This window comes from Vanessa cardui, chromosome 26 (genome assembly GCF_905220365.1).
Source record: "Vanessa cardui chromosome 26, ilVanCard2.1, whole genome shotgun sequence".
NCBI classification, from domain to species: domain Eukaryota; kingdom Metazoa; phylum Arthropoda; class Insecta; order Lepidoptera; family Nymphalidae; genus Vanessa; species Vanessa cardui.
In genome coordinates this window covers 5,284,213-5,428,391 of record NC_061148.1, presented here as the reverse complement: position 1 = coordinate 5,428,391, position 144,179 = coordinate 5,284,213, and the positions used below count along the sequence as shown (strand labels likewise).

General features: G+C 32.6%; 1 protein-coding gene across 1 annotated transcript; it reads left to right on the top strand.

The window, feature by feature from the left end:
- Positions 1-32,017: 32,017 nt before the first annotated feature.
- Positions 32,018-140,542, top strand: LOC124540775 (irregular chiasm C-roughest protein-like). The gene is made up of 22 exons (XM_047118484.1): positions 32,018-32,269; positions 85,406-85,720; positions 95,289-95,439; positions 97,263-97,343; positions 108,536-108,687; positions 111,638-111,729; positions 113,892-114,000; positions 125,341-125,416; positions 125,892-125,974; positions 126,172-126,274; positions 126,662-126,795; positions 128,949-129,072; positions 131,507-131,652; positions 132,086-132,239; positions 134,583-134,821; positions 135,593-135,763; positions 136,222-136,337; positions 136,638-136,783; positions 137,281-137,454; positions 137,758-137,864; positions 139,049-139,148; positions 140,210-140,542. The coding sequence occupies exons 2-22, from the start codon at positions 85,562-85,564 to the stop codon at positions 140,245-140,247; spliced, it is 2,655 nt and encodes an 884-aa protein (XP_046974440.1). The 5' UTR covers positions 32,018-32,269; positions 85,406-85,561; the 3' UTR covers positions 140,248-140,542.
- Positions 140,543-144,179: the final 3,637 nt, after the last annotated feature.

The window sequence follows — 144,179 nt, the reverse complement described above, 5'->3', positions numbered from 1 at the left end:
ATCAGTAAGGCAATATGCGGAGCTATATACCAGAAATTATGCCTTGATTGAACCGTGTCGAGTATAATTCGTAGTTGAATTGATACTGAGTATTTGATTTAGTATGCACATGACCTATAGTTCAAACTTATATTTAACCGTGACTGCGTCTGATATTCGTCATGTTTAATTTATGACGTCACTGACGAGATAGTTTTGCTGGTGGAACGTGTGTCTGATATAAGGATTACGGGTTCAAATTTATATTTCATTTCTTGGTTAGGTTTATCCTGTTACTTGGTGATAGGGCTCTATGCAAGCCTGTCTGGGTAGGTACCACCGAATCATTATAATACATATATTCTACCGCCAAATAACAGTACTTAGTATTATTGTAATGTATCACAAGGAACATAACATCTTAGTTCCCGGGTTGGTTCCACATTGGCGATCTAAGGAATGGTTAATATATCTTACAGCGCCTTTGTCTATGGCTGGTGGTGACCACTTAGGTAGCTCGTATGCTCGTCCACTAATCTATAGCACAAAAAAAACTAACCTGTGGTTAGTAACAAGTACTCTCAAGATTAGTTAGACTATTGGCAATGTACTCTTGATGGTGTTAATGTATATAGGCGATGGTGACCACTTACCATCAAGTGACTCATTCACCTGGTCACGTTTATGAACTATTAAAAAAATGTCGTCACCTAATCAACTGACTTAGTGGTACAATGGTTAGGTTTTAAAGCCGAAAGCTCTGGAATCCTGGTTTGGATATGTGTATTGAGCTGTAAATAAGTGGGTTGATAGTTACCAAATTTTCAGTTCCAGTCCGAAATGTAGAACTTGTTTACACTCCTGTGCCTTCCAAAGCACGTGAAATCACTGGTCCAGCGCCTGAACTGTATTCGTTAACAAGTAAGTGTAATGCTTCTATATTGAATTTAAATTTTTATTCCAACCATTGATTGGAAACGATTGGAATAAATTAAACATCAGCTCCATATGGTTCCTCTTCATAGGACAATTGTTTTTTTCAGTTTGATCATTTGGATAAAAAATTAACTGACCTTTCTGTTACCAGCAATGTATGATATTACAGATATTATACAGAATATTGTTTGAGAGAGACATCAAATAATAATGAGACAAAAAAACCTATTTAAACGTAATCATTACTAGCTTCAGGCGTAACGGGTTAACTCAGACTAACATAGGAAATTACATTCAACGAATTTCCGTCGACAAAATCCGTATACGGACATTCTATTACAGATTCACTTGTTCAAATACATCAATTACAAAGAGAATTCCTGCAAGCGAATGTAACCCTTATTTCATTATACAGTTAAATATGATATTTGAATCAAATATTTCGTATATATGGAATGTAGAGGGGCCGTCTGGCTATTATTGTTGGATCGCGTATCTATTTCCGATTGAATGTATTGCCAGTTCAATAAACCGTTTAAAAGTTGCGACGGATTTTGAATTAAAAAGCCTTATTTATTCAACAAAATAGATGTACCTTTATGTTAGAACTTACAAGTATGTACTGTGATTAAATATAATATGATCTATTAATTTATTTAAGAGCCGGTGCCGCTGCGGAAAAAGCTGAAGCCAAAAAAATAACTAAATATTCGTGTATTATATCTAATTACTTTTTTGTTCCATTTGCTGTCGAAACGCTTGGCCCTTGGAGTAATGGTGCAAAAAGCTTCATCAAAAGTATAACACCTCACCTCATTGCCTCCACTGGTGACAGGAGGGCTGGTTCGTTTTTTGCCCAGAGGATCGGAATTACGATTCAACGGGGAAATGCTGCTAGCATTCTTGCCACCATTCCACGCGGTCAAGATTTATACAGTAACTAGTTGTAGTTAATATTTGTATATATATATTTAAGCATTTAATGTTGTTAATTCTTATGTTAATAAAGATTATTAATTTATCAAAATATTTTATAGATATAATTACTATGTATTGTTTCACATATTTAGAGGATTACGTACGTGTGATTTGTCCTCTTTTCAACCGACTTCAAAAAGGAGGAGGTTATCAATTCGTCTGTATTTTTTTTTTTTTTTATGTTTGTTACCTCATAACTTTTTACTGGGTGGACCGATTTTGATAATTTTTTTTGTTTGAAAGGTAGTGCTTCCCGTGGGGTCCCACTTTTTTTTATTTTTTGATGATGGTATCCGTATGAAAACGACGACGACAGATAGACAGACGAAGTTACTTTTACATTTATAATATTAATAAAGATTCGCTTTTGAATTAGTATGTTACGGTATTGAATTATATTTAAAGGTACCACCAGTTCGGAAAGTAGAGTCAATCAAAAAGAACCGGCAAGAAACTCAATAGTTATTCTTTCCTACCATTTTAGATTCAGACTATATCAGTACAGATTTTTTTTATTCTGCCTAGAAGTAAATAAAAACTAAATCCGCGCTTTTTTATCTTTCATATAATCTTGGATTGAGTAATATGCACTGTTTATCAACCGACTTCAAAAAGGAGGAGGTTATCAATCGCCTGTATTTTTTTTCTTTTTCTTTTTTTTTTTTACATTTGTTACCTCATAACTTTTCATTGGGTGGACCGATTTTGATAATTTTTTTTTGTTTGAAAGGTAGTGCTTCCCGTGGGGTCCCATTTTTTTTATTTTTTTTTCCGATGATGGTATCCATGTGAAAACGACATAAGTCTTAAATTTGCATTATGTATATGCGCGACAAATAGGTGAATAACTGAAAATCACGTTAACCAATTTTGATAATTCTTTTTTTATTATAAAATATATACTTCAAGGGTAATTTGGTGAAAGTTTGGTAAGGTTCTGAGCACAGGATCCATGACAAATTAAGGGAACGGGAGGGAACGGAACAATTCTGAGGAGCACGTTAGCAATTCTCGGTCGAATCTTTTATTTATGGGTTACTTGGATATTTGAATCACCTTCCGGAACGTGGTTATGTTTATGTAATTGTCATAATCGAATATTATAATCAACTAGCGACCCGCCCCGACTTCTCACGGGTGCAATACTGATACTAAATATACTAAAGAATTTGTTTATTTACGACATCACATTGCAAACTTCTAAAATTGTCAGTGTTTCTTTACTATATTGTTCATTTATTATATAAACAAACCTTCCCCTTGAATTATACTATCTATTAAAAAAAACCGCATCAAAATCCGTTGCGTAGTTTTAAAGATATAGGGACAGAGAAAGGGACTTTGTTTTATACTATGTATTGACGGAACTCCTAAACGGCTTACAGTTAGGGTGCGATTTGGGGCAGAATTTCTTTCTGTCTTTAATCAAATTTTGTGTATGTGATGTGATGTCATATGATGTACGACATAGAATACGAATAGCTCTTTTGCAAAGTTTTTTTACTGAGGTCGATTACAGCTCATTCGATACCTGTGGTATACGGTATACTGTGGATACGGTGGTACCTTGTAGTTTATGCCGCATGACGTATTACAGCCGCATTTTCGAAAGTCTATTTTTGCTTTATTCGAAAGTTTCTTTTGAAATTGTCCCTGAAGTAGTTTCTGATTCATATAAACGGCATGCTTAATCTATCTATATTAAGAAAATAATGTTAGTCTACATCAGCTTCACTTAAAATCAAAAAATAAATAAAATTTTAACAAAAAGAAAAACCGACTTCAAACAAAACAGTATTTTAAAACAAATTAAAATGCACTAAAAAGTAATAAAAATAATTGCACATTTTTGAGAGTCCTCCTAGGTAAAATGATTGTTGTTTTATGAATGAATGAATGAATGGTTAAAATTTTATTTATTAAGTTAAAAATTAATTTAGTTTTCGTTGTTAAAAAGAGCCTCGAATACGGGTACTAATTCTTTAGAAGGCAATATCTTAATTCGTCTCAAAATAACAATGTAAGATAAATAATAAATAAATAAATATTGGACAACATCATATACATTAGTCTGATCCCAATGTTAGCTAAAGAACTCGTGTTATGGAAAATCAGAAGTAACGACGGTATCATAAACACACAGACCCAAGACAACATAGAAAACTAATGAATTTTTTCTACATCAAATCCGGGAATCGAAATCGGAACCTCGGAGTGGTATACCCCTGAAAACCGTTGTACAGACTACTCGACCACGGAGGTCGTTATAATAATACAATATATTTTGGATCATATTCAATTCCAAACGTTATAATTTCCGTTGGGCATAAATTACTTTGGTTTAAAATCAGCCCGTCTCCATCACCGACGACCACAGTCAATAGAGAGGGTGTAACCCCACGGCAATAGGTTATCAACACGTACCTTCTTTCAGTCGGCCTTAAAATCAGAATGACAATAGCAACAACGGAAGGGGAATATGTAGGGGAACTCCGCTGAACCACAACTGAATCACTGTAAGTCTGCGTTGAAAACGGTCATCGTAAGCTTTTAATTAGGAAAGAATCTCTCACATCCCAATTCTTTCAGAACATGGATTTTTACCGAAAAATTCCACTGATTAAAAATAAATACTTGCTTATAAGTGTAAAGAAGAGATGGCCCAGTGGGTAGAACGCGTGCAGCTTAAGCGATGATTGCGGGTTCAAACCCAGACAAACACCGCTGATTCATGTGCTTAATTTGTTTTTATAATTCATCTCGTGCTCAGCGGTGAAGGAAAACATTGTAAGGAAACCTGCATGTGACAAATTTCATAGATATTCTGCCACAAGTGTATTCCACCAACCCGCATTGGAACAGCGTGGTTATGTTCCAAACCTTCTCCTTAAAGGAAGAGGAGGCTTTTAGCCCAGCAGTGGGAATTTACAGGTTGTTGTTGTTGTTTATAAATGTAGTCCAAGGTCACGTGTTATAATCCCAATAATTACTTTGTATGCCTTGAAAAGCGTATAAGTTGATCCTACATTTGGGCATTCTTATCAGCCTTGATCAGATTTCTATACATAAGCATTAGTAAAATATTTTGGCCATATTGGCGCAAATAAATGGGCAATATAGTTTCTTCTCAAATTAGAAAACATGGCCAGAATAAGTCAGCAGAACACCATTAACGTCCTTGTCAATTTATGTCAAAAATTCGGCATCAAATCACGGCGAATTCTGAAACGGATCTTAAATATTCAGTAGCTATTATAAAAGGTCTATCTTAATAATTAATACACATCTGATACAGTCAGTATACAAAAGAGCTATTACTATGCGATACATTCGGAGCCAATTTTTTTCGATTCCATAAATTGATGGCACAATAAAAAAGACCGTTCAAAACTGGGTCAACGTGCATGAAAAACAAAAATGCGTATATACATTGGTCACGTTGAATATACAGGGGAAACTTGTTGGAATTGATTTTAATATGATTTATAAAAACAAAATGGCCGCTGACTTTGTAAGGTAAAACTTAAATATATGCCCATTAATACCTTAACTGTTAGATACCCTCACTGTTACTGTTAGGTCATTATTTTTATCTCATTCCATCATGTTGCAGTTTTCTACGAAATATTTATTAGGTATTCATTGAAAAATTTCCTTACCTTCACTATTGAACCAAAAAACATTTCAGGCCAAGTTCATAACATATTTAAGCCGTTAACGTTTTTTCTTGTTTTGGAAGCAAAATAAATTCAAAGATGACAAATAGCCAATAGCATGCATGTTTTAAAAATACATGATAGTAAAATATGCCATAATTCAATTAATATACTGAATTTCATGATTTAGATATCAAGGCGTTGTAAGGAATACGTAAGTCACTACACGTGCCTTATGTTCTTCTATCATAGTAGCCATTTTCTTGTTTTACATAATTTACGGCATTAGTAGGTAATATGAAATAATTTTAACAATGCCAATATACTGTCAAACAAAACCAGGGTCTAATCTGTTTTCAAACTACATTGTCTAAATCATATAGTATATTGAACATACATAGTATAAAATACAGTGTATCGTAATGCAGAGTATTGTAATAAAGAGTAATATTATATATTACTCTTTATTACAATACTATATTAATACTATTATAATTACTCAGAGTATTATTTTTTGTCTCTGTTTTTGGGACTCTCGAGTACTAAGATGTTGAATTCCTTGTGCTTGTATTTGCACTGACCTCGTCGTTAATACACGGGTAAATCGTTGATTACAATTTTGTCAATTTTCCTGACATATACATAGAGTAGGAAATTTACTTCATTGGAGAAGAATATTTACCTTGACTAATTAGTGTCTACTTCCTGTTACTGTTCTAAGTACATTTTTCACTTTCCTTCGTCTTTGGTTTAAAGGGTTAATTGAATTTAATACAGCTGTACAAGTTCAGTTCAGTGTTTTAGATCAGAATCAGCCTATAGGTGCAATCTTGGGAACTAAGATGTTATGTCCCTTGTGCCTTTAGTTACACTGACTCACTCACCCTTCAAAGCGGAACACAACAATATTGAGTACTGTTATTAGGCGGTAAAATAACTGATGAATGGTTGGTACCTACCCAGAAAGGCTTGCACAGAGCCCTACCACCAAGTAAATACCAACCATATTTCTTAATAATTTTGGAATATTTCATGATCATTCTTTCCTTTCATAATGTTTCCGTAAAATCTTATATTATTTTAACGAGATTATAGACTGTAAGGAACTTTTAAAGTTTGTGAAGGAATGATTAATATTTCTTACACCGCCTTTGAATCTATGGAAAACACTTACTTTTAGACGTACGTTTATGATACAACTATACATGTATTTATTTATATATATAGTTATGTGTACATTGGGTTTATTATAGGGTTATATTTATTTTACAAACAGTCCTCTACCCAAAAGTTACCTACAAGTGATCGCTGTTTTGGCAATGATGCTTCCTACTGCATCCATGTAACTTTTGTGTAATGCATATGTATAATACAGTTATAAGTATTGGTGCATTATAAAAATCTACTGATTAAAATAAAGAGACAATATAAGTTATTTCATTCATCGGATGTTAAATGTGTCCAAATTCATCTGAAAAGGAGAATAATTTTGACGATCTTGAATCTAATTCCACACTTGAAAACTGGAAGTAGAACTTACGAGAATACAAGCTACAAGATTTAATAAAGGGGAGTGTACGTGCATCTATCTGCCATAACTCGTGTCACGAACGAATTTCCTCAGTGTCAATATTTCAGGGCCGGCTGGCATGTTTTTATGATCTCTTCCTTTTATGGTTCTCGGTATGTACTTTTGGTTCTATACGAAGTCGTGATGCCGTTTCCTTATTCAATTATATTTATTGCTTTTTTTTCAAAATTCATGTTTTTGCGTTTAACTGACTTAAAAAATCAAAGTCGCTCTTTGAATGAACATAAAAATAACAAATAACAACAACAGCCTGTAAATTTCCCACTGCTATGTTAAGGCCTCCTTCCCCTTTAGAGAAAGTATGGAATATATTCCACCACGCTGTTCAAATGCGGGTTGGTGGAATAGACATGTGGCAGGATTTCTTTGAAATTAGACACATGCAGGTTTCCTCACAATGTTTTCCTTCACCGAGCTTCGATCTCGAGATGAATTACAAACAGAAATGAAGCATATGAAAATATAGTGGTGCCTACCTGTCAAAAAGCTTAATAAGGATTTATTTATTTTTTTATCGTATATACTGGTGACGTCAGTATGACGTAGAACACATGACAGCGACAAAAGTGATGTTTGAAAAGATATTACGAACGTGAACGACGAGACTTACATCTTGAATATCATCATGCCTGATCTCGTTATCAGCCTCGTAATATAAACAAATCATCATATATATTAAGTAAGAAACATCAACACAAGTAAATAAAGTAAAAAGTAACAGCCTGTAAATTTCCCACTGCTGGGATAAGGCCTCCTCTTCCATTAAGGAGAGGATTTGGAACATAATATTCCACCACGCTGTTCTAATGCGGTTTGATGGAATGCACATGTGGCAGAATTTCAATGAAATTAGACACATGCAGGTTTCCTCACGATGTTTTCCTTCACCGCCGAGCACGAGATGAATTACAGATACAAATTAAGCACATATACATATATAATGGTGCTTGCCTGGGTTTGAACCCGCAATCATCGGTTAAGATGTACGATCAATACAATAACCTCATGATATTCAGATGTCCTGGTAGACCAGAATAATAAATCAGAACAGATCGTTTTAAATTTAATTAAAAACACGCTGAGTCTTACAATATAATTATTAAAATTGCTGTGAAAAAGTGCAACGATTAATTTTCGGGTAATTTAAAATTGTAATATGTTTCTGTTTTATACTGGCAATGCGTTCGGAACAATTCGGGAATCATCCGACTTTGATTTAAAGGTAGTCTTTGGATAGTTTGATATGCCTATTATTATCTTTTTATTCTTTATTTTTAATAAAAACTTAAAAATAAATTAATTATAAGTGGGAGAGTTGCAACATGGTTGCTTTCGTTATGTACTATGTATTATATAATTAAACACAATAAAATAATTATCGTTTGAGAGCAACTTAATGAAAGATATAAATTTATTACATTTATTACATTTACATGAATTAAAACAATAACACAACAAAACCGTTAATAATAGAAAGAGATAGATGGAAAAGAAATAGATGGCAACATTGTTTAAAGACAACGCTTTTGTTTACGTACTTAACTTGATGGTAGGGCTTTGTGCAAGCCCGTCTGGGTAGGTACCACCCACTCATCAATTATTCTACCGCCATATAACAGTACTCAGTATTGTTGTGTTCCGGTTTGAAGGGTGAGTGAGCTAGTGTAACTACAGGCACAAGGGACATACCATTTAAGTTCCCAAGGTTGGAGGCGCATTAGCAATGAAAGACATGGTTAATATTTCTTACAGCGTCATTGTCTATGGGTGATGTTGATCACTTATCATCAGGTGGCCTATATTCTCGTCCGCCAACCTATACCGTAAAAAAAAACGAAGCGAACTCTGACAGATTACTGCTTAAAGCCGCGCAAAATAAGACGGTTTCAAAATACAATTTGCTTATTGCATAGCACGATAACTCTTTAAATATAATACATGTTTGCTTCATACTAATGATACGAGCAAAAAACAAGTCTCATCTCGTTAAGTAAATACCACCCAGAAGTTGACGAAAAACAGAGATCAATCGCAAAAAGATAAACGAGATCGATAGACAACTGAAAGTGTCTTCCGGTTGATGGATTTATACAAATAATTGAGTCACCGACCCTGGTCCACATCCGTACGCCTAATTATAATAATACCATTATTATTATTTGTTATTCTTAACTCGGCTTGGAGCCGGTATTTTCGTCAGTCTCACTGGCCGAAGACAAGTGGTCAGACATGTCTTAAAAACTAAAACAACAACACAACAACAACAGCCTGTAAATTTCTCATTATTGGGCCAAGGAATCCCTCTTTTTGAAGAGATACATTCCACCACGCTGTTCCAAACCTCCTCAAAAAGAGAGATGTGATTTTTATCATATCTGTATTATTACCAATATTTCAAAAGTTCTTCTAATGAAATCAGAATATTTGATGATGACTCTTGTCTACAAACTGTTGTATGTACATATATAAAGGTTACACGCAGCAAACAATATCTCTGCTATAAAAACAGTTAAACTATAAAGCAAGTATTCAGGGGATTGACAAAAACATAGTACTTACCTTTGACAAAGATATAGTACGTAGCTACAATTAACACAGTTTTATTTCGCTCACTCCAGTATAGAAAAGCACTTCATTTATAGAAATGAAGTGTTTGAGGGTGATTTATTATTGTAAAAAACACTAATTAATATGTGACAAAATTCAAATATTTCGAATCGATTCCAAATTCAAATCATGAATCGAATGCTATCTTTAATATCATTAATCTTGTTATTAATTAGATGGATCAAAGTCATAAAAAGTTTTTCTTATAATCGCAGTGCAGACTTCAGTCAAGACAAAGCAATTATAAAACGCAATTAAAATAATATTATCTAGTGTACTTGTGCATCTATAGATTAGGTGTTTTTGTTGGTAAAATTAAAATTATAGGTTTTGTGAAGACTCGTCTAAGTATCAATGTTTATTTGAATATTACACGTATTAAAAGTTAAAAAAAACTTACCTACCATCCATGACTTCAAGTGACCCACGTTATTTTTTGAGAATTATAAAAATGATTTTAATTGTGTTCCGACTGTAACACACTTCAAAGTTGTAAATGAATATTAAAATTATAAGAAAGCAAATATAGGCTTAGCAGGCTTTGTTGTGTGAATGAGTAATTAAGTTGAAAGGAAATAAGTCGTAAAATAACAGCTGAACTATATTAATACAACTAGAAAAAAATACTTTTTATGGTCAATAAAACGATTTGAATTTTTTTATGGTATAGATTGGCGGACGAGCATATGGGTCACCTGATGGTAAGTGGTCACCATCACCCATAGACAGTGACGTTGTAAGAAATATTAACTATTAATTACATCGCCAATGTCCCACCAACCTTGGGAACTATAATGTTCTCTGGCTCACTCACTCAAACCGGAATACAACATTACTGAGTACTATTATAGTACTCAGTAATGTTGTTTTCCGTTACAGGCGCTAGAATAACTGAAAAGTGGGACCCAGGCGGGCTTGCACAAAGCCCTACCACCAAGTGAGTAACACTTTTCAATGAAATGTAAGGTTATATAAACTAAATAAATAATAATTAAAAGAGTCTCAAGTCTGCACAGACCTCGATTCGCCTGAATCAAATTAAATTTTCGAAAACAATGGATCAACAATCACAACATCCTTTATAGAATTATAAACGGCATTTTAATATCAATTTAAATTAAATTCACGTTACGTAAACCGCTTCCTTATTGTTTGACGTAATTAGCATTGAAGGCATGTTTATGAGTTTCAGACATGCCACACATTCATGCAATACGAACAATGTGTAGGGAAGCAATACTTCAACTTTAAATATACGACAAAACCAAAATCAAAATATACTTTATTCAGCTAGGCCTTTACAAGCACTTTTGAATCGTCATTCACCAACTATTTTAAGTGAAGCTACCACCGGTTCAGAAAGTAGATTCTACCGAGAACCGGCAAGAAACTCAGTAGTTATTCCTTTTCAACATTTAAAAATACAGTCATGTTAGTTAATTATAATTTTATATGTATGTAATATATCCTGCCTGGCAGTCCACAAGTATTAATTTCATACTTTTGTATCATCGTTGAGCTGAGATGGCCCAGTGGTTAGAACGCGTGCATCTTAGCCGATGATTTCGGGTTCAAACCCAGGCAAGCATCACTATATATATGTGCTTAATTTGTGTTTATAATTCATCTCGTGCTCGGCGGTAAAGGTAAACGTCGTAAGGAAACATGCATGTGTCTAATTACATCGAAATTCTGCCAAATGTGAATTCCACCATTGGAAGAGGAGGTCTTATCCCAGTAGTGGGTAATTTACTGGCTGTTTGCGGGCTGGCTTTGCTGTTTTATACTTGTTTATTACCCAAAAATACATCAAAATAACCTATTTACTACAAATTAACTAAGTTTAATTTCTCCATTTATTTCATGACAAATTTATAACTATGTAGAAGATTCTTCATAAATACAATATAAACAGTTAATGTCAGTGGTCTCTACTCGTATTAAAACCCGCTATCTTTAGTATATGTTCACGTGTTAGCCTCTAGGTCATCTTTGCTCATAATACATCTGATTGTAAATGGCAAAGAAAACGCATACACTTTACGTCGACATAATTAAGCAACAAAATCGTCAGCCGTTATTAGCTCGAATGCAAATTTGCTTGATTGTCGGGATATTACGAGGAAACTATACGTTCACATCTGAGGAAAGGCCGTAAGGCAAAATATAGATATTAACTAAGAGCTAAATGTTTTGTATAATCTGTGGTTCCGTACAAAAAAAATTGATAATGAAAATTGTGCTTTCATTGTGATGGCAAAGATCAATGAAAAGCCGAGATGACTCAGTAATTAACATACGTAAATATTAACCGATGTTTACGTGTTCAAACTCTGGTAAGCACCATTGTGCTTTCATGTGCTTATATCTACTCTGGTCTTAGCTAGTATTTCAGGGCAATAATTAAAGAAGACTGTTTCTTTATCTATATTGATATTATATATGTGAAAATAACTGTCTGTCTGTCGTTCTTTCACGACCAAACCGTTGCACCGAATTTGATGAAATTTGGTATAAAACAAATTTGATCTCTAAACAAGGACATAGGTTACTTTTTTGCCTAACACATCACAAGCAATACCCTAAAAATCGTGCAAAGCCGCGGGCGACTACTAGTAGTAATATAAAATAATTTCTAATTCTTGTTCACGGAACCCTATCTCTCTTATAACATAAATTTCTTTATAACTTTACCTCAATGACAACATTGATGGGATTTTAAATGATTTTCTCACAATGTTGTTTTTTGTTCGGACATTCTTTCTAAGAGAATAGTGTAGGACACACTTGGTATACGTTGACAGTCAAAATGGAAGTTATTACGACATCACATGACAGCTTATCTTATACATAGCTACTATATTCTTATAGAACAGTCATATTGTAATGGTGGGGCTATTTTTATGCTTTTGATTAGCGGACGAGCATATGGGCCACCTGATGGTAAGAGGTCACTACAATCCATAGACAATGGCACTGTGAGAAACTTTAATCACTCCTTACATCGCCAATATTATGTCCTTTGTGCCTATAGTTACACTGGCTCACTCACCCTTAAAACCGGAAAAGATAACATGAATAAGTACTCTCGATGGCGGTAGAATATCTGATGAGTGGGTACCTACTCAGACGGGCTTGCACAAAGTAATGTGTAAATAATTTACAAAGGTATACAGAGAAGTATACCTTTTCTGTAAAAATGTACTTCCCTATCTGTAATTTTTATTTGAATGCTTCATTAGTTCCACAGATTACCTAGCATACAAACAATTTTTTCCCTTTTTATTACATTAGTATAAAATTTCATGTATTGTTTTTGTGATATGCACACATGCACACATTCCTTTGAAGTAATTAAATAGTTATTTTATAAGTTTATTGTATGTGTGTTGGTAGTTTATTTTGTTCAATATAGACGTTCTTTTGTGTGTGTGTGTGTGTCTCCTCTATGTGTGTTGTATATATTCAATACAAGCTGTGCCCGTGACCTTGTACGCATTTGAATTTAACAAAAAAAAAGATTGTGGCCTGAATTACTCCTTATTACATCAGTTATCTGCCACTGAAAATGCCGTCAAAATCGGTTCAGCCGTTGCAGAGATTAGCCGGAAGAAAAAGACAGACAGATAAACAAAAATTGTACAAAATGTTATTTTGGTACATATACCGTGTATAAAAACATGTGCATTGAAGTAAAAAAGGGCTATTTTAATATTACAAACAGACACTCCAATTTTATTATATGTATACATAATATTATTGAGTTATTACTAAATAAATACATACAAAAGTCATTATATACATTTTAGTGAGTACATTGTATCAATGATACTATGATGAACGGGGCTATTACATTGTACGATAGCCCGTTACTTGATAGCTATTAACTACGAAATCAGTGGCGCTTCCGTTTCATAACTAGTATAACATGATAACGGTGTTTAGGTAGAAAGGTTACCTATCTATTTTGCCCATGGATGTTTGTCATGATGGGTATCGCTGAAAATGTAATTTGTTTTTTGGTCAGAACGAGTAACCATTGAACCAATTATTAGATTATTTCTGCTGTCACATAATACTCAGTATTCTCAGTGGCCAATGTAAAAGGGGAATAGGCCATACTTCGATAATGCGGTACCAACCTTGTTACACTGTCGTACACAACTTTGAAACTGGAACACAACAATTCTAATTACTGCTTGATGGAATCGATATGGTATGATGGATGGAGCTCAAACCATGCCTGTCTTTTTCTCCATCGACTCGGCCGGGAATCGAATCTCCAACCTCCGAGTGGTGAACTCATTAAAACCGGTGTGCACACCACACGGCAATGGAGGTCGTCAAATTTTGAAAAATTTTGAAGAACAACCTAATTTGAAGCTGCGTCGTGAAATATACGCCAATGATTATGTTCAAAGGGAGAGTTAGCCCAACAGTTGGACATTTACAGGCTGTCACTGAGTGATTGACGATAGAATATGTGATAAGTGAAAGTGAGATCTATCCCTAGTTCTTGCAAAACCCTACCAAGTGAAGTAGTCATCAATTCTCGCCTCGGGAATTCCGCGGTCGTTAAAATTTGACTGCGCACTCGTAAAAACTTCGAATTGTATATTTTCATAATGTTTATCAAGCGTTGATTAAAAAAAATTCCCTTGACGGGAAAATACCTAAAAATCTAAACTAGAGTCGACTAATTTAATGGAAACGGCGGGGATAGTCGTATGCAGGAGTGAAACAAGATTTTGTTTTACATATTATATTTTATGTCTCATAAAGTTTAGAGAATGAGTTTGTTTCTCTAATTAACTAAATATATAAAACATTTTTGTGTATCTCTTCTTAGCATAATATTTGTCTATCTATTTTGATTGTCTATCTCGTCTATCTCTATCTTTTTGAGTCTCTCCCTATTGTTTATATGTCATAATACACACACGTTATAAAAGAAAAAACAAAAAATCAAACTCAAAGTATAGTAAAATAGCAATAAAAATAAGTTAAAGTAAAAAGACTTCACACAAAAATATATTAGATTATAACGAAAATAATGTGTAAAAACTTATTAGTTACTTAATACCAATTAAATGATGTTAGTTAATAAAATGCAAATAAATATTTATTGATACAATGCCTTCAATTTGATTTCCGTTCTATAAAAGTAAGAATTTACTTTTCAATTAGCGTTAAAATTATACGTCCACTGAAAAAAGAGTCCCAGGAACAACCAATACTAATCTTGGGCTATCCGCATCCACCAGCTCCCCACCCAACGTCACAAGACCTTTGATCCACCATGTAAGTTACGTCATCATATTAATTTCTTCCCATTCAAATCAAACATACAAACAATATTAATATTGACACGAAATAAAAAAAAAAACATTTTCACACAACGGACTACGAAAAAACAAAATAGTTCTTTATTTAAAAATTAAATAATGGCAATAAAATTCGATACAAAAGACTATAGGACAGTTAACTTAAATAAATGGGTTACCCATTCCGACTTCGAAGTTATCAAACTTGATATCGTTAGAGATAAAAAAGAAAAAGTCACTGATAACAGTATATTTGTTTACGTTTATTTGGCCCTTTTGTATAACACAAGCTTCATTTGCATCAGGACAATGTATCTCAAGTTGAAATCCCTTCTAAGTGAAGGGTAAGATCTTAAAGGCCGCGCCTAGCCGTTTATATAGGCATTCCGGTGTACTTGTCGTACACTTTAGGACAGATTAATGTATGTGGTGTGTTGTTTTTGATATATCCCAGTGTTTGATGATAGCTTATCTTGTTGAGTTCAGATACGAACATGCTGTATCTGTTTTGGAAAGATATGGAATTGTTTTTCTTAACACATCTCTCGTAAAACGAATCATTTTTTTGTATCTTATTGTTTCCTATCACTGACACATAAACAGCTCAGTGGGTACGAGTGCATCTTAAGTGATGTTTGTGGGTTCAATCCCAGGCAAGCACCACTGAAACAATAGTTGATAAAATCATTAAGATTTAACTACTATAATTGAAATCGACTAAATTTAATATGTCAGATGCAAAGTCACAAATGATAGATAAAATCAGCGAAAACATAAAATCAAATACATTTTTTTTAAAGTGAACCTCAACCAAGCAACATATTATGGGCTAAAAATATACGTCGAAAAAAAGATCACCGGAACAAAACTCTTAATCAGAAATTGATTTTTTTTCAACTGTAAAATTTGAACCAAAATTGGCAAGTGTATAGGTGCAGGTCCAACATTTTGACGTGCTTTCTGAGGCACTGCGAATTTTCCGATAGAATACCTAGTAAATTTTTATCGGAACGATCTTAAATTTGAACCTAGGGCTATCTAGACACTAGGCTAACTACGTAGGTTTGCAAAAGACATAAATAGATTTTCTAATATACAGTATTTATTTAATATGGTAATATTATAATTAGTAATAATATAAATTTTAATATAGTATATTATTATTGTATTACGGTCCTAGCGCAAACATTTATCACTTATATATGTGGTGGTAACTAAATCACAAGACACAAAAACAAAACACAAATGAAATTAATTATATTGGGTTTATACGTTTGTCTCATCGGAATTGTATTTAATACCAGCTTGACGATAATATCTGTACTAGATTTTCCGAAAGATTTTGCATAGAGATATATTTCGTGTTCTTGCACTTACTCTACGGTTCAATTTCGATCTTAAGCTTCAATACTACACTATATCTGTCTTATCGACACTCATAGTATAAATATTAAAGACTGTTTACATGTTACATTGATATTTGTAACTAATTAATAATTATGGAATTTATACATAACTAGTTCTGGTCCACGGTTTCGCTCGCCTTTTATGGGGATGGTTGTCAAGTGTCAAGCAAAAAAGTAGCCTATGTCCTTCCTTGCAATTCCAATTTGCTTCATACCAAATTTCATCAAAATCAGTTCAGCGGTTTGGTAGTGAAAGAGCGACAGACAAAGTTACTTTCATTTCTTACATTAGTTTAGATTTCACTTTACTTTCAGTTCAATTTCAGGGTACAAAAAGGACATACCTATTGCTATATATTGTTAAGAGGCTGTAAAAAAACTAGAATTAATATAATAAATATAATATAGTCCTTAGCCAGTTAAGTCTGTGCGCCCCCGAATATGTGTGGCGGAGACATCGACCGCCGTTGCTAGCGCTGCCCACCGGGCGAACCAAGTTGCTCAAGGAAGCACCACTGACGCGCACGTTACGTACTCTCGATGTGATAGCAGACAGAGTGGATTTGTTTTGTTGCAGCCTGAGTGAACTCACAATAATTTCTGCGTGGAATATATCATATACAATTTAATATTATATTATAAAATGGATAGATAGATAGATATTTTAAATTTGTTTTCTTTTTTTTTAAAGTGTAATATCGAATTGGGACACAATCTTGTAATTATATTTATACAGTGTGGCATTATAAATAAATAAATAAAGAGTTTATTTGCTTAGTTTGACATAGTTCTTTAAGTTCACTAATTTGTCAAAAAATAAAACTTTCGTGTTTATGCTGTTAATTGTTGGGAAGTTCATTAGTCCTTGAGTGTAGCCCCATGTTGCTGTTCTGATCGATTTCATCCAATCTCAAGAGAAGCTAACTAAGTATATGGAACTTAGTCATAGTATAAGTATATAGACTTATTATAGAACAACGTGTACCCAAACATAAGTGCGTCCTCGTAATCTGATTAGACCGGAAAGAGATCAGGCGCAGAATCAATCGCTTTACGTGCTTTCCGAGGCACGGCATTTCCGATACTTTTTGATCCTGTTCTGTTATTGAGAATCTTTGTACAGGGACGGCCAATATATTTTTGCCGGATCTTGGTTTTAATAATTTCCCATAGCTGGTAAAGATATCCTCTCCCATTTGAAGAGTTTGGACGATGATCCAATACGGTTTGGATAATACACGTGGCAGATTCTCATCCATCATGAGCAGTTTTCTTTCAGCACCGAGGATAAATTGATTCATAAAATAATATCGAATCAAGCTTTAATTAATTGGTGATTGCCCCGGATTTTAACTCATTACATCAGTTAAGGTTTGTGTCTAGTAACCACTGGGCCGTCACGACTCACTATGTAAATATAAAAAGTATTTTTCATCACAAATTATTTTCATCGAAGTATCTATAAAAAGCTTAAAATAAACTCCATTTTTATCTAGCAACGGCATCTAACCGGCTTTAAATCGTGCGAAAGAGACGGGGTATAAGCGTGGCATGCGAAAGAGATAGAAATAGAATTATCCACTTTGTCGGAAGGGGATAGATAATATCGCTTAGTTGCAAAAAATATTGCAGATTCAAAAGACAGGTTTAGATCGCAATGTGTAATATGCGTTTTTATCAGATCTTGGCTTGCTTAAGACAAATGGCTTGATTATTTATTTAATTAACTACTTACCCGATTAAGAGAAACGAAGGTCCATCTTAAGCACATCCGCCATTTAAAAATTTTAATGACGTCATATACCTAATTTCCTAGGTGATACATGAACATCGTTTTAAATTATTATTTTATATCTTGCACTCTCTAATGGATAATTTATTTGTAAATAAATTCGAACTTGTTCAATTTCCATTTGACCGCTTTATTAAACGCTATCAAAATCGGCTTAGATTTAAGATTCAAAATTAATTTAAAACTTGTTTATAAAAATGAAAATAGTTTGGCAGTCTGGCCAATTGATCACCAAATGTTAAGTGGTGACCTACTGAAATATATGTATATTATCAAAACTCAAAATAAACTTTAGTCAAGTAGGCTTTTCCAAGCACTTTTGAATCGTCATTTTACAATTAAGTGAAGCTACCGATTCGGAAAGTAGATTCTATCGAGAAGAACCGACAAGAAACTCAGTAGTTACTCTTTTTCAACATTTAAAAAAAGAATTATTTAAATTAATATATCCCGCTTTGAAGTCAACAGGTATTAACACCACGCTTTTTTATCATCTATAAAATCTTGTATCGAATATTTTTATAACCAATGTATTTTTTACAAACGATTTGAATTTACGAAACGGCAAAGTAAGAATGTCTTACACATAAAGGAGCCATACCAGCTACGAACCTTGGAAACTAAGATATTATGTCGCTTGCCTGTATTTACAGAGAGCGTTACTTCAGTAGTTATAATATTAGCATGGCTGACAGTCAAGACAAACTACATTTAATTTATTGGCTTCAGGGTTCCATGTAAGTTGGTTTCTTGGCGCTCATTAGTTATTCTGTCGGCAGACTTCGTACCGCTATTATTATGTGTGAGATGTGAAAATGCAACAACGAGGAATATATCATTGGAATTCAATGATGGACTTTGCAATTCGACTAACATTGTCCAAAGCAGTAAACATGACTGGCTGGTAAATTCTACGGCAAATTTCGATTCTTTTGGAGAGAAGTTTTGACGATTTTTTCAATTGCTTGATGTTTCTTCGTTCTGGAGAATAAGGGTTACGTTGTATCACTTGGTGGCATTTCGTGTAACACATACAGACCTCTTTACTTTCCTATCAATGGTGTGCTCCATACAAATTATAGTTACCGTTCCGAATGAATTATTCTATTATTATAATGTAATTAAAAATACTAGCGGCCACATTTTGATAGGCCACCCGGTAAATATAATATAATATAAGTGTACAACAAAACAACAACAACAACAGCCTGTAAAATCACACTGCTGGGCTAAAGGCCTCCTCTCCCTTTGAGGAGAAGGTTTGGAACATATTCCACCAGGCTGTTCCAATGCGGGTTGGTGGAATGCACATGTTGCAGAATTTCTATGAAATTTGTCACATGCAGGTTTCCTCACTATGTTTTTCTTCACCGCTGAGCACGAGATGAATTATAAAGACAAATTAAGCACATGAAACAGCGGTGCTCGCCTGGGCTTGAACCCGCAATCATCGGTTAAGATGCACGCGTTCTAACCACTGGGCCATCTCGACTTTTTTCTGGTAGATATAAATTCTCCTAATCATAAATACGAGTGTGTCTACAAAAATGGTATATAGCAAACACTCGATGGGTACACTGATTCTGCAGCCGGATCTCGTACTAATGGGAATATTAGTAATAGCTTAATATGGAGTATTGCTACATATTTATTTACCCGCATTAGAGAAGCTTCTCAGAAGAGGTTTCATATCTTCTCTCAAGAAAAGATAGGCGGGTGCCTGGTGGTAGTAAGTTCATTTACATTTAATAGAACGATAAAAGATAAGAGTTACTTTTTTACGCAATTAGGTACTAACTTACTAGGTTACTTTTTAGGCGAATGGTTCACCTGTTGATAAGTGGTCAGTAAAGTAAAAGTTTACTTCTTTACTACAACATAAAATGCTCCACCAACGTTAGGAGATCAGACGTTATGTCCCTTGTGCTTGTAATTTAACAGGCTCACTCACCCTCTCCTTTTTCAAACGAGACCAAAAAGAAACAAAATATTGCTATTTGGCGGTAGATCGAAAAATCTGATAAGTAGATGGTTCCTACCCACACTGGCTTACATAAAGTTGTTCATTGTTGTTAATAAAAATATATATTATTTTGGTGCGTATAATGTTTTGTATCTACAATTCAATTGATGCATATGTTAAAACATCTATAAATATCTGCAAATCAATAATGGCATTGTTAAACTCCGTAAACTTCTTAACAAGCTTAGAGGCCTCTACTGAGGAATTTCACGTCGGTTCTCGACAGAATGTACATTCCTGTAACTTGACGTTTAATTGCGATTGAGGAGTGTTTGCACAATCTTACTCAAAGAATATTTCTACTTTGATTTGTTACCAACGAGTTATTGTTTTAATTTTAAAACGTCGTATCAACATCTTCAGCTTCATATCCTACCTAGCAAGGAGACAAAAACTCATCTACGTCTAGTAATTTATATCAACAACAACAACAGCCTGTAAATTTCCCACTGCTGGGCTAAGGCCTCCTCTCCTATTAAGGAGAAGATTTGGAATATATTCCACTACATTGTTTCAATGGGTTGGTGGAATACACATTTGACATAATTTCTATGATAATAGAGCATGAGATTAATTACAAATACAAATTAAGATAATATTTAAATACACATGTATATTCAGTTGTGCTTGTCTTGGTTTGAACTCTTAATCATCGGTGAAGTTGTATGCGTTCTAACCACTGGGCCTTCTCGGCACAAAAACGTCGTAAGTCTATGCTATAGTCCATTTTGTGTCAGAGCAGATATATCGTTTAACTGACCAGTATACGAGATGAATAGGTATGTCCTGGCTTCATCACAATAGTTTAATTTATGCTCTACATGCGATAATGGAAGGTAAATACCATTTACATTCCATACAAGAACATAAATGCTTAAGACGTCTCAAGTTAAAGAGACTTACAATATGAATTATACCTTATACTGAAACTAGCCTTGTTTATTACGTACTAAAAACGCTTTTAAAATAGTTTAGCAGTTTTAAAATTGAAATTAACAGAACGTAAATTATTCTTTGGGTATTATTATGTAGTAAAATATATTACTTCTAACTGTTAAATTTTCGCAAGCCATTTTAAACACTTAACTCATAAAATTTGTTAATTTAAAAGTAACTGCCGTTTAGGTAAATGGAAAAATTGGGCTTAAATGTTCATATTTTAAATAATAATATTAAAGTATGATTTATGTGAACGCAGGCTTACGTATATCCGGGATAATTTCAAGAGAAAGAGAAAGAAAATAAATGAAAGATTGAAAGAAAGAGACACAACAATAATCCAATATATGTGAGTAGACGTGATTCAATGAAATCATTTTGTATCAAAACACTAACTGTGACTACGACCTTGTACGAGATTGAATTTAACAAAAAACACTATAATTGTAGCCTAAGACCTTATAGTGAAACTTCCATCAAAATCAGTCCAGCCCTTCCAGAGATTACCCAGACCAAACAGACAGACAAACAGACAAAATAGTTTTTTTTTTATGGTATAGGTTGGGGGACGAGCATATGTACCATCTGATGGTAAGAGGTCACCATCACCCATAGACAATGACGCTGCAAGAAATATTAACTATTCCTTACATCCACAACCTTGGGAACTAAGATGTTATGTCCCTTGTGCCAGTAGTTACACTGGCTGACTCATCCTTCAAACCGGAACACAACAATACTGAGTACTGTTATTTGGCGGTAGAATAACTGATGAGTGGGTGGTACCTACCCAGACGGGCTTGCACAAAGCCCTACCACCAAGTAATATACTATATAGTGTTGTTTTGATGATATTTTGATATGTATACTGTGTATACATACGTACATATGCATTTAATAAGTAAAAAAGGGCTATTTTAATATTACAAACAGTCACTCCAATTTTATTACATGTATATATTACAATAAAACTTTAAACAAAGAACAAAAAAATCAAGGTCAAATACCCTTTATTTCCGAACTACCTGAAATAATAAATATCAGACCGCGAAAGCTCGATCAATCGAAGAATCCGAATTCCATACAATTGCTGTAAAAACAACAAAACGATGCTATAAAAGGCAAAAAAAAAAAAAAATAATAAAAAAGGGTCGGAATTGAAATATTTCTGTATTCATAACATCGAAGTTATAAGGCTATAAACATGTAAACCGCTCCAAAAAATAATTAATGCCAGCCCTAGATGTATTTTCGCTTTTAATATTCATTTAGAGGTACTTGGGTTACGGTTGTACGGAACCACCTGCTACTTTATGGTTGTAAGGGCGTGATTAACTGTATTTCAACGCCTAACCTTAATTATTTCATTTTTGACGCCACTACAACAATATACCTATTAGATCTAGTAATTCAATAATATAATTACTAATTACAACAATAGAACTAATCGTTTTGGTTATTAAGCTTGTGTTGTGAGGTTCTTGCTGTTTCTTCTCGCCGTGGGTTTTCCGACCGGTTGTAGATTTGGAATATGGCTTGTAAAAAATTAAGTAAAGTAACAGCCTGTAAATTTCCCACTGCTGGGATACGGCCTCCTCTTCCATTAAGGAGAGGGTTTGGAACATATTCCACCACGCTGTTCCAATGCGGGTTGGTGGAATGCACATATGGTAGAATTTCCAAGAAATTAGACACATGCAGGTTTCCTCACGATGTTTTCCTTCACCGCCGAGCACGAGATGAATTATAAACACAAATTAAGCACATTTATAGTGTTGCTTGCCTGGGTTTGAACCCGCTATCATCGGTTAAGATGCACGTGTTCTAACCACTGGGCCATCTCAGCTCATCTCAGCTTGTAAAAATATATCGATATAAACTTAGAGTACGAGTATAAGTATAAATATTGTTTCTCATAAAATAGGCAGTGTGGGTTGTATCACGACTTTCACCCAAAAATAAAAATAGTTGGTAGCATTAACTTTATTAGTATTATAAATGTGAAGGTACATACATATATCTGTCTCTTTCACAACCAAACTGCTGAGCTGAATTTGATAAAATTATTGCACGAAAGGACAAATGATACTTTTTTTGCCTAACACATGAAAACCAACTCCCTGAAACGCGAACGAAGACGCGAAAACTAATTTGTTAATATATGAAAGTTTTACCGCCAGTCGACACCTTAAAAAAAAATTAAATTAAAATGACTAACTAGCTGAAAGTGTGGCTGTACCCGCGCAAAAATTATTAAATACAAACATCCAACATCCGTTTTACTCCTTCAGGGGTTGTGCGTTTTGTAAAATACTTAGTGAATGTCTTCACCATATGAAGAACTTACCTGCCAGATTTCATGTTTGTAGGTATGATAGTTTCTGAAACTATGTGATTAATCTGAATCATAGATATTTTATTTCTATACTAGCTATACCCGCCCGCTTCGCTGGGCATTAGTCGCAGAAAAATAAATTTTTAATTTTGTACTTAATTGCTGATCATCAACAATGTACAAATAATAAAAAAACAAATAAAGAGATAAAAACATGCGAGATCAAATTCTTAAAAAAAAAAAAATTAATATTCGTCATCTATTTCATCTTCTTCAATGGTGTTTTCGATAGGCTGCAGATTGGTCATAACACCCATAAACTTATACGATGTTCTATAGGTACGATGAAATTTTTAATTAAATTTCTATAGTCTGTAAAAGTTTGCTTCAAACCAACACGTCCTTTTATCCGGTTCTATCGAATATCGATGTTATTACATTTACAACCTTGTCAATACTTGGACTTCCACTGTACGAAGATCTTTGTCCAATATCAGCAGCTACTTTATCATTTGATATTGTATCTCGTAAATAAATGTACTCTTTGGCTCAGAGTTTTGATTGTTCGTATCGAATGTAGTTTAATCGTTCGTTCTTGACCACAGCGTACATGTCAACAATGAATTGTTAAAACAGTTGACGACACTTCAGAATATGGTTAGATTGATTTTCTTTAATCATTATACGATACGCAAAAAAATCCATACAACTAACTCTTCGAAGTCACAGAGCCTGTCGTGAGAATATTTTGATACAGTCCGAGATTATATCCATCATCTGTTCGCATAAACATAATTGGATAATCGTAATAATTGTTATACTATTGATGTGTTTCAGCGACACCTTGATTGTTTTTGTGTCGCTTAGTGATAACAATACCTCGTTTTGTAATTTCTGTACCGACAACTACATCTGTGACTTCAGGAGCTACGGCAGCATCAAAACGCTTTTCATGCTCTGCATTCAATGGCATTCTATCTGCATTGATAATTACTTTGAATCATTTGTTGTTTCACCTTCTAGAGCAGTTTTAAAATCTTTTACTAAACATTTATTTTCATAAAGCATAATCCTAAATTTAGCGATGGTTTCTCGATTAGTTGTGGTACTGATAAATCTTTTTCTACGTTGACCATGGAATAAATGTCCAGAAACTGGATTTTATTTAGATACTGAAAGAAGTGAACCAATCATATGATACACTTTAAACGTAGACGCGAAATTATTGTATTGTACAATGTTTGTTGCTCCAAATGATGTTGTTTCAAAGCAAGAATTGTAATTTCTAATATGTTGAAGGAAATATTCAGACTCCTCAGTAGTTCCCGTAACGTAGATAAGAAGAGGTTCTGGTGGTTAAACCAGTTGTGGTAAATACATTTTGTCAGTGGAGTAGCACTATTTCAGCAGTTTATTTTAAACATCATAGCGTGACAATACGGGCATACTATATTCATTGAACCAATGATCACATCGGGATTTATTGAGATTGGTTCTAGTTCTTGACTTAGTCTATTCTAATCGTTTATCATCCAGTAAATGGGCTCGCTCGTCAGGTTTTTCAGTATCTCTTGATAAAGATTCTTGTTCGAAGATCTGGAACTTGATCATTACGTTGACTAACTGTTTTGGCAACTCTCAAAGTAGAAATTCGGATTCTATTTGTTTCTAAAGGTATTTATTGTTGGTATGTTGTTTCCGTAGCTCTTTTGGATGACGCTGCGCATATATTGTTGATGTTCCGATCTTTTTTTTCTTCAATGTCATGGTAGTTTCTATTTGTATAAATTATTTTTATGATGATCAATGATTTGCATTTTTTATTTCATATTACTATATACTTATGGGTTGATCGACATATAAATGCATCGCAATAGTCGTAATGGCCATCTGTTGGTTATTTTTAATGATACGGATGAAATAATCACTTTCTCAGTGACAAAATACTTGTACGTACTCGTTTTCATGACAATCGGTTGAACGGTCTAGATATATTTATATCGCAGCCCTACTTGGTGGCGAGTTACATCAATGGGGATAGCATAATCTCTTTATTCATTTGATCTTTATGATCAAACACATCTACTTTTGTATATAGATAGCCTATCATTTGCGCAATCACATGTTTTTCCTGTATACCAATTTTTATAAAGATCGGTGCATATGTTCTCGAGTTGTAGCAGAACATACAGACAAACAAAAATGTCACAAATGGTAAAAATTATGTCAGTCAATCATAAAAAGAATACTTATGACGAATTACGACAAAAATAAGTGTACAGGCAGACTCTAGAGATTTATATAGTAGTATAGATTTAGTATTTACGTGCGATAGCTTTATTATTAGCGTATTTCATGTATAACTTTCTATACCGATTTCTATGCTTCTTTTTTATGGAATAGTTAATACTGTTAACTTTTTTAATTTGGGATGATTGAGAGTGTTATAAAAGCAGGAATAGACAAATATAATCAGAAAGTTTCGAACTACTAAGCTATTGGGAGCGACACGTGTTATTGTGAGTCAACCATAAAAGATAGACAAAGGCTGTCATGTGATATTTTTTACATAATTTTAAGGAGAACATTTCCGTAATACACAATTTCTATGTAGCTTTAACCATTAAGGATGTACACGCGACGGAAGCTTAAAATTTGGAGTAACTTCTCCCATTTTCTGACATTTCCCTTCACTGCTCTGCTCCTATTGACTGTAGCGTGATGAAAAGTATACTATAACCAGCTCAGGAGTATGAAAAATAATTGTACCAAGTTTCGTTAAAATCCGTCGAGTAGTTTTTGTTTCTATAACGGTTATTCGGACAGACAGACAAAAATTTTACTGATTGCATTTTTGGCATCAGTATCGACCCCTGATCACCCCCTGATAGTTATTTTGCAAAAATATTTCATGTACAGAATTGACATCCTTACAGATTTATTATAAGTATAGACAAATATGAGCTAACAATATTTACAATACAAATCATTACCACGTGTACCGGTGATAAGAATTGCTAGCAGTTTTATTTTTGGGTTTTAAACTACCATCACATCACATCACATCATCAGCCCGTTTTTGTCCACTGCTGGACATAGGCCTCTCCAAGTGCACGCCACGATGGTCTTTCTCCGGCTACTCGCATCCAGCTCCTGCCTGCCGCCTTGCGTATATCGTCACTTCACCGTGCCTGAGGACGCCCTACACTACGTTTGCCGAGACGCGGTATCCACTCTACAACACGTTTTCCCCATCGGTTGTCGGTTCTACGACAAATATGACCAGCCCACTGCCACTTCAGCTTACTAGTCCGGTGGGCTATGTAGATGACTTTGGCTCTTTGACGGATCACCTTATTTCTGATGCGATCCCTCAGAGAAACGCCGAGCATAGCCCTTTCCATAACACGCTGAGCGACTTTAAGCTGTTGGACCAGCCTTGTAGTGAGTGTCCACGTTTCGGCTTCGTATGTCATGACGGGTAGGTCGCACTGGTTGAAGACTTTCGTCTTAAGGCACTTAAGGCTATATAATCAACATCCTGAGAAATGTACCGATTTTACTAGTAATGTTTTTTTAACGGTATGATTTATACGTATACTAGTAACCCGCCCCGCCTAAGCACGTGTGCAATACTGATATAAAATACTGACTTTAGAAACTTCTAAAATTATCAACGTTTCTTTAATATATTGTGAATGTATTATATCCCAAAAAAAATCCTCTTGAATCACTATATCTATAAAAAAAACCGCATCGAAATCCGTTGCGAAATTTTAAAGATCTAAGCATACATAGGGATAGACAGCGGTAAGCGACTTTGTTTTCAACCGACTTCCAAAAGGAGGAGGTTATCAATTCGTCTGTATTTTTTTTTTTTATATGTTTGTTACCTCATAACTTTTTACTGGGTGGACCGATTTTGATATTTTTTTTTTGTTTGAAAGGTAGTGCTTCCCGTGGGGTCCCATTTTTTTAAATTTTTTTTCCGATGATGGTATCCATGTGAAAACGACATAAGTCTTAAATTTGCATTATGTATATGCGCGACAAATAGGTGAATAACTGAAAATCACGTTAACCAATTTTGATAATTCTTTTTTTATTATATAATATAAATACTTCAAGGGTAATTTGGTGAAAGTTTGGTAAGGTTCTGAGCACAGGATCCATGACAAAGTAACGGAACGGAAGGGAACGGAACAATTCTGAGGAGCACGTTAGCGATACTCGGTCGAATCTTTTATTTATAGGTTATTTGGATATTTGAGTCACCTTCCGTAATGTGGTTATGTTTATGTAATTATCATAGTTGAATATTATAATCAACTAGCTACCCACCCCGGCTTCGCACGGGTGCAATACTGATACTAAATATACTACAGAATTTGTTTATATACGACATCACATCGCAAACTTCTAAAATTATCAGTGTTTCTTTACTATATTGTTCATGTTTTATATACACAAACCTTCCCCTTGAATCACACTATCTTTTAAAAAAAACCGCATCAAAATCCGTTGCGTAGATTTAAAGATATAGGGACAGAGAAAGCGACTTTGTTTTTTACTATGTAGTGATGGAACTCCTATACGGCTCGCAGTTAGGGTGCGATATGGGGCAGAATTTCTTACTATCTTTAATCAAATTTTGTGTATGTGATGTGATGTCATATGATGTACGAAATATAGTTGGTCTTTTTCAAAGTTTTTTTGCTGAGTTCGATTACAGCTCTTTCAAGGGATCCTTGTAGTTTACGCCGCGTGACGTATTAAATCCGCATTTTCGAAAGTCTATTTTTGCTTTATTCGCAAGTTTCCTTTGAAATTGTCCTCGAAGTAGTTTCTGACTCATATAAACGAAACGCTTAATCTATCCATATTAAAAAAAATTAGTTAGTCAACATCAGCTTCACTTAAAATCAAAAAATAAATAAAATTTTAACTTTATTGTTATATTTGGAGTCGGTTGACACCGACTCCAAATATACCAAAAACTATAACTACATGATATAATCGTTAATCGACTTTTAAGTAGTCTAATATTTTTCATTTCATTTAACTTAGGAAGACTCTAAAAAATATGTTGAATACGCAATTATTTTTATTACTTTTTCGTGCATATTCATTTGTTTTAAAATAGTGTTTTGTTTGAAGTCGGTTTTTCTTTTTGTTAAAATTCTATTTATATACTATGTAATAATGATGATATATGTTATCGTAACTAAGATTCATTATTCTACGATAGTTCCATATATATTATCAAGCTTGCGTTGGAATAAAACAAAATGTTTGCGCGCAATTATTAAAATTTATTCACCCTGAACAAATTTTACGGTCAACTCTTATACTATAATAATTTTCACCCGATCCTTTCGTCCTTTTGATTAAAATAGGAATGACATTTTGACCAGTATTCAAATATGAACTAATGGCTCTCTCAGAAAACTTCGCGACGTTCAAAAGATTTTTTTAAATTTCGAAACTTTTAAGAGGTTTTGTTTTAATGTTATTTCATTGTAAACTGCTAGTCATTTTGCCGCCAAAGTGATGAAACCTTTTTTTTAAATGAAGTTTGATTTCAATTAGTGTACTTTAGTTCAGTTAGCCAGTAGCCAGTTTTATAGCCAGTGGTTACCACTGACCAACAGTTTATTTGACAGTCTACCTACCAACTTTAATTATTAGCATTGTATCAAACTAAGTTACTAATAATAACTTACCTTTGGTTACAGTGCAATTATTACAGTACCAGTAGAGTTCATCTCGTAATACGATGGGATGGCATAGTTACCCCCTCCGTAACATATTTTTGTAATAGGTGGTGTTGTTTCTTCCTTTCAAACATATATTAAATAAACGCTCTTACGCATACGCTTTTTTATATTTATTGACCAAATGAGCCATATTTTCAAAATGTTACAATTTATTTGAGCCGTGATGGCCCAGTGGTTAGAACGCGTGCATCTTAACCGATGATTGCGGGTTCAAACCCAGGTAAGCATCAATATATATATACATATATATATATGTGTTTAATTTGTGTTTATAATTCATCTCGTGCTCGGCGGTGAAGGAAAACATCGTGAAGAAACCTGCATGTGTCTAATTTCATCAAAATTCTGCCACATGTGCATTCCACCAACCCGTATTTGTACAGCGTGGTGGAATATGTTCCAAACGCTCTCCTTAATGGAAGAGGAGACCTTATCCCAGCATACGGGATAGATACGGGATCAGGACAAACTCCCTTACACTTACAGATCGAAATGTTTAAATCTTATACAATAAGCATTTCTAAACTAACATATTTCGTTCAACGATTTCTTGAAATCAATCAGAATAAATAAATTAAGAGCTTCAGGAACTCTACATAATATTATGTTTCCGACTCCGCAAACTCAATAAATCCTTCTTTGGGCAAGGTATCCGTTTCTATAATAATTCCGCAGACTTTTTTAACTTTGCCGTTTCGTAAATTCAAATCGTTTGTAAATACATTGGTAAAAAAGGCATATTATTCGATACCAGATTTTGTAGATGATAAAAAGCGTGGAGTTTATACCTGTTGACTTCCAGACAGAATACATATATTACATACATATATAATTCCACCAACCCGCATTGGAACAGCGTGGTGGAATATGTTCCAAGCCTTCTCCTTAATGGGAGAGGAGGCCTTGGCCCAGCAGTGGGAAATTTCCAGGCTGTAACTTTACTTTACTTTACATATATAATTGTATTTAACAAACTAGACTGTATTTTTAAATGTTGAAAAAGTGTAACTACAGAATTTCTTGCCGGTTCTTCTCGGTAGAATCTACTTTCCGAACTGGTGGTAGCTTCACTTAATTATAAAATGAAGATTCAAAAGTGCTTGTAAAAGCCTACTTGAATAAAGTTTATTTTGATTTGATTTGATTAGGTTTCGTATATATTCATCTTAAACAAATATATCATAATAACATACATATATCATTGCTTTAATTTAAGAACGTAGTCTCGTAACCAAAAATCTCTAACATACTAATAAATAGACATAAATTATACATTGAAGCGCTTACGAAAGCCTGCTTTAATATTTTACAATTATAATTTCAAGCGCTTTATGCTTGATTACAAGTTACGTATGATAATATTTAATGGGTATGTCAAAATTGAAGTGACTTGTCATATCTTGGTATGATATTAAAATCGAATCACTTGAATAAAAAATAACTTAATTTCTATATAAAATTTTAAATTGACATGGTTATTTTTATTGTTACAGTTATTAAATACGGGATATTTCTCGTGAAAAACAAATATCGTAGAGTCTCGTGAATAAGACATTCGTAAATAACGTCGAAATATCGAGCTCCACCGAATAAAAATAAAAAACATGATAAATAACTTTTTTTTTTTTTACGCAACAAATTGTGATCAAAAACATTATATACAAACAAAATATGCAACAAAAATTCACATTCACATTGTATATTGACGTAAAAATCTCCAAAGAATTCCATCCATGTTTAATATAAAAAAACTTTTTCTATATAAATTGCGCATACCTTCAGAAACGCACCTGAAAAACTGTACGCTGAAAATGCTCGAATGGACACACAGACAAAAAAAATACAAGGAAACAAAACCTTAAAACGGCAGAGGGCTAATAAATTAATAAAACAATTTTTATTCTGTGGCTAATTTATAGGAAAAAATTCTAATAACACACTCGCATTGATAGTACGGGCGCCTCTACCTTGTTTTCGATGCTCTGCAGTGGAGTGCGAAAGAGATGCACGTAGTGAGCTTTAAAATGAGTAAAAGGGAGGCGAACATTATTGCACCGGTGGTAAGGAGTGAAAGAGATCAATAATGAGAGGCCCGAGGAGTTGAAAAGGGATTTCAGATTAAGGTCGTTGTCGAGTCATAGATTAAAAATGTGTAAATGGCAGATATATAAACAATTAAGTAATTTCATTTTTATAATATCTTAATGATTATATATTTTAAATTAATATAGGTTTTTTTACGTAAGTTTTATTTTGATTTAAAGTAGCCTGTATTTATGTTTAAAAATATTGTATTGTAAGTTTAAAATAAAATATAGTATAAAAATATATTTGCATATTTGTTTCAATTTCATAATTGTATAAATGACATTAATTTCTTTACCCGGATCGAAAAATTAAAATTTTATAGATTGACCAATTCATTTATTATTTTATTAAAACAAAAAAAAAAAGTATTTTGATACAATGTTATTATTATAAAAAAAAAAAAAACATTATTATATTGGTTGTTATAACATTCGCAATAAGCTTTGTCAAGTTACTTAATGTCTTAATTTCGCTTCAAAATTAATTACCATAGTAGGCTTTATGGAGCAGTTCTATATTTATTTAGTCTTTGTCTATTCAGCCTGGCCGGGGCTAGCGGAGCCTATACACCCTCAGTCACCGGCCGGGCGCCATTCGTAACAGTGTGTTAGTACAATAACGCAGTATTTATTACGCGGCATCTCAAAATTTGAATTACGAACGAACGTCCTGTCAATTTTGAATCTGGTGATTGTGAAATATAAATACTTTTTTGTGACTAAATATAAAGTGATTAAAAAAAAATTGGGATTTTTTTTGTTTTCGCTCATTGTGTTCTTTGTATAAATCGAATGTGCGTTCTGTTTATGGATTTTTTTAACGTGCTGTGTTGATGGAGGTGAGTTCTTTCATTAATTTTTAATGCTTTCGTTTCGTTATTAAAATTTTAGTAATTCGTAAGGGTGTTTTTTATCTGTGGAAAAGTAGTTTATTAAAATGAATGATCAAAGTGTAAAAAAAATCTTTAAGCGTGTTAATAATTAATTTATTAATTATTGGTTGGTTATAACCTCATTGCTCATTTAAACTGGTTTTATAAAATTAATATGTATCAGATTTAAACAAGTTCAAAATCTAACGGAATAAGATAAATCGTTGCTCATAATATGATTAATATTCAAATGAAAATCTTGTTTGCAATGAAATATACTAGTCACAAATTTGTATGGACTTTAATAAAAAATAATAATAACGAAATACAAGTGACAGATATATTATAGGACAATAAATTGGCTCTACAATTTTACTTTAAAGCATGATTAAAATGGCAATAGGCAATCATAAAAAAAATTAAAGTAAAACCTCCTTTCGATATTTGAATATTTTTTTTTGTTTTAACTCTTTTTATGCTTTTGTTTCTATGGGTAAAGGTAGAAATAAATATTGGACAAACTGACATTAGCGAATTCACTTGCTTTTTTATATAATTACATAATGAATACAGAGTATTTAGATTATATGTGTTGCCAAATGAATGTCAACATTATCAAGTCGTTGATAGTAGGGTGAATTACAACCTGAAAACCATTAGTTTACTAGCACACATTATACATTGATAACGCTGAATTAGGCTGGAGTTACGTTATTTTTTTTAAGTTCATTTTTGGAATGGACTTCGATCTTAATTTATAAAGCCTAATAATAAAAAAAAAAAATAAGATTCGATTTATAATTAAATTAAATGAAAATTAAATTGATTGAAAACTTTAATTTATTAAATTAATTAGCATATATATTTTGGTTTGAAAATGCCTTGTTTTGATAAATGACGGAGCATTACAATAATATCGTTTAGTGATTAGTACTGATAGATACAGTAGTTAAATGTATAAATTAATAAAATTTAATATAACGCAGAAACTATTTATTTTATTATGATAAGTTAATAAGTTATACAGAATTGACAAATAGGTAGGCTTAAACTAGTCACAATCTCAAATATATGTTAGTTCTACATATTATTACTTCATATATTATAATAATAAATAGTATGAGCGTTTTATAATTATGAATAATGATAGGTCGTGATTTAGAATATATTATAGAAATTAAAAAAGGAATAAATAGGAATTTAATACATATTCGAACAGTCCTATTCTGTAAAAATCACTTCGTATCTCACATGTGATATGATAGAAATCGGTTGATGATACAAGATTATGTGTACATTTTTTTAAATGTAATTATTATTATAATCCAAGTCGCACGTCACTGTCATTTAACGTTCTGCATTCTGCGTTGAATTATTAGTTTATTCTATATAAAAGAATAGTTATACAGATTATATTATTAGCTACTAGCGACCCGCCCCGTCTTCGCACGGGTGCAATGATTTGACATCACAATGGAAACTTCTAAAATAATCACTGTTTCTTTACTAAATTGTCCATGTATTATATAGAAAAACCTTTATTCTCGAATCACTCTATCTATTAAAATAAATAAAAATTTTAACAAAAAGAAAAACCGACTTCAAACAAAACACTATTTTAAAACAAATGAATATGCACGAAAAAGTAATAAAAATAATTGCGTATTCAACATATTTTTGAGTCTTCCTAAGTTAAATGAAATGAAAAATATCAGACTACTTAAAAGTCGATTTACGATTATATAATGTAGTTATAGTTATTGGTATATTTGGAGCCGTTGTCAAAAAAAATCAAAAAAGAAAAAAAAAATACAGACAAATTGATAACCTCCTCCTTTTGGAAGTCGGTTGAAAATACCACATTGAAATCCGTTGCGTATAGGGACAGAGAAAGCGACTTTGTTTTATATATGTATGTAGTGATTAGTGCTGGAAGTATTTTAATTTAAGCATCGCTAAATTATATATCCAATTGCGTGTCAATGACCTGCAATTTAATTAGCAACACATAAAATGTTATTGATCAATATCACTGATCTATTATTAAAAAAATAAAAAGATATCCGTTATGAGGTTTTATAACCTTTTTATTTATATCACCACACTAGTGCTACTAGTTTAATGTCGTATGCTTACTACCGTTGTTAATATATACTTTAATTCGTATAAAATTGCCCATTCATTTTTAAGTCGAGTAATGGAACACTTCGACATAAAAAAAAATTGTTCCAATTTCAAATTTCTATACTGACTTATAAGCTGTACGTTGGTCGTGAAAATAGACTAATGTGTATATGTATCGGAAAGAAATTACGAAATGGATGGCACACGTGTATTTATTGAGCGTTACAAGTTAAGAAGGAATATTGTTGGAAAGAAATTCTGCCACGAGTCAAAATATACCTGAAAGTGTGTAGAACGGAATGATGTCCAAAAATTCTCGTTATAGGGAATGAGAACTTGACATTTGATTTACAAATCGTTGCTATAAAAAAAATCACCAAGAAAATTTTAAGAGTCGTATCGGACACGGTATAATTTGGGGCTCGTTTTTTTTACCACAAAGACGAAGATCTTCTAAATTGGAGCCAAAAAAACGCACTTGACCATCTTGTAGGGTTTTTGTATTACAAATGGGATACCTTTAATATTTCCTAACAAGCTTAGAAGTGTTTCATCCTTGGAAGTTTTATTATATAAAATACAGACGAATTGATAACCTCCTCCTTTTGGAAGTCGGTTGATAAATATCAGAGTATTAATAAATGAGATAAGAAATCAATACGTATATCTTATGATCCTTATTATTATTTACGACGGCTAAATATAGATGTAACAAGGGAAACAAAACCTGTCAGTCAATTATTACGTGATTCCTGAACAAAAGAAAAAGCTTTATAACAAGCGTCTTAAATTTCGTATAACCTATAATAATAGTATCGATATTATTTAATGAACAGGCTCATTAACCATATTTAAATTAAATAATTAATTAGCAGATAGATAGACAAACAAGGACAACCGCCTGTAAATTTCCCACTGCTGGGCTAAGGCCTCCTCCTCTTTGCAGAAAAGGAGGCCTTAGAGAAGGTTTTGGTATAAACCTGGCATGGCTGTTCCAACGCCGGTCAGAATTTCTATGAAATTAGATACATGTAGGTTTTCTCACGTTGTTTTCCTTCACAACCGAGCACGAGATGAATTATGAAAAAGAACAAGGCAAATGAATATTCAGTGGTGCTTGCCTGGGTTTGAACCCAAAATCATCGGTTAAAATGCACGCGTTCTAACCGCCGTGCTATATCGGCTCATGCGGATATTTAAATACATTGAAGTATTTATGAAATAAATTAACATTAAGAAGAATCAGCGCTGTTTTCCTATCGGTTCGAATCCATAATCTTCTGTAAAAAATCTTGTGTTGGGCTATTTCAGTTAAAAATAACGTCTTACTTCCAATAAGAGGGATATTTTGCATGTTACATCGCAAGCCAAACCGCATTCCTAAGGTAATTTAATGTAAAATAATCTCATAAAATATAATTAGATTCAGATCTCTTACTCGTGTCGTGTAGGTAACACCCACTTGCCGTTGACTTAACCGTCAAACATCAACTTGTAGTGTGAGCCGGTATAAAAAATTATAAGCCAATATAATCATAACATCTATAATGATTTATAGCTCATCCAATCATAGGACTGAAGGCAAATAAACAAATCTAACGTTGAAACGTTGAATTGATTTGATATAATTGATATCTAAAAATACGATTGCTTCAGATCTGGTCGGTAAAATAAAGTAGATATAATTAGTTAAGTGGAATTGAGAATTATAAATAAAGATATATTGATCAAGTACTGTTTGAAGTGCGTAATGGATCAGAGCTCTTATCAAATCGTAAAGACTATAAATGTATAGATGGGATTGTTTGCAAAAGAGAAACGTCTTGTAAATGTTTTTTTTTTATGGTATAGGTTGGCGGACGAGCATATGGGCCACCTGATGGTAAGTGGTCACCATCACTCATAGACAATGAAGCTGTAATAAATATTAACTATTCATTACGTCGTCAATGTGCCGCCAACCTTGGGAACTAAGATGTTATGTCCCTTGTGCCTGTATTTACACTGGCTCACTAACCCTTCAAACTGGAACACAACAATACTGAGTACTGTTATTTAGCGGTAGAATAACTGATAAGTGGGTGGTACCTACCCAGATGGACTTGCACAAAGCCCTACCACCAAGCCTTACTTTTGAGCCTCCTCTTCATTTCAGGAGAAGGTCTGAAGATTGTATACAATGCTCCGGAATGACGTGGGATACATTCAATGAAATTAGATACAAGCGGATTTTCTTTACGGTGTTTTCCTTCACCGCCCAGCATAAGCACATGAAAGTAAACGGAGCCGTACATGGTTTTGAACCCGTAATCATTTGTTAAGATGCACTTTAACCAATGAGTCATCTGGGCTATACAAAAATGTACACTTCCGTTTACAATGAATTGGCGATTGAATTAAACGACAATGATTAATACAATTAATTATACCTATGTGACTCTTACTTGAAAATATTCATCACAAATATAAAATAATATAACACGTAAAATATTTCACGTAAAGGAAAAACTGCTCGGTATTATATACTGTAGTTTTTACGTGACGCCATTATTAGGCTATTGTTTTATTATATGATTTCGGGAACGAAAAACACGATTTCCGCAACATATTGTATGTACGTGTCCACAGATTTTTTACATTGCCATGAAGATTTTTATTTTGGCTCATTTTTCATACGAAAAGGGTTAGGTCATATCCTTGTTCTCATTATTAACTCTTGACACATTGTTAGATGTATCAAATGTGATTTCATTGTGTATTCAGAGTCATACGTGGTTCAAATCCGGGACGCCATTGAATTTACATGAATTTAATTTTGTTTATCATTCATATGCTTGAAGCTGAACGAAAACATCGTGAGGGTTTTGTAAAATGAAAAGATACCTTATTTGTATTGACTAAATCGCATTGTTGCAGCATAACGTATATGTATATATTTGTATATAGATTGTCACCGTACCAAGAAGTACTTAATTGGTGGTACGGTAGGTACCACCCACAAATCAAATATTCTACCACCAAACAGTATATATCACTATATAGTATAAAACAAAGTCGCTTACCGTTTTGTCTTTCGTATGCATGCTTAGATCTTTAAAATTATGCAACGGATTTTGAAACGGTTTTTTTAATAGATAGATTGATGCAAAAGGATGGTTTATATTTTAATACGTGCACGATATAGTCGAGAATGATTGAAAAACGGTGTAAATGGTAAGACATTCTTCAGTATATTTAGTATAAGCAATCGTGTGAAGACGGGGCGGGTCGCTAGTCGTATAAAAAATAATGTTGTTTTAATTATATACTTAAACTTTTTGTCATTATGTAATTACTATCTAATATGTTAGCAAGATTATATTGAATGAATGTTTTTAATTCTGCTATATTTAATTGAACTCACAATTATGCAAATCAAACTTAAAATGTTTATCGATTTGTCAAAGTATGTTTGTGTGTTAAGGTTCTTGATTGTGAAATACATACAAGCGTCTTTTCTTAATAACGTCGTAATCATTTTCTATATAACGTCAAGGAAAATCTCATCTAAAGTAATTGAGTGAGGTATCAAATTATTTACGAAATAAGGCACTTCTAGTATGTTATTAGATCTATAATTTATACGCTTTCGGTACCGTATACATGGGATTATTTAAATTACATTTTAAAGTGTAATAATGTGGATCAAATATTATGTTTATTAAAATGTTTAATTTTGGTTACAATCGAAGTTTATTATAAAACCTTATTGGTTATTAAGGCGTGTCACAGATGAAATTTTTAGAATAGAAGCACAAACGTACTTTGAAATAAAATATTGTGACCTCTGAAATGTTAAGTGCTATAACTTTATGATGTTATGAAAATAACTTTATGAAAATATGTCGATTGAAATTATTAACTACTGTATTATATATACATATTAAAGATATCATTATCTTGTAATGATAGTCTTTGGGCCTGTAATGCGTTTTAAATTCGTCATACATTGCTTGTCAAGTTTCAAGGTCAAATAAGTGTAGCGTCTTTAAGCTTTAGAGATGTCCATATCACCACGCTTTAATATTATTTTATCTGCAGTCTATATCAAAATATGTCGTGCACAATTAATCGCGGATTTTTTTTTTCTTAATAGCTAGGCTAACTAAGGGAAAGTGGTGACCATCCGTTAACCATCCATTAAATCGCCAATATATCACCAACCGTGGAAACTATGATGGTATATTCCTTGTATCTATTAAACTAGCAGAAAACAAATTTAATATATATGACAATTAGTCGTATGTGTATCTCAATAAGTCGTCAATGTGAAACCGGCCTTATCATAACTTTTTATACGTAACCCGATCCCTGCCCTTGGGCGAACAAAATAAACAACGGTAGCTAACCTAACCACACCTGTTGGTCAATTATACCCAGTCAGGGTTCCCTAAACTCGTTCCAACTTTTTAATACACAACGGTACTAGCGGTCGCACTCGATTTTTTCTCACTTTAAATCTCACTTTGATTGTTTCGATAGTTTGAATGTTTTCAGACGGCTGAGATTAAATTTTATGAGTGTGATTTCATATTCTTGCTAATGAATCAAAAGAAAAGGATAGGAATAAGTTTAAAATACATTATCAATACTGAGAATATATTATTTACCTTTTTTAATAAAAACCAACCTTTCCTTGAAATTTATTTATAGATATTTAAAACATCAAATATGGTCACAGTTTTATGTATAAAATTGACATAATATTTTATAAGGATTTAAATTTATCTGATACTAGCGACCTTTCCCGGCTTCGTACGGGTGTAATACCTATACAAAGATTTGTTTACTACAGAATTTGCATATAATACAAATATACAAAAACTTTCGTAAAGAAATCGCTCTATATATTAAAAAACCCCATGAAAATCCATTGCGTAATTTAAAAGATCTAATCAGAAATTGGTAAGCGACTTTGTTTTATACAATGTGATAATAATGATTATGATCTATAAGCTTACCAGAATTCAATCAACTTAGTAACTGCTCATTCCGAGTTACATTCGAGATGATAATGAATCGAGAAAGCTTAGTAGCTAAACATCAAAGGTAACCTTTTTTTCTTGACTCGAGATCACTGTGCGCTCGTTATTTTTATTGTAGGAAAGTTCTCAACTTACAATCGTGGTTTCATTCACAGGGAGTCGTGTGTCAAGATCGCAGAACAGTTTTGTCTACATATTATGTATATTAGAACTGTATTAGATGTGATTGTGTTGAGTATTTCTCAGAATGCATAGATGCCTGGTAATACTGTAGCTAGTACTGTATTATTTACTTGTTTGTTTCTCTATGAACAGTCAAAATATTCCTAATTCACATGTACTCTGTTGTAGCACTTTTGTTGAATAATTTAGGAGTAAAGCTATCACCGCGCACAGTATTGAAACGTCGATTGAAAAATCAAACTTCAAAATCAAAAGTCAAGTAGGCCATTTAAAAATGACTTAAGTGAAGATACCACCAGTTCGGAAAGTAGACTATACCGAGAAGAACCGGCAAGAAACTTAGTGATCGACTAAGAATAACTGGCTCAGGTGGAAATCTATTCAGAAAGTATGTAAGGCTTTTAACTGTTAGCAGCATTTGATTTTAAACATAATCATTACTTGAAACAAAAACCTTCGGTAGATTATGCACTAATTACTCTTGAAATCGCGCTACATATTCAGTTACATATTTTGGTTATATGTTTAATACTTTTCAACCGACTTAAAAAAGGAGGGGGTTATCAATTCGTCTGTATTTTTTTTTATGTTTGTTACGTAAGACGCCGGCTCCAAATATAACAATAACTATAACTACGTTATATAATCGTAAATCGACTTTTAAGTAGTCTAATATTTTTCATTTCATTTTACTTAGGAGGACTCCAAATAAATATGTTGAATACGCAATTATTTTTATTACTTTTTAGTGCATATTCATTTGTTTTAAAATAGTGTTTTGTTTGAAGTCGGTTTTTTTTTATTTATTTCTATTAGATTATACAAAAACAATTCTTTTCATTACGTAATGCTGATTATTATGAAGTTACAGCGAAAATCATATCATTGTGGATCGAATATTCTGAAAGATTCAAAGAAAGGGTAAGGATCATGATAGAACTCTATCCTGTCTCTGCTTTCTATTCAGCTTTAAAATTCAATAAGGCTTTCTCTAATTACAGGACTTTAATCAGGAATTCAGTTACCATTTTTTCTTTTGCTGATGACGAACAAAGTCTTCAGCTTCGATATCGCCATTCACTATTTTCAACCAGACGAGTTTTATCATTTTGAGTAGGTATTCGTTATTGAACATGACTGTCTTAAAATGAAACAAATTCTCGCAGTGTTCATTCATCTACATTGCAAAGGAGTGGTGGAATAAACTCTGAACTAGAAAACTCTTTTTTAGAACGACTATTGTTGAGCTGAGATGGCCCAGAGAGAACGCGTGAATCTTAACCGATGATTGCGGGTTCAAACCCAGGCAAGCACCACTATATATATATATGTGCTTAATTTGTGTTTTTAATTCATCTCGTGCTCCGCGGTGAAAACATCGTGAGGAAACCTGCATGTGTCTAATTTCATCGAAATTCTGCCACAGTTTACTTTAGTTTACTTTTATTGTATTCCCAAATTTTTGGTTTTATTTTTTATCTTCGAAACTACTAAATTTTAATAATTGTTTCACCGTTAAAAAGCTTATCTTCTGTATCCCAAAGTAATTTAAGTCTTATTCCAGTAATAATTAGATATAATTTCGAAATAATGGCATTTATAAAGCAATGTAAAATAAAAACCAAACGATATCGATACCCTCCGTGTATCGATATCCTTTTATCATTCTGATCTAGTTTTATAAAGTAAAACTTTGCATTTTCTTCGGCATTGGTGTTATACGTCACTAGTTCAAATAAGAACGTCGACACTGCTATTTCCTCTGGAGATGCAAGTTGCTTAGACTGTCTCATACGTTCCTTTAGATTTATTAATGGTATAAAACTCTGATATTGGATAAATCTTGCATTGCTTACTGTTTGGTGTCGATGTTATTCCTTTTGAGTTCATTGCAATGATTTATTGGAACTGTTTTATGGGTAATTTGAATAATTGATTTGTAAATTAGTTGAGTTTTTAATAATATTCTCTTTATGAGTCGAGATGGCCCAGTGGTTAGAACGCGTGCATCTTAACCGATGATTGCGGGTTCAACCCCAGGCGAGCACCGCTGATTCATATGCTTAATTTGTCTTTATAATTCGTCTCATGCTCATGCAAACTAAAATAAAACAACAAGAAGTCAATCAGAACAACAACAACAACAGCCTGTAAATTCTTACTGCTGGGCTAAAGGCCTCCTCTCCCTTTGTGGAGAAGATTTGGAACATATTCCATCATGCTGTTCCAATACGGGTTGGTGGAATACACATGTGACAGAATTTCTATGAAATTTGTCACATGCAGGTTTCCTCACGACGTTTTCCTTCACCGCCGAGCTCAAGATGTATTATAAATACAAATAAAGCACATACAAATTCAGTGGTGCTGGCCTGGGTTTGAACCCGCTATCGTCGGTTTAGATGTAGTCGCTCTAACGACTGGGCTATTTCGCCTCTGGGCTTAGGAAGATCTATGAATGTTGATAATCATTAGATAGCAGTCTGCTTACCTGTTTAAAAAAGTATTTATAAAAATATCAATTGATTTTCAGTGACAACTTGAGAGTTACTTTGTTCAAAAAATTATGGAAAATTTGAGAAATATTGAAACTTAAAAAAATGGATGTATCAATATAGCACACGGAAGTAATGATTATCGAATAAGGAACTATAAATCAATGTTGTTAACATTTTCTTATTTACTATTGTTCTCATTGAAGCAAACTTGCAAAACGCGTATTCCTTATCACGGTATAAATTGCTTCTTTAAATGCAACCTGTACTTATCAGAGCTATTACTCAGGTTAGAAGAGCATGCGATTTTAAGCCTTATTCACTGCTGAAAGTAATAAATTATAGGATTAAGTCGGCTAAACTTTTTTATTGTTCATTTGTTTTTGCGGTCTCACATATTCGCTTATTAGGTATAGATGTTTATCTCTTCATTACTGTTTGAAGACTGAAGAAGCTTTGCTTACTATAAAGTATCTATAAAGTGACCTATGGTAGCAAATACTAAGCAAAGAACAGAGCCAAAACCTTCATCCAATTGAAAATCTATAAACTAAGAAACTATTTTAGGAAACCACATAATTTGGCTGAGAAAGTAGGACATACGCTTACCTATCACATTAGTTTGGGTAATAGAAGAATATCCGAAGAATACAATGTAAAATTACAGTACTTAAGTTACACACCTTGTGCAAGCCCATCTTAAGTACTCTCTACCCATCACACGTTCTCTTACTAGTACAGCTTAGTTTTAGTAATACATAGTATTGTTTTATTTGAAGAATAAATGAGCAAATAGAACTATGAGTTCAATGGATATATCATCTTAGTTCGGAATATTGTTATGGACCTTTCACAATTCTTCAAGTCTGCCAATTTATTTTATATAACAATAAAACAATATTGTTATATGTAAATAAAAAGAAAGCCAACCTAATTAACTGGTTTTTTATTGAAGAATCACATACGAAATATCACCATTTCAAAAACATCTCCAACGGTTCATTACACAAACATCTTCTAAAGTAAGTTAGTTAAGGATTTATTGTGCTGTTTTAGTTACTATAATATATTAAATTTGATGTAAATAGGAGGACGGGAAAAACTCAAAAAAACTCCAGTTAGTATCAAGACAATGCGAGCAATGGATAAATTTATCCCTAGGTCGTAAAAGGAATGCCAGATTTTTCGAAGAATCTCAAACGTATGTTGAGTTAACCCTTGATACATAAAATAGTCCAAAAGATATTTTATCCCACGAATTTGCATACTATGACTATAGTATTAGAGAATATTTTATTATTTATCAGATAGTTTTTTCCCAATTGTATGGAATATTTTTTGAGTCTTTTGATTGGTTAATCTCTGTCCATTTTAATCTTCCGTACACTGACTTAAGGACAAGGACACACTTGTCATCCCATGAATATATAATAAAGGCATTGTTATAATATCTTTTGAACTATATTAAATAAAATTGCCATATAGAAAAAAGACAGGATAGTGTATTCATATGTTAAATATAACTCGACATGTAATAACTTAAGTTCAAGTTAGGAAGTTTTATTCGAAGAACTTCTAGTTGATATGAAAACATGTGCTGGTTTTTAAAATAAACTTCTCGTGGGAGTTTTAAAGTATTGCCAATGCTTTTAAAACATGATGTATAGAAATTTTTACTTAGAAATAAGTTTGAACTATTCCATGTATAATTTATTTATGTTTTGTTATACTTGTTCGAGAAAAAAACTAGGAATATTGGCTTAGTGTTAATAGTGACTACATGAGAGAATTTAATCCATCAATAAACTGACCGTATTTTTATAAATTGTTAGTTGATATATTAAAGTGTATATAATACTTATATCATAATCTTGGGCTTATCCATGACAGACCATTGATAATCATAAATGTTTAATGATACATTTTTGTTTTTATTAATCCAGACTAACACCAAATATAAAAGCGTATTGCTCTATCAGATTGATGGATTTTGCCACTGTTTCACAGTTCAATAATGTATATTTTCGTAAAAAACGTTTCTATACTTGTTACTTTATTGTAATCAATCGACAGATGGTGCTAGTATGACGGTTAATTAATTCTGGTTTTACTATGACGTTTTCTTCTCCGTGAAGATTTGGAGCTCATTCGATCGTTGTGCCCCAATGCTGATTTATGGATACACATAAAGCATATCTTCATCACATTTTCCTGTTATGAATTGTAAACTCAAATTATTGAACACATTAAATTTAGTCATTCCTGCCTAACTTTGAACCTTTAGTCTTCGATAAAAATTCACATTAATTTATTTACCCAGGTCATCTCGTCTCTGAGGTATATCGATGTTAGCAATATTGGAAAACTATTTTTATTTTTAATCAAACAATGAAACTGAACAGATCATTGTTTCCTATTATAATTTACAATATGCTTTGTATAGCTATTATGTTTGGAAGAATAGTGTAATGATATGTGGATAAATCCGTTTTAATTATGACTGGCTTTTGATGGTGCCTGACCTACAGTTTACGGATTACTATGTCAATGGCATGGTGACTCAAATTTAACTTGACCCGTTCTAATTAATGTACTTACTGTCAGATCTTTTACAGTATCCCTTTATGGAAAATCTATTTTTGTGTTAATATCAGTGCAAAATTTTAGAAAAGATTTCAAATTTATTTTTGGTAATTTTAACTTGACCTACTTGGAGACAGTGAAATAAAGAATGAGTTGGAACATGATCTTTGTGTAAGCCCGTTGCTACCAACGGGCTTACACAAAGATCATTTCAAGTATTACCAATTCCACGGATGAAGTACCGCTTAATAGCACCACTGAGTACTGTTTTGTAGGTTGGAATGGTGAGTGAGCCAGTGTAACTTTAGGCTAGGGACATAACATCTGAGTTATCAAGGTAGATAACGCATTGTTGCTATAACGATTGGTTAATATTTCTTACACTTCTTCTCTATTGTCTCTGGGAAGTGGTGACCACTTACCATCTCCATGGTGGTAGATTTACAACTATAAGCAAAAGTTGTATGTACTGTATACTATGTACCAACTCTGCCCGTAACTTTCGTGAGAACTTTTATTTTTGGACAATCTTAATAGGGCTAATGATGTCACAGCTGTATTTATTATATGTGTTTCAGTATCAGGAGTTCAGCTATTAAGCACATTACCCATTGAGAAGCGTGGTACTAGATACTAGGAAAAAATGCAATCTTAACATATAAATGTGAATATTAGGATGCTGACATGTCATAACGCAACGACATACACTTTTTTACAAAATAGGACCCTTAAAAAAGGGCAAAACCGCGATGCTGGCAACATCGATGTCTTCTTTCAATTAAAATGATACAACTCCAAAAATATTATGCAACAACGAAACGGAAAATAGATTTACGTTTTAAAAAAAGAAGCATTTCATTCCAACCGCTATATTTAGGAAGATTTGTAAGAAAAACCTCTACGCCGAAACTCGGTCAGCTTATTTGTAAGCATCTAGTTCGCCCACGCTTATCTGAATACCTTTGAAGTATGTAGGCGTAACCATTTTGTAACATATTCCGTTTAGTGTTTAAAAGCTTTATTTCTGGATTTGCAAATGTGAATTTTAATGGGAATGCAATTTGTACGTTAACTGATGTTTTAAATGCAAAACCTTTGTCTCATCAAACCACTGACATACATAAATATTCAATTATATTATGTAAAATGTCACAATGAATATAATTCTGGTGGATAGGGGATGAAATTTAGGTGCTGATGTTGATAAGCTGTGGGATTAAAATATCAACCTTAACATCATTACGTAGTATAAAACAAAGTCGCTTACCGCTATCTATACGTATGTTTAAATCTTTAAATCACGCAACGGATTTTGATGCGGTTTTTTTGGTAGATAGTGAGAGGAAAGTTTTTGTATGGACATGGACAATGTAGTAAATAAACACTGATAACTTAGACATTCTTCACTATATTTAGTATCAGCACTGCACCCCTATTGTACGAAGCCGGGTCGGATCGCTAGTTTTGTATTAAATAAACGTACAGGAACACTCAGGTCGCAAAGTGACCCACGCTAGACTAAGGTCACGTGTTCTTTGGATAAATTATCGGAGCCTATTTTTCCCTATTGCAAGGCAGATGTATAAATGTGGCAGATTTTTTGCTCATTATTAGACATCATATACACTGACGCCGAAACGCCAATCTAAATGATTACGATCGTAGATAGCCCTGTGTATGCACTCACGTTCTCCATGTATTGTAATCGATTCAGGCTATTTTATAAGTGAAGATATCAAAAATACCAATTTTACGAATATAATTACCTTCCAAACTGTTTAATAGTAGTTATTACTTACTGCTAGTATTCGTTCATCCTGTCACAAAAAAAGAAAAAAAAACAAAAAGTATTTTATAGACAAAGTTTCCGTTATGAAAATACCTAACAAAAATATGCTTAAGTACTCATAACAAGCAATAACGTTAAAGCCACAACAATAAAAGTAATTGAAACGGCACCGTTGTGGTAACTCCTAAAAAGGCATTTAATTGTGCCTCTGAAATTGTAGTTTCGGTCATAAGTAGGTAATAAATGAAAGTAACAATAACTTAGTGAAAGCTTCTAGTAATTTCTCACGTAAATATATAATTTATTATTCTTTTGTTATCGTTAAACGTACATTATTTATAGGAATATTTCACTCGAACGATATAATTCATTTTTTGATGGACTTACTCAAATTATGCAATCATTTATCATTATAAAGAAAAAGTTGAATACTCCAAATAAGGTGTTCTTCACACAAAACCACAACGTCCTCAAGGTTCGTGTATTGCAATTGTTTCTTTAAGATAACATTTCGTATTTTTATTAATGTCACGGTAAACACACTCGAACTCATAAATACTATAATATAAAGCAATAAAGGAAAACTTAAATAAATAGAAATAATATTAAGACGTATTCCATTAAAACATAACTGATTATCCCAATAACCCAAATTGTCGAGTGATTTATTATACATTGGTAGTGTGGTGATATAATCAAAGTATACCGAACTATTTGGACGGTTCAACGCCTACGAAATTTTTACGAGCAGGAACTCGACGCTAAACGGAGACGCCTCGAACACAAATGTTCCGGTAAATGTTTTCAAATATATGGATATGATATGGACGCGTGCTTATTTTCTAATTATTTATGAAAAGTGAAACAAACATAAATATGATGATGAATTCCTGTTAGATATTAAAGATAATGGCCATTTACAAGATACTGTTCAAGTCCATAGAACCGATTTGATTTTATGTAGTCTGTGGAGCCTGTGGAGTTGTATAAGTTCATACGCAAATTAGCGAACTCGTATCATCAGATCAGACAGTAAATCCGATACGGACGGAAGTGTCCATTCATTGAAAGACGCATAAATTTTGTGATATATGCCTGATAAATTTAAAAAATGTTGGCCATTTTAAGGACAAATCCACTAGAAATTTTATAGTACATAAGTATATAGTGCGCAAACAAATGAATTCTCATCAATCGATGAGACAGCAAATCTGATACGAACGGAAAGCGTTCAGACGTGGAAGCAATTACGGCTCTAGATGTCTTCAGAGCCTCGAATGCACATTTCAAACATGTTTCCATCAGAATTATAGATTTGGCCCGTCAATGGAAATGAAGCTAGAACCTCAGGATCTAAAGTCTTGTCCGTGAGTCACTAGAGCAATGAGACAGGCATAAATATAATACTCATTAAAACTGAATAACGAGGAAGATCTAAAAGCTACTGGGTAAAAGGCTCTAATTAATTATTTAGATTCGCAACGATAATTTAGCTATAATTGTATATTAGCAGATATAATCTTCTTTGAATTTCTACAAGACATGTAAGACAAGTTTTATTATCCTTTCATTCAAGAGAAAATTGTCTGCAAAATCATAATTACTTAATGAAACTAGTTTTAACCGGATTTTGAACACAATCTTCAAATAGTCTTCAACTCAGAGCGAACTCCTTGGAATTGAACAGCTATTAATTCCTTAAGCTTTTCGTTGGCAAATGTAGTTTGTTATTAGTTTATTTCAGCGTGTAGGTATAGATAGATTTATTACTTGTCGTTCACCTGTATACGTCCATCAATCAAACAGTAATTGTCGAAGGCGACTCGTAGACTTATATTCGTACTATTGTTCAAATCCAAAGCATTAAGCTGATTAAAAAAAATTACTCGTAAAAACGATTGTTTTGCTATGACAGTTGACATCAATTATTTTTGTGTTACTTTCGTAACCAGGTACACTTTTACTTTTATTGAGATTGTTGATATTTAAGTACTTTCGGCATTAACTGTTAGAGAGAAATCCAGACATTCTACTGAATACAATTTTGGTTACTAAAAATATTTGCACAAATAAGTTTAAAATATTTTATTACTTGGAAAAAGTGTTTCAGGGTTTACTCGTAAATCTATACCTACTCAAATTTTAAGTATGAGACAACATCACATACATACATTACTCTGATCCCAATGTAAGTAGCTATAGAACTTGTGTTATGGAAAATCAGAAGTAACGACGATACCTCAACGATACCCAAACCGAAGACAACATAGAAAAATAATGATAATCTACATTGACTCGGCCGGGAATCGTTCCCGGAACCTCGGAGTGGTGTACCCATGAAAACCGGTGTACATACCACTCGACCACGGAGTTCGTCAAATGATATTTAATTGTTTGTATGAATAGAGTAATCTTAATCTAAATTATGAACTAATTTACATAACGTTGATCCATGGCTTGAAATTATTCCAATCGTGTAGGATTTGCCATCATGACCGGAAAGCGTTCAGAAATCCAAATCTATCAAGAAATCAAAATACTCTTTATTGTATACCAGTAAACACATTTTTGTCACGTTTAAGAAAAATGCAAGAGTCGGCCTTATTGCTAAATCAGCCATCTCATCCAGGCAACTTTGAGGTAGACGAAAAAACACATAGAATAAGGTAGAGATGTACAAATCAAATAAAATTAATAACTGAAACAATAATATATAAGTATACGTCGTCATTATACATAGTAACTAGAGTGGAGCAAAATTTAAGCCTTTTTAAAAGTAGGTGCTCCACATATTTATGAAGGGGCCGAAAAATTCCACTGTACACATATTTTTATTTTTTTATCTCAATAGATAGTTTGAAGGGAAAATTCGACGTTTATTGCCAGTATAAAAGAGTTATGGTTTTACCTCCCATTCTGGTATAAAAACGTAGAAAAAAACTTATATATTTATATGTATACATACATATATAAAACATAATTTACGATCGACACAGTTTTTGCGGTGCGAGAAATCAATTTTATCGTTTTAACCAAAACGTTAGGTAATAAACTTAAATGGCATGTCATAATAATTTTACGAGAGCGCTTCATTTAAGTTTTATGTACCCATGTTTACTATAAAGCGGAGTAAAGTTTTATATGGCTGGAACGCTAACAATATTAAAATTTAACTAATTTATATCTAATGCGATTATTGCGGTTCTTCATTGCGAGTCCAATGTAACGGTGGATTTAATTCCTTTTAGAAAAATATTAGTCCACCTATGTGGTTGTTATTAGTACGTGATACAGTTTTAAAATTATTAAATTAAATAAAATCTATGAAGAAAAAAATGATCCTTCGAGCCGGATATTACTATATTAGATTGAATTTCTAACTGGACTGTTTTGATTCATCATTATCTGATTAGACACTATGGCAATAATCTAATCAAACGTTTATATATCACAGATTTATATACAAAGGTATATATTAATTAAGTTTTAACTTTTGATGCCATGAGCCCTCGCATCAGAAGCCGTACGCCTAATTATCTTTTTACCAAGATACAAAGGTACTTAAAAATTTATATATTGTTATTGAATATGTCATTATATATACATACATATACATATCTCTGTTGTCTGTTATTCTAGCTGCTGTTTATAAATATAAACAGATGTGAAATTTAAGTAATGCATAAATTGCACTAAAGCTTCATGTGACATACGCCGTTTATATTTTTACGTCCACAGCATAAACATGACTTAACTCCGTAACTATTGAGCTTTCATTAGGAATTCAGGCCGTGTGATACGAGTTTCGTTCATGCCTACATCTGCACCCGCGCATATACCTAATGCTTTTATTGTGTAGGTCTAACGTGAAGGCGGGATGACTTTGTAATGCCCACGGAATGAAAATGCAAACGATATATTTTATGACGTTTGAAAGATGAATTAATTGCATTTTATCTTTACAAATACTTTCATTTTTTTTGTCATGTTATATAATATTCGTGGCTTCAATGACGTTTTAGGGTATTGGTTGTCATGTATCAGACAAAAAAAGAAGCCTATAACCTTCCTTGGAGTTTAAGTTTGCTTTATACCAAGTTTCATCAAATTCGGTTCAGCGGTTTGGAGCAACAGACAGACAGAGTCACTTTCACATTTATAATATTAATATAGATTGATTTCCTCTTTTAAAAAAGTGTTTACCTTCATATACACACGCAAAGAATAATTATACACTGTCTCTTCTTTTTAGCCAATTGGTTTTTGTTTTTTTATATAGCGTAAAGAAAATAATACAATTAAAAAATGTACCCGTATCAGCCGATTCCCGGCATTTCTGTAGTCTTGGAATGTTGTCCTTAACGAGAATCCACTTATCCGCTATACAGAAGGCATTCCAGTTGAATAAACGCATTTTCAAAACAATTTGTAGTTGATATTTGATATAAGATATAACAGAATTGTTTGTATTGTAAAAATTACAAAATATTCTACTGGAATTATTCAAATGGAAATATTTCGTTAAGTTAGTGTTGATTCCTAATTCGAAGGGTGCATAAGCGTCTTAAGAGGCATCAATTATGTGATACTTTCGATCATATAATGAAGTAAAAAAATCAAAATATTTGACCTTGAAAACATTTCCAAATTTAATCAACAACAACAACAGTCTGTAAATTTCCCACTGTTGGGCTAAGGCCTACTCTCCCTTTGAGGAGAAGATTCGGAACATATGCTACCCCGCTGTTCCAATGCGGGTTGGTAGAATACACATGTAGCACATTTTTTTTGAATTTAGAAACATGCAGGTTTCCTCACGATGTTTTCACCGCCGAGCAAGACATTTACAAACACAATTTAAGTACATGAACCATCATGAACAAACAGTAATACTTGCCAGGGTTAGAAGTTTTGAACCCGAAATCATCGATTAAGAACATTGCGTTCAAACCACTGGGCCATCACAGCTCATGATTTGAGCTCCCTAAATTTCATGCCCAAAGATATCAAAAGACGACTCTTTGATCTGTAAGTATAAAACTTGTCATAAATTTAATAAAACAGTTTGTCATAAAATAAATGTCACTTACAAAGTTTTGAAGAACTGATGCCATATTTATGCCTTAATCAAACACAGGTTAGATTTATTTGTTCCGTTTTCTGTCATTTCTTTGATGTTAGTCATAAAAATTTCGAATGCATCTTCATAAATATAAAACTTGATAGATTGACGAGACTGGAGGCGTTTTGACAAAACAGTTATACTGATGTACCAAAATTTGAGCAATCTTGAAAAAGATAACACAGCTATGTATTTAGTAGAATATTTTGAAAATGTTTACAAATATTGTTAATTGTTCTTGTCATAAATAATATATTTTTGATTTGTTTTTGTTATTTTTAATTTTCGAATTTGCTTTTATCTTCCTCAGTATGGTATTTTATTCTTGGTGATAGGGCTCATGCAAGCTCGCCTGGATAGGTACCACCCACTCATCAGATATTCTACCGCTAAATAACAGTACGCAGTATTGTCGTGTTCCTGTTTGAAGGGTGAGTGAGCCAGTGTAACTACAGGCACAAGGGATATAGCATCTTAGTTCGCAAGGTTGGTGGCGCATTAACGATGTAATAGTTAATATTTAACATTTAAGTTAATATTTCTTACAGCGTCATTGTCTATGGGTGATGGTGACCACTTACCAACAGGTGCGCCACTATATATATGTGCTTAATTTGTGTTTATAATTCATCTCGTGAGGTGAGATGAGGAAACCTGCATGTGTCTAATTTCATTGAAATTCTGCCACATGTGTATTCCACCAACCCGCATTGGAACAGCACGGTAGCACATGTTCCGGATCTTCTCATCAAAGGGAGAGGAGGCCTTAACCCATCAGTGGGAAATTTACAGGCTGTTACTTTACTTTACTTTTTTTTATATAAATTACTATTGAAATAATAAGTCAATCCAAACAAGTAGATGATCAATTAATACTTTAACAACTCCCATAATGATAAAAGGCTTACTTTAAATGCACATTGTTATAAATATAATGCGAAACATAAGCCTTTATATAATATTTGATTAGCTTAAATAAATATAAAATTCATCACTATAAAATGTTTAATTAATTTGTAAGCTATTGCTAGTAATAAATCCATGCTAATGTAAAATGCATGTCGAATAGAGTTTGTTAGCTTATGACGTATAGGGTGCTAAATATAATTTTAGTTCTCTTTTCAATGCTTTTTTGTGTAATATATTGTTTTTAATAATAATTAGATCCAGTGGAAACAATATAATTATTATTGGATTTAATTGATTCCAGAAAAACTGTGTCTTATCTTATACACGCACAACAAATATGTCAATTAATTAAAGACTTGTTATAACGTCCACCTTTGTTATAGTTTGTAGAGTGATTTGACTTATTAGAAGCTTTGGTTACGTAATTAATTAAATAAAATACAAATAAAATTTATTGCAAATATATATGTAAAGAAATAATTGACAAGGAAGATTTACCAACAGGCTTATCGCCAAGACAGCGATCTCTTCCTATCAAGCTTAAAGTTAACGAAAGAAATTAATAAAAAAAAATGTAGTATTTTTTTCTGTGTCTGAGCAGAATACAGAGTCTGCGTTACCAATCACTTACTAGTAATTCTAAATGTAATTCGTATTGCTGTGCAGATTAAAGGTTGATTGAGTCTAGAGTGTAAGAAATCATTACTTAAATTAACATATATATAATATTTCTTAGTAAATACCTTGATAAATAAATGTAACAACACCAATGATGTTGTAGTAAACAGATATGTTATTAACGCGCAAAAAGTGAAGACTAGAAAACGTCCTAATTGGGACGTTTGCCTTTAGTTGTTTTACGTAATAAAACGTTATAATACATCATAATTACGTAGTAATACGTTTTGCGTAATTAAACATCTAGGTGTCCCTTTTACTTATTGTTTTTATCAAGCTAGCCTTTTTACTTTTAACGAAATGTAAAAATAAACTAAAATAAACAGTCCCCGGCGCGGCACACTTTTTTCTGTTGTTTAGTATGGATATAACATATCTGTTTATTAGATTATCATTGAACAACACTATCAACAGTGAAAAACTCATTCATATTGAAACCCCTACAACAGTTACATAAGTGTCACTACACCAACGAGTCATTTAGCGTTGATAATTAATGTTCACGCGAAACTTTCTATAATAAATCAATGATAACAAAATGTAGCAAAAACACTACCTATACTATTTAATTTTAAAATGTAATTCGCTAAAAACCAATTGAAGAGAGTGCTGTACAGGGTGGCGTAAACTACTCTTTTATTTAAAATTCATACCCTACGCGTGACGTTGGCAATTTATATATAAACATATATTTTTTTGTTGCACGTATCTTCATTGTCGCCTGAGTCACATGAACCGAGATGGCCCTGTGGTTAGAGCGCGAGCATCTTAACGGACGATTACGGGTTCAAGCCAACGCAAGCATTACTGAATATTCATGTGCTTCATTCGTGTTTGTAATTCATCTCGTGCTCGGCAGTGAAGGTACACATAGTGAGGAAACCTGCATGTGTCTAATTTCATAGAAATTTTCCCAAGTGTGTTTTCCACCAACCATTTCAACAGCGTGGTGAAATATGTCTAAACCTTCTCCTTAGGCCAGCAGTGGGAAATTTACAGGTTGTTGTTATTATTCATGTATCTTCATATATTTCAGCACAAGCTTTAAGTGTTTATATTAGAAATTTGATATTATATATTTCGATCGCATTATAAATATACTATGTAAGGTTTCAATCAATGTCTTTAAATATATTTGACAGTGAGTAACATTTTCATTAATTTCATTTAATTTATCGTTATTTAAGTTCAACTCAAGGGTAGGCATGATATAATTAAGGTACGCTTCAAATGCTAAGTGAACCAGTTGTACTGGATATCTTTGAAATACATTAGTTTTAGTATAAGAAGCTGTTGATATGTCTTAAAAAGCAAGTGCTTTTGCAACTACTTACCATATAGTGGACATTTGTTTGATTTTTCTAAAATACATTAAAAAATAAATTGTTAGTAAAATGTATGTTTTATACTAATATGCAAAGTAATAAAGCGTTACGCAGAAAAGCAATGCCGTGTCATTATTCCAAGTTTAAATTCAGTTCATCTTCATTACAAATGAAGATTTTATAAAAAAAATATACACTAGACGAGTTTTTTCATTCACGTAAAGTTTAACGCACCCTAAGCAAAACTGGTAACAAGTGATGGGTTAAAATGTCGCAAAACAGTACATAATTTACTACACAAAATCACGTACACTCAATAAACCACCTTAACACATTACGCTTAGGTCGAAAATACGACGTCGATTAAAAATTTTACGACGTTTTTTATCTAAGCAATTCAGTAGACAGCCACGCGAACGCAAACAGGTTCAGATAAAATTGAGCTTTATGCTGTTGTACTAAAGAAGGGATTCCTTTGGAAGACAGTCGCGTATAAGCCTTTATTTATTACATGTATGAAGCGTACTTGCGTACTTACTCGGACTATAACAGGTTTGCAACGTCCACCTTTTCCCAGATGTTTCGACTTTTTGTACGATGTTACTTGGATACGAAATAAGAAAAGTTTTTTTTAGTACCAAGCATACCATGAAATTGTTAAGTACGTATTGCTTTTAAAATTAATTAACGTGATAACTCGTTTAACTATTAAACTTACAGTTACATCATTAAGCTATGAGAAAAATAAATTGGGTTAATTAATTGGGCACCTGTCAGATTTAAGCGTATAACCCGCTCTGATTGGTACACCTGGTGTAAATATAAATATAAGATAATTAAAGAAAGGCAGATTATTTTTAATCACTTTTATCTATTTGCATAAGATATTAGTGAAATCGCTGAGATAACAGCAGAAGCACAGCCAGGTGAGGCAGACTTTCTCCAGGAAGGAATGGTGTACATCATATGTGTACTATAATATATGTGGACAATACATAGTATTGTGTTCCAGATTTTAAAGGTGATTAAGACAGTGAAACTATAGGTATGAGATATAATCTTAGATAAGGTAGAGCATTAAATGTTAGAAATGGTTAATATTTCATGCAGCGCCAATGTTTGTAAACGTTGGTGACCAAGTAGCCTATTTTCCACCAAAACTTTACTAAACAAAAAAAAAATCTAAAATTAACTTATTTCAGTCTATATTAGGAGTTGTGTTTCAAACTCTTAGACAGCTTCATTCCTTATTCTAAATATTTTTTAAGTAAGAGAGCAAAAAATAGGCCAAGCTACTTCTGGTGTTACTTGATATTACCAGATGTGGGAAGACCATTTTAGTCGCTCTGGGCTAATTCTGTACATAAATTGGATTTAAAAACAAAATAAGTTCTGTTATTTGTAATACCTAGTAGATAAAAAGAGAAATGGAATCTGCAAAAATGAAATAATATATCTCTTGACATTTCCATTGACACCCAAAGGATCCAATCGAATGTATTTAGATTTGTATTTTCCTATTTAGGATATACATATATATTTATTTAGCATATATATATATATATATATATATAGTTATATTACGCATCATCGAATTATGATACCAAAGAAAAAGAAAGTACTCATGTACACATAATTGTGCAACGTAATATGTTTAGCACAATTGGCCGTCTGAGATAGGCCATCGTCGCCAGGGATGACCCTGGACTGCTGTACGCACTAGCAATGAATATAGTGGGCTGTGATCACTACCTATCTGAGGATTTCAATATATTTAAAAAAAAAGTAAATCGCCAAAAATTGTTAGGAAGGCTTACGTTACACAAACACCACATATAAACGTAGATATGCGAGTACATAATAATGATGTCAAAAGGGCAATGACCAGGTGTAGCTGTTTACAAATAAGTTCAACAAAAACAAACAAAATACAAAATATTTACTCGTCTCGTTACAAACTGCAGTAACAGTATAATTAGTACCAGCAACGATTAAAGCTAAGCATGCGACGATATTCACTATACAGCCTTAACTATCAAAACTCTACTAAAATTTCCTTACAAGGCTCGCTATAACGAAACTTTCTAGGCGTTTAGGTCATAAAATTCAACTACAATCAACTTCATGAACCGAAACAAATAACTAGATAAAAAGCTACATTAAGTTTAAAACGCGCAAATGACACTAATGTGCAATTCGCACGAATTGTGCCGCATTAATGTCGCCACGATGCGTCTTTGGTGTCGCGTGTGTACCGCTTTAGCGACGGAAATATGTTTCGACGGAAAATTATGGTGGGAAATTCACGATTGTGTAATGTTTATAGCGTGAATGCTTAATTTTTCTCTTTCGTCAGTTGTTCTAATAACAAACAGTATAATAACAATCCCTTATATTGGTGTAATAAAGGATTTTACTTTTTACTATACATACGAGTATATATACTATCGCAATGCAACAATACTTAGTACTGTTGTATTTCGTTTTGAAGGGTGAGTGACCCAGTGCAATCACAGGCACAAGGAATATAACATCTCCCAAGGTTGTTGTATGGGTGATACAAGGAATGATTAGTATTTCTTCCAGCGTTAAAATCGAAAGAGGGGGCCCATTCGCTCGTCATCCCAAAAAAACATTCAATAATTAGTTGTACATATCTGTCTCAGTGCCTTTGGTTTATCATTTTCATTTCAGTGTTTTAATGTGTATAATTTGATTGAATGACAGCAACACTAATAAATTAAGGATGATGATTGTACTATTTGTAATCGGACTGTAGTCCTGTAAATTGTTTTCTATAGAAGTCTTCTCGTAATTGTATTCCTTGAAGATATTTGTCTGATTTGGAATCATTTATTTTATAATTCGAAATTCAAAATTTATTTCCACATATCGCTTCCCATTTTTGTCTGTTTTAGACTTTCTTAGGTTTTGAATCCACAAAGTTTACAATGGAAAAGTTAAGTCTGTAAAAAAATTATCAATATCCTAATTACACTTAGTGCAGTCTTACTTGGCGATAATGTTTCTTAAACGTCTTGGTAATGCTCTCGTTCACTAACGCATCCCTAACGAATTTTACGTACACGAAAACTCGAAATGGGTCGTAAATTATTAATTGAAATTCATGTTTTCTTTGATATTAAATTGTGTAAAATGTATCGTAATTCAAACGCCGTATCGCTTCACAAATAGGTCATGATTTATGAGGAAACGCTTTCTTATATATTTGAACATAATATATCCGCTCCAGTAGGTCTTACACATAAACCAGTTTAGCAAGATGTCATTGATATGTGTAGTCAGGTTTCCTACTAGATGTATGAGCCAATCAAATAGCTTTCTCGTTTGGTCATAGAATATAGAAAAGTCTTCTTATAAATAAAATATAAATTATTGTTCAAAAATCTATCATCAGATAGAAGTAGAAGTACATTATATTGAATAGAATTATTGGGAAACTCAGTAGATCCTCTTTTGTCAACAAAGTAACAGCCTGTAAATTTCCCACTGCTGGGCTAATGGCCTCCTCTCCCATTAAGGAGAGGGTTTGGAACATATTCCACCACGCTGTTCTAATGCGGGTTGGTGGAATGCACATGTGGAATAAATTCAATGAAATTAGCTACATGCAGGTTTTCTCACGATGTTTTCCTTCACCGCCGAGCACGAGATGAATTATAAACACAAATTAAGCACATATAAATAGTGGTGCTTGCCTGGTTTTGAACCCGAAATCATCGGTTAAGATGCACGGGTTCTAACCATTGGGCCATCTCGGCTCCTTTTGTCAACAATAATAAATAATTATTTGAATTAAAGACAACTCGTTATTTTAGTCTGATGACGAGTTCGAATCCTGTATTGAATAAAAGTTTTAATTATTCTGAATATAATTTGTCATCGTTGAAAACAGTAACCATAATCAATATTTAGTCATGGTACATAAATACAGTCACAGACTTTCAATATTTCACGTAGTTAAAGCCTCTCCCTTTGAGGAGGTCAGGATCTTATTTCACTACGCTGCTCCAATGCGGATTGGCAAATACACATGTTGTAGAATTTCATTGAATTTAGACAAATGTAGGTTTCCTCCCAAAGTTTCTCTTAGTCACTAAGCACGATATGAGAGATCGGTCAAGATTTGGGTGTTCTAACAACTGTTATCAGAATTGCGATTAAATGGAAAATTCCAACTCATATTTTAGCTTTTTCTTCCAAAATTCCACACATTCATAATTTGTGCAATAGTTTTTCTGATATTCAATTTATTTATAATTACATTTTTCAGTGTAAATAAATAAATTTTAGTATATCGTTTCCAATGAGTTTCTTGATCTATGTACAGTGAAGGATATAAACGGATACACACTTAAACAGATATGTCTGTGACCAATAAATAGTAAATACCACGCATCCTTTAAAACGACATATTTTAGTTAGAATACAGCCTTAGGTCATTGACCGGAGGTTTCTCTTTACTTTATATTTCGTTTTATGTTGATTTTATTGCTCCTTGGTGCTTGCGGGTAACAATTTAAGTGATGACAAATGTGACTATTTTTTTTTGTGTTTGTACAAGTGATTGAAGTGGCTATTTTTTTTTTTTGTTATTAGAAGATGTTAAGAAGACTGCATAGACCGTATACGTTCCAATGGTTAGCTGAGGCTCCTTGTATGTTTATAGACAAGTACCTTATATATATATGACTATATTTATTGATAAATTTGGCAGATTTTGCCACTACAAATACGGATTAGGAAACAATGAGAACGCGATGTTTTCTTTTCTGTGAGAATAGGATGTACTATAAACACAAGCTTTGAATCCACAATCTACGGTTAAGATTTAGGTATTCTAAACACTGGGACATTACATATGTTCATCACTGACCATAAACATTGGGCCATAAAATGTACCCCTTGCGTCATCAATGGGTCCTCGACCTTGGGAACTAAGATGTTATGCCCTTACTCACATGAAACAAAGACGTATGTTTATTGATCTTACATTATTCCGGCAACGTAAAAATAATTAAATGAGTACAGTCGCCATCATATAGTTGTTTAAATGATTAAACATTCGATATTTGAAAAACGCCACGAAACTTTTTTTGCTTATATTTTTTTTTGTTTTCAAACGTTATTCAAACAATTTATTTCCATAACGAGATAATAGTCCGTGTAGCAATCAGTACACAAGAGTGGCTAAAACAAAAGAATCAATACTAAAAGATTCAGAAAGGTAGCGTCAGAAAAACAAAACATTTTTTATTGATTTATAGCAGTTTTGCGTAATAATAATAATTCACTGATATAATCGTTTATTTTATATTATAATATATAAGTATCAAAATATAGTGGCGTTACTTAAATATTAATATAGTTTTTTACATATGTACATATGTAGCTAGTTTTTTTTTTTATTTCAAAAAATCGTAGAGTGGTGTGTGTGTCAGATGTGATTCGTTATTTAAACAATTCTAAGCCTTAAATAAATATAAAACCATAATTTGTAGATCAGATCATTATATACAATAGGTAAATAACTTATATAATAAATAAAGGTATATGAATTAATTATACTTAGTAAGTTTCTCATCCGAAATAAAACAAAAACAAAAACAATCACCGTCAAAATTTAAACAAATGTACCGTATAATTCAATTTTATTTAACACAAAGAACATTTTATGCTGACGGTCTTATCGGAAAACAAAAATAGCGGCGCGACAGGTGCAACGGACACACAACCGGCTTTGACTTGTCGGGAAGTTATCCAACCAGATTGTATAGAATTATACATATTATACACTTATACAGCGAAGTAAAGCTTATTGGAGACGGATATGGACGTATATCATTCTTTTTATTTATTTTAAATGAACTGCCTTTCTCTTGGACTCTTTCATTCACTTGGACTGTCAATTGAAAAGTTATTCGAAAAAGAGGTTTTATATTTTCCTCGTATTTACTTAGCAAACTTTGTACCAGGTTATCTGGCTTGGTTGATTAATACTTAGTATTGATACTACTAGTCTAGTTACAGCCTGTAAAGTTCCCACTACTGGGCTCTTTGAGAAGAAAGCTTGGAGCTTGTTCCAACGAGCTGTTCTAATGCTAGTTTTCGTTGAAATTAATAACATGAAGGTTTCCTCACGATGTTGCCACCGCAGAGCACGAGATGTAAGTAAGTAAGTATTAAAAAAATATATAAGCATATGAAAATTTAATTGCCCTTTACCGCCGAGCACGAGATGAAGAATTAAAAAAAAAATAAGCATATAAAAATTAAATGGTTGCTTGCCTGGATTGTAACCCGCAACCTACCTCAGCTCTTATTTTTGTAGAGTTCTCATGTTTGGTGACGTATTATGACGTAAGGCATGGTTACCATATCTTACAGCATTTCTAAGGCTGTAGTGAATAGTTATCATTAAGATCCATTAATAATTCATCAATAAATACAACTATATAAAATGTGACGCTTATTTCTCTACTAACTAGTGGTTTTGGAGATCATCACGTTCAAACAAACACTTCAAATTTAGTATAATATTAGTAGATATAGAGTACATACAATTGTCTTAATCGTTCTATTCATTGCCTTGTCATTACTGAGGTTCGTGATTAATTTACTTAATTACTTGGTTAAGTAATTTATATGTGATTTAATATGTTTCAACAGTCTCTAATTTTCAAAATAATATTATCCGTACCGATGAGAATATGTGTTGACTGCTATGCTAACATTAAATAATAAGATTATTTCAATTGTAGATATAATAATTTGTAGCCCAGTGGTTAGAACGCGTGCATTTTAACCGATGATTGCGGGTTCGAACCCAGGCAACCACCACTATATATATATGTGCTTAATTTGTGTTTATAAATTAATCTTGGACTCAGTGGTGAAGGAAAACATGGTGAGGAAACCTGCATATGTCTATTTTAATAGAAATATGAATACGTGAAACTTACCCACGAAAATATTTCTTGGAAAAGTTGGTTTATGGTCTGTCTGGAAATTTTAGTAAATATATCTTTCTTGGAAACGAGAAAATATTGCTGTATGTCGTAAATATAAATAGCTCTTATATTATTTAATACATTTTTATATCTTACTAACTGACAACATATTTCTGTTTGATTTTCCTCTCAGAAAAAAAAACTTACATTAAATATATTTCCATGTGACGGACTGAGAGAGCATATAAATTATGTATCCTTGTCTCTTTCGCACATCAAGTTAATAGACTCAGATCTCGAGAGAATTGCATCTTGATGGAAAACCTGTGGAACGCCTACATTTACAAAACCGTCGTATTATAAATAAAACGCCAACTTAATGAGATTTCTTATACATACATATATACATATTTACATACAAGTACATATAGCCGATGATTATATATAAATCAGATATCTTGATACTTTATAATTACGCATCATTTCTTTATTTAAAATAGGTATACGAAAAATACGCCATGTAATGGTCTTTTTTATGTTATAGGTTGGTGGACGAGCATATGGGCCACCTGATGGTAAGTGGTCACCATCACCCATAGACATTGACACTTTAAGAGATACTATTCCTTACATCATCAATGTGCCACTAATCTTGGGAACTAAGCTGTTATGTCCCTTGTGCCTGTAGTTACACTGGCTCACTCACCCTTCAAACCGGAACACAACAATACTGAGTACTGTTATTTGGCGAACTGATGAGTGGGTGGTACCTACCCAGACGGGCTTGCACAAAGCCCTACCATCAAGTATACGTGTATATAGTAGGTCACGGTGAAATTGGCATTATGGATAATATTAACCATTCCTTACATCGCCAATGAATCAGCAACCTTCAGAACTAAGATATCTTTCATAACTTCCCTTTATCCTCGTTGATTTGATGTCACTTACGCCTGTATCGACACTGGCACAGATAGCCTCCACATCAGAACACAAGATGTGATGTCATCTTGACGATTTCCGCCGCGGTGAATCTCAAGAGAGGCTATATAACGCAGGATATATTAAAGAGCAAAATATGTGCAAGCACAGGTGCTCTCTTAATTTCCTCACTCTCGTAATCACGGTCGGAAATATTTTAAGTACAGTACCAGCTGCTCAAAATGCTTTCTGAGTCACTAGAGTGAACGCAACTATAATTTTATTTAGGGCCTAGACATCTAGCTTAAAAATTCGATACTTTATTGATCTGACTTGGCGTTTGAACCTAGGTCTTCCAGGCTTGCGATATTGTAAGTAATCTCGAGACTAACGAGGAATAAAAAGTGAAGGTATGTCAGTAGGTCTTTTTGGAGTGCTTTTTGCAAGTCTATCTGGGTTGGTATCACCTACTCATCAGATATTCTACCGCGAAACTACTCACTATAACAGTACTTAATATTGTTGGCACAAGGTACCTAATAGGTTGGTGGCGCATTGGCGATGGTGACCACTAACCGTAATGTGGCCTATATGGTCGTCCGCCAACCCAAAATCATAATAAATAAAATTTTAACAAAAAGAAAAACCGACTTCAAACAAAACACTATTTTAAAACAAATGAATATGCACGAAAAAGTAATAAAAATAATTGCGTATTCAACATATTTTTTAGAGTCTTCCTAAGTTAAATGAAATGAAAAATATTAGACTACTTAAAAGTCGATTAACGATTATATCATGTAGTTATAATTATTGGTATATTTGGAGCCGGTGTCAGCCATGGTGCCCTTGCCCCAACAATCAAAAGAAAGAAGCGATACGAGCCCCTTGATTGATCCAGTATATTATTGTGTAAAAGGTAATTTGTAAAAAACATATTTGTTAAAGTATTCTCGTATTGTTTTTTGATAGATATACTGTAGGGTTTTATTGGCTGACACCGACTCCAAATATAACAATAATTATAACTACATGATATAATCGTTAATCGACTTTTAAGTAGTCTAATATTTTTCATTTCATTTAACTTAGGAAGACTCTAAAAAATATGTTGAATACGCAATTATTTTTATTACTTTTTCGTGCATATTCATTTGTTTTAAAATAGTGTTTTGTTTGAAGTCGGTTTTTCTTTTTGTTAAAATTTTATTTATTTTTTGATTTTAAGTGAAGCTGATGTTGACTAACTAATTTTTTTTTAATATGGATAGATTAAGCGTTCCGTTTATATGAGTCAGAAACTACTTCGAGGACAATTTCAAAGGAAACTTGCGAATAAAGCAAAAATAGACTTTCGAAAATGCGGATTTAATACGTCACGCGGCGTAAACTACAAGGATCCCTCGAAAGAGCTGTAATCGAACTCAGCAAAAAAACTTTGAAAAAGACCAACTATATTTCGTACATCATATGACATCACATCACATACACAAAATTTGATTAGATAGTAAGAAATTCTGCCCCATATCGCACCCTAACTGCGAGCCGTATAGGAGTTCCATCACTACATAGTATAAAACAAAGTCGCTTTCTCTGTCCCTAAATCTTTAAATCTACGCAACGGATTTTGATGCGGTTTTTTTTAAAAGATAGTGTGATTCAAGGGGAAGGTTTGTGTATATAATACATGAACAATATAGTAAAGAAACACTGATAATTTTAGAAGTTTGCGATGTGATGTCGTATATAAACAAATTCTGTAGTATATTTAGTATCAGTATTGCACCTGTGCGAAGCCGGGGTGGGTAGCTAGTTGATTATAATATTCGACTATGATAATTACATAAACATAACCACATTACGGAAGGTGACTCAAATATCCAAATAACCTATAAATAAAAGATTCGACCGAGTATCGCTAACGTGCTCCTCAGAATTGTTCCGTTCCCTTCCGTTCCGTTACTTTGTCATGGATCCTGTGCTCAGAACCTTACCAAACTTTCACCAAATTACCCTTGTAGTATATATTTTATAATAAAAAAAGAATTATCAAAATTGGTTAACGTGATTTTCAGTTATTCACCTATTTGTCGCGCATATACATAATGCAAATTTAAGACTTATGTCGTTTTCACATGGATACCATCATCGGAAAAAAAAATAAAAAAAATGGGACCCCACGGGAAGCACTACCTTTCAAACAAAAAAAAAATTATCAAAATCGGTCCACCCAGTGAAAAGTTATGAGGTAACAAACATAAAAAAAAAAAAAAAAAAAAAAAAAAAAAAAATACAGACGAATTGATAACCTCCTCCTTTTGGAAGTCGGTTGAAAAGGTATATTGTACAATACAAAATGAAATTATAAGTTCCAACGAAATATTTACACTGGTTAGTATTCAGCTTTATTTTCGTCTTTCCAAGTTGACAAATAAATATTTATAATAGAATAAGGTCATAACGCCTTTGTGAATCGCAGAAATTACAGATATTTTCTCTTTGAAAAAACTTCTTAATGGAAATGAGGTTAATTAGCTCCTGAATAAAAGAAATATCTCGTTTCCAAGGTCACGTTATGAAATGGTCAGAAATTTTTTATCAATTTATCATTACCTAGAACCTAACAGTTCGAGTCTGTTTCGCCAACGCAAAACTATAAAAGACTCATGTTATGATTTAGACGATTTTTGTATCGATCAAATCTATAGAAATTCGTAAGTGGATTTTTCCACCGAGACCTCTTTTTATCGAGCGAGATGACACCATACTCACTAGCAAGTGTTAGAAAGAGATAAAGAAAAGGACGCATTATATGGACACGATATGTCCTGATTTTGGATCTTGGCGATTTTTGTATTGATAAAATCTATAGAAATTCGTAGGTGGATTTTTCCACCAAGAACTCTTATTATCGAGCGAGATGACACCATGCTCACTAGCAAGTGTTAGAAAGAGATAGAAAACGGATGCATTATATCAACACGATTCCACAGTCGGATCTTCTGAACACGACCACCGTCGTGACTGCCTTCTCTCTAGTGATAGGGTACCATTCTGAAGGCATCCGAAGCTTAAAGAAATAGTTGTCCAATGGTTGTTTCTCTATCAGATATCATGATGAAAGCAAGAAAAGAAGAGAATAAGAAAAAATTATAAATAAAGCCAAAAATGTACGTTGAAATTCTTACCGCGATTACTTTCCTAATATTTTCCTAAAAAATATTCTATAATTTATGGCATCCAAAGCAACACATTATAATAAAAACAAACCGTCTTAAAATATCCCAATTCGATATTTGCAATTTAAATTAAGAATCAAAAGAGAAAAAAAAATCAATAGAAAAAAATCTTTCTCACAGCGTGAAAGGAAATCGCGTCCCCACACCACTAGTCTGGCGCCATTGCTATTGAAAACTAGTTTTAAAATACCGGTTAATTGTAAGATTCTAATCGTAAACTCGGAAGTTCTGTATATTATTATAAAGACGCGAGGGAGTAATTAGATCTTCAAGGCATATAATCTTCTAAATTAAAAAATAAGATAAGTCCAAAGCTGAAAAAATAAACTACTTTTAGTTATTGCTACTATCCACTTATTAGCGTTCCGGGTCTAAAGAAGATATTATTAAGACTCCACTGTCCGTCCGTCTGTCTGTCCATCTATCACCAGATGTATATCTCATGAACTGGGATAATTAGACACTGGAAATTTTCTAATAAACATAATAAAATGAATATTCAAGGTGGCTGCCATAACTTTTTGCCGTTTTTACAAATAATGGTACGGGACTCTTCGTGCTCGAGTCCGTCTCGCACTTGACCAGTTTAGTATTTCTATCACTGGCAACCAAGTATATTCCTTTGTCTTATTATAAACACAAAAAGATAAAGCTCGATTACCAATTAAGTGACACAAGTACTTGCAAATTAATGACAATTTCTTAGAACCCAATTTAATCGCCCCTAATTGATTCAAGGACCTATATCATACTTAAAAGGTTTTTTTTATTAACAAACTAGAGCACTAGTAACTGAACTGTGCACTGCGCTCTGTATACACAAAGACCGTTGTATATTTTACCCATCCATGTGTGCGTGCATAAACATTGAATGTGTGTAATTGAGCCGTTTGTTACGTAACGCTCTTGTTTGTATTAGTTGTGTCTGTATTAGCATATTGATTGAAACGGTGGTCCGCAGCACGATATCAAAACATATCAATCGAATTGACATGTGTTTGTAGGTGATAGTTTATCGTTAATATGTGCATAGATCTAATAACATTATAGACGTGGCACCAATTAATATATTTATTGGTGCCACTGCTATAATATGGAATGAAGATTTCGACAACTAAAATTGTATTTATAAATATAATTAATGAATGATAAAATAAACACCTACATACAATAAAAGTGTCTTTTATAAAGTAAGAAAGGAGCAGCCTCAAAATTTCCCACAGCTGGGCTTATCTCTCACCTTCTTTTCGATCCCATATTACTCATATTTTAATTTTTTTTACTATCACTTCATAGTATAAAACAAAGTCGCTTCCCACCCGCTTATATCATTTAAGATTGACGGATTTTAATGAGTGCTTTCATTTATAAGCAGAGTGATTTAAGGGGAAGGTTTACATGTATAACACGTGCGTATTATAGAAGAGAAAAGAGAACAATTTCAACTATTCTTACCTGGAACAAACAAGTATCTTTCTTTTATGTTAGCTCTTCAAAGTAAGAGTTATGTAGGTCTATACTGATGAGATGATACCTGGGATGGGTGTCTAGGTATAAATAGTACAAATGACAACATACCTATGGCAATCCATCAATAAATTTATAACACGCAAATGGACAATGAACCAAAGCATTACCTGTCTTGTTTGCATCACAGCTGAGTAAACAGTGCTTATTGTTGCTAATAGAATCATATCTACACACAACGACCAACAACAATGATATCGTAAGAATAGTTACGTCATTTCACGCTCAATTGAATGAAGACTTTCATACTTTTAGACATGGCGTCAGTTCATAGTATCGGTATGTAATGTCAGTCCACAATGAACACGTGAAACAAACCCATGGAAGCTGTAAAATGATTTTTATGTCTGTTCGTATGTTTTATCATTTTTACTACAAATACTCATGATATAGACTTACGAATGTTTTAGAAATGGTGCCATTAAAATGTTATTAAGTTATCATTAAATTTTATTACATAAAAACACATAAAAGTGTCTTTAAAAGAGATGAATATTAGATGCATAGTTGAAATCCATTAGTGAGGTATATTTTTACGAGCTCATAATCGTTTATTTAAAGTAAGTTAATTCTTACTTCCAACAGAAAGGATGAATGAGTCCAACGACACAACAGGCACAAGGGATATTATATCTTTGTTCCCAAGGTTAGTGATGCATGGAGAGATTGGTTAATATTTCATACATAAACAATGTATTCAAAGGCGGATTTACAAATTTCCCGCAAGTAGGCTATTCAATTTTTGCCACACCTACTGACTTTTTAAATTCAATACGTTAGTTTAGTTCACAATCATATTGATTACATTTATTCTGAAATTGCAACTTTAAAATGCAACTACTGTCCTCAATACATCGACTTTTTCCCGTTATTAGTATAATTATGAACTAGGTGATATTTCTGTTAGTTACTAGATTAGTTTTTCAATCCCTTATGTAGTGACGAGTTTACGGATTACGGACGTGATGTGTGCATATAATTATAAGTTTTTTTTTTTATTTCTATAAGATAATAACAAATTTGGGTTAAATTTGCCGCCTTGCTTCTTCTTCTTAGCCTATTGGTAAATCCACTGAATGTATGTGCTTATATATTTGCCATGGCTAAACTGCCTAGCTATTAAAAAAATAGTATCTAAGTCAAATTTGATGCTATCGGATTTTGACACTGGTTAAAATACAGTTTCATATAAATTGTATTACAGGTTAAGTCGTTTTTTTTTAAATATAATTTTTTGATATTTGTTTTGACAACCATACCAATAAAGATGGACTTTAATCAAAATGTGTCTACATGAAAACGATCGATAAACCCTTCATAATCAAATTTACTCTTCTCGATCACAATCGCTTTCACCGATGGGATACGCAAACGTTCGAAGGGAACAAATCTAAATAAATTAATTATCCTCTCTAAATCTTATTAGTAAAACAATACGACCCTGAAAAGATGGTTACGTTGGATACAACGTAATTCGATCGAATAACAATTTTATAGGTGAATAATTTTAAGAGTCGTTGAAGATTAGTTTTATATTATACTGGAATTTATACAACAGGCGGTACATTGTTGTCTTAAGTGTTTATTTTTATGAAAGTTCTTAAGCTTACTGTAGAGTGAAGAGCTGTTATATTTCCTTCTCTTTTTCTTTTCTCCGACTCTTCCTAATTTATAAATCGCCTGTTATTCAGATTATAATATATCTCGCGATCTTGTGAATTATAATTTTTGGTAGTTATAACCTTTTTTTTTAGTATAGGTTGGCGCACGAGCATATGGGCCACCTGATGGTAAGTGGTCATCATCACCCATAGACAATGACGCTGTAAGAAATAACTATTCCTTACATCGTCAATGTGCCATCAACCTTGGGAACTAAGTTGTTATGTCCCTTGTGCCTGCAGTTACACTGGCTCACTCACCCTTCAAACCGGAACACAACAATACTGAGTACCGTTATTTGGCGGTAGAATAACTGATGAGTGGGTGGTACCTACCCAGACGGGCTCGCACAAAGCCCTACCACCAAGAAGATTCCTCTTTCCTCGCGATGTTTTCCTTCACTGTCGAGCATGAGATTAATTATAAACATAAATTATGCACATGGAAATATAGTGATGCTTAGATTTAAATCTACAATCGTTAGTTCAAATGCAAACGTTCAATGTTTCATTGACGGTCTAATTGCCTTATTTTATTAATAAGGAAATATAAGGCATGAAACTTATCCCACACTGCTCCAATATAGTCACACATGAAGCCAAATTTCAAATAAATAAAATTTTAACAAAAAGAAAAACCGACTTCAAACAAAACAGTATTTTAAAACAAATTAAAATGCACTAAAAAGTAATAAAAATAATTGCATATTTAACATATTTTTGAGAGTCCTCCTAGGTAAAATGATATGAAAAATATTAGACTACTTAAAAGTCGATTTACGATTATATAACGTAGTTATAGTTATTGTTATATTTGGAGCCGGTGTCAGCCACACACGCTTCAACAATCAAAAGAAAGAAGCGATACGAGCCTCTTGATTGACCCAGTATAATATCGTATAAAAGGTAATTTGTAAGAAACATTTCTTAAAGTATTCTCGTATTGTTTTTTGATAGGTATAGTATAGGGTTGGCTGACACCGACTCCAAATATAGCAATAATTATAACTACATTATATAATCGTAAATCGACTTTTAAGTAGTCTAATATTTTTCATTTCATTTTACCTAGGAGGACTCCCAAAAATATGTTAAATATGCAATTATTTTTATTACTTTTTAGTGCATTTTAATTTGTTTTAAAATACTGTTTTGTTTGAAGTCGGTTTTTCTTTTTGTTAAAATTTTATTTATTTTTTGATTTTAAGTGAAGCTGATGTAGACTAACATTTTTTTCTTAATATGGATAGATTAAGCGTGCCGTTTATATGAATCAGAAACTACTTCAGGGACAATTTCAAACGAAACTTTCGAATAAAACAAAAATAGACTTTCGAAAATGCGGCTTTAATACGTCATGCGGCATAAACTACAAGGTACCACCCTCGAATGGATGTAATCGACCTCAGTAAAAAACTTTGCAAAAGAGCTATTCGTATGCTATGTCGTACATCATATGACATCACATCATATACACAAAATTTGATTAAAGGCAGAAAGAAATTCTGCCCCAAATCGCACCCTAACTGTAAGCCGTTTAGGAGTTCCGTCAATACATAGTATAAAACAAAGTCGCTTTCTCTGTCCCTATATCTTTAAAACTACGCAACGGATTTTGATGCGGTTTTTTTTAATAGATAGTGTAATTCAAGGGGAAGGTTTGTGTATATAATAAATGAACAATATAGCAAAGAAACACTGACAATTTTAGAAGTTTGCAATGTGATATCGTAAATTAACAAATTCTTTAGTATATTTAGTATCAGTATTGCACCCGTGAGAAGTCGGGGCGGGTCGCTAGTTGATTATAATATTCGATTATGACAATTACATGAACATAACCACGTTCCGGAAGGTGATTCAAATATCCAAGTAACCCATAAATAAAAGATTCGACCGAGTATTGCTAACGTGCTCCTCAGAATTGTTCCGTTCCCTCCCGTTCCCTTAATTTGTCATGGATCCTGTGCTCAGAACCTTACCAAACTTTCACCAAACTACCCTTAAAGTATATCCTTTATAATAAAAAAAGAATCATCAAAATTGGTTAACGTGATTTTGAGTTATTCACCTATTTATCGCGCATATACATAATGCAAATTTAAGATTTATGTCGTTTTCATACGGATAACATCATCGGAAAAAAATAAAAAAAAAATGGGACCCCAAGGGAAGCACTACCTTTCAAACAAAAAAAAAATATCCAAATCGGTCCACCCAGTAAAAACTTATGAGGTAACAAACATAAAAAAAAAAAAAAAAAAAAAAAAAAAGACAGACCAATTGATAACCTCCTCCTTTTTGAAGTCGGTTGACAAATGATAAAAACTCTAATAATGAAACACAATAACAACTGTTATAATATACAGTATATATAGAAAAATTCGAATGACGTTTCAATCAAATATAGAATACATTATCCAGAAATCTAAATAAAATATATAACGGATACTTACATTAAGCATCTCGGATAGAATAATTTCAATCTCTGTATATAATGTATTGTAAATACGAACTGTCAAAGCGTAACCGTCAAGTGCATCCGTTCCCAGAATGACGAAGGGGAAAAAAGAAAAAAAAAGAAAAAAGTACCCGAGACACGTACACCGCAACCGACAACCTGTCGATTCGACGCTGACTTTACTATTTTTTTTTTATTCCGTCCGAGCATTTTAGATTCTTTACAAATTGTACTTTGATGTAAGTCCGAATTTTTTTCATTGATACTTATAAGATGAAAGTGTGTTGCGTTTCTTGCTAAATTTTTTTCGTTCTAATTTCAAATCGGTTGTAAGTTTGCTTATGATTTCAACATATTTACACAAAAACCTTTATAAATTATGTACCTAAACCTTCCTTAAGAATTCCTTTGTCTATTCGTGAAAACCGCATAAAAATCCATTCAGTAGTTTCGGTGTTTATCGCAAATATAAAGATAGAGAGACGCGACCGGGGGACTTTCTTTTATAATATGTAGTAAAGATTTGTTGATGTTAATACTAAGTCTTGCTGTTTGAAGGTAAAATCTTAGATAAGTGGTACCTGTTGTACCACTAACTTGGTTATGTTTCATCGAATAATATATTTCATACTATTAATAATAAACAGTATCGATTAAAGATTTTTAATATGAATAATTTTTTTTATTTCTTCGCTGTAACGATTATCTTTCTCCGCTGAAACGCAATTCCAATTCCCTTAACAAAAAACGTACTGGACTCGAACAGACGCAATAAGATATTAGTATTGTATCTTTGAGATCATTTTCTACATTTATTTAATAGATTATATTGATTTTGGGGCGGGTAAGCCAGTGTAACTACAGGCACAAGGGACATGACATCTTAGTTCCCAAGGTTGGTGGCACATTGACGATGTAAAGAATTGTAATATTTCTTACAGCGTCATTGTCTATAATTGTCTAGACTATATCTTACTCGTCCGCCAAACTGTATCATAAAAAAAACATTGTATACGCATTTCATTGATTTGTAATAATAATATTAATATTATAATACATTAACAATTCAATACAAAAATGTTTAAAATTTAAGTGATGTCACATTTTTACAATTATCACCTACAGTTTTATTCTTTTGGGATTAAGGACTATAATAAGTTTATGAAACGGACGTAGCGTTTTTTTTTTATTCAGCTCTAGAACAAAGGTAAATATCCATTCTGCTCAGAATATTATAATTATAATTAAACGAGGAAATTCCGCTACGATTCATACGTTTCGTAAAGTAATTGTTTTAAAATGTTGATAAAAGTGTTTTATAAAAGAAATATTATGCCTTCAAAGGTTCGTGTTTGACGGCCATAATTTCCTCTAACTTGGGGTGAAACAATAAATTCGGTACGTTTCCGCTAAGTACATTAATTTTAGGGTATGGGTACATCGACGGCCTACCTGCGCGATCATGATGTATAATTAAGGCTTTGTATACATTTGCGAATGATGCTACAGGCTGTTGTTACTCTACCAGACTCTACCATATTACTTGGTAGAATTTAATTGGTAGTAAGGCTTTTTACAAACTTGTTTGGTAAATACCACCCACTCATCACTCAATCTAGCGCTGAACAAAACTACTTAATAGTGTCATTGGCTAATGATTCTTAGTTACCAAATGTGGTAACGCATTACAATAAGAAAGAAATCATAATATTAGTTATAAATAATATTTTTTTGGAACAAAAAATTTACGAAAACATTGGCCCAAACTTTGATCCAACATCAACACAAAGATTGAAAAAAAAAAACAGCAAACAAACGGTGTATACGCTGAAAAAATATGGTTTTCTCGTAAAAGTTCCGAAATAATATTTATCTTTGCCGGTCAAAGAGTCAAAAGGTATGTTTAGTTTGTTATCATGAATAGTTGTTTAGTTTTACTTTTAATATATAAACAGTATGTCATTTGATGGAAATAGTCAACGCCCAAATATATTTGTCCTGTAATAAATATTGACCAATCCTTGTATCGCCAATGCGCCATCAACATTGGGAACTGAGATATTATGTTTCTTGTACCTGTAGTCACATTATCTGATTGTGTTTGGTACTTATTTGGATAATTGTCTCTCGGACTTGCCTTGCCAGCTAGTATATTTTTACCCGATTAGTAAAACTGCTGGTAAAGTCTATAAAACTAATATGACAGAACACTGATGATTATGTAAAGTAATGTAGGGTTTATTGATAAAAACAATTGTAACAGATTTTAACAAGTACAGTTAGAGTAAGCAAACCTTCGTCAGTTATCAAATTAATTCCTTTATCAAGTCTTAAACTCTTAGTACCTTTTGAATCTAAACATCAAATCATTGCGACGCAATAATATGTCATTCTCGATCGGTAAAGCAGATTATCGCTCATTCTGAGCACACGAAAATAGATCTTAAGGTGACGAACCTTTTCTTACCCCCACTGTACTGCTTCCTCCCAACATTTCCACCGCCCAGCATGATATTTATTATAAATTGACGACCTCCGTGGTCGAGTAGTATCTACACCGATATTCATAGGTACGACGCTCTGCAGACCAGGTCATATCCGGCCAAATAGATGTAGAAAAAGATCACGAGTTTTCTATATCGTGTTGGGTCTGGGTGCTTGTGGTACCACCGTTCTGATTTTATATCACAAGTGATTTAGCTACTTACATTGGGATCAGAGTAATTAATGTATGTGATGTTGTCCAATATTTATTATAGATAAAAAAAATAGCACATGAATTTGAACTCGCAATCATCAGGTAACATTCCCTTCCAACCACTGGGATATATCAACTCCAATTATTAACCGGAGATCGTTATAGTGACGTAATGGCTTGTCGACTAATTAATTGGTAGCTTGTTAATACCTATTAACACAATCTGATGACAACTCCATTCCAATGTAGTTAAATTCTGGTACAACACTAGTATCTTATCTTTTATCTTATAGACCCGTATCGAAGACATAAAGGTACATATCTATACATATAAACATGGTACATATACCAAAATAACATTTATTTAAATTTTTGTGTGACTGTCTGTCTGTTCCGGCTAATCTCTGGAACGGCTTTTTTATGGTATAGGTTGTTGGCCGAGCATATAGGCTACCTGATGGTAAGTGGTCACCATCACCCATAGACAATAAAGCTGTAAGAAATATCAACTATTCCTTACATCGTAAATGTACCACCATCCTTGCGAACTAAGATGTTATTTCCCTTGTGCCTGTAGTTACACTGGCACACTTACCCTTCAAACCGGGCCACAACAATACTGAGTACTGTTATTTCGCGGTAGAATAACTGATGAGTGGGTGTTACCTAGCCAGACGGGCTTGCACAAAGCCCTACCACCAAGTGGCTGGATCGATTTCTACAATACTCTCATTGGTAAATAGCTGATGTAATAAGAATAACTTTTTTGTTAAATTCAAAAGCGGACGAAGTTTTCGGCACAGCTAGTATGACATAAAATTGCTGCTGCGTCAAATATACACATATAAAGGCTATCACGTCAAATTTATCTAACGGCTTTTTTTTTGCTACATAACTGTTAATACACGCTGTAAGAAACACAGGAAGCTCACCGCAAAATACGACTGTGAAATATTAAAAATTGATATGCAATATTGATTATAATAATTGTACTATAAAAAGGATATACGTTTCAAATCAGCGTATCAATGTTATTCGATTTATGACATTTCACGACTACCAAATCAATTCTAAATATTAAAGCTGTGGCTTATTTCAAACAATAATCAATGTTAAAATACGAATTGTCTACTGTGTTAAGGTAACTTTTTGCTTGCACAAATTATGATAATGACCTTCTGGTTTCGTCCACGGCTGTTATTAAGAGTATCTAACTGCGCAGGATATAACGCAAAGTATGTTCGCAAATACAGCTGCACTTGTCACCAACAAACTGAATGAGATGTATTCGATACGACCGGAAAGGACCGGCACAAAACTGTAATCTACAGAGATTTTTCTATAGAAACACTTAATTATATATGATAGTGTAATGACCCAACGAATCTAGGCCTTCTCGAAAATCTCCAAACGGATATGAAATAGGTATTGAGGCAGATAAAATGATCTGAAGCTACAAAAACCTGTTTCCTTTGATTATTATTTATTTATTTAAATACTTTGTTTACCACCTTATTTTAAATAGGACAAAAGGCTAAATGCCTGAAGGCATTCTCTGCCAGTCAATCTTTGGGTCAAACAGAAAACTATGAAGGCGGTAAATAGAAGTTGACAATACATAACAATAAACATACATTCACATATGGTCTCCACAAAATAATAATATTATCTATAGTAATTATTATACAGATAAACCTGAAATCACTCTATACATTAATAAAAACCGCATCAAAATCCGTTGCGTAATTTCAAAGATCTAAGCATACACAGGTACAGACAGCGGTAAGCGAATTTGTTTTATACTATATAGTGATATATGTAGATATCACTTAGTTGTCTATTTAAATGAGAAATAATTTACGGGAATTCCCGTCTCGTTCTATATTTAATTAATTAGCCAAATATTAGGTTTATCCAAACCCGAGTCAATAATAAACGTACTCGTATCCCGTCCAACCGTTTGTCTTACTTATTGGGATAAGGGATCAACCATCTGGATAAATATTTAATTATATTACGGTCAATTGTACCCAGCGTTTTAGGGTTAGATAAAAAAGTCGGAATGTCGAGTCACGCTCAATGAATAACAATAAAAATTCTAAAATACGGCTCGTACTTTTTTCTCCTGTTCATAGCCAGTGGTCCAGTGGATACATCTGAAGAATTTTAAGCTAATACCGTAGATTCCTAATGTAGATAAATATTGGACAACATCACATATTATACATACATTACTCTGATCACAATATATGTAGATAAAGCACTCGTGTTATGGAAAATCAGAAATAGCGACCGACGGTACCACAAACACCAGACCCAAGACAACACAGAGGACTAATTAACTTTTTCTACATCGACTCGGCTGGGAATCGAACCCTGGACCTCGGAGTGGCGTTTCCATAAAAACGGCTGTAGACACTACTTAACAGTTTACCAGAAAATTTTAGGCAGTTTGAAATTCCAGATTCGAAATTTAAAATAATCAATACAAAATCCAACTCGAAATCTGAGACATATTAAATTTCATCAGCTTTGAATATGGCTGCTGTTCTATATTTAAATACTGTCGTCCCATTGGCTGACCGGAAACAGTGCATTCAACATGTTTTAAAGACGCTAATGTCTTTTTGAGAGATAATATCAGGTTTTAGAGCCTTTTTAGTTTGAAAAACGTGTTAGATCAAAAACTACCGCTATTTTAAATGGAGGAAATCGTAACGATACTATGCATGTAGGCATTTTAATTACGGAAATACTCACTAACGTATCTTTGTTAGTAGAGATTTATATGTATATGTCTTACTATAGTTTCCGTTAAGCTAAGATGTTGATAATTGTAAGACATTTTATTACATTAACAGCCTGATTTTGAAATTTCCCACTGCTGGGCTCTCTTCACCTTTTGAGGAGAAGGTTTGCGACATATTCCACCACGCTGCTCCAATACGGGTTGGTGGAATACAAATATAGTAGAATTCACATGTAAGTTTGCTCACGATGTTTTCCTTACCGCCGAGCACGAAATGAATCATAAACACAAATTAAGCACATGAAAATTCATTGGTGCTTGCTTGGCTTTGAACCCGCAATCATCGATTAAGATGCAAGCGTTCCAACATGCCGGTTGGAAGTCATAAAACTGTTATCAAATGATAAAAAAGTTCATGATAAAGGACAGAAAATACTAGACATAATAAAAAGTAAATACTCAGTCTAACCTTCTTCTTTTTTCTTGAAAGAATATAATTTTCACACCACTTCCTTCTTTGTGTTTAATATAATCCTGTCAAGTAAGGAAGTGCACACTCGAGTAAAGTACTTTTTGATGTCATATTGACATTAGGTTTGGTTGTGTTTTTTATACGCACACAAATATCATATCAATGAGTGTTTCGATAGAATAATTACACTTAAGATTTTAAGTGATACCCACAAATAGAAGTTAATTCAAAAAACGAATGTTCTTCGAAAACAATTATCCATATCTATATTTAGGTACATAAGCGACGAAAATTAAAAATAGCCACGCCATTAAGCGTCGGATGTACCATCGTACTGACTCAGACAGTTTACAGGGGTGAGTTAAAAATACCCACAATAGACTGAAATGCATCGTTCAGTCAGTCGCGTGCTGGGGTCGGAAAGACCACGCTGTGATATCGGAGTGTTGTTTTCGACGCGTGCTCGGGCAGGGTTAGAACTTTTTGTGACTTTTTTTCAATACCGGATCAAACTGGGTAAGAATAATATTTTGTTATTTCAACTACCTTTCTTTCTTGTTAGTACACTAGCTGTTACTGGTATACTTATTAGTACACTACTGAAATATTACACTGATGTTAGAACTCTTTGTTAAGTAGCCTCCTTTCTCAGGCTTTAGATTAATTGTGTACCAAATTTCATTTAAATCGGTCCAGTAGTCTTGGCGTGAACGCTAGACAGATAAACAGTCAGAGTTACTTACTATCGACTTGAACGGTTATGAAGATTTTTTTGTGTGTATTTGTATGAGTTCCTGAATGCTTAGTTTCTAGATCCAGAGATCAAACTAAGCGTTTGTTTTATTAAGAAAAAAAAAAATAATATTCTCATTTCACCCGTACAATATCAGGAGCTAGTTTCAGAATATTTGAAATTGGAATTCAGAAAAAAATTCAAGCAAGGAGTTTTTATGTAATGTTTTTTTACGAATTCGGCATCTTAGATATCAATTAATTACCATAAACCTTAATCGTTAAAAGATTTTATTACACTAATTAGTAAATATTCTTAGAATTAGATCACGTACATAATTAGATATAACATTCAAATACACATCAATAAAAATGATAAAACATAAAACATTTAGATCAATGATTGAGAAATACTCAATCGTAAGTTTGGACGTATAAGGTTCCGTAATGTCATAATTTAATTTAATTAAAATTTTTATCAAACCTTTATATCATCAAATTTTTGTCTATAAAATGTATGAAACTACATGAGCAAAGAACGTAATCACGTTGGCATGTTGGTTGACATGACATTGGCAAAGTAATTGCTGGGCCAACGTTGGTCACCAATTACCACGCGTTGATGTCGAACGAATGATTTCGTCAATCATTTTGTCAGGACATAATTAAAGTCCAATGTCAAACCTTTAATCATTGCGGTGAATATTCGTTAAAATGGATCATAACACCGTTGGATTTACGTGGCGGAAAACGTAATTTGATGGATTATTGAATGTTTGTATTGAAATCATTTGATTACTTAAATGAGAATTTTTAATTTTGTTTTATTTATGGACTCATCATTTATCGGCAAATATACCGAAAATTGTTATAATATTATAATCTACTATTCACAAAAATACTATTAACCAACAAATACAATTGTATTTAATAAAAATAACAAAAACATAAACATGCAACTGAAATCTATCTTTTTACCCTCTCTAAAATAAAATGGCCGTCTGTTAGATAATTTCTCCAACACTTCGTCGTATGTCCCGTGACGTCACTTGATTTTCGTTCAACAATATAATAATTTTCAATGTAAGTACAATGCAGATTGCATTTATTTGAAACTGAGAATTAATAAATTTTTAAATTTCGTTGGACGGAATGTATTCTTTAAACTTATAGCTCAACATAATATTCAGGGTTTTTTTCACATTGCACGGATCCCTAAAACAAATTGATAGGACACGACTTATTCTCGTTAATCTGAATAACGAGCTCAGTTTTTTTTTATAATGATGGTACGAATTTGATTGGGTTTTCATGGTCATGTAGGCAATTTATATTGCGATGAGTTTTTATATATTATTAGTAGGCAATATGTTTAGAATTAATTTATAATATCAATTAAAAAATGAACGTGTGATAAACATATCAGTTGATGATCTTCTTTTGAATTTAGAACACGGCGGTAACGATCAAAGACTAACTACGTACTCATAACACATGTATATTACGACACAACTTAGATGTAACATCGGCAAAATTCGTAAAACCGATCTCATCCGAATTAAGTACGCCATCCCAAATTGTCAATAATTATTTCTTATGCGAATATGATCTTTACACAAACGTAATAACTTGTAATATCATATGACCTAATATATTCGTTAATTTGACACGTCGATTTGCACATGCTTTCTCGGGTTGACTGACGCGAGAATCTATAGCGACGAATAGCGTCGAATGGCGCGATAGGGAGCTGTTTCTTTTGGTTGTGTAAATCGGCAGTAATCGGTTTTATTTAATTTGCCGATGCTACATCTAAATTGGTCGTACTATACACGTTTCATACAAAGATCGCAACATTGAATCAAGAAAATCAGTGGGTAGAGACACATCGGATTATCTGTTCCATTGGATACTTAACACATAAGCTTAGGTTAGTTCCAAGGAGGTTATCTATAACCTACTTGGAACTAACCTAAGATCAAATTTGCGTCCACTTTATATCCAGCCTTCAAGAGCATTTTGTATCGAGTTTATGACGCCAACTCGAACTGTAAGGTCATTGACTTATTTGATAATTAACTCTAACGAATAACCCCTAAAAGGTGAAACAGCGGCCAATTAGTATTATATCATTTGAATGTTACTATAGGTATCTGAGATGAGATGAGAGATCTGAGATGGTCTAGTGGTTAGAACGCGTGCCTCTTAACCGATGACTGCGGGTTTAAACCCGGGCTAGCATCACTATATGTATATATGTGCTTAATTTGTGTTTATAATTCATTTCGAGCTCGGAGGTGAAGGAAAAAATCGTGAGGAAACTGCTTGAGTCTAATTTCATCGAAATTCTGCCACATGTGCAATCCATCAACCCGCATTGGAACAGCGTGGTGGAGTATGTTTCAAACCCTCTCCGTAATAGAAGAGGAGGCCTTATCCCAGCAGTGGGAAATTTACAGGCTGTTACTTTATAGGTATCATTGCATAGAATAAAACAAAGACGCTGACTGCCGTCTGTCCCTATGTATGCTTAGATCTTTAAAATTACGCAACGGATTTTGATGCGGTTTTATTTTAATAGATAGAGCAATTCAAGAGGAAGGTTTACGTATACAATACATGTTCAATATAGCATACCACTGATAAGTTTAAAAGTTTCAAATGTCATGTCGTAAATAAACAAATTCTGCAGTATATTTAGTATCTGGCATTCCTATATCCTCATATATCTGACCGCCCTGGCATTGCATCCGTGCAAAGCCAGGGCGGGTCGTTAGTATTATATAATTTCATCGAATGTTATTCTAGATATGTCATTGACCCCAAGTGGACTATTAAGTACCGTAACCAGTCTCTCGAAAACCACAATGTGTCCGTTTTTTGGGCCATCGGTGTACATTAAACTGGTATGCTTAATAAGCAGTCCAATCAGGCTGTACCATAATGAGTACCATACGTATAATATGCAAACGAGATGCTCTTAAATACTTCCGTCAGATTTTTAAACTGGAACAAAAATATTTATCACGTACAAAAGTGTAAATGTTTGTTTTGTATATTGTAATTATTTATTTTTAATTACCTATTTACATTTATATCTCATTAGGTTATATTAGAGTGTTCCAATTTTTATAAATGATTATATGGTTCGTATAAATCTACTGCTGAACCCTAAACGTTTTTAGAACCAATTCAAGTGACCTCCATGGTCGAGTGGTGTGTACACCGGTTTTCATGGGTACGCCACTCCGAGGTCCCGGGTTCGATTCCCGGCCGAGTCAATGCAGATTATCATTAGTTTTCTATGTCGTCTTGGGTCTGGGTATTTGTGGTACCGTCGTTACTTCTGATTTCCATAACACAAGTGCTTTAGCTGCTTACATTGCGATCAAAGTAATGTATGTGACGTTGTCTTATATTTATATTTATATATGTTTTTACGTCATAATTTAGCGACTTACTTACGAAACTTTTTTTATCGGGACGCGTTTGAGTTACGACTCGTAGAATTCTACATACGTGAATACAAATTCTTGAATCATATATTTCAATTTTAAGTTATTATTAAACAAAGAAAATAACATTGAGGGAATGTACATTTAATGTTAATGAAATATTTTCCATTAATTTCATCATTGCCTTTTATATATCTTTGTAAGCAATTATCAACTCTTTTAACTATGTTAGTTTCTGGGAAATATTTACGCCTTAATTAATAAATTAATCGTTCACAAGAGCTAGCATTAATTTTATATTTATATATAATCTTTAAAAAAATGAGGTGACTTTCTGTCTGATTACAAATTTAATATGAGAGATTATAAATTTTAAATAGTATTTAATTCGCTCTTATCATATATATTATAACAAATCAAAGCTATAAGTATAAAATAAAGTAACTTTCTAACCTCTGTACGCATACATCATTTAAACTTTGAACAATATATTTCAATGCTGTTGTCATCAATAAATAGATTCAAGAAAAGTATTATAGTAGAAAAAAGCCATGAATTTCCATTTTCCCTAAATAGATATATTTTTTTCTTTTATAGCTTTTTTTAAAATCTAAATGTATATAGACTATAATGGTACAAGTGTGCAACCGGGGCGGGAAGCTAGTTATAAAAATAGACGAGTGGAAAACCATACAGCTTAATAAACATAAGACTAATCTTCAAGTTAAACACGTGGTATAGTATAGTGACGAAATTATTTTCATCCTACCAGAATCACTATGTTTATTTTGACAATGAAATCATCGTTTAGTAATTTCCGGATGACAATTGGATAAAATTCACGCATACACGAGGAATTACGATCACCATTTGATGGTAAAGAATTTACAACATCGTGAAGAAACACATGTAGCGTTTAATTTCAACGAAATTCAGCCACATGTTTATTCACTAATCCGCATTGGATGAGCGGAATATGGCCACAACCTTTTTAGCTTTTAAATTTCGGCCCAGCAATATGAAATCTACAAGCTGTTATTGTTTTGTTTTTTTCTCTAAATATTTCTTGAATAGTTATTTAAATGGAATACAATCATACTTGGTCCAAATAGACTTCACCACAGAACGCCAATATTCAGTTATTTCGTCAGTCTTAAAAATCATTAAAAATATTAAACTGCAATCTTATAAGGTATAAATAATTCACAAAAGATTCTTATCTACGTGTATATAAAACGAGTCGTGTTAACACGACACATTAGATTTAACATTATCATAATTACCGGATGCAAATGTCAATACAAATCATACAAATCTTTTGCTGATCGATCACCAAGATCCAGTGTTGACATTCTTATAGAAGCGTCTGAAAGATTTCTATAATAAAAATTGTTATCAGTGTCATGACAATACGTTCTTTTTTTTTTAAAAAGTGTTGATTATTAATTTTTAAAAATTTTAAATATGGAATTCGAATGTGTTTCAAATTTTAGATTATGTTTTTAATTTAAGGTGCAGCGTATACCTTTATCGTTTGCAGTACCTTGCGGTCCCTATTAATCTTACATTAAAGATAAATTATCAAAGATTTTTTCTGAATTTCAAAACCTAAGCTGTAAGTCATTCATCTGTATTTAGCGCCAAGATAATATTATTATGTCTATAATATTCTGATATCTACGCCTGAAACTCTTAAAAATAAGTCCATAACTAATTTTTTGTATACCATCATCCCATAATCACAGGGACAAAAATAGGCTTACGCTAATTAATACATAAGATTCAATTTTTTCTTCAAAATGTCAATTAAAAAATATCAAACCATATATCAGCTACTTGGTAAAATTTCATAAAATTGCATCAATATAGCAAGCTATAGTATTATTAGTTACAGCTCCCCTGTGATACCTGAACCACCACGTTTTTAAAGTAGATACATAGAAGATAAATTGACCAAAGTTTAAATTCCATCCGTATTCAAATGAGTTTCGCTTAAAATATCGTAAAACTGTAAACATTTCGAACCCACCAGGGGCGTCCCGGGCTAACAATCGGAAAACTTAAAAAGACAAGCAATACAGTAAACTTTGAAATTATTCGTACCCCAGCTAAGTTTTGCACAACTTATTTATTTGATTAACTCGACAACTTAAGATTGTGTTCCATTACGTTGGGCGATTGGTTGCGAAATTTTTGACTGTGTTATGCACGGCACACACACTCGATCTGCTAAAGAACTGTTTTATTCAAGAAACAACAATAACATCAGCTTGTAAATTTCCCACTGCTGGGCTAAGGCCTTTTTGATGAGAAGGCTCGGAACATCATTCCAACATTCCAACTGTTTCACATGTGGCAGAATTTCTATGAAATTAGACACATGTAGGTTTTCTCGCTTTCCCTCTCGAATAAATTATAAACGCAAAAAAGAAACAGGTTAATAATATATTTTTTAACATAACGAGAGAACATTGTCATACAGTGACCATATCACCACCATCGTATGTAATTTAATTGACTACGTCATTGTGTGAAAGACGATAGGGTTAGAAAGAATGTTACTTGTGAGATGTAGTCCGACAGAGAAGTATGGAAGGAGAAGACATGCTGCGCCGACCACAAGTAAAATTGGGATAAGGACAGGAGGATGATGATGACTTAAATTTAAAAAGATTAATAACAGCAATATTTTACAGACCCAAATGTTTTTTCGTTAATACCTCAATCTAAATAAAATTTATTTAAGCAAACTCTTGTAAGAAATATTTGTCGTTAAGTCAAATTTTAAAAATGCCACCGTTTCCAAATGCAGATTCCATCAACGACCAGCTTTTAGTAGCAATCTAGTTACGCTTTTCGAAATAGCTAAGATATTACTAATATTTGTTAAACTATTCGACGATATTACGTTTCAAGTTTCTTGTTAAGTATTACTATCCTTTTTTTTAATCTTATAAAGTAATTTAATATTTGCATATAGCAATCCTTCCAGTGGAAGGCGGGCTGGATTGCACTACGGTATTCTCTTTACATTTTCTAGCGCGAATAACTCGAGAACTATCTCAGAAATTCTTGATTTAGAGATTGCAAATGAATCTACGAAGGCTAATAGAGTTCCACGAGCGTGTTGACTTAGACGAATCGGATTTATAGAAATAACAACGTTAATACATTTTGACATAAAAATAATGACATACTGCAAATAATAATTTATTAACATAACAATTAATAACATTAAATGCTTAAATATATACAAATATGAAATAAAACTAGTTGCTGTATAAATCTTAACCGCGTGGAGTGGTGGCAAGAATGCTAGCAGCAATTCCCCGTTGAATCACAATTCCGATCCTCTGAGCAAAAAACGAACCAGCCCTCCTGTCACCAGTGGAGGCAATGAGGCGTGGTGTTATATTTTTGATGACATATTAATTTTATTAGAAAGAATTTCCCAACTCTGTGTGAGTAACACTTACTCATGAACTCATACATAAATACATTTTATTTTTTATAAGGAAGAGTCATCAAAGAAGTACTTACTAGTCCTTTTTAGTATCTTATTAAATTTTTGATCCAATATTTTTATTATTCTTGTGTGTATTGTAGATATGTATCTCTGAAAATTATAATACAGATAGAAAAAATCCTTTAGGTCAGTTTGTTAGTTTTTAATGATAGTCCGCCTGGGTTGCTTAAACATCACATAAATAGACATATCTGATGTGATGGTAAGTGGTCACCACTGCTCAAAAACATTAGCACTGTAAATAATATCATCCCTTACATCTCCAAAAAACTAAAATAGTATGTTCATCGGATAACTCACCCTTGAAAGAAATACAACAATACTAATTAATTGTATTTAGTGAAGAGGGTGGTACCAATCAACAGCACAAAGCTCTACCACTAAGTATAGAATATAAAATAAATGATCAAACGATCTATTTTAAGGATATATACTGAAATTATTTTCGTTTTGTTTCAGATCAGCCGAGGGGTAAACAACGGAAATAAACATGGCGCTTAAACGTGGTGTTATAAATAACATACGATCTCTCATCACTTAGGGGAAGTCGCACTTCCTTTCAAAATGTAAAAATATTCCCCGGATATCCCTATGTTCAACTAATAATAGACAAAAATGGTAAACTACAAAAGTAGATTACGTCTTACCAGTAGGTGTGTGCAACCTCTGTTCCTGTTGCTACGGACTTGTGTGTGTGTGCTAGTGTTGCTAACTTGTGTTTGTGTGTGTGACGGTTATGTTGAACAGAAGTTTGCGATGGAGCCTCAGGATCAGGTGAGTGACTTAATATATATAATAAATAATATAGCTTTTTAAAAAAATAAGCGATTCTCATCGTTCCCCGTAAGTTATGTTCTTACATTAGGACAAGCTAGTTACGCTAGTAAGGCTTCCTTCAGTATTCTAGTGGTAATAACAGCAGATAGATTGACTTAAGCAATGTTATAGAGCTGACAGGGCCCAGTGGTTAGAACACGTGCATCTTAACCGATGATTGCGGGTTCAAGCCCAGGCAAGCAACTTTGAATTTTCATGTGAATATTTGTGTTTGTAATTCATCTCGTGGTTCGTGGTGAAGGAAAATATCGTGAGGAAACCTGCATGTATCTAATTTCAATGATATTCGACATGTGTTTCGACGTATTGTGCAGCATGGTGGAATACGCTCCAAACCTTCTCTTCAAAGGGAGAGAAGGCCTTAGACCAGCAGTGGGAAATTTACAGGCTGTTGTTGTTGATAAAATATTTATTGATAATTCTCATTCAAGTCCTGTTAGAGAGAGACCTATCTACCCCCCTCTCTCTCTCTTTCATATATTTTGCAATTTTCCTCATATTTCTACAAAGCCAGATAATAGAATGGTGTTTTTCTTGCTGGCCCGATACAAATATTTACCCTTGGATGTTTTTTTTTGTCGACCCTTGCTTGAGCATCTAGGGGTTTGGGAAATTCGGATAGAGATATATAATTGGACTACCCTTTTTTCGTCTTGGGATGATAAATATTTGTACATCAACCGATTTTTTTTATATCGACAGACTATTGAATGAAGAATATTTTCTGTTTAGAATCGAGTGCGTTTTGGAATACACATGTGGCAGAATTTCTTTCTATGCAATTAGTCAGGCAGGTTTCCTTACGATGTTTTCCTTTACCGCCGAGCACGAGATATATTATAAACATATTAAGCACATGAATATTCAGTGATGTTTGTCTGGGTTTGAACCCGCAATCATCGGTTGAAATGCATGCGTTCTAACCACTAGGCCATCTCGGCTTTAAATATTCTATCGAACTCCAATTAATGGAATATTCAAATTCACACGATACATAAAAGATGCATCAAGTGTAAACTTATTGCTAAAGCAGCGATCTCTTCCAGACAACCTATACAACCTCTTTTATACACAAGAAAATGAAATATACGCGCGTCACGTCAATAGTCTACGTTTAAAGCGAGGGAAATTGTGAAGCGTTGCTACGTATAATATTATACATTAAAACCTTCTTGGAACGCGATGCATCTTCTGGTATAAATATATCGAAGTATATTGGCTTAGTAGTTTTTCAGATACTTTAGTTTTACATTTTACTCATACTTAGAAATACTAGCTGTCACCCTTCGCGTGAGTTTTCAACGTTGGTTTTTATATGATAGGCAAAAAAGTAGCCTATGTCCTATCTTGGAGTTCAAGTTTGCTTCATACCGATTTTCATCAAATTCAGTTCATAGGTTTATCGGTTTTGTCTTGAAAGAGCGACAGACAGACAGTCAAGTTATTTTCACATATTTTATACTATTACTATAGAAGTATAGATCTGAATCTACAACAAACATAAAAAAAAATAACTAACAATAAATTTATTACAAATATAATTTTTATTTGAAAAACTACTACGAAACTCTCTGTAATAGTAAACTAGTGATCTGATTACAAGAATCGAATATTGAAAAGAACCATTGAAGTTCCTTATACACAGCCTGGTCTTAAGAACAACAAATATCTGGATGCAAGCAGTATTCTGTAGATCTCACGTGGCTCCCACAAAAAATGTATGAAAATACATTTTGGGTCGTTCACCAATAGTGTAAAACTTGGCCATTATTAGTACGACTGCAACACACGAATTATTAGCGCTCATGCACCAGGTATTAAGAAGGGTATTAATATATAAAATTTTTAATTACATTTAGAATCAGATTTAACTTGTTTATTCTGTACAACATTATGAATGGAAGTTTTTCATGTTATAAATATTCCAACTGCTATCTGATCCTGAGCGTAGGTTCTCGCAGGATACACCCATACTTTCGCCTCACTGATCATTCACAGTACATCCCTTTTCCCAGCTGATGCTTTGTCCTTGTCTACTCAACCAGTGACGCTGAAAGGTCTTTTCTAATACAAGACTAAAGTAAATATCAACGACTAGTTTTATGCTATGCATAAAAAGTGGCATATGGTCTTCCTTTGGATTCAAACTGGGGAACTACTTTCGCATTTGGATCATTAGTCTTGATTGGAGGAAAATTTTAAGCAACCGACCACTAATCCACATTGGAACAGCGTGGTGGAATATGTTCCAAACCTTCTCCTCAACGGGAGAGGACACCTTAGACCAGCAGTGGCTTTTCAGTCTGTTACTGTATTATACTGGACGTAAATATTATCTTGTTTTGCAATATAAATTACAATTTCCACTTTCGCCGACCAGCTTAACATTTATAAAAACACAAATTCCAAGAGTGACATCTATATAAATATCATAAATATGACAATAAATCTGTCTTTCTGACGCTCTTTTGCGACCAAGCCGCTGAACCGAGTTAGATGAAATTTGGTATGACGCAAACTTGAACTCCAAGAAAGGCTCTAGAACTCCAACGGCAACTTTTTTTGCCTGACACATGACAACCAATACCCTAAAACGTAGCAGCGGAGCGGGAGCGGGAAAAGAATGCCGCCGCTGACTCGCTCCGCAGAAGACGACCGGGGAGAAGCAAAAGGCTCTAAGCGCACCTTCTCCCTCCGCCTCAATAGGCGCCGTAGGGACCAAGGGGGGGTCCCAGTACCCTGGGAATCCCCCCTAGCTGTTGGAGGCCCGTATAGGCGGTAAACCCGGTGTGCTTGGGCGTACTCGGCGTTCAGGGCTCCGGGGAGTCCCACACACCTCCCCACTTTTACATACATGTACTACTACATATACTTTAGCATATGTATACTAAACGTTCGACTTGTCATAAATTTCCATGCTATTACAGTATATTTCTTAACATTTCAACTTACATCCACTAAGGCAGTTAACCCGGTAACTTCTCTTGTCAGAACGAACTTCGCACGCATTACTTATAAGTTTTATGCTCATAGTTTATGTTACCAACGCCAGCAAGTATGAAGAAATTATTTATTAATTATTTTAAATAAAGAATTGAGTTTTCAAAGCAAATTTCTGTAATTTTTTTTCATTATTGAAAGTTTGGGAAGTCATTGGATACGAGTAGCGCTAGGCCAGATGTTGTGGCTATTTTTGGGGAAGTTTTTTGTCCAGCAGTAGAATTGATGCAGCTGAAATGATAATGATGATGAACGTTTTTTTCGGTTATTTTTATCTGTTTCATAAAAATAATTTCGAATAAGAATTCAGATGTTGATAGATGTGAGATATTAGTAAACTAAACCTATGTGAACCTGGCACCCAACTTTAGAAAATCAAATTTTTGTTAATGCATTCTTGAAGTGTTTGGTATGTAGTTGATTGTAGTGAGAAAATGTTTGTTTGTAGTTTGACCAAAAAACCAATTTGGGTCACCCAAGAATGGCCATCCCCCGGATTTCGAAAAAATCAATTTTAACGGTTGATTTGTATAGGAAATCGTTAGTAGTTGATTGTAGTGAACGAATTTTCGTTTGTAGTTATTTGTTGATTTTTTTTTTATTTATAATTTTTATTTATTTATAATTTTTTTTTTCTTTAAAGTTAATCGTTATTGAACCTTTTGCCTAAATTGTGCTTCAAAGTAAAAGAATTTCGATTGTGGTAAAACAGCAGTTGATAAGGAGCAATCAACTTGAGTCAAACTCGCTTCGAAGTGATGAAGATTGAATTACTCCGGTTGTGAACACTAGACGACTACTACAAACGTCGAAAATGACTCAAAGATGCTTGTTATAGTTTGTAGTAAAGGAATTGTTGATTGTAGTAGAACGGAAGTTCATAAAAAGCGATCAATTTCAGTCTAACTCGCTTTGGAGTGATTCCGAGTGAATTACTCCGATTGTGAAGATTAGACGACTACTACAAACGTCAAAAACGACTCAAAGATACTCGTTGAGGTTTGTAGTAAAGGAATTGTTGATTGTAGTAGAACGGAAGTTCATAAAAAGCGACCAATTTGAGTCTAACTCGCTTTGGAGTGATTCCGAGTAAATTACTCCGATTGTGAAGATTAGACGACTACTACAAACGTCAAAAACGACTCAAAGATACTCGTCGAGGTTTGTAGTAAAGGAATTGTTGATTGTAGTAGAACGGAAGTTCATAAAAAGCGACCAATTTCAGTCTAACTCGCTTTGGAGTGATTCCGAGTGAATTACTCCGATTTTGAAGATTAGACGACTACTACAAACGTCAAAAACGACTCAAAGATACTCGTTGAGGTTTGTAGTGAAGGAATTGTTGATTGTAGTAGAACGGAAGTTCATAAAAAGCGACCAATTTGAGTCTTACTCGCTTTGGAGTGATTCCGAGTGAATTACTCCGATTGTGAAGATTAGACGACTACTACAAACGTCAAAAACGACTCATAGATACTCGTTGAGGTTTGTAGTAAAGGAATTGTTGATTGTAGTAGAACGGAAGTTCATAAAAAGCGACCAATTTGAGTCTAACTCGCTTTGGAGTGATTCCGAGTGAATTACTCCGATTGTGAAGATTAGACGACTACTACAAACGTCAAAAACGACTCAAAGATACTCGTCGAGGTTTGTAGTAAAGGAATTGTTGATTGTAGTAGAACGGAAATTGATGAGAATTGATCACTTTGAGACACACTCGCTCTGGAGTGATTCCAAGTGAAGTACTCCGGTTGTGAAGACTAGATAACTACTACGAACGTCTAAAATCACGCGACGATACTCGCAGAGGTTTGTAGTGGAGGATTTTTCGATTGTAGTGGAGGAAAACCTGAGTAGAAGGCATCAAGTTCAGAGAAAACTCAGTTTGGAGTAATTGCCACTGAATTATTCCGGTTATAGAGATTAGACGACTACTACAAACGTCAAAATAGACTCGAATATGCTCGTTGAGGTTTGTAGTGGAGGAATTTTTAATTGCAGAAGAAGGGAAGTTGACTAGAAGCGATCAACTTGATTCAAACTCAGTTTGAAGCGATTGGGACTGAATTACTCCGGTTCTAAAAATACTACTACAAACGTTAAAATGGACTTGAAGGCTTGTAAAGATTTGTAGTGGAGGAATTTTCAATTGTAGTAGAACAAAAGTTAACTTAGAAGCTATCAAGATGGCAGGAATATGATTTTGGAGTGATTTCGACCGGTTTGCTCCATTTGTGAAAAGTAGACGATTACTACAAACGTCAAAAATGACTTGAAGATGCTCGTAGAGATTGGTAGTGGACGAATTGTCAATTGTAGTAGAAGGGAAGTTGATGAGAAGCGATCAACTCAAGTCGAACTCGTCTAAACTTCACAACTGAAGTAATTCAGTCGAAATCACTCCAAAATCAGTTTTCTGTCATCTTGATAGCTCCTAAGTTAATTTCTGTTCTACTACAATTGAAAATTCCTCCACTACACACCTCAACGAGCATCTTCGAGTTTATTTTAACGTTTGTAGTAGTCGTCTCATCTGCACAACTTGAGTATTTCATTCGAAATCATTCCAAAGCGAGTTTGACTCAAATTGGTCGCTTGCCATCAACTTCCGTTCCACTACAATCGGAAATTTCTCCACTACAAACCTGAACAAGCATCTTTGGACCATTTTTGACGTTTGTAGTCGTCTTATAGTTTTCACGACCGGAGTAATTCTCTCAGAATCACCCCAAAGCGAGTTAGACTCAAATTGGTCGCTTCTCATCAACTTCCGTTCTACTACAATCGAAAATTACTTCTCTACGAACCTCAATGAGTATCTTTGAGGCATTTTTGACGTTTGTAGTAGTCTTCTAGTATTTACGACCGAAGTATCTCACTCGGGATCACCCTAAAGAGAGTTTGACTCAAGTTGATCGCTTCTCATCAACTACCGTTTCACTACAATCAACAATTCCTATACTACAAACCTCAACGAGTATCTTTGAGTCGTTTTTGACGTTCGTAGTAGTCATCTAGTCTTCACAACCGGAGTACTTCACTTGGAATCACTCCAGAGCGAGTGTGTCTCAAAGTGATCAATTCTCATCAATTTCCGTTCTAATACAATCAACAATTCCTTTACTACAAACCTCGACGAGTATCTTTGAGTCGTTTTTGACGTTTGTAGTAGTCGTCTAATCTTCACAATCGGAGTAATTCACTCGGAATCACTCCAAAGCGAGTTAGACTCAAATTGGTCGCTTTTTATGAACTTCCGTTCTACTACAATCAACAATTCCTTTACTACAAACCTCAACGAGTATCTATGAGTCGTTTTTGACGTTTGTAGTAGTCGTCTAATCTTCACAATCGGAGTAATTCACTCGGAATCACTCCAAAGCGAGTTAGACTGAAATTGATCGCTTTTTATGAACTTCCGTTCTACTACAATCAACAATTCCTTTACTACAAACTATAACAAGCATCTTTGAGTCATTTTCGACGTTTGTAGTAGTCGTCTAGTGTTCACAACCGGAGTAATTCAATCTTCATCACTTCGAAGCGAGTTTGACTCAAGTTGATTGCTCCTTATCAACTGCTGTTTTACCACAATCGAAATTCTTTTACTTTGAAGCACAATTTAGGCAAAAGGTTCAATAACGATTAACTTTAAAGAAAAAAAAAATTATAAATAAATAAAAATTATAAATAAAAAAAAAATCAACAAATAACTACAAACGAAAATTCGTTCACTACAATCAACTACTAACGATTTCCTATACAAATCAACCGTTAAAATTGATTTTTTCGAAATCCGGGGGATGGCCATTCTTGGGTGACCCAAATTGGTTTTTTGGTCAAACTACAAACAAACATTTTCTCACTACAATCAACTACATACCAAACACTTCAAGAATGCATTAACAAAAATTTGATTTTCTAAAGTTGGGTGCCAGGTTCACATAGGTGTAAACTAATGGGTTATATCAGATCGTATTTCCGGTCCGGCAAATCGTCCTAACTCCGCCACTGTCCTCTTCCTTGTTATTTGCTTGCTTGCCTGATTGCTTTAGAATATGTTTATTTAGTCTCTTTTATCCCATACTAGTAGTCGCTCGCGACTTCGCTCGAGTTTTAAGATGTTGATTGTCATGTTAGTCTCTTTTGTTCTTTCTTAGAGATCAATTTTGCTTCAAACGAAATTTCATGACATTGGTTCAGCGATTTGTACGTGACAGAACAGACAGACAGAGAATTTATAATATTAATTTTGCATAATTATTTATTGGTTGTCGTTAATTACCCATGGGTATATTATTTCAATAATCATCAACTGCGATGTTTCACATTAGCAGGGAGTCGTGAAGGTTATATTACTTTTGTGTATAAAACGCGATTTTATGCAAAACAGGAACTGATACTTAATATATTTCTTAATTAAATTCCAAGTAAAAATAAAATAAATAGAGCTGAGTGATTCCAAGAATATTTATTTCTGACTGTGTTACCAGAAAAATATTTCCGACTATTTTACATTTACTAATTAATCAATAGACCTTCTTTTTTTTACTGTCTATCTGATATAAACAATAAACTTATATCAGGCGTTGCAACGTTTCGGAGAAGGTTTTAATATATATTATGAAGCTGCTTCCCAGTTTCATCTACTTTAATTTCAGACTATTAACGAGACGTACTTGAATGTTCCTATTTTATATTAACACTATAAAAGTTAATACATGTATTCAGTATTATTAATAATTTGAATATAGTCCTAAGTTTGGCATCGAATATACGATTGTATCAATAGGAAGAGATAGCTACTTAGCTATACGATTTCTGTACGTTATATTTGTGGTGTACAATAAAATATATTTTATTGAAATTTGGTATGAATAAAACTTGAATTCCAAGAAAGGTCCATTGGCTATTTTTTTGCCTAACACATGACAACCAACGCTCTAAAACGCGATCAAAGCTGCGGGCGACTACTAGTTAAATTTAAATGAGATTAGATATTCTTGTAATTTAAATCACAGCTTCAAGCGACATCTAAAAAAAGATTAAAGTATCCTGAACAAAACAATTGTTACAAATGATCCTGTCTCAAAATCAATGCACGAACATATGTTGTCATCTGATTTCCAAAATAGATACGTCGTCAGTAATATAAAAATGTCAAAGAATCACATTAACGAAATGTTATAGTTAAACTATGATTTCTTTAGATAACTCGTTCAGATAACTGCCCGGATGTGAATTGAGTAGCTAATTTTTCCTGGTCGAGATTGTTTTAAGATAACAAAGTTATTAATTTTTGGTAAGAGCGTATACCGATGCTATAGAGTTTCAAACGATGATGGATATATTTTTATATTTATATCAAGTATTCAAGCTTTTTATCGTATACATCTAATTGTAGCTTGGAATTTATATGTTAAGAAAAAATGTCTGAATGGTGTATTGGTTGGATGGTATATTCGAAAGCTGATTTCGGGTCTTTTTTCTCGTGGGCATCCCATCTACAGGAATTCCCGAGGAAGAGATTACCCCTCTCCTCTCTGCAACGTAGTCTTCTACAAGAGTCAGACAGACCCATTTCTGACGCTCCAGTCTCAGAATGTTGTCTTAAATTTTCGCGATTACACATTGAAATCCGTGACCACGAACGCTGTAAAGTGCTCGAAACGTCGGGATGTTAAAAAAAATAATTAATATACGCAATTTAAATCCGTTATAACTAGTTTTATTTCAATTGCTCCAGTCTCAGTCTCTGTTTGCGATATGACACTTTCACACAAAGAGTTCATCTGCATTCAGCATCTCTTGTTGCCGAGCATGGTGGAAATCACGCTCCACAGTAAGAGGTCTTCGCCAATTAAATAGTTGTCATTAGAGGAGGCCTTATCCCAGCAGTGGGAAATTAACAGGCTGTTACTTTAGAGAATGCCACTGGGGTCATAACACACACTTCATCAGGTGACATACCGTGTATATCTCGGGATCCTGTTCAAACCCAGTGTGTCAAAAAGTAATTCTGTCGTGTTTTTACTTTAGTCTAGAATATATTCGTTGTTATTTTCTCGTTGATCCGTATCTATTGAATTATCTGTAATTTTATATAAAGTTATAAAAATATCAACCGCCTCCAGGCTGTTATTTAAAGATCAAAGTTCACGAACTATTAGTAAAGATTAGTTGGATGTTTTTCGTAGCTGTTTAGTATTTCCGAAATAGATTTGACTTTGATTTTCAATACAGAAAACTTTATTTGGAAGATCATGTAAATTGATTTAAAATATTCTCAGATTTATTTATAGTATTTTTTCTTTGTGTTCCCCGTGTTGTGTATTTTTTACTTTACAATTTTAGATTTAGAATAGTATTCCTTTTTATACGATGAGTGATATAACTACTTCGCGTTAGCACTTAACTTCGGGTGGCCCTATCCCGCCAAAAAACTTATTGCCATGAAAATGATAAATCGTTTGAAATAGAAATAATCCATGTGTTTTCTTTACAGACTGCAGTAGTGGGATCAAGAGTGACATTACCATGTAGAGTGGAAAATAAGGCAGGTCAATTACAGTGGACGAAAGACGATTTCGGTCTTGGGCTGCACAGAGAACTAAGCGGCTACGACCGGTATAAGATGATCGGGAGTGATGAAGAGGGTATGTTGATTTTAATTAGTAAATACTCTTTATTAAACTAAGTAAGGAAACATCTTTGAATTTTGTATCAGAAAGGACACTAAAATATTCGTAAAAGAGAAGCGCTCTCTTGTACTGCAGTGAGCATGAAATTAATTTAATGTAATCACTAACGATTCGCCCCGGCTTCGCACGCATGCAAAGCTGATAATAAATGTACTACAAAAAAATATTATTTACGACATCACATTAGAAACTTTCAAAATTATCAGAGTATCTTTACTATAATGTCCATGCATTATATACAAAACCTTCACCTTGAATAACTCTATCTATTAAAAAAACCGCATCAAAATCACGTACATAGGCACATATAGGGATTGAGAAAGCGACTCTATTTTATCCTCTGTAGTGATGATTGTGATAGTGATTTTGTGTTCCATTTTAAAACGCCTGATAATATTTTAATATTAAATTCAAGTACTGTAGAACTTCACTTACAAGGATTTCCTAATATATAGCACAGGCAATCGATCACAGCAAAAATGCTTCTAGCACTATTCCCATCATTCCACGCATTTATTATTCGAACAATTACTAAATTTAATTTTAATATGCTTATACCGTCTCTTTCTATTTCTTTATGTACGTATTACGTACGTGTATGTAAAATAATATTATCCTTCTAATTTAGAATGTTGAAAAGGTCATATGTATGCTAGAGAAGTCACTATAGCTTATTTTACCTTATGAATTGTTGTGTTTAAGATGTTAACTGCGAATACGTTTCGAGTTAATATCAAAGCGAGCTTAGTTTTCTCCTTGCTGGAGATAAGACACACAGATTCCAAAGGATTTATCTTAAGTTTAATATGCCTCACGGAAAGCATATTATTATGAAATCTGCGAATTTAACAAAGCCTCTGTGACGTAATGTAGCTTTTACGTACATATATGTGTATGTATTTTTGTAAATATGATGAAATGCCTACCTAAACTACTTAATATCAAACTTAAAACAGAAAGCACAGCACGTTTCAGAGAAGAGTTTAATATATAATATAACTAATATTAGCATAAGATAATTTTAAAAAAAAGCAATTGAAAATAGCACAATTTTATTGATAATTTGTTGCTGTTCCACTGCGGGGTTTGTACCAACTATTCCCCTGAGAAGTTTAAAGTAGCTTTACTGACAAGACGTTGAATTGTAAAATATGTATTTATTGAACCAATCGCCTTAGACAAATTTTATAAAGCACTGGAATCAAGGAGGTTCTTCATATTTTTAATTGTTAAGCTGTAATTTGGCTGTCTGTTAGAGATTTTTTTTAATCCGTATTGGCTAAGCTGTCTAATTTGCACGTAATATATAATAACAATTAAAAAAAAGACAGGCTCAAGGTTGGCAATACCCAAACTAATAATTGACCTTCTTTTTGTGTAATAATGTTACAAATTTGACTGAATTAATGAACGTTAAACTTGTTTTATTAATAACTAGTTGTGCCCGCGTTTGAAATTAACCAAAATATATATTATTCTAGCCTAAATTACTACTTATTATATCAGTTATCTGCTAGTGAAAGTCCCGTCAAAATCAGTCCAGCTATTCCAGAGATTAGCCGGAACAAACAGACAGACAGACAGATAGACAAAAATTGAAAAATGTGTTTTTGGTATATGTACTCTGTATATATACATATGCATTGAGTAAAATAGGACTATTCAATATTACAAACAGACAGTCCAATTTTATTATATGTATACATAAAACAAAAAGTAGTTTAAGTATTTATTATAATTAAAAAAAAAACAATCATGCTAATTAAATATATTTACAGGTGATTATTCGCTGGACATCAGAGACGTTACTTTAGAAGATGACGCGAAATATCAGTGCCAAGTCAGTTCGGGCTTAAGAGGTAAGATTGTTAAGCAAAAATATAACTTATCTTATTACTTTAAATACTAAAACGGCTTGATAAAATATTGATTTAATCCTTTGTATTATTATTCAACAAATCTGATCGTTTTCATTCTTATAAATCAATAAGAAATAAGCTTTAACGTTCGCAAATATCCCACGCCTGGACTTTTTTTAAAACGACCTGCAGGCGATCAAAAAAATCAAAATCAAAATAAACTTTATTCAAGTGGGCTTTTACAAGCCATACATTTAATTTTGAATCGTCAATTAACAATTAGATGAAGCTACCACCGGTTCGGAAAGTTGATTCTACCGAGAGGAACCGGCAAGAAACTCAGTAGTTACTCTTTTTCAACATTTAAAAAATACAAAGTCATGTTAGTTAATACAATTATTTAAATTAATTTATCGATTGTTTTATTTCCAACTAGCGACCCGACCCGGCTTTGCACGGGTACAATACTGATACTAAATTTACTACAGAATTTGTTTATTTACGACATCACATTACAAACTCCTAAAATGATCAGTGTTTCTTAACTATATTGTCCATATATTTTAACAAAAACCTTCTTCTTTTGAAGATTTAAGCATACAATGGGACAGAGAAAGCGACTTTGTTTTATACTACGTAGTGATAGTGAAAAACTATCACCTAATACCAAAAAGTCAGCAGCTTAAAACAAACATTATGAAACATGTATTTATATGTTATCTGGCATCGTGTTTTAAAAGCCGTTAATCATATATAACATGTATATGTATAAACATGTATAGTTAGTTTGATGATAAGTGGTAATGATTGCTATAATCCAAATAAAATAAACGATCGTTACCGTTTCTCATGACGTGCTACAAACGTAACGTTGATTTCGAAGAAATGATTCCAACGTCAAAATTACATAAATACATTCTCAAAACAGTCTCACGATACAAGATGTAATTTGAGCGGTAACACAATAATTATTAGTATACGGACTTGTTCAAACAATTCCTTGTTAACGTTATTGGTAGTTGTGGAAAAAAATATAACTAACAATTTTCGATCGCAAGTCACAAGAGCTTCGTGGTAAATTATTTATTCTCAAGGTTGAATATGTTATGACAAGTTCATGGTTATTTGAATGGTGATAATATCGTGTCACTTGTTATTACAGATGATAAATGCTTTATTTTTTTTTAAATACCAAAAAGTTTTTGGTTTTTCTTTTTTAATATTTTTTTTACTGACCGGTATCAGGTGGAACATATCGTTGTTGCTCCTGCAGAAGTCGCTATGTGTTTTTTTCTCATATCTTTCAATTACTGTGCCCTTTTAAACGTTATTTCAATATAGGTAAATTTCGATCTAAATTTGTAAACTTTTAAAGTATAGAATCAATGTCAAAACTGTTTTTTTTGGTGGTAGGGCTTTGTGCAAGCCCGTCTGGGTAGATACCACCCGCTCATCAGTTATTCTACCGCCAAATAACAGTACTCAGTATTGTTGTGTTCCGGCTTGAAGGGTGAGTGAGTCAGTGTAACTACAGGCACAAGGGACATAACATATTAGTTCCCAAAGTTGGTGGCCCATTGACGATGTAATAAGGAATGGTTAATTTTTCTTACAGCTTCATTGTCTATGGGTGATGGTGACCGCTTATCATCAGGTTGATAATATGCTCGTATGCCAACCTATACCATAAAAAAATCGTTTAGGAGAACATCTTCACCAACAAACAACAATCTTACCATAACAACAACTTAAACTCTTTGACAAAATCTGTAAGAAAAAAATTACACTACTACTACTACTACCTTTCGGTAGATTTCGAGTTCAGACACACAGACGAGCACTGAAACACAATGAGAAGTCTTACCCTTCGTTTTATACTATTGCAGTATTCTATTGTTTAATAAAATAACGAACTCTTTTAAATTGTACCATATTCGATATCTTTACAAAAGCAACTATTGTTTTCCTTTTTCGCCCAGTATCGAGAAATTGTGTTTATTTTTAATAAATTGAAAATCTCGCCTCGTTTCTTTGCGTATTTCGCGATAGAAACTCGTTATTAAACAAGAACCCCTTCAGTTTTATATATTGGACGTTAATTTTATTTATTTATAGCAAGAGCAGAGATGGCCCAGTGGTTAGAACTCGTGCATCTTAACCGATGATTGCGGGTTCAAACCCAGGCAAGCACCACTTTATATATGTGCTTAATTTGTGTTTATAATTCATCTCGTGCTCGGCGGTAAAGGAAAACATCGTGAGGAAACCTGCATGTGTCTAATTTCATCGAAATTCTGCCACATGTGCATTCCACCAACCCGCATTGGAACAGCGTTGTGGAATATGTTCCAAGCCCTCTACTTAATGGAAGAGAAGGCCTTACCTCAGCAGTGGGAAATTTACAGGCTGTTACTTTTTTTTTACTTTACTGTATAGCATGAATTGTGAAATTCATTTAAAGTTACTGGATATTATATTGGGTTTGCTGTCTGTATTCTTGATGTCCATATACTCGTGTGTATGTGTTATGTCTTATTGAATATGTATGTGTGGGTTAGTCTATCTATGTGAGAGTATTTATCTTTGGTCTATTCCATTCGAAGAATGCAAAGAGTTTTTGGAATTTCATGTGATTTACTTATAGCCCGGCTATTTTGTGCTAATAGTTCTTATAGTAAATTTCTCGGTCAGTGATATTACGTCAATTCAAAATATTGCGCTTATTTTTTTGTTTGTTTAGCTGTTTTGTTCTGTTATGGTAGAAATAGTTTTGTATGCGTCGTTTGCTAAGTAACGGATCGTAATGATTTCGGGATTCATGAATGTATGTGTCTTAATTCACCTAAATATATATGTAGGGGATATATATATGGTTCTATGAATGGGCAAAAAGCTGTATTGTCTATGGTCAAACCGAGCCTCATTAATAGATATCAAGGTAATGTTTGTTATATTTAATTAATTTGTTGTATAAATATAATCTTTACTAATAAATGATACTAAAATAATAATTATTTCAACCAGTTTAACAATCATTTATAGAATTAATTGCGAAGGATTTCGATTTTCGTGGAACATTTATGGAAGAGAACAATTTCCATATAGTATTCATAGTACAATTAATTTTGTTGAATTATTTAGCTTAAAATATATGTAATTAAATATAATGTATTGTGCATTTGAAACAACACTTTATCCGTTATTAGTTTATTACTATTAATAAATGGCGCACGTATATTAAGTAAATATTGATTTTTGAATTACGTAGTTATTAAACGTAACACGAAGGTTCATATATACATATATAAATATTGGACAACATCACATACATTACTCTGATCCCAATGTAAGTAGCTAAAGCACTTGTGTTATGGATAATCATAAATAACAGCGGTACCACAAACACCCAGACAAAAATTTAGTTAGTGTTAGTTAGTCTAGTTAGTGTTTTATAAATTTCGTGCAAGTAAAGCCGCAGGATTAGCTATTCGATAAAATATAACTATAATTTTGTCTCATGACAAAGTATTTTTACTATTTATAAGCAATCTTCTTACATTGTAGTAAACAGTCCCACAGTCAAGATTGCTGGTTGGATATTAAATGAAAATAGCTGGATGTAACCCGGTCAAGTACTACGGTGTTTTTATGTTCTTAATTTAAATGAATAATTTGAACTCGTGATTCGCGATGAGGAAGCCTGCATATAACACTCGAGGATTTATTGTAGTATGGTTAAGTGGTCACCAGCATAGTAAGAAATATTAAACATTTCTTACATAGCCAAAATGCCGTTAATTTTGGGAGAGGGAGTGTCTATAATTACACTGGCTGACTCACCCTTCAAACCAAAGTACAATAATTCTAAGCATTGCTGTTTGGTGGCAAATGTTTGTGATAAGTTCTGGCCACTTACCTTGCATCCCTGTAGCCATTTTGGATGAGCTTCCATAAAGCCCTTCTACCAAGCACAACTAACTAGCATAAGAACATCGTAGAAAGAAGTAATCTAACATAGATCTCCAGATTTATTCAAACGAAAAAAAACTGGCATATCATTTTCAAATTACGAATTTTGCCAAAATAAAATCATTCAAGATCACATAATCTCGATTTCCATGTCATAATTACCATAAATTTGAACAACGAACACCAAGATTTCGTATCAAGCCATATGCATTGTATTTGGGATTTATATTGTGACAATTATGTGAATTCATAATAAGCCTTTCTCTTAACTGGGGTCTCGATTCATTTAGCATCAAGTGGCTCTATTCAGACAGGTTTATAAATTAATTTACATAAGCTTTTGTAAGACTTTTGATAAATTCTGTTGGTACATTCTTATCTCCAAGTGCCTCTCATGGGCCCTCCGCCTTTTGTTTGAAGATTTAACTTAAAGTCTGCATTAAAGTAATCGCTGCTCTTATTTCCTTTGAGGTATTAATTAAATTTGATCCCGATTCAAGTAATGGAGTGCTTTTTAATAAGAACATTCTTGATTTCGTTATTTTATGGAAAGTGCTTTCTCTACGTATGGTTATTTTGTCGTATCTTCATTAATAAGATTTTTTTGAAACATTTTTATTACTACAAGTATTTGTCTCGTGAACAAGACATTCGTAGATAATGGCGAAATATTAAGCTGCACCAAATAAAAATTGACAGCGACGACCTCCGTGGTCGAGTATGTGTACACCGGTTTTCAAGGGTACGATACTCCAAGGTCCCGGGTTCGATTTCCGGCCGTTGACTTTTTGTTGACTTTTCCAAGTTGTCGTAGGTCTGGGTGTTTGTAGTACCGTCGTTACATTAGCTTTTCTTCATTATCTTCAATAATGTCAGATTTTTGTAATGAAATTGTAAATATATCCAAAAAATGTAAAACATTTCTAACATCTTCCAACAACTATAGCAATTAAGATATTATGTTCGTAACAATAATCACTTGAAATTGCTTAGTGACTTTCTCAATTCTCAATTTCCCATACATTGAAATGTGGTACACATATTTTGTTCAATTCTTTAAAACATTGCCTTGATCGCCCTTCTCAAGATAACACAAATATACATAAAAAAGAAATAGTTTAATCCGGTGAGTGTGTTGTATCGAACAGGCCTGTACGGTTGCAAGTAAAACTTTATGATCATCCGGTAGTATGTTGTAATATTAACATTTTATGTCTGTCGTGAGAAACTTTGAAACTACTTAATTATTGTTCGTATCTAGTTTTAAAGATTAAACGGAATATTTACTTTTATTGTTACGTTTGTAAATTTATGTTTATGATTCATATCGTGTTCTGCGATAAATGAAAACATTGTGAGGACTGCACGTTGTGGATGAAAGTCCGCCATAGTGTGTTAACCTAGCATTTGTGAAGCATGGTGGAATTTTATGCTCCAGATCTTATCCTCAAAAGAAGTCTATCCCAATAGTAGGACATTACAGGCTCTTTCAGAAACGAGATAGACTAATTATAATTTATCTTCAGAGTAGATTTTAGGTTAAGCTACTTATGATCATTTGTTATTTAAAAAAGGTCACAAGTAGTTTAAAATCCAATAATTTTAAAGGAATCTTAAGTCAAATAAACGGATCAATTTACCATCCTGTCGAAATGAATAAAGTTTTATCATATGAGCTCCCACAAGGAGTTAGTTCTAGTTCAATATAATCCAGAAAATTCAACTGGTATCAAAACTCAATCAGAACTTAATGACAGGACTTCAGCCTAACCGACTTAGGAGTTAATTGGAAACTTCCTTGACATAAGCTTCGTAAGTTTTCAAACAGTCTGACTCGACTTCAATTTGAAATTGAAAAATACTATTATTATTTTCTTTATTTTATCTTCCTTAAGTGATAAAAATTAATTGGTATTTATTTCTTTCTTTTGCATTTTATTATAAAGTTTTACAAAAAGTCAGTATTTTTCTGTCTATAATTTAATAGTCATTTTTAGTGACAAAATCAAAAGCCATCAGATAATGGTTTATAGCCTATCAGCTTATAATGCTATAGAACATGAGGTTCTGGTGTTAAAAAATGATAAAATTTTGTATTTAAAGTTAATGACAATTTTCGAAAATAATATTTGTAAAACTTGTAGGACAAAAACATTGATAAATGTCACATCACTATTTGCCTAAAACTTGGCATTTTGCTATTTTTCATGCTACGGAAAGCAAAACAATCAATTCTTTGCATGAATTCGTTTGTCCTTTGTTCTCTTGTAGCGCAGTCCATAAGACAAAGAGAGTGAGCAAACAATAAAAGTCCTTTATTTGCTGATACAGAACCATCTATGAAATTTTAGTGATATGCGACAATGTCAACTATTACATTTAAAGGTTACAAATTTAGAGTAACGTATCAACTTTTCTAAAGTGAGATGCGAAGTGAATTCTAATGCTAGATTGAATCTATAAGTGTCATTGATAGAAGGTTCTCTTCTGATAACGGCGGCCTATTCAAGCAAGAAAAAAATTATTGCTTTAAGTGCTTATCATTCTAAACTGACTGATTCTATAAAATCAGATAATATTAGTTTTGATTAAAATCAAACAATTAAAAAAAGTCTAGAGTGAAGTGTCCGTGATGAGGATCAAGTTTCGCGGGACGACTTCAAGGCAGATAGACTATAAAGATTTACATAAAAATAATGAAAACGGAGCAATGTTTTTTTATCAAGCACAATGAACAACTGGCTTGCGGCTAAATTGTACAACTTTGCACTATTTAACTTCGAAACTTAGTTGGTAACAAAGTTTTCTCTATAGAAAACTATCTGGAGAGAACTCGGATTGTATTGTCTTTTCACCTTACACGCGAGTGGGTATACATTTTGCAGTATTTAGTGAAAATTTGCGGTGAAAACTTTTTAATATTATTACAAAGTTTCGTTCGTGGAATTGGACCTACGTCATATTTATAATCACGTCTTATGCTGCTGAATACTTTCATATTATTGTTTTTATATGCAAAATTTGCAGAAACTAAAAGACTGCAATTACTATTTTTTTTTAATTTTATTTATTTAGTGGTACTTGGTGGTAGGGCTTTGTGCAAGCCCGTCTGGGTAGGTACCACCCACTCATCTGATATTCTACCGCTAAACAACAGTACGCAGCATTTTTGTGTTCCTGTTTGAAGGGTGAGTGAGCCAGTGTAACTACAGGTACAAGGGACATAACATCTTAGTTCCTAAGGTTGGTGGCACATTGACGACGTAAGGAATAGTTAATATTTCTTGGAGCTTCATTGTCTGTGGGTGATGGTGACCACTTACCATCAGGTGGCCCATATGCTCGCCCAACGTATACCATAAAAAACACAGTATAACATATACATCATTCACAAACAAATTTTAAACATCTAAGTCTTAAATACTTCTATGTATGTCACTTACAGGCGTATACAACATACAAAAAAATCTATGTTGTATACAAATATATACTTATAATTTCCATTCAATCCATCCAGTGTATTTTAACAAAAAATATATATAATAGACAATAGGAAGAAACACTTATTTCACACATCTAATTAGGAATCTTTTCTATCGAAAGCCATAATTTAAAAAAAAATGACCAGCCATATTGGCCATCTGACGTGTACATCTAGGTATAAGCAGTCTCTGTAAGAAAGGCGTCACGAACAATAACAACTAATATTTGACGTCTCTAAAGCCTAATAGCTACACTGACTTACTCATCCTTCAACCGGAATACCATACTTAATTTTTTTTATGGTATAGGTTGGCGGACGAGCATATGGGCCACCTGATGGTAAATGGACACCATTACCCATAGACAATGGCGCTGTAAGAAATATTAACTATTCTTTACATCGTCAATGTGCCACCAACCTTGGGAACTAAGATGTTATGTCCCTTGTGCCTGTAGTTACACTGGCTCACTCACCCTTCAAACTGGAACAAAACAATACTGTGTGGGTGATATCTACCCAGACGGGCTAGCACAAAGCCCTACCACCAAGAAAGGTAATAGTGGTAAATATGGTGGGAATAAAAAAAGTGAATTATTAATAAATGAATTTTACCTTTTATCTACCAAGAGATTGCTCAAAACGCTACAACCAAGTAGCGGTGACAAATCGTCATTATTTAATGAACAATACTCAATAACGCAAAATTTTACTCTTTTTTTTTGGAACAAGAAGTTTATCAATACAATTGTTTTGAAGTTCGTCATATTAAAGACTTGTTCGTCTTTGTCGCCCCACTAATCCCTGAACTTGATATCTCACAAGCACAGCACTTGTTTCTGAAGTTAGGTGCGCGTTACCTTCGCTCGGTTTCACATTACAGACGTGATGAAACTTTCCGAATGACAAAACTTTTGTATTATATGAGAGTGTTGAACTCTTAAAATACAGATTTTCTAAATGCCATCCATTTGTTTTCATTTTCTTGAATATTCAGTTAAATTATTTCTTCTTTTCCTTTTTTTGACCCAAATCAGCATTTCTTTACATCCACCAAGCTTCTAAGGCTATTTCGTAATTTCCTATTTATACATGAACTACAGTCACGAGAATTTTATCACTGAAGTGGTGACAGTTTTTTTGGAAAATCATGAGATATCAATGGAAGTATACTCGTGTATATTTGATAATTAATATGCATTGTTGAAAATCATTAACTTGGCGGTAAAGCTTTGTGACAGCTAAGGTATCACATATAGTCTTGTTCCAGTTTGAAGGATGGAACAGAGGAACTATAGGAAAAAGAGATATAACGTCTGAGTTTACCCAAAATTGGTGGCTCATTAGAAATGGATAAATTTCTTACAGTTCAAATATATTTAGGTGATGGTGTAATATATTTTATTAGGTGACACATTTACCAGCCCGCCTGCAAAATCTTAACTATGCCAAATAATTCCATAATTTTCTAACCAAAACCAAAGTCAGATAAATTGGTACAAGTAAAAAATAATTATACGATCTCACAACTGGGCCTACATTTAACTTATAAACATTTTACACTCCACCTCAAACTACAGCTGCAAAAGGTACTAGTTATTTTAAGAGTTGAATATTTTTAGCCTAAGTGCTTAAGCAAAGCCGGCATTAGGGCTTGAAAAATATTTTAGTACGGCGAGTGAGGTAGCGCTATAATAAACTAGGTGTAAATTTTTAACGTCCAACTAAAATATTTTCGCATGTTCATAAGTTCTCTTGTATGTGCTGTATAACTTTATAACTACGTTCAATTTTTTATAATTTGATTTCATAGTTTCATAGTTTTACATGTAAGTTGTGACCTAAAAAATTGGTCCTTTTTGCTGTGTTGCACTAAGAAATCTGTTAAAGTGCAAGAGTTCCAACTCCGAAAAGCAAAAATATTTAACAGGAGCGTTTTATTAATCTACAATAAATAAAAGGGAGAAATTATGCCATTAGTAAATATAAAGAATTATCCTTTGTTATGTTCTTCGAACTGACTTGTATTTGAGCTTTTTTTGACAAGGTCGCATAAATATATAATCATGTCATATGAAAATGTTTCCTTATTCAGTCATCATAATAAATAAATGGAACAGCAAATCTGATCTGAAAATAATTCCAAACTCACTTGGGACAGGGTTTTGTACGATCACGTCTGGGGAAGTACCATCACTCATCGCATATTATATCAAACATCAATATGTACATTATATCTTAGTCCCCAAGGCGAGGATGTTGAAGAGAATGTTTTTGATGATGAAGTTTTTGGAAAACGAGTTCTAAATTTAAATTAAAAAAAAAAACAAATGTTTCCATTCCAAATTCAAACTTCTGATGCTATAAATAACTTGAAGTATTACTATCGGACGATTTTCCATTTAACAAAATAAAATTGATTATATACATTGTTTAGGTTCGAATTGATTTTAATGAAAGAGCACTCTGGTTATCATTTACAAAGCAAAACATTTACGAGTCGAGTGTTTTCCAATCAATCCTTTATTACTACATTTTCAAGAGATGTATTGTACTAGAATAGTTTCTATAACATTTTTGTTAAATGATCACGTTTTATACTAGATTTATTTTAATTAAAACCTAATGAAATACCAAGACCAAGTAGAATCTTATACTGCAATTATATCATATATATCATTGAAATTATTATTATTACATTACGTTAATATCACATATGATTTTCACGATATAAGACTATTCATTTTACTTCCCAATAATTCTGTATAAGCGTTTACTTGTACTTTTCTTTCACCTTGGGACAGCATAACTATAGTACGACACAAATTAGATGTAGTATCGGAAAATGCAATGAAATGAAAATAAAACCGATTACTGCCGATTTATACAACCAATAGAAATAGCTCCCTATCGCGCCATTCGACGCTATTCGTCGCTATAGATTCTCACGTCAGCTCAATCCGAGAAAACAAGTGCATGTAAATCGACGTGTCAAATTGACGAATAAATAGGTCATATGATATTACAAGTTATTACGTTTGTATAAAGATCATATTTAAATGAGAAATAAATGTTGATAATTTGGGATAGTGTACTTAATTCGGATGTGATCGGTTTTACGAATTTTGCCGATGCTACATCTAAGTTGTGTCATACGTATTTTCTATAAATAAAAATTTTGACAAAAAGAAAAACCGACTTCAAACAAAACACTATTTTAAAACAAATAAATATGCACGAAAAAGTAATAAAAATACTTGCGTATTCAACATATTTTTTAGAGTCTTCCTAAGTTAAATGAAATGAAAAATATTAGACTACTTAAAAGTCGATTAACGATTATATCATGTAGTTATAATTATTGGTATATTTGGAGCCGGTGTCGAATTGATATGAACGAATTGATAACCTCCTCCTTTTGGAAGTCAGTTGAAAATAGAACCAAAAAGGCCTCTGATATGATAGTGATCAAACATATTTGATAAAAAACATTCGAATTCAAAAAATTCCATCGATGTAAATAAAGACTCAAATTTTTATTTATATTGCAAAATACAAATAAAAACAAATTGCAGGACCACTTTTTATATTTTCTAAATTCAGTTATATATTTCGAAAAAAACTATTTCCGTACGCATAGTGCTAAAAACAACACGTTCAAAAACTAAACTAGAATGTATCAATTCTCAACAACTATATACCAAGTGTACACTCACTGAAATATATTAAAACCCCTGTACAGGTGAACCTGCTATTAGGTCACGCTACGCCCGTCTGACTGTACTCGTGCCGCCTGAACCACCAAAAATTCTACAAGGGAAAGTATTCTCTCTGACAGTGGACCGAATGATCTATTTGGAATGCGAATCCGTCGGAGGGAAACCGCCCGCTGAGGTGAGTAATTGTCAACAACTAAAATTTTATCATACCAAATTGATCTTTATTGCTATCACGATAAGCTTAATAATAATAATTTATACTCAATTTCAAATGATAAGGTACGGCGCGGTGTGTGTTTCTTGCAGTTATTAAAGAAATAACGTGAAAGGTTGAATGTTCTAAATTTAAATATTAATTTAATGATATTACTTTTGCATAAGTTATATACCTGATTTGCATATAAACAAAGGAGTAAATTAATTCGCAAAACGTGAAAACGTGTGCGGATTCTTTTATTATTTAATCATGCTGTATTGGACTATTCTACTTCAAATTCTGTATTTGCAACTAAAATATGAATATTTCATTTTTATTTACCTAAAATATAAATAGATTAAACAAGATTCAGTTACTTTGAATCTAAAGATAATTATTCAGAGAGTATTTCAGTAGCTGTGTTTTAAATATCGCTCGTAAAAATATTTATTTCAGAGGCGTGTGTTTACAACTAATTAATGTCAGCTAAATTTTAGTCTTGTCGAGTAAATGACTCGCAAACATTTTTGTTGCTTAAATTAGCGAGACTTTAAATACAAATGGCGGAACTTTTACCCTTTTCTAACTTCGCTTCGAATTTATTAATTACTACACTTTTTGTTTCGAATTTTATATTTCTAATATGTTTTATCTTTTTAACTTTATCATTATTAGTTTTATTCATTCCATCGTATTCAAAATCATGTTACTAATCATCTTTAACTATAACAGTTGTATCAAATGCTAGATATTACATATTTACTTGGTGGTAGGGCTTTGTGCAGGCCCGTCTGGGTAGGCACCACCCACTCATCAGTTATTCTACCGCCAAATAACAGTACTCAGTATTGTTGTGTTCCGGTTTGAAGGGTGAGTGAGCCAGTGTAATTACAGGCACAAGGGACATAATATCTTAGTTCCCAAGGTTGGTGGCACATTGACGATGTAAGGAATAGTTAATATTTCTTACAGCGTCATTTTCTATGGCCCATATGCTCGTCCGCCAATCTATACCATAAAAAAAAAACTTTAACTTGCATATTATATTTACTGTCCTAGCGAAGTTTCCTCAAACGACATAACAAAAAGTGATATTTATTTGAAACGATGTTACTCTGTTTGTAATAGTAATAAGTCCAACGAAACATTTAATCTATTTAAATTTAGTGAATAGATATTTAGCCCGCGGGACAGGATACAATTAGGAGTTGAATTGAATATGATGTCGCTACGAAACAGGAGTATTCCAGAGAGAATAACCATTTAGAGTGTAATATTTACAGCTCGCAAACAGTCCGATGCTTGCGGTTATCATTGTTTTATTCGCTTGTTTAATAAAGGATAGGGAAAGCCGAGATGGCCCAAAAACGCGTGCATCTTAAACGATGATTACGGGTTCAAACCCAGCCAAGCACTGAATAATCACTCATCAATCATCTCGTGCTCGGTGGTGAAGGAAAATTTTGCTACATGTGTATTCTACAAACCCGCATTGGAACAGCGTGGTGGAATATCTTCCAGTCCCAATCCAAGGGAATCCAAGCCTTAGTTTAATAAAGGATTCGTGATACGTGAACATTTTAAAGTTGATATAAACTCGAATACGTGCAGTCATATTAATTACAGTGTTTGTTCGTCATCATCAAGATACGGTTAGTTTTGTCTACGTTGTTTGTTAAATTTGATTGTTTAATGTATATCTTTAACATTGTAGTGATCCATAATTCATTTGAATTATTTGATAGTTTAATTGATGTATTGCATTCTATAAAATATAATTCATTTGGGATTTGAAACTGTTGTATATAACAGCTAATCTTTATGTAGTTTTTTTAATTTAATTAATTTTACTCGTATGGGAACACGATATTTATAAATAATCAAAGTCATTTTTATGTAATTTTATATTTGAATATAAAGCAATTTTGAAAATATAAGTAGAAGTACCCTATTGCCTTCAAAATAAGCGTAAAGCTTGAACAATAGCTGAGTAGGTCACGGTCAAATACCGATTTTAAAACAACAATACCATATCGAACACATTTCCAAGCATTTAATTATTACACATAATAATGTAATACATACAATACTAAATCACTGAGAAATATGAAGTTAAATTAAACAATCTAACAAAAAATGACAAAGAAATAACTGTATCTTTTCGTCTTATTTTTCCTGTTTATCAACAGATTTTATTTTTGTATCGTCGCAATTTAATGTAATTTCTAAACAATGAAGAAAAAACCTAAGAAGCTGAGATGGTCCAGTGGTTAGAACGCGTGCATCTTAACCGATGATTGCGGGTTCAAATCCAGGCAAGCACCACTATACACTATATGTGCTTAATTTGTGTTTATAATTCATCTAGTGCTCGAGGGTGAAGGAAAACGTAGTGAGGAAACCTGCATGTGTCTAATTTCATCGAAATTCTGCCACAAGTGCATTCAACCCGCATTGGAACAGCGTTATGGAATATGTTCCAAAGCCTCTCCTTAATGGAAGAGGCCTTATCCCTGCAGTCTGAAATTTACAGGCTGTTACTTTACTTTTTACTTTAAAGAAATAACAATAGTAATATATTGAAATAAAACTAGTTTTAACGGATTTGAATCGCGTATATTAATTATTTTTGACATTCCGACGTTTCGAGCACTTTACAGCGTTCGTGGTCACGGGTAGACTGATCTGAAGTACGTCGGGATGTTAAACTAGTTTTATTTCAATGTGTAATAATCGCGGAAATTAATTAAATATTAATAGTAATATATTAATTTCAAAAACTATATGAACGTACTTTTGCATAACACTGCAAAATATTTAACGACCTTAATATTTCAAGGACTTAAATTATATCGATATCGGGTAAACTTACATCGGATATCCTCTTAGGTAAACTTTAGATAGTATCATTAATTTTGTTCAATTTTAGATCACGTGGGTGGACAGTAACGCCGGGGTTTTGACGCAGGGTGTGACGTATACCGTGGAGCCTATGAGTGATGGACAGAGATTTACAGCGAGGTGGGTAATTTTCTCGTCAACATGGTAACCTATAAATATCATGGAATCTTATGTATCAATCTGTGGAGCTTCGAGCTTTTTTCTATCTTGTGGTTCTTTTACTTTAACGTATATGTAATCAAAAAAATCAAAATCAAAATATACTTTATTTAAATAGGCTTTTACAAGCACTTTTGAATTAATATTTAACAACTATTTTAAGTGAACCACCGGTTCGGAAAGTAGATTCTACCGAGAAGGACCGGAAACTCAGTAGTTAAAAATGTACAGTCATGGTAGCAATTACAACTATATGTCTGGAAGTGTACAAGTATTGATTCCACGCTTTTTTATCGTCTGCATAATCTTGTACTGAATAATATGCCTTTTTTACCAATGTATTATTATACAAATTATTTTAAATTAACGAAACGCCAACGTTAATAAATAAAATTTTAACAAAAAGAAAAACCGACTTCAAACAAAACACTATTTTAAAACAAATGAATATGCACGAAAAAGTAATAAAAATAATTGCGTATTCAACATATTTTTTAGAGTCTTCCTAAGTTAAATGAAATGAGAAATATTAGACTACTTAAAAGTCGATTAACGATTATATCATGTAGTTATAGTTATTGGTATATTTGGAGCCGGTGTCGTTGATAGATATACTGTAGGGTTTTATTGGCTGACACCGACTCCAAATATAACAATAATTATAACTACATGATATAATCGTTAATCGACTTTTAAGTAGTCTAATATTTTTCATTTCATTTAACTTAGGAAGACTCTAAAAAATAAGTTGAATACGCAATTATTTTTATTACTTTTTCGTGCATATTCATTTGTTTTAAAGTAGTGTTTTGTTTGAAGTCGGTTTTTCTTTTTGTTAAAATTTTATTTATTTTTTGATTTTAAGTGAAGCTGATGTTGACTAACTATTTTTTTTTAATACGGATAGATTAAGAGTTCCGTTTATATGAGTCAGAAACTACTTCGAGGACAATTTCAAAGGAAACTTGCGAATAAAGGAAAAATAGACTTTCGAAAATGCGGATTTAATACGTCACGCGGCGTAAACTACAAGGATCCCTCGAAAGAGCTGTAATCGAACTCAGCATAAAAACTTTGAAAAAGACCAACTATATTTCGTACATCATATGACATCACATCACATACACAAAATTTGATCAAAGATAGTAAGAAATTCTGCCCCATATCGCACTCTAACTGCGAGCCGTATAGGAGTTCCATCACTACATAGTATAAAACAAAGTCGCTTTCTCTGTCCCTATATCTTTAAATCTACGCAACGGATTTTGATGCGGTTTTTTTTAAAAGATAGCGTGATTCAAGGGAAAGGTTTGTGTATATAATACATGAACAATATAGTAAAGAAACACTGATAATTTTAGAAGTTTGCGATCTGATGTCGTATATAAACAAATTCTGTAGTATATTTAGTATCAGTATTGCACCCGTGCGAAGCCGGGGTGGGTAGCTAGTTGATTATAATATTCGACTGTGATAATTACATAAACATAACCACATTACGGAAGGTGACTCAAATATCCAAATAACCTATAAATAAAAGATTCGACCGAGTATCGCTAACGTGCTCCTCAGAATTGTTCCGTTCCCTTCCGTTCCGTTACTTTGTCATGGATCCTGTGCTCAGAACCTTACCAAACTTTCACCAAATTACCCTTGAAGTGTATATTTTATAATAAAAAAAGAATTATCAAAATTGGTTAACGTGATTTTCAGTTATTCCCCTATTTGTCGCGCATATACATAATGCAAATTTAAGACTTATGTCGTTTTCACATGGATCCCATCATCGGAAAAAAAAATAAAAAAAATGGGACCCCACGGGAAGCACTACCTTTCAAACAAAAAAAAAATTATCAAAATCGGTCCACCCAGTGAAAAGTTATGAGGTAACAAACATAAAAAAAAAAAAAAAAAAAAAAGAAAAAAAAAAAATACAGACGAATTGATAACCTCCTCCTTTTGGAAGTCGGTTGAAAATGTCTGTGTATGTGTATCTTTATATACCTATCATACTATCTTTACGAAATTATTTGCACACTTCGATATACAAATTATATAATAATTGTTAGAAATGTTTGTTTGAGTAAATATTATATATTAATGCTGATGTATTTTTTTATCAGGTCAGTGATAAGATTGCCTCCAAAACACGAACATAACAACCAAACCTTCACATGTCAAGCTCAAAACACAGCTGATAGAGCCTACCGAGCTGCGAGCATACGAATTGAGGTAAGATATAATTTTATTACACCTTTACGTACTGTAATATTAAACACTCTGTATAACGATAACACGCCATAACCTCTGAAACTAATATTAAATAAAAATAAACTTTATTCAAGTAGGCTTTTACAAGCACTTTTGAATCGTCATTTTACAATTAAGTGAAGCTACCACCGGTTCGGAAAGTAAATTCAATCGAGAAGAACCGTCAAGAAACTCAGTAGTTACTCTTTTTTAACATTTAAAAAATACAAAGTCATGTTAGTTAAATACAATTATTTAAATTAATATGTTTTATATACTGTGATCATAATAGGAAACTTAGCAATTGAAAGTTAATTCACATACAATGTTTTCACACGATATATATAACATTTTAGAACTTAAACTTCAAGGAGATTACATCTCTATTTCAACTAGCATTTCAGTTTAAATTCACGTGTCTTATTGATAAAGAGACAACTTCTGTCATATCATATAAAACATAGAAACGAAAAATATAATTTTGACGTTTGATAGTAAAGTAATTGATGAATGGATAGTACCAAAATTGATTGGTTCGCTACACAGCTATACGAAGCTCTACATCGCACATCTGTGTATATATAAAATAAAATGTATGTGTCTGTTTTTAAAATAAATGCTTTTCATTTAATGCACATGTATGTATACAGGGTACATATACCAAAATATATATTTTTACAATTTTTATCCGTCAGCTGTTTATAGTAAAATCTTCGAACTGAACAATTTATTTTTTGTCAAATTAAATAACATAATAAGAATATAGAATCACTTGGATCTATTACTAAAGTTATTAATTTCGGGATATTTACCATGTTTTTTATTTTTATTCGGTGGAGTTCGATATTTCGACATTATCTACGAATGTCTTGTTCACGAGACTGAAGTTTGCGTGTTGATAATGTTAGAAGTTCTTCTACCGAATAAAAATAAAAAAAACATGTTAGATATCCCGAAATGAATAAATTTAGTAATAAGTACAACCATGTTAATTTTAAAAGCACTTGGATCTAACTAAATATTATAGAATTCGAAACTATATTATCGAACAATATTTCAAAGTTATTTTGTTTCAGATTTGCAAAGAGATAATTTATTTTCCAAATCTTTGAATTAGACAATTTGTAACATTTAAATATTTTCACGTAAATCATTTGTAGCTATCGCGTCGGCTTTGTTTAATATCGGAGTTCAATTAAAAGTTAGACGGTTTCTCTAATCGGTAAAGAATTTAATAATTATTTTATTATTGCTACGTCCGAAATGCGCTTCAAATTATTTAGCTTACAAATAATTTCTTTGTGTTAGGGCTTTGTGCAAACCCGCCTGGGTAGGTACCACCCACTCATCAGATATTCTAACGCTTAATAACAGTACGCAGTATTGTTGTGTTTCGGTTTGAAGGGTGAGTGAGCCAGTGTAACTACAGGTACAAGGGACATAGCATCTTAGTTCCCAAGGTTGGTGGCGCGTGACGATATGAAGGATAGTTAATATTTCTTACAGCGTCATTGTCTATGGCTGATGGTAACCACTTACCATGAGGTGGCCCATATGCTCGTCCGCCAAAGTATTCCATAAAAAAAATGAATTTGAATAAATTAATATGGCCGAGTCAAGACGTCCCAGTGATAACGAGCACATCTTAACCGATGATTGCGAACTGAAACCACTAAATTTTGATGTGCTTAATTTGTGTTCATAATCTCGAGCTCGGTGGTGAAGGAAAATATCATGAGGAAACCTATCTGTGTATAATTTTAATGTAATTCTGCAACATTTGAATACACATCGGAGCAGCGTGGTTCAATAACCACTTCTATCCTCCTAAACTTCTCCTCAAGCAGAGAGGAGGCCTTAGCCCAGCAGTGGGAAGCTTACTGACTGATATGTGGTGTGTGGTGTGGATATTAAAATGTCTTATAGTATGTCTTTATCAATTTAGTCAAAGTAATTGAGCGTCTTAATTAGCTCTTATACTAATTGTTAAAGTTCAACTATAAGTTTCTAAAATTCAATCAACACAACACAAGACAATTAAGATTGCAAGCGCAGGTAATACGTCTAAAATTGATGACTAATATATTTCCTTTTATGAGTACCACACAGCACTATTTTAAATTGGTAGCATATTCATTCGTATTAAAGAAGTTATCGAAGTAGAACAAATCAAGTAATTAAAACACATCACGTATGATTTGAGATACGGTATTTCATATATTTTCCATCTCTCATAATCTACATGAAAACAGATGACATGTTTTATTAGAAATGGCATAATACGAAACGATATAGTCAACGCCTTAAGTCATATTTCAATTTCAAATTAGTATTTTTTTATGGAATAGCTATGCCCCTTGTGCCTGTAGTTACACTGGCTCACTCACCCTTCAAACTCAGTTAAAACGAACTCCAAACTCACCATAAAATTTTATCGACAATGATATGCGAGATTGACTACAATTACCATATATATTTAAAGGATATGCGTTTTAAAATTCCGTGATGACCAACTCTTGTATTTATCGTGAGGAAATCTACACATTGTAGAATCAGCTATCTATGTCTACCAACGCGCCTTGAATCAGCGTAGCCGAGGCTCCATTCCATCCTCAAAAGGGAGAGAAGAATAATTATAAACATTAATTAAGAACATGAAAATTCTTGAACAAAAGTAGTGCTTGCCTAAGATGCACGCGTTCTAATCACTGACCCATCGTACTCCGATTTAATATACCTATAGATACATTGTTATGGCATTTCTAACGTGTATGTTCTGTGTATGATAGAAAAGCGCGAATAGAAAGAGATAAGTATAAAAATCGATGTTACAGCGTTGTACTGCATATTTTGCACTGACAGTATTATGGAATTGGATGTTCCTGCGAACGGAATTTAAAATTAGGATTTATTTCCATATAAAGCGAATAATAGGATATTATTATTATTGTACAGTCGGTAAGAAAAGGTTCGTCACCTTAAGATCTATTTTCCTGTGCTCGAGCGATAATCTGCTTCACCGATCGAGAATGACATATTACGTCGCAATGATTTAATGTTTAGATTCAAAAGGTACCAAGAGTTTAAGATAAAGGAATTAGTTTGAAAAATGACATATCTTCTTTCTTTGATTGTACATTGTTTCATTTATATAATAGAGTTATGTATTAAAATTCTTATGACCGTATGTTTGAATAATATCGGTATTGCTTTCAAATAAATAACATTTCGTAGGAAGTAAGCTGAAGCTTGGCTCTGGAACCAATGATTCTCTACACTTATAGTCAGGCGATCAGTATAGCTGTTTTAGTTTCTATACACTTTATGAGAGTTTTAGTACTGAACAGTTCATAAATGATAAAATAGCTTATCGAGTTTTCCAGACTGTTTTTTTTTTAAGTTAGCTAAGATCTCAGATAATATTTATATCAGTAATGAACGCGTAATTAAATCATGGGTTTACTTTTTTATAACTTAACATTTGGTTTCTATAAAATATTTATATTTATATTTATAATTTAAAAAAATCTCGTCCTTTTTATTGTGACGGACTAAGGTAACATTGTCAATAGAAAATGTAATAAAAATAACTATATGTTTACACATTTAATACCGACTAAAAAATCAAAGATATTATATGATATTATAAACGCTTATTACATATAGTCTTCGTTGTTAAAGAATTCTCTGACTAAAATCCGTTAATCTGAGGTATTCAAATGATATTCAATGGTACTCAAATAAGTCGAGTTATTTAGTAAATGGGACTGAATTCAATATTAGTAAGCGGATTGGTATAAGCACAGTTCATATATACATATATTTTTAATGCGTTTGGTGGACAGGTATAGAAGCCACCTGATAGCAAGTGCTCACCACTGCCCTTAAATATTGGTGCTGTAAGCGATGTGAACTATTGTGTACTACTACGTACTATGCACCAACAACCTAGGAACCGAGATGAACCCTTATAACCGGAACACAGCAATACTTCCTTGGCGGAAGATTATATGGTGAATGGTTGCACAAAGATCTACCGAGTAAGCTTCGGTCAATTCTGACGTCATCATAAAAACCCATATTCAAATTTAGAACTACAGCATACGATCCCATTATAGGCCCATACTATACATCTTCGATTTATACAAATTTTGATGGCTCCTCTGCAGGACAATGTACGATAATTATGCCATCACGCTGTTCCATTGTGGAATAATTGTGATGCATGCACATTCTTCTTCACCACAGCATGAAATAAATTGGAAGCACAAATTTAATAGCGCCTGGGTGGTCTACCCAATACGCTGAATCGGTTCTTTCACGAGCTTTGAATAAAAAAAGAAAACTTTTTACAGATATAACGGATAAAGGTGAAAATGCTGAGTCAGAGGTATCGATCGCTCGCACTGTACCAAATCCTTACCTACCTCATTACTGTCACGTTACGAGCGCGGCCTTATGACATCGTTAGTGAATTGTGTGTGATTGTGTGTCTGACTGCAAATTGTACCATTTTACATTTCACTTGGCAAGGGCGTGTATTGATTGTCTGAACAATTATTGTCACTATTCGGAAACGCTTCGATAAATATTTGTAACTTGGTTCTGTAGTCGATTCGTGTTAAAACTATCCTCGGGACAGTCAATTGCCGTAGAATTTTATCGAATGAATTATATTTTTTTTTTTCATAATAAAACCGGAATTTTAATTAAAGATCTAGGGTTTAAATTCAGACAAGCAATTATATTATTGTTTATTGATATTATAATCTAAAACATATATCTATATGTTTTCTAATTTTAAAACCTGTTGATGCTCTATATAAAATTAAATATAAAACCAAAATATGCTTTATTCAAGTAGACGTTTACAAGCAAAGCTGTTCGGAATGTTGATTCTACCGAGAAGAAACGACAAGAAACTCAGTAATTACTCTTTTTCCCAACATCTGAGACATTTCGGAACATTTAAGACATCTGGAATACTTTTATATATATACTAAGGATGTAGGTATTCTAGTATTGCACTAATTGGCTTGATGTGAACACACGTGCTAACATAATGTATTGTTTTGTGCCTTCTTACGTATTCCTCGCTCGTATTTTTCTTACCGAAGCCTTTTTGTTGAATGTGTAGTGAATTTAGGTATTCCGTTTGTATACAAAAAGGGTGAGGCTGTTCGTACATTATTTATATAGTTACGAATGGGAAAGTTGGTCGGATGGCTTATTTATATAGGGACAGATCGATATAGCGAAATCTGTGTTTGTCGGTGTAGTAAAGGAAAAGAACATCAAATGTCAGGTTGCATGCAATATTGACTGTAATGTCTACGTCATTTGAAGGAATCGCACATCGAAATAGTGTATCAGCATATGTCGGTTATGACATTACAATAGTGAGATTTTATAAAATAGAACTGTTGTTGTGTTATTGATTAATGAAGGATATATTTTATGTTAAAATGATTGAATAGTGCGGTTTTTCCTCATCGGATTATCAACCAAATACCTAATGTAATTAGGTCAATTTTGGCTTAAACTAAGTTAATAATTTTTGTTGCCATTATATTTAATAGTTATAAATGTAACAGAAATGACAAGTCATATGATTAAATCGTCTTTCAAGTTGAAATTCTAATATCAAATATATTTTTTTCCGATGACGTGTCAATACGAAAATTTATTTCATATCAAAATAGTAATCCGATCAAATTAAAAAACTACTTCATTCGAATAGCTTCTTAGTTATAAATTATCATTTAACAAAAGTAGAATAGAATGTCAATTTAATATGGCAATTATTTTATTTTTTTAATTTAATAGATATTATAAATATTGGACAACATCATTTACATTACTCTGATTCCAACGTAAGTAGCTAAAGAACTTGTGTTTTGGAAAATCAGAAGTTACGACGGTACCACAAACACCCAAGACAACATAGAAATATCTATATTAAATCGTCCGAGGATCGGTTTAGGTTATCGGTTACAAACACACAAATCTTTTTTCTATAATTATAAAAAAAAAAATCACATCCATTCGGATTTAGTTTTACATTAAATAGAAAAGTACAGCAGTTCATTTTAGTTAATGTTTTTATATTTTATCACATACGTAGGTGTGGTAATTACTCACAAATGGATATATCTTGTTAAATGTAAAGAAAGTATGTATCAAATAATATACCAAAGCTCTGTTCCAGGTAGCCTCAGCGAAATGGGGTAATTAGGTTGAAAGGTCAGTTGACAGAAGGGTTGTTACTACATTTGCATTTCTTAAGCTCAACTTGGAATTTACCTTACAAATGCACGTTTATACTTTCATTCCGTATATAATAGTTTAGTTTTGAATTTCTAAAGGTCACACAAAAAGTATTATATATTAAAACAACCCGCTCCGGCCTCGTACGGCTGCAATACTATCAGTATTGCAATACTATGTATATCTACTACGGATTTTGTTCATTTACGACATTAGATACTTCAAAAATTATCAGTGTTTCTTTACTATATTGTCCATATATTTTATATAAGAACCTTCTTCACGACAACCTTCCTTTTGAAGGGTGAGTGAGCCAGTGTAACTACGGGCACAAGGGACATAGCATCTTAGTTCCCAAGGTTGGTGGCACATTGACGATGTAAGGAATAGTTAATATTTCTTACGGCGTCATTGTCTATGCAATTATAATTAATTATTTAATTCAAAGCAGTAAGTAAACTGTTAAAGTCATGTGTCAGAAAGCAAATAAATATTACACCTGGTCTAGTAGCCTTTAAGCATCCTAATGCTGGATTAAGTCCTCCTTCCATTATGGAAGGTTTTCTCCTCAATGGAAAAGGAAGTTCGTTCTAACTTATTTGTGTGCTTTTTTTTCAATTAGTTCTAGGAATATGACTAATGTAACGTTTACTTATAATTTCATATTTATTCTATTATTCCTTAGTAAATATTGTTAGAACTACGAGTATATTAAACGTGTTCGTATAATCTACAAACATAAAAATACTATTGTGTTGGTAATATTGTTTTTATTACCTAGTCGTATAATTTGAGTATCATTTTATGTCTTATGCTCTTTTAATAGAGTTGCTATTTGAATGAATGAACATATACATAAGTACCGAACTTCATAAAAATGAAATATGTTACGATCAATGTGTAGCATGTAAAAAATATATTGTCCTTCGTAGTCGTTTGAAAGATATAACCATAACCGGTTACAAATTAACATACTCCCGTGACGTTTTAAATATTTATAATGCTGACAATAAAATTTTATTTAGGTATTTTCATGTTAGGAAAATATTGGGTTACAATTTTTTTTTACGATGTCGAAGGGTTTGTTTGAATGGCCGTCTGTTGTTGGTAAACGTTCCTCACCTTTAGACAATAGCTCTGTGAGAGATATTCGCTATTACTTAGTGATAACCAACGCCAACCTTGGGAACCAAGATATATATTTTTTTATATACTATCCGGGTAGGCTTATGACTTCACTCCTCCTGATAGTAAGCGGAATTTGAGCTACAGTCAGAAAATATTTGCTACACTAGTCGCCCTCGCCCTGCCGGCCCATAAGACTCCATTTTACGCTTTGTTTGAAGACACTCAGGTTATAAGGAGGAAAACCGTCCGTTATACGGCTTACTCACTCTTCATATTGGAATCCTTCAATAATAAGTTGGGCAGTAGAATACATGATGAGCTAGTACCAAACCTAATAGATTTTTACAAAGTAAGTGAAATGAATATGCCCATTTTTGTCATGCTGTTTAGTCTCAAGGAAGACGAGCAGATCGTACTAGTCATAGGAAATTTTAGGCAAAACACAAGAAAAATGTACATCCTTCTTCTGTCACCGTGGAGGCAATTAGGCGAGGTGTTACAAGAAAGACAGTAGTAACAAAAACTTAAGAATTGTTTTATAATATTAGTAAAAATTGACAACAAAGCGTGCAAGAATAGTATCGCCCATTGCTGGACCCCAAAAATATAATGTATGTTTATATATATATACAAGAACAGCCTGTAAATTTCCTACAGCAGGGCTAAGGCTTCCTCTATCATGCTATTCCAATGCGGGTTCGTGGAATACACATGCAGAATTTCAATGACATTAGACACATGCAGGTTTCCTCACGATGCTTTCCTTCACCGCCGAGCACGAGATAAATTATAAATACAAATTAAGCACATGAAAATTCAGTGGTTCTTGTCTGGATTTGAAGCCGCAATAATCGGTTAAGATGCACGCGTTCTAGCCACTCGGACCATCTCGGCTTATATATATAAACGATTGTCAATCATTTTTTACATCATTCAAAAAGATCAAAAAAATCCTTTGTTCTTCATAAGCGATTGGGGATTCACATATCTTTCACCAAATATCCATACGATAATTCGGCACTTTACCATTGGCCGAATATTTGGTTACGGTTTTCGGCCAAACCACTCGTTTTTCCTTAACGAATTCATACAAAACTAACACCCTCACAATATTATGATAAAAATATAATAGTAAACTTCAAAGTGTATCATCTATTCCATAACATCGAAGTTGTTTTAGAAAAAGGCTGGGTTGTTTATCATGTTTTCGGTGGCCGTAAAATAAGAACCCCTTTTATGGGTTACCCAATTACATTTTATGGTTAGATGTCGGTGATACGCTTGTGATATGATGACTTAGGTATAGCCGGTACCTTTTTTATAATAGCCGGTCATTTACACTGTATCGATGTTTAAATTGAATCTAATGTTTCCAGTAAATGAGGTGTTAATGATTTACGTACAGAGCTAGTGGAGTTAGTGTATTTTGAAGGTAATTAGTGGATTGCTGGTTTGAGTAGGAAAATAAATTATTTACATTAAATTCTTAGTTATTTGGTAGTAGGGCTTGGTGGGCAATGTGCAAACCTGTCGGAGTAGGTACCACCCATTCATCAAATATTCTACCGCCAAACAGTTTTGTCGTGTTCCAGTTTGAAGTATGAGTGAGCTAGTGCAGACAAAGCCACAAGGGACATAATATCTTAGTTCCCAAGGTTGGTGGTTATTGGTAATGTAAGGAATGATTAATATTTCTTACAAAGTCATAGTCTCTAGCCAGTTATGTCCACTAACCATCAGGTAAACCATATGCTCGTCTGTCAACCTGTACTACAAAATAGTAGGATTATGCTTGTTTGGGTAGTTACCATCCAATTGTCGGGCGCACATTCTCTAACTTTATAATATAGTAGAGCTTCAGTTAAAGGACACTCAAAATAACCTTTCTACTTCATTAACTCCTCTATAGCAGTTATAAATTTTTATGACAGCAGCAATATAGTATAAATTACCTCAGGTACTTTCATTATTTTCTGAAAACCTATATTTTTCTAATGAAGATAATTACATAATCAGTAGGCTAACTTGAGGCAATACTCTACCATAGTATTGTTGTGTTCGATTTGAAGGATATGTAAGCCAGTTCAACTATAGGAATAAGGGAGATATCATCTCCGTAGCCAAGGTTAGAAATATAAATCAAAATCAAAATAAACTTTATTAGAGTGAGCTTTTACAAGCACTTTTGAATCGTCATTTAACAATTAAGTGAAGCTACCACCGGTTCGGAGAGTAGGTTCTACCGAGAAGAAGCGGCAAGAAACTCACTAGTTATTTGGTAGTCATGTTAGTTAATTCAATTATTTAAATTAATATATCATGCTTGGAAGTCAACAGGTATTAATTCCACGCTTTTTTAACATCTAGGGAATATTGATTTTTTTTACTGCCCTTAGTCTATGGAACTGAACTGAACTAAACTATGAAACAAATCAAATCCACATGTAAGCAGGTTTAACATTTCTCACGTTCTATTAACGATAATAGAAGTTTTGAATATAGATTTACTTAAATGTGTTTTTGCTGGTAGTAAAGGTTTGTACACCTAGTTAGTTGGGTACTAAACATTCGTAGTATATGTTGCTGTGTTCCGATGTGTAGGATGATATCTTATATTTAATGGTTTGATGGATGATTAGTGGATTGTATAAGGATGTTTATTTTTTGGTTACTGATAAGACATAAAAACTGCCCTATGATTAGTCTAAGTATCGTATATAAATAGTAGTAGCAGTTAGGATTCTTGATGATTAGTGATATTTTAGACTGTTATTAAAACCGAATATTCAGCAGCAAAAGTGTAAAGTCCAAAAATCAATCTAAATATTTTTGGTATCAAATTCATTCGGATGACCGTATGTACATCTTAATATTTAAAAAGTATTCGTTTAATTTTCAGCAAATTTGAATAGTTTATCTTTTATCTCATGTTTATTTTTCGGGTGGACATTATTTGACGTTGCATTGTATTTTTTATTGTATTTACTCAAGTCTTAATTCATTCTGTACACAAAAGTGAACCGAGCCTAAAAAAAAACACTTTAAAAATGACTCAATAAAAAACGTTTTAATCGAAATTTTCACACTGAAACGAGTGCATTTAATTCTGCCCATTCCAAATTCAAAAGCATAAACGTCAATTAGTTTATTGTAGGATGAAACAGACAAACTATCAATCCTCGCCATTTCGAAAGTTCCATTCCCCTAAAATATTCACATAACCTTTTTTCGCCGCCTGAAAATTCATTCGACGTTCAATAAAAAATACTAGTACGGTTCCACAATAAACAAAATTCATTACGTACGAAACAAAAAAAAAACAGAAAATAAAAAAATTGCTATAAATTAAATGGGAACAGAGGCAAGCTATAAACTGTCCGAATAATATATCTTGGATAGTATTTTTAATAGCTGGCAATGCAGACTAATCTATTGAAGTTGATATTTCGTTTTTCAGTTTAAACTGGCGATAAATATCTCTGCCATACTAACGTTTTTATACGGTATCGGATAAAGTGATTTAAAGCGCCATCTTTGTAAGCGCTATTCAGACTTTAGTCTAAAATAAAGCGCTTTGTGTTCATTTATATCCATTTTTTTTTAACTCACGTTAATAGATTTAATTTTCCTTTCATTTACTCCAACAAATCGTTACTATTGTTCTTCAAAAAGAAAATAGACCTTAAATGTACTTCTACTAAAAAAGCTGGTCTTGAAGATGATTTGGAGTGTAATCCACAACGCTGCTCTAATGGAGATAGGTGGATACACGAGTCAGATATCGGTCACGACATCGTCTTTAAATTAAGACTTCGAAATTAATTACTAATCCAGACTCACTCATAAAGTGAAAATGTTTTTCTAACATATAATAAAATATTTGATGTATAGAAACAATTTGAGTTAAAGAAATAACTTTGTCCACAGGTAAAATATCCACCCAGAGTGAAGATTCATATAAATAACGGGAAACGTGTTCTCGAAGGGAAAGACGCAGTTATAAGTGAGTATATCTAAACATATTAAATACACATTTCAAATTAAGGCTAATGTGATCTGATGATATATCTGATGATTACACCACATGGTTTAGGGGGTTAAAAATCTACGTGCCCTTACGGAATATTAACGGCGTTGGCTTGTAATTGTATACAGTTGGTCAGAGTGCAAAAGGTCAAGAAAGCAATGTGCCCCCAAAACTAATTTCGAACCTTATAAATTTGACCCAACTATTTCAATACAATCTGCGTTATAATTGTGTTCTGTCTTTGCATAAGGAATTCTATTTATGGTAATAGTGAGAGCAGATGACTTCAATGAAATAAGGAATTCAATTGCTTCAGAATTTGATTTCAATTAGAAAACAAATGTGATTGGCAAATTATTAAACAAAGCTACACAATACTAGACCTTACTCGTATAGGTTATTAGTGTGATAATTCCGTGTATGAAGATAGTAAACTATGTTATTTTTACAGATTGTGTCGCAGAAGGAAATCCAAATAATCTCACGTACAGATGGTTTATGAACGATTTATTTGTTGGAAACACTTCTGAACTGGTAAATTTTATGATAAATTTTTAATAGTAATGTTTCTAAAGCTAATGATTTTAAATTTTATTTTTGGAAATTCTTGAATTAAAGTTTTGACAAATTGTTTTTATAATATATTCTTGAACTTGTTTTTTTAGTGTCTATTAAAGAAGGGTAATTATTCCAAATTCAAATACTGTTATTAATAATATAAACTTTTATAGATAATTCAAAATGTAACGAGAACGCACAACGGAGCCGTTTTGAAATGCTTGGTATCCAATGAAGTTGGAAAGAATGAAGACAGCGGTATCCTTCACGTTACTTGTGAGTATAATTCATAAGGCAAAATTTCAACAAAAGCGTATCCTATTTCAAATTGTATTATTTCTTATGGGCTTTAAGATGTTTTTATTTCAAGTATCCGAAGTGTTCCATGTATGGTAACTACACTGGGCCACTCATTTTTCAAACCAATAATAACAATTTAAAAAAGTGATACTAGAGAAAAAATTCCACAAAGCTATTACAGTCTAATCAAACAGTGATTGTTGCAGATATTTAAAGTTTTGTCAGATTTCCTCACCATCAATCACCGTCAAACATTAACTACTGATTCTACTTTTCAGAACTATTCAGAATTAGAAAATCTAGGTTCTCTTTAAATGAATGTCTTTATGATTTCGTTATTTTATAATATTTCTAATTTCATAGATCCACCGTCATTCCGCAACCGTCCAAAAGACGTTGAAGCAGAAATAGGTAAATCGGTGACTTTAAGCTGCGATGTTGATGGGTATCCCGCTCCAGAGATCATTTGGCTTCACTATGAAGAGGATACTAATATTGTAAGTCTAAAATATAATGCAATATATCATTATGTTAGCCATCACCCAGTTGCAGTTGATTATAACGTTAGATACTAAAGCCTGGAATTTTTTATCTATTAAAATTTTTCTCGATGAATTTTCAAAATATTTTTGGATAGCTGTACGAAAATCATATGTTCATTATTAAATTTTGGCGGAAATAACAATGAAATTTTGAATAATAATAAAATGACTGAATAAGAGTGCCAGAGTTTTACTTGCATATTTTCTGTGTAATCAATTCTTTAATTACTATTCTTTTAATAACGTATGAATAAAAAAGCAAAACATTGTTCTTGATATGAGCTGGGTTTCAATTACATTTCAATATTACACTTGAAAAGAAATAAAAATTTTAGATAATGGCTATAAGTAATTAATATCGTAACTGTCATTTGCTCTACTTTCATTATTATTCAATCGTCGGTTGCTCTTTTTGAGTTATATTCCGATTTAAAAGCATATAAGAATTCATAACTGTGTTTATAAAATCGAAACATCACAAATGCAATTGTTTAAAGGCCACCTAACGATGTAAGTCGCAGAATCCATCCCTTGGACTTTTGTCCAAGTTTAAAAGGAAGGCTTAATAAAAATATTTGTAACTATTTACTAGTATTATTTTTAAAAAATCAAAATAATAAATAGTTGATTTCAATTTAACGATATCAGGTATGATCTATTCAGATATAATTAAATTTAACTTCTATCTAAAGAATGCTTACTCATTTTGTAATATTGTACATCGTCTCCAAATAAAAAATAGTTTTCACTATTATTTGTTACTTTAAAAGCCTAGACTGAAACAACCTTACCATAATTCGAAACTAAATATCGTAAATGACAGGGTGCCTAAAACAAAACATGAGTCACGTCTGTATACGTGATCACTAATATTCTCGTTTTTATTTTTATCAAGATTTTCAACCACGCCATACTAATTTCGAACCGTATTAAAAGTACATTTTTACCGACAATATTCATTGTTTATTTTGCTTAAGCAATCACTATAACAAATGTCAAATAAAACACACGCGTAGAAAAAAGGCGCATCTTTAATAGAAATATGTTACAAGTGAATTGATAGTTAAAATTGATGATCGTCTAATTTTTGAAAAGAGTATTGATTAAAGAACAGCTTATAAGCCTAACCACTAGGACCTCAAGCAAGGCAAGCACCATTGAATTTACATGTGATTAATTGCGTTTATAATTCATCTCGTGCTCAGGGCTGAAGGATTGCGAGGAAACCGCATGTGTCTAATTTCAAAAAGATTCCGTCACATGCTAGAAGATTCAAACCTTTACCGCAAAGGCAGAAGCTTAAGCCCAATATTTAGTAGCCTGTAAATATTACTTTTACCAATGAGCAAGAAATTAATTGTAAACACAAATTATGTACAGTCGGGGTAAGAAAAGGTTCACCTTAAGATCTATTTTCATGTGCTCAGTATGAGCGATAATTTGCTTTACCGATCGGGAATGACATATTGCGTCGCAATGATTTGATGTTTAGATTCAAGAGAGTTTAAGACTTGATTAAGGGAATTAATTTGAAAACTGACGAAGGTTTTCTTAGTCTGACTGTACATAAAAACAATTAACATTGTCTAACTATTATGGCTCCTTAACAATAAATCAACGTTAAGTTTTAATTCTTCATAGTTATATGGTAAAAATTTTTTAAATTTTTTTACTAAAAAATAACACATTTTACATACAATATTTTATTTTGAATTTAACATTATTTTGGGATACCACATTATAATGTCTTCCATAGCTTGACTAACACTACTCTTTTCCTTCCAACTATGCAATTACCTTGTCTAAGGGTCTCAGAATTGGACCTACTTTGACGTTGCAAGGCGACCCATATACCGGTAGTCTATTCAAGCTTCCCAAGGTATACAAATTTCTGGAACTATCCATTCATATTTTACCTACAAATCTTTTTTCTTTTAACATCTGGTCGCTTCTGTTTAATTAAAAAAAAATGATGATATGTTTCAAATTTTGCCTATCGATGCCAATCAGCTGGTATCTGTAGTGACACTGAGTTCATAAATCATAAATCTAATAAAATATTAGTTGTAACAAAACATGACTCTAAGGACATGTAATTATTGTTTTAGCGTGTTGGTAAGACAGCGAATCTGACACTCACAGTAGACACTCATACTGTTGGACGCTATTCTTGCAAAGCAAGCGTTGAAGGTTATCCAGATATTGAAGATGAAGCATCAATCTTTATCAAAGGTAAGTTACCAAAAGCTGAATTATCTACAAACTTTTTGAAGCGCAATAATCATTATCTCAAAAAAAAAGAATCTAGCAGATCGCGTTCCATTTTCAAATTATAATTATATTAACGTGTTTAGAGAATAATTTAGAATGCTGTTTGAATATAGGTCAAAAGGAACTCTTTGGTCAAATAAATGGGTTGATTTCTAAGCAAATATATCACTGGAGTAAAAAGAAATGGAATCTAGGACGAAATTGGTCATTAATTAAGCATTTCACCTCCACAAAGCATTTCCTTGAAAATACGCGAGCTATTCGATACGTTTTCTTTTATAAAATATAACAAAAACGCCAACCTTGACTTATTTTTTAAATATCGAACTACTTCAGAATATATTATTCATTACTGGGAAATGTACAATATACTCGAATTACTTCATAACTTTCTAAGTATTACGACATTATAATACAAATTCAAGGTATTAACATTTAATTGTGTTTTTAACACAATTTACGACTTTATAATTTGTAATAAGTTATTTATGATTAATGTTTTTTTTATTGTTATTAAATTTGTTTATAAAATTATATGTTTATGAAATTATAAGGAATAAAGTGTCACCTTCTACAAAAAAGAAAAAAAAAGAAGTTTTGTGACGTCCTGTCCTTCTGACTGATTCGAAAACGGTGATGAATTTTTGGAACTAGTGTTATTTTATCGTTATTACTTACAATTCAATATGCGATCTTATTGAGTTGTATTTAAGTCCTATTTAGCATTAACAAATCTTAAGATACATAGTATTATCTCTAAAATCTGCTGTAGGACATAATTAATAGAGTGGTTCATTGTGTTGCAAACACAGATGAATTCTCTGTTCTTTCTCTCTCACTATTGGATTGGTTGGCAAATTTGACATGACCACAAAGGAGTTCAGGCACATGACCTGTGGTTCCTACTTTACTGAGCCAAAAAAATAAACGGGGTTTGAACGTAAGATCTCAAGATTTTATGCTTCATGAACTAGCAATACCAAAGCATTTAGTTATTTTTAACTCCAATTATGGACCAGATCCCAGTTCTTCAAAAAACTAATTTATCAGGCTCTTAAAATAATCACCGGAGATTAAACTTTGACGATAAATAGGGAATTCATAATAAGCGATCATGATGATGGTTCTCATAAAATAACTTTGATGGTAATCGCTAAGTGTAAAAACTAGTAACCACATTGATTTGGATTACGGTCATAAATATACCCTAAGCAATACCCGGATGTTGTTGAGATAAAGTTATCTGACGATGCTTCTGGCTCAAAAACGAAGTCAAGTTATAGCCCGCTGCCCGTTGATTGATTCAATTAACTACCTCCTTCCTATGCTCAATAGAATGATGATATGTTTCAAATTTTGCCTATCGATGCCAATTCGCTGTTATCCGTAGTGACACTGAGTTCATAAATCATAAATCTAATAAAATATTAGCTGTAACCAAACATGACTCTAAGTTAACATTATTGTTTTAGCGTGTTGGTAAGACAGAGAATCTGACACTCACAGTAGACACTCATATTGTCATCGGTCATGTCTCAAAAGTCTAAGATGACAATAATGTTATTGGGGTTTTGTATGGATAAAATTTCGGTCTTGGAAATACCGTAGTCGTAACGCTTGTTCTGTAACTAAACTCTGTTCAAATATATCGATTTGAAGTACACCTACGAAGATATCTTCACAAAAGTTATCGGGAAAATACTAAAAAAAAATATTTTCAGACTGATTTAGATATTTTTTCCAATGTAACGAAAAGAAGCTTTTATTATTTTTTTTTTTCAAATTTCGCCCAAAACAATTATACATTTCAGCTTAAGATAAGAAGAAAGATAAGATTTATACTTTCTTTTGTTTTTAAAATTATTTCCTCTTTTACATTCAATCAGTCTATTAAAATTCCATTATATCTTCAATTTGATTACAGTTTTTAATAAACAGAATGAAATTAAACTGCTTAAAATTACTCCAAATAGCATGCCACAATCAATAACAAATTGGGTCTAATCAAAACGATACAAAATGTAAGTCGATGTTCCTATACTTGACGTCCGAACTGATTTATTATTCCTTCGAAATATTTAAATTTCGAAAGAAATTAACGTTTTCGTGTGATCGTAACGATGATTTTATTCAATAAGTGCCGGTAGTCGATATTCATAATTAAATTATACGTTAATATGATTGTAAATTAAGATGAGATTATTATACGCTCGTGTTTGTAATAAATTAAATATTACCCAGAATATTTTTGGAAATGTTTAATTTTTACGTAATCATACGGAATTTTCGTATTTTTATTTAATTATAATTCGATATATTTTAATATTCATTAATGATTTTAAGCTTATGGGTGAAATATAATTGCTGTTATATGTATGTAATATTATTGTTTTAGGTCCTCCGAAAATTATTTCAAATCACACACAATTCGGATCTCAAGGTGATACTGTAAATATTGAATGTGCTGCTTTTGCTGTTCCAAGAATAGACAACATCGTCTGGACATTCGAAGGAAAGGAAATCGATACTATACATGACCAAGTAAGCGATGAAACAACTACAATATACTACAATAAATCAACATAGCATTTCTCACATCTTGATCGTGTTCTTCTGATCAGCTGACATGGTCCAGTGGTTAGAACGCGTGCATCTTAACCGATTATTGCAAGTTTAAACTCAAGCACCACTGAACATTCATGTGCCTTATTTGTGTTCATAATTCATCTCGTGTTGAAGGAAAACATCGTGAGGAAACCTGCATGTGTCTAATTTCATAAAAAATCTGCCACCTATGTGTTCCACTAAGCCGCATACTCTCCTCAAAGGGAGAATAGGCCTTAGCCCAACAGTGGGAAATTTACAGGCTGTGGTTATTGTCGTTGCCTCTGATCTTGTTATCATCATTATTGGACAGATGTAAATAAAATTTGATTCAATCAAAATGTCTACAAATATATTCTATTTGAATCAGGACTACGCCTTCCTGGAGGACTTGCAGTCGGGCGGGATCGTTAACTCCACACTAACCATCCGTGAGAGCCAAACCAAACACTTCGGAGTTTACAAATGCAATGTGTCCAATGACTACGGAAGTGATACGATCGAAATTGTATTGAAGTCCAACAGTGAGTATGGGAATTCTATCGCTAACATTTTAAAGATACGTCTCACTAAAATTTGTTCCGATCGGTATTGAATTGAATCATAATTCAGTTCTTTATTCAAATCGACTGACATGGACATAATTTTCAATATGATTAATAAAGTATATTTTTCTTCTGATACTTTATTCAAGTAGGGTTTTACCTTTGAATCGTCATTTAACAACTATTTTAAGCAAAGCTATAAAGTATATCATACCAAGAAGAATCGCCAAGACATTCAGTAGGTACTATTTTTCGACATTTAAAAATACAGTCATGGTAATTAATTACAATTATATATGGATGTAATTTTAAGGACGTTTTTAATTTAAGGTTTAATACTAACCCAACTATTAATATAATAGAGTAATGTTTTTCAGTTTTGTATTTATTCATTTAAAAATATCGAATTCCCTAGACATGTTGGACTGAGTAAATCTCGAAAATTGACCAGTCTAGAAAGAGACAAACTGACAACACGACCAGTGCTTGTCTCCGTCAATGCATGACAAATATAGATAATGACAAAGATGAAGTGTTTCGACACAGAAACCTGTTACGTAAACCAATCGGGACACTCGAAAGAGACAATACACGACACGATTGCTTTGTCACTCTCACACTTTTATGTGTTTACTTCACAGCTAGTTCAGAATTACTCAATCCATTCTCTATGCTTGTGGCAAATTGAAATTCACTGCCTCCCGACGTCACCTGTCATAGTTGTCAAATGTCAATTACATTCTGCAATAACAATCAATCATTTTACTAGAGTGAGGCGTAACTACGTTAGTGTAGGGGGTAGGACACTAATCCGCTAACAATTTTTTCAGTTAATCAAATTTTCTCATAGTTAATAAAGTTGATCGATACATTTTTAAGTTATGTTGCGATGATACGCGAAATGTTTACTAAAATACAAGTTGATTTACATATTTGAATATTTATACACAATCAATTCTTATAAGATAGGATTCTTATGAGCTCGGTGGTCAAGTAGTGTGTGCACCGGTTTTTATGGGTACGTCAAATCTGAGGTTCCGGGTTCGATTCCTAGCCGATTCGATGTAAACAATATTCATTAATTTTCTATGTTGTCTTGTGTCTGTGTGTTTGTGGTATCGTCGCTACTCCTGATTTTCCATATCACAAGTGCTTCAGATACTTACATTGGGATAAGAGTAATGTACGTGATGGTGTCCAATATGTAAAAAAGTAAATGGATATAAAATATGCAGGGATGATGACTTTGTGTTATTACATTATAATATTTTAAAAATATTCGAGATAAAAGAAGTTACATAATAACATACATTCGTATGATATTTAAATTTAAAACATTATTTAACTTAAAATGTACGATACATTTTTCTTTGAGCGGAACTTTTTCAATCCGGCCGCAAAGATTTAAGTTGAATGTTTGAAATCAGAACGTATTTCAGTTTTAAAATCTAAACTTCATGCCACGTCTGTGTATTACCCTCGGGGAAACCCGAGACATCGTCTTATTTTTCCATTGTATAACTTTTATAACGCCAAGTTAAAAATCTTCCGTTCTATGATTTCTAAAAGGGATTTAGCGACTATTCTAAATAGACGTATTATACTTGTCAAAGTTATTTATTCTGTGATATATATAATATTATTTCTCTCGAAATTCAACTCTTCAGACGAGCGTAGGTAGTCGTAAAAACTGAATTCATCTTCGATAATAGTTCGCAAGCATGAAAGGGCATCAATATAATTCTGTAGACATTGACGAAGCTCCATTACGGGTCCAACGACCACACATTATCGTAAATGTATCGTCGTTTTAACTTTACGCCCGACACATAAAAGATGCCATATGTCACTATCAGCTTTGAAAATATTTTAGGTTAACGTTTTTTTGGTAAAACCACCCTTGTTTGGTGATATTTTAAAGATTATTGGGATATTTCCGTTTAAATCGAGGCGATATATTTGTGAATAGGAAGGTATAGTTAAAACGAAGGGAATAGATTTGGTCCTAAGACAATCTTATAATTAATTGATAAGCGTTAGCTATTGCTATTGCTATTATTGTACTACTATATGACGGTTTTTTCTGTATCTGCGATCTTCATTTCTCTTTCATTTTATCTCCGCCAAACATTAATCAGTAATTGTAAGTGTCGTCCAGTTTGAATTTGGAATGAGTAACTTAAATTTCTGGCACAAGACACATAGTATCATCTTGAATCTCTTTTCCATTATCAACATTTAGTATTTAGTAAATTGATGAACGAGTATTCATTATCACGAAGCCCGTAGGTTTCATTAAGTTAAAATCAATTTTATTTTTAGAAAGTTTCCCATTACTGGTGATCCTATTTGGGGTGACATCTGGAACGATAATGGTGGCCGTTGTTATAATGTTGGTGATTCTGTGTCAAAGAAAACAGAGAAAAAGTAAACAAGTCCAAGTAACAGAGAAACCAGACGTAACGGTTACAGCAGAAGAACTTTTCAAAGAAAACGATCGAAATTCAAACATAAGCGATCTCAAACTTGAATTGAGACAAGCGAATGGCACTTCTGAAATTGTAAGTACTGATTTTATTAAAGCATTCGAAGATAAAGTTTCAGATGTGATGACTATAAATGTAATGTTACGACGTCACGGAGAATATTGTTTCGTCAAGTATTTATAAAAAAACAATAATGACAGACATGCGAAAAATTTCTTGATGTTTTAATAAACGCTTGTAAATTAGCCTGTTAGTCAAATATGTACAGTCAGAGTAAGAAAACCTTCTTCAGTTTTCAAATGAATTCCTTTATCAACTCTTAAGCTCTTAGTACCTTTTAAAACTAAACATTAAATTATTGCGACGCAAGGTGTCATTCTCGATCGGTAAAGCGGATTGTCGCTCATACTGAGCACACGAAAATAGATCTTAAGGTGATGAACCTTTTCTTACCCCGACTGTACAATTAACATAAACACGCAATTAACAAATAGGTACAAATTAATTTTATATAGCGTCTTATTTTCTATCTAAGATTTTGGAGATGTTTTCTTAATTTGTAATAGCTGTGTGATAAAACCTATTTGTTTTTAAATAGAAAAAGAAAATATTTTTTCAGATGTTACTAATATTTCTTTCGCTTTTTTATTTTAATTTGCATGACGTTGTAACTGTTTTTGTATTTTGACGAACTTTTTGTCACCAAAATTGAACTAATATAAGTTAAAAAAAGTTGTCATTTATGCAAAATTTGGCAATTCTTGATAACATACGACAGTGTTCTCTTAAAATCATTTCTAGTTGTACATATTTTGTCACCAAACCAATAAACACTTTATTTTACAGGATTATTCTAACACTGGATCAGATAGCACATTATGTTCGAACGCTAAATTAGGGAGCGGTATTCCTTTAGCCGGCTCAGTACCGCTGTCTTCAATAAATCAAACCAACACATATCAACCATACCGATACAGTAATGATTATACGGATCCCGCCTATTCGGACTGCTATAAGGTATTATAATCATAGGATTTATTTCCAAACTTATATTTTTATAATTTATTACGATATTAAAGATAATTAGTATTCACTTTAAATGATCTTCATTTATGATACTTAAGATAAAAGATTATGGATCGGTAAACAACAATTTAATATTGGTCTTCTGTTAAAGTAAGACCAAAATTTTAAAGCCATATATGATGTTTGATTCTGTCAATTTATGTGCCTATTTCCTTATCCATATACACCATTAATAATAATTTTAATTACAATCAGTTCAGTAGCTCGTTCATGACATAATACGGATATATTTGCTTTGGCATTTTTAATTTGAGAATAGATTTTATAAAGACAAAGTTACGCCATTGAACTAGTGATCAAGAATATTGAATTTTGACTTTATTCGTATTCGGTGATTTTTCTTCAGTATTTGAATTTGGTTATTATATAAGCATATTTATTTGGTCTAGGTAAATGGATTTGGCAATGGATATCAGACTTACGTCCACTACGGCCACGACTACACGCCAGGCTCACTGAGAGTACAGTCGCCCACATTGGGAAGTGAAAAACTGACACCTAACAGGTATTTATTACTCAAGATACATTTAGTAATTTAAAAGGTTTTTTATATGTTTTGTGTTGCAGAAAGTAAATTGTAATGAATTATATCTATATCTAATATCACAGAAGTAACAGATTCATCGTTTTTTTTATTTATGGTTTGAAACCAAAATCTAAATTACATTGTTGACGTAAATTCACAAATTTTCATGTTTCTATTAAAGCAGTATGAGCATAATATCAAATTAAATATCTATTAGACGCACAATGTTTCAGCAAAATAATTATGGTTGTAAAATTTAATGTAATTTTTCATCCATAGGTCTATTAATGGCAGTCTGCCCAGAAGCGTAGATACGCCTTCCTCAGTACAATACAACGCAAGTAATGGCTCCCAAAGCAATTCTTTGCAGCGTGCAACGAAACGACAGGATAGCAGCAGCGCTTTGAATAATTTACCGAATGAAGGTTAGGACCTTTTGTGGACAAATTTATTTCTACCCTCTTATCACAATCTTTCGGTCTTTGTTCGTTTACAATGATCTTTATTACTATTGTGAAAAAAATTGTGTTTTATATTTTTTTATTTGAACATCTATTTTAAAACTACTTGTTGCTCGCGGGTTTGCTCTCGTTTTATTGGTTGGTCATCAGATGTTATACATGAAAATGTAGCCTTGTTCTTTTGAATTTCAGGTTGCTTCATAACAATTTATTATCAAATACAGTTTACTAATTTGGTTGTGAAAGTGCAACAGATATTTTACTATTAATACAGACAGAGATACTTTTGCATTTACAATATTAGTGTAAGACATACGATACTTCGAAGATTACGTCTTATTTCTTTTATTACATTTTTCTAAGTTATAAATAACCCGAGAGCTATTACATGTACATGAAAACATTTTCAGTTAGTTTTATTATCATTGTTCAATTTAAAAATATTTCATTCCTCGTCATAGGTGCTCGTGTGCCAAACGGTGGTATTATTCAGGGCGTAGATGTGAGATATGCAGCAACATACGGCAATCCACACTTACGAACTGGTTTAAGTACTGTACACACAGCAAAACCAGCCTCAACTCCAGCGCCACCGCCTTATTCATCTGTTAGAAGTTCTGTTATTATACCATCAGGTATGTAATTTATATTATTTTAATCTGTTCAACTAGATAAGCATGTTCCAATTTTAAATACTCTTCTAACCCCTAATACCCTTTCACTCTTGATTAATAAAACTATTGTAAGATAAAAGCCATCTGCATTTGTAAATAAATTTGTTGAATGTTTATAAGATTTATTTTCTTTAATTAAAACTTGCTCGTGTATCAACAACTGTAAACCCCTTTGTGTTTTACATTGCACTGTTATCGATTAATTATATTAGGCATGGATATTATTTTAACTAGCGTTCGTTAAATTTATATTTTTCCTGCTAGGTACGTCATCACATTCGATAACATCGCCAACCAGTCTTGCATCACCTCAGTGTGCCACAAGTCCTATTACTAATTCTACTCTGTCTACAGATAGTGCACAGCCTCCGGTAAGTTATATAACCATCGCTACTGTACACACATATCCCAATTATATACCATCGTGTAAATAATATAGATTCCACTCCCTGACACATCATGCACTTCCATATTTAAATTTTGTAAATTATCTTCTACAAAATGTTATGTACGTCAAAATTTGGTCATGTGATGCCTAAGACAGATTACATGGAGCTAGATTAGTTCATGTTTGTCATCGGGCTGACTGATTAGTTCAAAGCCTATGGTAATCTCTTAATCGCCGAATCTCCATGTATCTGATGTTACATGTGCTCTGGACTAATTAGTTACACTTAACACTGAAATGCAAGTCTTACTCAAGAGACTTTCATTGTTTCAATAAGAAAAGTTGGTATTCTTTAATTAAATTTGGGTTTACTTTATTTGTATTGAACTGACTAGTGTCATTTTAAGGTTACTAAAAAAACAAATGTTCTTGTTTAAATGAACTTAAAATCTATACCACATCTGAAATATAACAGAGAAACATTTTCTTATTACCATGAATTATATAAAATTAATTCAAAGGATTTTTTACAATTATAAAATAAATTGAGGTCGAAAATGCGTTTAAAATTTACCTCGTTATCTGGCGTTGAAGGAAACCATTGTATGGTTATTTCCAAGTATATTTGAGTTGTGTTATAGAATTATTACAAACCTGGTGTAACTATAGGCACAAGGAAGACAACTTAGTTTCCAATATTGGTAGTTCATTGGCGATGTAAGGAATGATTAATATTTCTTACAACAACTATGGGCTGTGATAACAATTCATCATCAGTAAGCTCACTTGTTATTATAAAAAATGATATGACGTCGAACCATATTCGTTCAATACATAGAATAGCAACAGCCTGTAATTTTCCCACAGCTGGGTTAAGGCCTCCTCTCCCTTCAAGGAGAAGGTTTGGAACATATTCCACCACGCTGTTCCAAGACAAATATGACAGAATTTCGATGAATTTGTCAAATGCAGGTTACCTCACGATGTTTTCTTTCATCGCCGAGCACAAGATGAATTATAAACACAAATCAAATACATGAATATTCAGTGGTGCTTGCCTAGATTTGAACCCGAAATCATCGGTTAAGATACACGCGTTCTAACCAGTGTTTAAATAATCTGTTCTAGTGTTTATACATTGTATATATTATGTTGTGTCTTCGTTAGGTCGGAGTGACCTCGTCTGCCACTCCTCAATCGCCGAGTTCGCACTACATACTCGCTCCAACGAATCGATCCTTAAGTAACGCAACCGTTACTAAGAAAGGTAAATTTAAGATATTTATATTTAAACAGACTGTATTTGATTCCAGTTTAAACTAGTTTTTCTCGTTCAAACTAGTTATAATTGAAATGAACTACTTAAAGTGAAATAATCATTTGAACCGATTTTTAATTGTTTATTTTTGACGTAATTGTATCAGTATTAAGTGTCATATTTATATATGTATCTAATACAGTGTTACAAAAGTAGACAAAAATCTATTATATTTTAAATTATATAGTTATATTTGGATATTGACAACAACGTCCTTTTCGATCTGATATGGTTGTATCTAGTGGTTACCTTATAGGGCTGCAGTTCTTGACGCCCTGGGTTCAAATCCCAGATGTGGTCAATAGAAAGTTATTCAGATTTTCTTCTGAGAAATTCTCTATAGCAGTCCTAAGTTTAGAAGCAGTGTTAACACTCGTATGCTTCGCACTGTTAAGCCGGTTTTGCGCCTGAGCTCTCCAGTCTTGCTAAATTGCAGAAGGCTTAGGAGGATGAAGGAATAACGATTGCATCTGTGTTGCGTACATACACAAATATTATATGTTTTATTTTTATTTAGATTTATATAAGTATATCCATATATTGTTTTATATTGTTATTTATTTATTAATCACCGCCTTATTTTGCTTTTCTGATTAGCCTAAAGGTTGACTGGCAGAGAATGCCTTCAGGCACTAAGTCCGCCTTTTGTCCCATATATAATTTATATGTTCAATAAAGCATTTAAATAAAATGAAATAAATAATACACAAACAATATCATCTCTTAGGTGAGTATTCTCTGTTGATAATACACCATTTTACAACACTATTTATCGCCCGCTTCACTCGTGTTTTATATGATTGGTTGTCATACGTTAGACTATATCCTTCCTTGGAATTAAAGTTTGCTTCATAGCAAATTTCGTCAAATTCGGTTTATTGATCAGCCAGTTAAAGAGATACCGACAGACAGAGTTACATTCACATTTATAATATTATTATAGATTATAAGATATAAATGTAATTATAATGAGTTTGGAATAATTTGTTAAATACTTTTTTTTCTTTCAGGTAATGGTCATCAACAGCCATTAGCGACTCACGTGTAATCGTTCCTAAAACTTGTAATATAGTGTTGATTAAATATTAATCAAAATCGATACAGTGTTACGTATTAGTGAAGTAAAGTGTTTTTCATAACAGGAGTGTATCGTTTTTTTTTTAAATGTGGACTTTTATACGATACGAACAGTTAAGTATGGACTTATAATTAATTTTAATTAACTTTTTGGATATTAATAAAAATTGTATATCAATTTCGTACTTTATTTAAAGTACTTATATTAATATTAATTTGAATAAAATGATGTCAATTTAAAAATTTATTTTTAAATGTTTTTTATTTACTTATAGATTTTTTTTAATTGTTGTATAATAATAAATTATATTTAAAAAAGGCCTGCGTTTATATAATTAAGACGGTATTTTGCTTTTAATAGTTCATAATTTGAAAATAAATAAAAATATTATTTTATTGTTTTAACTCAATTAAATATATTATCGTGTAAATTTATTGTCAATTTTCAATCATCCCATTGAGACTGGTCTTTGCTATTTGTAAAAACTATTTAAGATAGACAATACTATATCTTAAATTCATTAATCACTTGAGGTGGTAAGTACATTCGACATCTGTTATAATCTTCTTATCAACAAATTTTCATCTTTAAAAACATCGTTTAATAGTTATCTTAAAATACACCTTCAAAAATATCGTTCTAATTTTTTTCTAACTCAAATGAAAACAAAGAAATATTATAATTTAATTATTAAAGAAAAATAAACTTGTAATTATTATTTTACGTGTAATATATCATTAAAACGTTTCGCATTACAAACGATTAATCTCTTACCGGTATTAAAATGTAAAATTCATTTATAAATTACTTAAATAAACGTTTTTATTTACATAATCAAACGCGTAATAAAACATGATTTGTCCTTTTCTCGCTAATTATAAAATAAATACGCGTGACAGAGACAGAATTCGTTTCGCAAATAAATATTCATATATCTTCATTCTTTAATCATCCATTAGTTTCAATTTTTGTAGTTAATTAAATAAATCATAGGATCTTATAGAAAAAGCTTTAATTCCGATTAATAATTTGTGCCATTACCTACATATCAATATTAAAAAATTACTGTTAAAATTTGGTTGGTAAAAATTAATTGAATATGTGTTACTAGTCCCATAAACATTTTTAGTAACGCACGTGTTTGCACGACTACGTCACGCACGTACGTGAGGTGTTATGTGAATTTCATTCTATTCAAAACAATTCCGGGGAATTACAGAAGCAACTTTGCGCTTATATTTGATTGCATAGTGAAGTTACGTGCGTGTATTAGTGTGCTTCACGTGCCGTCAATAACGATCGTGTTCACACAACTACGATAATCATGTACATCGACAAATTGGAGTTACGTGCATAACTTAGGCGTTACTGTAACATACTTTTGTGAAAATTCATGGCAAGGTCACGTGAAGTAAACTTAGTAACACAACCCATATTATATATCGTGAATAAATTATAAAAAATATTTTATTTTAAAAATTTAGGAATATCATTTTTTTATATTGATTATTATTCAATATATTATTATTGCAACGTTTTGTTCTTCCATTATATTTTGAATTTAATTAAAAATATATCTTCATCTATTAAATTAATTAGAAAAATTATAATACCATAACTTGTCACTGATGCTCAATAATTATTCTATAGATAAAATATTATTTTCTTTAAAATTTCGACCTAAGACTGATTAGACTTACAAACATAACATACATCAATGAGTTCGTATTATGTTCAAAATTTAATTATACTGTTCTATAAACAATATAAAGAATTTGTTATTTTTTTTATTTTATATTTTTATGTAAAAAGTTATATAACACACAAAATAATAATAATATGCACTTAATTCCTTCTGGATATAAAATACTTTCATTTAAAACTTATTAAAAAAAATTGGAATTAAGAAAGGCAGACAATACATGTCGGATATTATATTAAAAAATTTGATTGTATGGATAATGGCTATCTTGTCCATAAACATACAGATTTTTTTCTACTAATGGCATGCATGTTTAAAATTATTAAATTAATTATTTTTTTTACGAATTTACATACTGTATATACACGAGTATGATACAGAGTTATCGTTTTATTCTTTGTAAAGTTATGTTATTATACATTACTAAATTAAATCTGTATAATTTGAGTCAATTACGAGTAGTTTGGCCATTAAACATTCATGATGATACCAAAAATACCAATATCATAGAACAATATAGTTACAAAAAAAGATGATCTACTAAACATTACTTTAAATTAGTAATTTTTTAATTTATTCTGCATATAAAACTTGCAAAATTGTTCATATTTATACAATTTTATTGTATGTATATTACATTGCACACTGTATAAACTATATTATATAAATGTATAAAACTTACCTTTCTAAGATGTTGACTACTGTTATCGTGTCTTTCTTATTATTCTTTGTTATTAAAGTTATAAAAGAAACGAATTCAATTTTAAAATGGCCTAGAAAGTTTTAGAAATTTAAACATTTTATACGCATTTGTGAAGTAATGCTTAAAATCACCTCATCCGTCTTTATCTATTAAATAAAACTAGATAATTTTGTGATTTCTCATATCTTATTATTATTGTATAGTGTAGTGATTATTTGTCCATTAAATCATATCAATAAATTTTATTTTCATCGCGTAAAAAACAGCGTCGTATAAATAATTATATAATAGTGCAATTATACAGAATATCAGAAATTACAGATATACAAAAAAAAGTATTTGTCAATTATTCATAAATTTTAGAAATCACAAAATTGAGTTTTTTTGGAGCTAAGATATTTGTAAATAGATGAATTGGCTTATACACTGCTAATAACTTTATTAGAAATTGTTAAAATGTTAGTGTGTATAGCATACTTAGTTCTATCTAAAAAAACAGACATATTACTTTTAAAACATCCTACACGTATGTAAACTACACTAAATTCTATAGTAATGAAATGTTTTCTATAATTGGTGTATAAATAAACACTAATCTAGTTCTATAATGTATAATAATGTCAATTACAGTTATTTACAAAGTGTATATAATATAATGTGCATGTTAACATTTTGTTCGTTTGTATAATTTAACATGACATTATACAAATTCTGTAATTGACATTTTTATGCGATGTATAATTATTTTTTCTGTGATACATAGATTAAAGTGTGTGATTACGTTTGTAAATATTCAGCTGTATAATGAATCTTTAAGACGTATAGAATAAATATACTGTAAAGCTTTCGATTTGAGACCTACTTTAGTTTCTAGGGTTATGGTTTTTTGTGGAGTGAGATAGTAGATAGAGAAGAGAAAAAGAGTGTTATAAATGAAAGAAAAACAATGTATGTTAGTTAAATTGTACAAATTACTTTTCTAAATAAAACGAAACTTTGGCCTATGTATTTTTTGTTTTATTTATATTAACTTAAATACATTTTATTTACTATAAATATTATCTATTGACATGGTGCTACCGTGAGTCTGCAGTCTGCTGGGTTGAAGATACTTAATATTATCCTATAACTTTATCACCAAACTTTTGCCACATTGTTAGTTTGAAAGGTAAGTCAAGGCAAAAGCGAAGTGGTATCCAATTGTTGGCGCCGCATTGGCCGTGTATGGAATGATTAATAATATTATGTAAACAGCTTAAACTATTTTTAATGAGTTTTTCGTATTGCATTGTTTTTTCATTTATTCTTATTGCAAGAATTATACAAGGATAGACTGCAATAAGACTGCCAAAAAGTATTATATTACAATGATTTTTTCTCATAATTAATTAATGACAAATATGTTTGATATTAACCTCTAAGTGAGTGAGGTTTTGACTCATAAATGATTCATAATATATAGGCTGTTAGTGTTGTGTACAAGCCAGTGCTTTAAAA

What these genes read in the sequence shown, in the direction of transcription:
- LOC124540775 (XM_047118484.1), top strand. Translation starts at nt 85,562, where the DNA reads ATGGTAAACTACAAAAGTAGATTACGTCTTACCAGTAGGTGTGTGCAA. An exon ending in TTGGAAACACTTCTGAACTG is followed by an intron (nt 125,975 to 126,171) that starts GTAAATTTTATG and finishes AAACTTTTATAG; the next exon opens with ATAATTCAAAATGTAACGAG. An exon ending in CGAATGGCACTTCTGAAATT is followed by an intron (nt 134,822 to 135,592) that starts GTAAGTACTGAT and finishes TTTATTTTACAG; the next exon opens with GATTATTCTAACACTGGATC.